This window comes from Micropterus salmoides, unplaced genomic scaffold (assembly GCF_014851395.1).
Source record: "Micropterus salmoides isolate LMB-PRFRI ecotype aquatic unplaced genomic scaffold, ASM1485139v1 Ms_hic_scaffold_16, whole genome shotgun sequence".
Classification (NCBI taxonomy): Eukaryota; Metazoa; Chordata; class Actinopteri; order Centrarchiformes; family Centrarchidae; genus Micropterus; species Micropterus salmoides.
In genome coordinates this window covers 21,387,767-21,495,956 of record NW_024040707.1, presented here as the reverse complement: position 1 = coordinate 21,495,956, position 108,190 = coordinate 21,387,767, and the positions used below count along the sequence as shown (strand labels likewise).

The following is a 108,190-nucleotide window of genomic DNA, read 5'->3' as shown; positions in this document are numbered from 1 at the left end:
AACTCGGTGTTACACACAGACTACTACCAATAATATAATAATATAATAAACAACAATCAAACCTAACTTATTAAAGTTTTCTGGTGCTCTTCAAGGTCTTCAGTGATCCTTGTAAAACTTTGATTAAACTACATTTTCAACAATCTGTGGAAAAACAAACAAAAAATTGCATTTTACATACAAGTCAAACTTGTGTGATATAACACAAGCACATCTAAAAAAATTTGAATATTGTGGGAAAGTTTATTGTTAGCACCAGAACCAGAGAACCTGAGAGATTAAAGGCTCAGGAAATCTTTACAGATGTTTTGAGTTAATTAGCTGATTACATAGTTATTATAAATTCTTTATTCTAAAATTCTAATAGTTTTGAGATACTGGAATTTTGATTTCCATGAGCTGTAAACCGTAATCATCAAAGTTTCACTTTTTGAATTGAATTACAGAAGAAAATGATCTTTTCCGCGATTTCCATGACAACATTTTTTGAGATTCACCTGTATATGTAAATAGAACTGCAATTTATAATGTCAAAAAAGTACAGAATGAGCCTTTAACTTGTGACCGCCACACAACAATGTGTAATTTCTGACACTAACAAAATAAAAGCAATATTTCATATCGTAACTGCAATCATTATGACCTCCTGCTCAGTCAAATATCCTCATCATTGACAGAAGTAGTGTGATTTGATTTCATGGCAACAGGGAATCAATCAAACAACATCAAATGTTCATGGAAGTCTCTTAACCCAGACAAGACCCCGAGCGGAGAACAATGCCTGGTTCATCCATAAATAAAGATCATCTCTACACATGTAAATGTCGGCAGTGTCATACCCTAAAAGATGAAAGTGTACACTTCAGATATGGGTTTCACTTGTTGGAGCAGTGCTAATGTCTACCTGTTGGGCTACTCAAGACTCCAGTGTATGAAAAAAGTCCTTCAGGGCCCCTGTCCATGCATCATTTTCAAAATAACTGGTGCTGTCCATGTTGCTTTGGGGGCTGGTTAGCAACTGCGGTGACCTAGGGTTTGCGCCCAGCCTGTTGCCCTTTGCTGCATGTCATCCCCTCTCTTTTTCCCACACAGCCTGTTTTTCTCTTCAGCTGTTCTGTCAATTACAAAAAGGCAAAAAGCCCAAACAAATAATAAATTTAAAAAATCAAGTTGCTTCTGAAAAAGTTAAACTTATTTGTCCTACAGTGCTATCTAACCATGATGATAGTTGTGGTTTTATTTGTTTTGGAGATGTCTGTTTCTGAGACCTATGCCACCTCCACAGTAGCAATGGAGTTGGAGCAAATTTTGTCTGTGGTGTTCACAGCATTCAAAAATAAAAAAAATCAATTTTACAGAATCAATGTCCCTGTAATCGCAAAAATCTGTTGAACTTTTTAACAGGGATTATTTCTTATATAGAAAGTAGCAACACAAGCAAATTTAATGCACCTCCACATGGTGTGGAGACAGAAATCATAGAAACAAATATTTTATATCTTAAAACCAAAACTAGATGTGTAAACTACTGATCACTTGAACACCTCCAAACGAAACTACGAGCATGAAGAACAGACCCTTTAAGTCATGGTGACGTTATAGGTGTTATATGTTTTGGTTAGTATAACTGCACTTCAATCTTTTAAAAACAAAATCTAAAGACAGTATACAGCCATGCTAGCAGCTCTGTGAGACTGACCATCTTAGTTTAGCGTGTTAGCACGCTCATATTTGCTAATTAGCACACAAACAAATAGCAACTGTGGCTGGAATGTCATTTTATTGCAATATTGGACACATTTTTTTTATTTAGATCCCCATTAGCTACAGTAGATACTATTTGGAGTTCATGATGTATTTACAATAATCCTGTGAAAAAAACACATCACAAATTATATTTGACATCCATAGAAAACTCATCAATAATCATGACAAAAATGAAAAAACAAAACAAAAACAAACAAAACAAAACAAGATCATGTTTGCCTACTACAATTCTTGTGTAAATAACAATTCTCATAATTTACTGTTCTCTGTAATGGACCACACTGACCCATGACCTGGCGTTAAAGGAAAGGGATTTCCAAAGCTATTACAATTCATCAAGGGAGCATGAATGTTTGTACCACAGCCTGTCCATCCACAAGTTGTCAATATATTTCACTGAAGTACAAAATTCCACTACAATCCATGCAACAATTGCGATATTTCAGTCTGCACTAAAGTGGTGGACTAACCGACCGTCAAAGTGACATTGCCATCCACGGCGTCATGTCACTAGTACGGCTAAAAATCTATCTAACGTACAGTATATACATGTATGCAATACCTGGTGTTTCATGGTAAAACACACAGGAAGCTGTTTTCCCACTCATAGATGAGCCATTGGATGGACCATTGTGCCTCTCCCCATTCTTCCCATCCATCATGTGAAAATGAGTTCATATGCATCACTGCTAACATAATGGTCTTAAGAGGCTGAGAGAGATGCTCACCTAACATGCAGGATGGCATAATAAAGAAGAACCCACTGACATTAATGAAAATGTATACCATTTAAAACTAGTAGAAGCCATGGCTGAGAGGAAGACGGAGCATTATTTATTAATAGTAAATGGCTAAGTGACTGGCTGTTGATGGCATGGGCTATTTTCATACTGTCTCCACACTATTTCTTTGTTGCCAAGTTTTTTGTTAAGGAAGGAACATGATTGTGTTATGTTACTTACTGGCTTTGTTGGCTTTGTATCCAGTATTTTTGTATAATTACTGTTATTATAATTATAATTACAGTTTAATGTGTGAAACATTGCCTATAGAATGCTGTTACATAAGGAAAAGTGTATGGCCAAAAACAATGAGTGCCTTTGATTACAGACTCACACATATATTTCACAGATATTTTAGGATCTTTATGTGAGCCCCAGTCCACATGAATTCATAAGCCAAAGTCAAGTGTAAACTAATTTTGGGAAAGATTGATACATTTAAAAGAGAGCAAATTAATTACTCTCCACGGTCAATAGGTCTTAACTGGTAGCTTGCATAATTCTGGTCTTGTTCGATGCCTCTGCAAGGACTGTGACAAAGCATTTTGAAATATGTTGATTATTATGTATAAAAGTTGTAAATGGTTTAAATAATGGTAAATGTAAAAAGGGTGTAAAACAAGTACCTGTGCACTGTTGTATTGCTTTCGCTTTACAACTGCGCCTATTCCCCCACAGCCCAAGTTTTACAAGTCCATATCTACCTCAGTGAGACCAAAATGCAAACGCCCCGCTGTGCACTGTCTTCATCCTCACTCACCCTACCTCCCTGCTCTCCCTCTCTCCTCATCTCCCTCAGCTTGTAACCTGAATTCAGTAGCGCAGTGGACCAATCGATCACAGGGAGTCCTTTTTTTTTTCATCCCGGCAATTTTCCTCTGAGGAAAGAGGGAATCATGTGAGCTAACAGTGTGGAAAATCAATGCTCCACTGGCATAGAATAACTTGCAGTCTGGCTTGCAGAGAGCACTGGGCTCCATGAGGCCAGTTTGAGTGATAAAGCCACCCCACGTCCCTTCTCTCATCCTGCATGATATGCAGCCACCCCTGCCGAGCCACACTCACTCTCAACAGTAGGTTAACAGTTTTATTCCCCAAATCCTGTGGATTTATAAAGTGTACGCTCATGCTATGAGGCTTTGTGTGCATACTGGCCGTGTGAGTGTGAATGTGTTTACTGTATGGATGTTTGTGTATTTGTCTGTGTTTTATATGTGGTATATGTATGGACCATAGTTGTGCACGTAAAAACCTCTAACATGTAATCTACTCTGACTTGCTGATGGTTCAGTCATTCAATAATGTGCAGCAGACAGTGTTTAAAACAAGAGAGCATTATTATAAACTCATGTGGAGATTCTAAAGTTGCCAAATAGGTCAGGCTGAATTTTGAGGAAATGTGTATAAAATGATGCACATCACAGTTAAAATATTTCCATTTGATGAAATGGTGCATCCATAAAAACATTTGGTTTAGGGTTTGATTATTTCTCTCAGTGTAAACGTCATATAGCTTGAATAAAAAGTTGGGACAAGCTGGGACTGCCAGACAGTGCTTAATTGAAAAAAAAAATCTTAAACTGGATGTCAATGGGATACAAGGTATTTTAAAAGATTCCCAATGCATTTAATTGGAAGAAACACAGCTAACCAGATAGGAATCCAGAGAGAGTGACACCTACCCCTCCACGTATGCAAGTAAGCTTGTGTATATACGTGGATTGGGCACATGCAACACCGCAGAAAAACAGTGCCTCACTGTGTGAAATAGGTTTCATAATCAGCAAGAAACTGGCTGACACACTGTCATCTTTCATAACAGTACTGTCACAGGTACACCGCAAAGTGTGCTCGTCTGCATATGACTGTGTGTGTCCTTTCAGTGTAATACCATCCCTTCTTCAACACCACCCACACTGACCCAGACTGTCTCAAACCTGATGCTGTTGCTTTCAGTGAAGTTTCGTCTTTCAGATCTGCTCAGTGGGGGAGATAAAGGTGAAACAACTTCAGCCCTGAAGATACAGGAATACAGAAAGTAAGCAAATATGTAGATAGATAGATAGAAAGATAGATGGATAGATAGACAAAAACATCAGGTAATGACTTAAGTTTTAATTTAGTTTACTTGCACGGTGTTGGAAGGCTTATGCATACAATTTTATATTACAACACAACATAATCAAGCGAGCCGTCGGCCTCTTCATTAAAATCTGCATGTTGTAACAAAGCATGGATCCGCTTGGGAGACACCAGTCACATCTTGTCTTGCCAATTACACTTTGCATGATTCCTCCCCCAAATTAGGATGAGCCAAGATGGAAAATGATTCTTGGCATGTCGTGGGCCCTAATTATCCATTGAACAAATGGAAATATCATTGATGTTGTGTTCTTAATCCACCCATAGACGAGAGCAACAAAGCACGCTGACAGCTTTTTGGCTTGTGAAATATAATGCGAAAGTGCCCAACAATTTGTTGTGATGAGCAGCCGGAGAGCTTAAACACATACCTGGTCATTAAAAGTTTTTTTTTTTGTGGTGCATGCCGATCTCTAACTTCCTCATGCGGTTCTGACGGGATAACATGGTCTGTTACTGATGAATACCATGACAAAGACATCATGAACACTAAGCTCCTCGCTGCTCGGGAGTCACAAGCACGATGGAAAACAAACAGCATTGTTTTGCAGGAAGTTTTCAATTGTGTTGTTGTCTTTGAAGAGCAGAACTTGAATCATGAGAACATACTCAGAGAGAATACAGGAAAAATACAACCTCTCCAACACAGATTGGAAGAAGAAAATATCACCCATACAATTTTCAAGCATCACTTCCGTAGGGAGACACAAACAGATCTCAGCAGCTACCTCAAAACGCTTTGCTTGTTACTCACAAATACACACCACAATGAGACAAATATTATTTTAAAAGAAACTTTAGATATGTTGTGCATCTGCAAATTTGACTTTATAGGAATAGCAGTGAAATAACATTACCATAAGCTTGGTGCAATGCATGCATAATAGATTGTTGTTTTCACTCTGCATATGGTAGGAGCTGGATTCGCTTCAAAGTGCACCAAATTTGCATGATTCGATGTGAGGGATTCTGGGATTAGAGAACACCACTTCCTCCCCCCACCCCTCTTTCACTCAGCTATAGAAAGGTATCACATTCCCACAGATGGTGGGGAACATTGTGAGAATATTGCCATTACGATACAAAAGAGTAAGCACAGGAAACTGAGAAAATAAACACAGCCAAAATGTTTTTTTTTTTTTCTCTAATGTAACAGTTAAATTTTGATTCATGTGTTTAATTAATTACATGTTAATAATTAACTAATCAGTTCCGGCATCAATTTTGTCATTTCTTTCAGAATCTAAATAATAGTCACAAACTGGAATTTATTAAGATTGTGGTCAATTTTAGATCATTTCTGCCTCTGTGTTTTGACACTCGAGATTGTGTGATTGAGAGGAAAAGTGACAGCTCATACATGTGCCAGGAGAGACCACCATCAACAGACAACACACTCCTGTTGCCGACATCCCTCGCCCTTGTTTTCTATAACAACTGACAGAAAACAGAGAAAGAGAGGAGAACGCCTGTTTGACTGTAGACAAGCCCCAGAGGCTGCTACTGAACACTGTCTGATAAACAAGAACAAACTGATACACAAAGTATTAACAGCACTCAGAGCTGCGGTATTTATGAAAAAACAAATGGCACAAGAGGAGTGAGCTGCAAGTTTACAATGCTCATGAATCATTTTCTTTGCTTGTTGTCTTGTCACCCTGTGATTTTGGCTCTGTGCATTCCTAGATAAAGTAAACTGAAGGCATATGTCACAGGCAATGGGGGTTTTCACAGCAGTGTGTATTTTTATGCAAATGACATGCCCATCAATGATGAGCTGTCCCTCTTCTCACTGGATAACCTGATTATAATTTAGATCAGGATGTCCATCTGTTAGGTGAACACCCACGTGCGGCGTTGTGCATATAGGATGAATGAAACTGCCTCATGGTTTTCCCTATTTCTTACTGAGAAACAATTTCAGAGAAGGCAGTCAAAGTGAAGGCTTTTTTTATGCCTGTCTCCTGCAGTTTTGTCTTTTATTTCTGTTTATTTGAGGTGTTTCAGCGCAATCTGAATGGATTAGCACTGAGATGATACAGGGTGAGAAAAGCACAGTGTTGTCTCAGAGTGAACAAATCCTGCGTGGTTCTGATGGTGAAACCAACATCTGCTAGTGGATTTTGTGGCGATGGAGACATTTATCTGAAAGTCAGCTGAGAGTCGCTTAGGACTGTAATTGATTTGATCACAATTAAACCAAGACAATGAGTCTCCAATCATGTTAGCAGCTCTGCACTGCTGTACAAACCAGGCATTGCAGTGAAAACAACAGTCCTCCCATTCATTTGAATGGGGATAGTGCGTTTAGGGTATGACAGTGGGGATCGCAGGGGATGCTAAAAAAAAATTCGGCCCTGCAGCGAAAAGTTGAAACAGAATCAACTTTTGGAAAACACTACCTGATGTCACGTCAATCGCATAAGCCAATGATCAGAGCAGTCAAACTGCTCCACCACAGTCAGCCTGAAATATTGCTTGCATCCTTGCTTGGTTTATTTTGTGTACCAAGCTTTGACGCTCATGTTGCAGTCTATGCTGGCAACAATACCAAGAAGCTTCTTTTGAGTTGTGTCCATTTGTTTGAGAGAGAGAGAGAGAGAGAGAGAGAGAGAGAGAAAGAGAGAGAGAAAGAGAGTGGTGATTGAAAGTGAGGGAGCACTGATAGCAAGAAAGCCGGTATATCAGAGAAACAAAACATAATTTTATTATTGTTTCACAGCAGTTACATTCTAAAGCATATATAAACATAGCCACCCCGACACAAACCTGTGCTAATTGCTACCTGATTTGGTGTAATACAGCTAAGTTTCAGGTAAGCTTTGAGCTAAATACTAACAACAACAAGTGACACAAGCAGGTACGACACCGACCATGTTCACCATCTTAGTTTAGCGCATTAGCATGCTTACATTTGCTAATTAGCACAAAACACAAAGTATGATGGAATTGTCAATTGTTTTGCAGGTATAATCACAGACAAATTACAGTGTTCACCATTATAACTGAAGAGGACACGAATGTCGGAACAATAGTTTTCTGTCGGAACAATAGAGACACTTTTCTCACAATCCCAAATGTCAACCTCATGGTGGCGCTAGAGGAAAAGTCAGGGTTGGACTATGAATACAATTTCATGGCAAGTTATCCAATAGTTAGGGTTCCCATTTGGACCAAAGTGGTGGACCGACTGACACACCGATATTGCCATCCTTAGAACCACTGGCATTTCTAAAAATAAAGCTGTTTGGAACGGGTCCATCGATCAAAAGGTTGGTTCATCTTGTCAGATACCACTAGTGCTATTGAATTGAGCCACACGGATCACTTTGGTTTAATTTGCCCACGTTTTTAAATATCAGTCTCTGAGATTTTCGTCTCCATCCCAGTACAGTGGAGGTGAATGGGATTTTGTTTATGGTGTTCAAAAACACTGAATATATTACATTTTAAAAATTCAACAGCAATATGCCTATCCAGCAAGAGTTAGATATTCCACAGAACACACTCTCAACAGTGTTTATAGAGACTATTTCAAAGCCTTAAACCAAAACTATCTGCATGGCTAAATAGGGGTAAGTGAGAAAATATGCTTTTACGTAATTTGAGTGACCCAAACCTTTAAATATGTGCAAAACCAAGCAAGCTTTGTTGTGTGCAAACAATTAAGTCTTCGTGCTTTTTCCTGCTTTGCTGATAGACAGAAATTCTCCATAACAGTTATTATCTGTACTCATATTTTGGCTTAAAATGTGTTTGATCAGCAACCTAAAGATTTTTACAAATCCACAAGTGACATATCTTCTTGCAGGGATAATCTGGATCTCTTCAAAAATTATTCCCACTTTGAAGATGAACCAGAGAATCTGACGGAGAAACAGACGAGCTATTGATGTGTGTCCTTCTGGCAGGTGGTGGAGGATCAGGTCTTGTGATGTTCCTGACCTAATATGGCCAGGTCTGGACTATCAGCTGAGAATCAGGTGCTTGCTAAATATTTAGGAGGATGAAGACTCATCATAAGGCTCGGCTCAGGGCTTCTTTTCCGTGTCTTACAGGAGTGGAACGTAAATTTACTGTACAGAACTTAAGTACAATTTTGATGTACTTTTACTTATTTCCATTTCATGCTACTTTAAACTTCTACTTCACTACATTAAACTATCAATATATTAATTTCTTAAAAGTATTAAAAGAATTACATGTTGTTTAGAAGTAAACACATCATTGAAATTTGTCAAATAATGCATATAATAAATATAATGTTCGGAATAGTGCCATTTTGCATAACAAGTAACTTTGACTTTTGATACTTTAATGACATTTTGCAGGTAAAACTACAAAAATGTGCTTCTACAAAAATTTTAATTTCCTATGGAGGACTAATGGCATATTTTTATACTGTGTTATTGTAAATAAGTAAAAAATCTAAAAAATACTTCTTTCTCTACTAGTGTATTACTCAATATTTCATCTGTATCTGTATCTCCCTTCATTTGTCTTTCCTGATATTCACTCACGCTCCCTCTCTGTCTTCTTTGTGTCTGTTGTCCTCTACAGCAGGCATCCTAGAGATTTTGTGTAGGAAGAAAGTATTTTGTGTGGCAGAAATAGTTTTTAAAACAAAGGGTTTCAGTTCTCTGAAAGGATTACAAGTGTTATTCAAACCCTTTTAGAATATATATATATAATAAATGGCATGTTGCTCATTTCCAAATTTTCATTGTTAATAATAACAAAATATTTTATCACTGAGTATTTCTAAGTGTTTATTACACAACTGTTTGTCCACTTACTGAGCTGATGGCTTTGACCTTCTTGTACAAAACCTAAAAATGTGGAATTATTAGTGTTGTGAACCTAATTAAACACCAACTTTTTGCTAATTTTAGTTAAACTAACCCCAATGATGAATGTAAAACCTCTCATACTTTAATTGTCTGTTTGTCTCCACACAGTTTGTTGCTGAATCCCCACTGATTAAATTCCACCATAAATGATTGTACTTGATGAAATGCAAGCAATTAAAGTAAAAGCCTGATCAAATGGTGGCTGACGGTCAGTCAGATATGCTGACATGTAATTGAAAATGTCCCCTTTCGCTTGCTCTCCACTTCCCCTGTTATATGAATCCATTTAAAAACAGGAGAGTAGATGATACCTCTAATCAACTAATTGATACAACAAAGACCTTGTCGAATGTGTGTGTTCAATAACATCTGGCCCCTCTCATGTTTAACACTAAATTATTCACTAGGATGACTTTTGCATCCAAGCTAGCTGTAACTTAATGTTTCAGCTACTGATGGACATGTCAGGCAGCAAAGGTTAAAGGTTAAACTAAAGTAAAGCAAGCAAAAGTAAACGTAACAACTTAGAGGCAACGTAGCCCGGTGTAAATCACAATTTCTATTTGTGAATATGATAATAAACAAGCTGGTACCTTCTGACAAACTGTCTCATCGAACATAAAGGACATGGAGCCTCAGTTTCATTGATCAGCTATAGCATTAAGCGTTATTACTCGTCAGGCTTTTTGGATCAAAGGCAATTATTCATAATTCACCTTTCCAAAATCCTGTGGTGTCGCTCTGTACTACAAAAGCAACAGAGAACACGGAATACAATTTAATGGATTACCATTTTTTCCTGTGCCTTATGACACAATTACCTTGAAGCTTATTTTCGAGGCGGGAAAAAGAGGATTGGGTGACAGAAAAATAAGGCGGATAATATGCTCTCTTGTATTTAACTTTGACAAACTTACAGGCTCAAGGCGTAACCGTTTCCTAGTCCTTTCTGTCATGCTTCAGAGAGTGGGAAGGGCCCTGTATACTGTAGCTACAGGTCATTGTTGCCATACAGATGAACTAAGTGACAATAATTGAGTTAAGAGGGGAAACAAATGATGTCATGAGTGCATGAAGTGGAAAGAGTTGACTGATTTATTTTCCAAAACAATACATGCCAGAGCAAATCAGTTTTATTGGGAGGTGCTGGGGGAGGGCGGAGGGGGGGAGCTTTGGTTCACTAGACTTCACTGCAGCTCCACGGAGAGTGACTGTGTGCACAGCTCCCCAACAAGACAATAAGTCACTTTTATCTGTGATTAGTGCTGTAAAGAGTGAAAAGTCAGGAAGTGATCAAGGATGTATTCAGATGTTTGACTTTCAGTAAGGAAAGGCAGCTTTATGACATATATGTAAAAATACTCCTTTACGAAAATTTTATTTATTCCAAGCTCCTCTTAGAGATGTTTTAACCCCTTGATGCCTGACTTTATTTACAAAAAAAATTTAAAAAACGAGAAACCAGTGCTTGCAAAAGGTTCCCAGGTACGTATTGAATATGGGCAAACAAGCATTGGGGGAATACATACGCTATCTCAGCTGCAGTCTGAAAGGAAGAGGTGTGATGCAAATTTGCGATAGTCGACGTTAAGGGGTTAATATATTCTATTACTATTATGGGAATGTGCAGGTTTGATTAGAGAAGCTTTTATGGAACAGATTCAGCACAAAGTCATGTGATATGTAACTCCACTACATGAGACACCGTCAGTCACACAACAGAAAACAAAACAAATGTATGAAACCAAAAACTGGCGTGTGGAACAACAACACGGGCCGTTAAACACAGTGCATTATATTATTATAGCGCATTTCAGCTAGATCTGTCATTCAGCCTATGTAACCAAACAACCACAGTGTCAATGAATAACAATTTTACTTCAAAATACTTCAGAGTATTCACTGTAAATCCGAGCATCTTTATGATTTTCTATGTGACTGCAGAAAATGAGACGCATGTCAAGGAGTGTGTGTTTCTCTAAAACCCTCTCCAAAATGCTCTGTATTGTAAAATCATAGATTATATCATTTTACAGATCAAACTATTTTCAGGTAACAGTCTGACTCATACATTTAACTACAATTACATTTTCTGCACACAATCATTAATTCTAATTCTGCTTACTGCAACAAGATATTTTAGGCCAGAAGCACACTCTGTACATGTTAATAGTGGTATAATTTCACACTTAAAACATCTTGTGTTGAAATGAAACCTCTGTCTCAAGCAGACAGCACAGGTTGGCAGTGTCACCGTTTCAACTCAAAGAAGAACAGTAATGATGTGAAACAGGCCTGAGACACGTGAAGTTGTTGACATCTAACTGTAGGGAACTCATTCCTCTCCAGTGTGGAAAAAAAACATAACAAAAATAGAGGAATGATTAAAGTGACAAAGGTTCTGTCTGCTCTTGTCCATATCTGACTGACGACTTCACAGAAGACTAATTGCATGGTGGATGAAAGTGGCCACAATTATTTCCCTATAATGGCACAGATGCATCCATTTCAAAGAGAGTTTACAACTTCAGATGGAGTCTAGTTAATTTACTTACTTAATTAAGCCTCAGTCTCAGAAAAGTCTTTGTTCTTACATGTTTACATTTGAGTGTTTATGCATTTGTGATTATGAATGCAACAATATAGACTTGCTCCATTCAAGCTATTCTCCCTCTCTGTCACTCTCACTCTATCTTGAAACCAGACCTAGCATGGCTGCTTTAAATGCAGTGCAAAAGATACATAACGACATTTTAAAAGCAATGCAAAGTTTGAAAGGTCAAAGGCTTCATATTAGTCACCATTTCCTCAGTGCCATGGAGATTGTTTACCCCCCCCCCCTAAAGTCAGTTTACATTTGATGCAATCACATCTGTTGAACAATTGGGCTGCGCTGCATAAAAAAACCCATTGTCCCAGTTTCAGTATAGTTGACAGCCGCAGGTAACTTCAGTTTGGGAAAAGTTTTCCTGTCTGTACGTGTGTGGTAAAGCTGAGGTTCTTGTTGTACTGAGGTAGAATATGACTCATAATCCCAGATGACTCATGTGGTGCGTTGAAGTCACACAGAGGTTCTCAATATACCCTGATTTTCATGCCGATCCAGGATGGGTACAGTGTTGATAAGGTTTCTAGCGTCCTCTTTTTGTTCCACTTTTTAAGTTTTTGTTGGGGGGGGGGGGGCTTAAACTGTGCTCTGAGAATTGCTTATCTCTGAAAAGCTTGATATGACTAACTATGTAGAAGAAACTAGAAAGTCTGTTAAATGAGCTCTTAACTGCAAAAAAGAAATACACTCGGTGGAACTAGCTTACAGGGATATGGTAGCTTTAGATATCATAGCAAATGATGCGCTGCAAACACAGTCCTTGCCTCAGGCCAACACGGTGACTAATGCATTTAGCTGCGATTAAACAGCCTATATATTTAATGTGAAAACTGGTCATGTTTTACAAGAAAGAAAAGGGAGAGCATCAAACTTGTGTTGGCTGAGAACATCATTTTAGCAGGTTCCAGCCAATAAAAAACTTTTTTAGGTTTATTTAATAACTCCATTTAAACAGAGCTTTTCCTTGTGTTTTCAGTACAGTGCAGTGCATTGTGAGAAAAGGATGATGCACTAATTTACTGTTTACTTGTTATTGTGGGCTAAGCTTTTTCCATTGTTCCTCACAACCCAATCGTACAGTAGAACAAAAGGATGCCTATAAAAGAGGATAATGTACGGCCAGAACATACCATTAATGTGTCCTCAGTCTTAGACACACACACACACACACACACACCCACACACACACACACACACACACACACACACACACACACACACACACATGCACTCACCACAATTTAAATAAATGTAATAATAAATGTAACTGCGTATTGTGTGTCTTTGCACTTTTCAAATACCATTGGGAAAATGCAGTTTCTAGGTCATAGCAAGGGGAAAAAAGAGCGTTAGAGAAATGCATTTAATACATTTGGCTTTCCAAAACAGCATGGAAGTGTGCATGCTGTACTGTATACGACGCATGATGATATGAAAAACAGCACTCTTTGATGTCCTTTTAATTATAAAACAGCCCCTAATGTGGTCGAATTTCACTGGATCATTAAAACATCTGAGTACATCCCAGAGTTCAATAATTGTGTATCTTGTCAAACATCTAATTATACTCTACGGATCCCTTTATTTTAAATGTGCATCATATTTGAGGCGACAGTGTTTCATTCAAATATGAGACATCTGTGTGGAAAGCTGGTCAGTCTCATATTCCCATGTGGACGAACAGAAACGACATCAGGTCCCGGTGTTGACAATGGACTCATTTATTGATGTTTGCTGGTGACATGTAGAGACAATGTTGACAACGGACTTGAAGGAGCTCATTCCCCCTGTAGTTTCAGGTCAGTGGCTTTCATCAGATGTAATGGGGGGGCGTTACATTATGAATGAAGAACCACTCTGGGACGATGAGGGTGATGCAGATTATTCATCCCTGTTTCCTTCGAAGCCACGTCTCAGCAGAGAGATTTCACACCAGAGGGATGAGGACTGTATTACTCAAAAGTGTAAAAGTAAGTAGATTACAGGCCGCAGCCGGCGACCAGTATCACCATCTGGATTATGGTCTGCATCAGGGATTCCCAAACTTTTTAATGTCAGAGACTTCCACATTGATATACATTCAGGCACAGGCTCCTGAATGATAAGATTTTATCTGAAGAAGCTTCTGCTGAGATTTTACGGTATTAAGTGTTGATATTGTATCACTTTATCTGTCCTTTAAATTTAACCTTTTTTTTTTACCTGGATAGTTTCTGAGTTGTTTTTTTTAAGTCCTGGCCAAAAAGACAGTAGGAGTTTACAGGGAGAAAAATGCAATAGAAAACGGCAAAGATGTAACATCATGTGAGTTGACTGCGTGGATAAACAAAACAAATGACAAAGGGATGAAATACAATGACAGATTGTGATAGGTACAGTAAACACTGTCAGTGGGGTGGTGGCATGATTGTTTAGTTGTAGGAACTCCTGGAAAGCGAAAGAGAAAACAATAACATTAAGTTATAAGGACCTTCTGGAGCACAATAGATGACCAAGGAAGGTAACATGGATCCTAGCTTGGAAAACACTGACCTTAAGATGACGATGATACTGATGATGTGTAGGTGGAGGAGCAGAAACAGAGATGATGATGAGGCGGTAAGAGCACCCTGGACAAGCGAGCTATTTAGAAGCAGAATAAATCTTTTTCATTTACTTTTAAAACACGGCAGTTTGTGGTCCAGGCCTAAACATGAACGATGTGCCAGGGAAGAATGATTGCTGCTGATCATGCAGTATGCAGGCTGCTGATGAGTTTAGCCTGACAGATCAAGTTATAGATGATTAATTTAGACACTGAATCAATGCGCACCGTTGGCTTCATCAGGGCCTCGCTGACCTTAAAAGCTTTCATTAGGTAGTGCAAAGCGACATATGTTAAAGGCTTCCCTGTTTTTGAAATGGTTAATTACTTTTAAAGAAAATGAAACGTCACTCTCAACATCTTGTCCTTTAACTCAAGATTAAACCAGACTTCCCTTACAGGTTTTTTTATTTACCATATTTCAGATCATTGCCCTATAGTAAATAAATAACTAGGCCAGTAAGCCAATCTTTGCACTCATATTTTGCAGAAATATCTCACCAGTGTCTGTGTCATTTGCTATCTCATGATTAGAAAAATGTGTGAGCAGCCACCTGAGCAAGACCTGGATAATAAACGCTGCTACAGTAGATCTTCAGTTCTGAAAAGCTCGAGTCTGATCCTGTGCCGTTTCCTCTCTGCCGTCTGATGGAGGTGCAGGAGGAAGAGAGAGCAGGAAGAAGAGGAGAAAAGGAGGGAGGGGCAAGGAGAGGAGAAATGAGGTTGAGCTCTGATGAGGATGAATAGTGAAGAGAGGAAGAGGAAAAAAGAGGAGGAGGGTGGGGTAAAGAGGGAGGGGGGTGGGGACTGAGAGGAGGGGAGAAAGGGAGGGGGGCCGAGAGGAGAAGGGTCTAACTCTGGCATAAAAGTAAATTCAAATGCATTATTCATGGCTCTCTGTGTCAAAATATCATTTACGTGTGCTGTGTTGACTCATGGGTCGTAAAATGAGAAGGACATGAAAAGAAAGAAAGGATGGAGGAAATAAACAACTCAGGAGGCTTTCTCTATTCTTGGCCTGAAAATAAAAAAAAGGAGCCCTGGTGCACTCCCTCTCAACTTATTAGGCATCAATTATTTATTGTACTCTCTGTTTACTATTCTTTATCTGTCTAATAAGCAGCCACCTTGTCAGAAAAAGTCTCAAATCCGTCTTCAAAGTTTCCAGGTTTGAAAGGGACTGAATGAGACTCTGGTGTATTTCACCATGCTAATGTAGAGCTATCTTAAAGAAAGAAGAAAAAAAAAACTCACCTCTTGTTATTGACCTTAATAACTCACACACTACATATGTGAGGGTGACTATTCAATCCCAATTTCCCGTCAATAAATATTTCAGTCTTCAGTTGCCTGCTTTAAATCTGGGCCAAGATAACCAGCTGTTTGTGAGATTTTTGTTTTCCATTTTAATTTTGGGGGATTTTCTGTATAATGAGTGCTTCCACTACTGTACCACCAGCAAGCCTCCCGTCTCTCTGTTTGGGACCATTAGCTTCATGCAGTGAGTACACTGACACCACAGCAGCTCCTACAGGTGGACGGCAGTACTACCACTGCCGTCAGTTCCAAACCTGTTAAATTACAGCATTAGTGGTTTCCAACTGGGAGGCAAGAGCGATGCTAACCTTAACACTGCAGAAAATTAAATTAATTTCTTGTAATCTTTGCTTTTTCTTGTGAATTGCTAGATTTTTTTTTAGGTCTCTAAAAAGCTAAATAAAACAGAAATGTACACTCTCACAAACAGCACTTTGTGTCTGACCCACTCATAACAACCGTCATGAAGGCTCACAAGCAGACAATGCTTCATTATACTTCGTGACACTAGAAAGTATGAAGTCCAAGATGTCAGTGAGAAATTTGATTAAAACTAGGCTATTTTGATTGATGTATAGAGAATAAACTTTTTTTTTGCAATTATACAATGCAAAAGAAGGGCTAATATATATATAAATATGTTATGTTATGTTTGCTACAAATGGATGATATACAGGTTTTCTTCTTTTACTTTTTTTAGAATATGTATGCATGCTGTGTGTGTGTATATATATATATATATATATATATATATATATATATATATATATATATATATATATATATATATATATATTCATACATATTCGGTATATGTGTGTGTGAGTATCCAGTGAGGGTGGGGGCACATATGACCTGCTCCACTTTTATTTTGATTTATAAGGCCGGTGGAGAGCATCATCACAAAATCGCTTCATCTTCTCTCCTTTATTACACCACATTTGTTTTCATTTTACTCCCAAGGCCTGGCTGAATACATTACATATTTCCCATGGGGCCGCGGAGCGGCTCCGCCGCCACGGGAGACAATGGGATGATGGTGAGGGATTTCTAAGCATGCTTCATCATTAGAGATATTAGCATTATTTTGACTTCAAAACATTATCACAGGATTGTCATTATTCTCGGTATTAGTGGGATAAGTAGACACATTTGTGAGAGCATCGGTCAAGCTTATTGGTCATAATAACAAAAGTAATAAATGTTTGAGCCAGTAAGTGATAACTGGAGACATTGCAAGTGTCAGGTGTCAGAAGGAACTGTTCTATAGGGCAAAACTTTAATTAAAAATCCACTATCTCTAATGGAAAATAACGTCTTACACTCCAACCTAAAATGATGCTTTCCAGCAGCAGAATTTTTTTTTTACTGATGCAGCTTCTACCTCAGATCCCATTTTTGATTATTTAAATGAGACAACCCCCCCCCCCCCCCCCCCCCCCCATCCTCACATCCCTCCATAGTGCCTAGCAGTCATTTGAGACATTTTTTGATGCCTGAGGGTAAAGTGGGACACAAAATCTGATTCAGGCCTGAGAAGATAACTAAGAGCAGAACATTATGGTGGAGATAATAAGGCAATTGGGTTTAGCACACAGAGGTCAATGGCAGGTTAATGCACAATGCAATACATAATTGACTATGGAGATCAGGGGGGACGGGCCTTGAGGTCAAGGGGTGGCATAGAGACTTGTTTTGGGTCAATCTGGAAACAATATGAGCAGGAGGAGGGAAATTATGCTCATTTATCATCTTTGTCATGTGACTTTGGCCTGAACAATTTGTGTTCCAACTGCAGGGGAATCCTACACAAACAATTATGTTTCCAAAACACTATGTCCCTTTTTGAAGAAGAAAACTGATGTTTTACATTCATTAAAAATCTCTTAAATTATATGTGTAGCCTTTTTCTCATATCCTCAAAAGTATGGTTTGCTTTAATATTTGCTGTTAGATCTTCAAGGTGTCACACAAAAGGTAGATATTGAATTTAAGAGAGCCAGTCATGCAAAAAAAGTGCAGTCAACTATTAATAATTGCTGACACGTAATCATTTTACTTCTTGTCAGCAATATTTCCCTTTTATTTGGTACCATTATGCAAGCATATCAGTTTGCTATTGTTCATCTCCATCTTCCATCTGCCAGTCTGTCTGTGTTGATAGGCTAATAGAAAAGGCACCAGGAGGTCTTGGAAATGTTAAATTTATATTATTTTAAATATTTTAAACTCTCAATATTTTCCACAAGCCCAGTCGTCAGATACCTGCTCAGTCTTTTACTTACAGTCATGGTGAACCATATTTTTTGCCACCTCATTCACACATTCAACATTCACAGCCCTCAAACTGAAGAAACTGATAGCATCTACATCATTTCAAGGACAGACAATAACACCCACTAGCCAAGTCTTGTTACATGAATACATAGCGGAAAGGTTTCCAGCAACATTATTCCAGGATTGAATTCCCAAGGACAAGGGGGGGGGGATTGAAACGGAGGGGTAGGTGCAGAACCGATGTGTTTCTAAGGTTTGGTGTGGTGAGAATAACATAAAATATTTAGAAACAGCAGCAAATTATGAAAAGACTATAACCTTGTATGTGTTCTGAGTGTACCTGTATATGCAAACACATCGGCACCCTTGCAAGTGACAGATATGTCATATAGTGTGTGAAAGTAGATCAGAATTACAACATATATTAGATCTTAAAAAGCAAGATCCCATTGGCTACTGATCTTGCTATAGGCAATGAGGTTGGACATGTAAATTGCATGGCCTCTTCACTCCTGGGGGTAAAATTACTCCTCATTGCTCACTGCACCCTGTATAATAAGCCACTGGATTCTCCTTGTTTAAGAGTTTGGGGGGATAGCTGTCAATCAAATCAAAGCCAGACAGAATACATTTAGTTACACTACATTGCAACATCTAAGAGACACTAAAAAGACACATTTCACAAAAAAGGATCAGATTTTCATCAATATATATATCCGAATTGACCATTTTGACTTAAACATTCATACTGTATAATGACAGTAATGCTGAACCAAATCTAAGGTTAGGAAGTTATTTCTGTTCAGCTGTAATCATGTTTCATTAGAGAACTTATTTGACTTGAGTAATAGGTTGGAGGAAGATTACAGTTTTTCTCAATTGCTTAAACACTATAAGCAGGCTTTTGAACTAAAATTTCAAAACCACAACTCCATTTTTCAAAAAGCCCACCCATTTCAAAACTCTACACAGAAATCCCTTCATTTCTCATTGTCGGCACGATGGGGTCATTCAGAAAGCACTAACATGCAATATTGTTCACTCAAGTCAGCACAGGGTGAGCTCAATTAGCCCACAGCTACCCAAGCAGAAAGGAGTCATAATTGATAACACACCAATCAGAACCTTCAATGGATAAAAGGGCCAGAGTCAATTCATTTAGTTTAGGAACAATGGATGCAGAGAATTGTGAAGGAAGAGGTAGAGGACACCAGAGAGGAGAAGGAGTAGGAGGACAAGGACGAGCAGTTTGAAGCGGAATAAGAGGTGAAGCAAGAGGAACAGTAGGAGTTGGAGGAGGAGATGGGATAGGAGGAAGATGAAGAGCAGGAGGAGGGAGAAGGAGGTGAAGAAAAAGGTGGAGGAGGTAAACGGAGGAGGAGGAGGAGGTGGAGAACGAGGTGGAGAACGAGAATCTCTGGCCTGTCCCAGACCAAAGGCAGGACGCTGGGGCAGAATAATTTGTTGTTTGGTGTGTTGTGTTGTACAGCACACTAAGGAATAAAAATGTGCAAATGTTTACATTTGTTATTTCTTTTGTGTTCATCATGTGAAAAGATTTTTGAGGGGGAGAATCACAAGCAACATAAGTAATAACCAGTTTTTGTAGTATTCAGTTTTTGTCTTGCATGTCATATCTGAGGGCAAAGCCTGTTTTTTCAGCAAGATTGAATGGTTTTGAGTGGAGAGCTTCATTTTGACCTGAAAATAGCATATTTGGGGAATTGGGTGAGAAGTTGTGGATTTGTGTTAAGATCTTTGAAAAAAAGATGCATAATTAGACTCGTGAGATCTTCAAGTGGAGACACCCACCCAGGGGTTATGAGTGGTATTGCATCTCCAGTAGATCACTTTGTTGTTCTCATTACAATCTAAAAAGACATTACAGAGACAGTGCATGGCTGCTAATGGGTTGAAAGATGACCACCTTTACGGTCACATAAAAATGTTTTTATGGTTTGCTCAATTCAAATTTTGAAACGCATGTACTATCCTTAAGTAATTCAATTTCCTGCTATTTTATACGTGTACTGTTTGTGTTCTACTTTTATTTACAGCCATAAATACTTACCAAAGGTTTTGCAAGTAGTTTAAATTATAGCTACATTTGGTGAGAATACCTTTCTACTTTTACTTTGGTAAGATTTAGACTTTTTAAGTAACAGAAAGGATCCTTCTTCTACCACTGTCCCTACTTCTTCAGAATAATCCACGACAGCATTGTGAACAGTTTTCATTGGAACTATTTTTTTTACTAATAGAAAAGTGGTTCATGAATCTGTTGCTTTAACCTGAAGGCTTAACCCACAAATGCTGACATATTGTGTTTTTGGCTGGCTCACCTTGACACAGCAGAGAAGACTGCATGCACTGGCACCACCTTATCAGGATCGGGGGACAGAATCAGATAGACAGTCCAGTCTCACAGCATAGGGAGCTCAGCCAGACTCCTCTTACATCAGATACATGCAAAGCTGCGTGCTGTCCCTTAAGGAAACAAAATGTAATTGTGCAGACTATAATTATCATGACTTATGGAGACAGTGTTGTTTTTCATGCTCTTAAGGACAGGAGTCAGATTTCATCTAGAGCAGGCAGAAGAAGGCACAACAAGCAGAGACAGAAGCTACTGTTCAGTTTGAGAACAGTGACAACTGATAAAGGTGATGATTATTTTACTGACCAGTACATGTATGGATAAGGACAAAAGAAAAGACAGTGTGTAAAACTGCTGAAGTCCTGGGAACAATAACCCTAAGCCTTCAAAGCTGATTTATGAGGACGGTGTAGACATCTTATGAAAGCTTCTGTACCCTTTACATTTTTAGTTTGAAGGGAATGAAAGAAACACTCTTTTCATAAGTGTGTAAACATCTTCGTCCTTTCAAAATGGCAAGCATATTTTGTCTTCACTTGGAAAGAGCCATAGTTTAATTGCACATTAACCTGAATGGAGTGTCTGCCTATCTCGTCCCTAAAAACCTGTCTTGTCGAAAGTGATGCTAACTTTAAAGGAACCATTCGAGTTGCCTGTCCTTGATATTCATGGCAAAGAGTAAAAAAAAAAATCTAGACAAGCAGTGTGAAAATAAACACCACAGTTAAACCTGACTTATTACAGTTTTTCCCAATTGCTTGAACTCTATAAGCAGGCTTTTTGAAATAAAATTTTTCAAAAAGCCCACCCATTTTCCTAAACTCTACACACAAATCCCTTCATTTCTCATTGCCTGCACCATGTGGTCATTCAGAAACCACTGACATTCAATACTGTTCACTCAAGTCAGCACAGCTTTGGCTCAATTAGTACACAGCTACCCAGGTGGAAACACAGTCAAAATTGATAACACACCAATCAGAAACTTCAATAGATAAAAGGGCCGGAGTCACTTCATTCAGTTTTGGAACAATGGATGCAGAGAAATGTGAAGGAAGAGGTAGAGGACACCAGAGAGGAGAAGGAGGAAGAGGAGGAAGACATGAAGGAAGAGGAACAGTATAGGAGGAGAAGGAGGTGGAGGATGAGAATCTCTGGCCTGTCCCAGACCAAAGGCAGGACATGTTTACATTATTTCTTTTGTGTTCATCATGTGAAAAGGTTTGAGGCCACACGTGACATTACTAATAATCAGTTTTTGTAGTGTTTTGAATTTATCTCACCAATGTGTAAGACTGTGTTGTAGTGTGTGTGTTTTTGAGGGCTTGTGTGTCATGTCTGAGGGCAAAGTTTGGTTTTTCAGCAACATTGAATGGTTTTTAGTGGAGAGCTTCATTTTGACCTGAAAATAGGTTGTTTGGGGTCTTGGGTGAGAAGTTGTGGATTTGTTTTTAGAGTTTCAAGAAAAAGGGGCATAATTTCAAAATAGGATTGAATAACTGTAAAACACATGATGAATATGAGCAGTGAAAGTGTTGTTTTGTCTTGGTAAGAACATAATTACGACACTGATAGTGTTTTTATTGTGCAACCTTAAGTGTCAGCAGTGGTGGACAGTAACTAAGTCCATTTGAGGTAGGTACATGTACTTTACTTAAATTTTATCTTTTCATGCCACTTTCTACTTCTAGTCCACAACATCCAAGGGAAATATTGTAATTTTTACTTGACTACATTTGAATAACAGCTATGAGCTAAGAGTTTATAAAATATATTTTTTTAACTACCCAACAGACAGTTGGCAGAAAAACTGTTGAGGTTTGGACTGTTGTTTGTTTTTTTTACAAACAATCAATCAATTAATGGAGAAAATAATTGGCAGATGAATTCATAATGAAAATAATTATTTGTTGCAGTCCGATACAAAATAGTTCAAAATGAGCTCCAACTACAGCAATAAAATGCTGCTTTTACATTAATGCATGAGTAACAATAATCTCATGATGTAATATATACTAGTATAACAGTCTCAGGGGACATTTTTCTGCATTGAGTACTTTTACTTTCAATACTTTTGATACATTTTCCTGATTAAACATACTTTTACTTAGGCTAAGTAACATTTTCAATGCAGTACTTTGCAATGCTTGTACCAAAGGATTTTTACAGGGAGGTATTACTGCTTTTTCTTAAATAAAGGATCTGAATACTTCATCCACAACTGAGTATCAGCGAGGATGTAACTAAATCACCTTCCATTTCAAAGCTTACATGTAACTCCTGATTATGCCAATAGATGGCAATACAGGGTCAAACTGAAAACGTTCCATACTGTGTGGGGGATTTTTGGAAAATAAGAAGATACAATGAATCTCCCTTGTTAATTACTATACAAGGTTCTTTGGGAACGATCTTTGATTGTTGCATACTGTACAAAAGCCTCTAATAAAGGTTTGAGTTCAAGGGATATTTTGCATAAAAAAGACAACCTAAACCACAACACAAGGAATAAAGGCAACACAGACAGAAACAACAGAATATGCAGCACACTTATAAACTTAAAAGAAAATGAACAGCAGCACTGAGGTAAAGAAACCTGATCAATAAAATCTACAACTGATGTTTTCATAACCTTGTCACATCCCAATCATCAACCACACATTGGGAAAAGTGGTCTGCTGTCACACCCCATCCCATCAAAAAGATCAGGATCCCCGAAGTGCAGAGGTGAGAATGTAACTCAACAGGCACAAGGACCCAGCATCCTCTGACTGGGCTGCTCAGCCTGCAGGTTGTGTCCTGGGGTATTTGTCCAAAGTGGAGTACAATCTTGTGCGCAAGAAGTGAACATGGAGAAGCACTGGTCGGCAGTTTGTGCTCTGATTTTTACACTCGGTGCATTTCTGCACTTTAACATAGTATTTGCTGCAGAAGCTGGCAATTTAACAGGTACGTTTGTTTTGACTGAGATGGTAGCCTAATATTAACAGTAATCTGCCAATTTACTTTTGATTTATGATTGAGATTCAGAGATTCTTCCAAAGCTGCCCACCTTAATGTTGTCCCATCACATAAGGGGTGTGTGTGTGATGAAGACTGTCCTGCAGATCACAAATGCTGTGTCTTTGACTGTGGAGCTGTCTGTGTCCCACCTGCTCTCAGTACGAGTCACAATGTTTGACTTTTGTGTGCAGCTGTTTAAGCTTTGGTTAAATCTTCTCATTGACTGAACTGACGTGGAACTCAAGACAGAGAGTTCTTGAAATCAAAAGCTGATGTTTTCCAGAGTTTTCTTTTAGCCCTCTTTCTTTATATGATTTTCTCTATTCCCTTCAGCTAAGCCAGGAGTGTGTCCTCCCAAGCAAGGGGACCTCGGGCTGTGTGCTGAATTTTGCTCTAATGACAGTGACTGCCCCAAAAATGAGAAGTGCTGCTCAAATGGATGTGGACATCAGTGCATGACACCTTACACAGGTGAAGCTGAAGGTGGGTTGAAAGTCCCCTTGATGTTGTCATGTATTAAAGTTTTCTCAATTTATCCGTTGTTCAACTACCTTCTCTGCTACTGTGAAATTTGTGCTATTGTCTGAGTGAAAGTGTGCCACACGTCCTCTTCGGCATATGAATCAACGAGTGATGCAAGAGTATGTGTCCAATGAGTGTGCGTCCACTTCTAAATGAACTGCTCTGCTGGCCATGCATGTAAATAATGTGTTTTTTTTTGTTGTTTTTTTTTGATAACCCCATAACGTTTCACATAAGAACGTCCTTGTTTTACCTCAATGGGTCCAAAACTGATCCACTCCCATATTAGTGAAGTGAGGCAAGTCTGGAGTAATTCTTTCTTTCTGGAGATCAGCCATTTTTTGATTACACATTTTTCCTTTGTGACACTTGCAAAAAGCACAACTTCACAAGATGTTCCTTGCTGCTGCAATGGCATGACTGATTCAGTATTTTTCTCTCAATTTGGAGAGGATGTAATTTCTCCCGCCATGCCTCATCTGTTCATGAACATTTTTAAGAAATAACATGGAAATGTGCTGATCTTTACACAGGATCACTGGGTGTTTGCTCTCTTCGGGCATTGCAGTCCTGGACAATCTTCCACCTACTCTTAACCATCCATCTTCTAGAACAAGATTCAGTTAGTAGACAGGGCTACTCCTTTTTACAAGTTTCCCTGTCCTTAGTGCACAAATCTCATTGTCAAATCTTTCCCTCTGACAGAACTGAATGATAGCGTTTTCTGCTGCTAATAGATCCTCAGCTGATACATTTTCTCGTCCCAATGTTCCAATGATGTTTTCCAGAGTTTTCTTTTAGCCATCTTTGTTTATATGAATTTCTCTTTTCCATTTAGCTAAGCCAGGAGTGTGTCCTCCCAAGCAACGGGGCTTCCGGCTGTGTGTTGAACTTTGCTCTAATGACAGTGACTGCCCCAAAAATGAAAAGTGCTGCTCAAATGGATGTGGACATCAGTGCATGGCACTGTACACAGGTCAGTTATAAACAAAGTGGTAAAATCCCTCAAATACCACTCCAATAGTGTTTGTATAACCATTTGACATTTTCTTTGTTATCGTACCTCTACAACTGAGTGTGTTTTTGCGTTTGGTGTGTCAGTGAAGCGGATCCGCTGTGCTCTGCCCACAGGGACCCCCATGTGTGCGGAGTACTGCTATCATGATGGTCATGGTGTTGGCGCACATTTTAGTTGTTTCGCATGCGTGCTGTTTCCTTGTGACTTAAAATAATAAAATAAGGCAAAATAATAAACGTTCAAAAGTTTGAACTTAAAGTGGGATATGCCAACCCATTAATTAACATAACGAAAAAATAAACATTTCTTCAACAATAAATTTAACTGAAGTCAGTCCACATAATTACACAGAACTGAATGATAGCGTTTTCTGCTGCTAATAGATCCTCAGTTGATACATTTTCTCGTCCCAACAATTTCTGGCTTCCAACATTTACTTGTCAACATAACGAAGATCAGCTGTTGCAAACATCACAAGTTGCTTACTGCTTTGACTCATCTCCAATAGAGCCTTCTTGACCTTGAGTAACCATGCAACTGCAACCTTCAACCTTTTCCAATCAGAGTAATATGTGATGAGTCGATCAATTGCACTATCCTCTTCAATAGTTATTGTGTTTGTAGAGATCTCTGTTTGACCTCTGGATCATCCTCTTCCACTGTGGACTCTGTATCCATGTTTCTCTTGCCTTCCACAGGACCTCTGGAACTGATAACCACGTCTTGCTGTTCAGAAGCTTCTGGACTGTCAGTCTTCTAGATGCATCATCTGCTGCATTTTGCGATGTGTGAACACAGCGCCACTGTGCTGGGTCTGAAGCTTCCCTTATGACAGCTATTCTGTTGGCCACAAATGTTTGAAATCTTTTGTTTACATTGCTGATGTACTTCAAGACTGTGCTACTATCAGTCCAGAAACAGGATCCTGGCAAAGAAAGCTGTAACTCTGATTCTACAGCCAAAACAGAAGCACTGAGTTCCATACGAGGGGTGTTTACGGTTTTAAGAGGTGCAACCCTTGCCTTTCCGAAGAGAAAGGAAACATGTACATGACCTGGTTTGTTCTGTAACCTCAGATACGTTACCGTAAAAGAAAATGAACAGCAGCACTGAGGTAAAGAAACCTGATCAATAAAATCTACAACTGATATTTTCATAACCTTGTCACAACACAATCATTGAGCACACTTTGGGAAAAGTGTGTCTGCTGTCACACCCCATCATCCCATCAAAAAGATCAGGATCCCCGAAGTGCAGCGGTGAGAATGTAACTCAACAGGCACAAGGACCCAGCATCCTCTGACTGGGCTGCTCAGCCTGCAGTTTGTGTCCTGGGGTATTTGTCCAAACTGGAGTACAGTCTTGTGTGCAAGGAGTGAACATGGAGAAGCACTGGTCGGCAGTTTGTGCTCTGATTTTTACACTCAGTGCATTTCTGCACTTTAACATAGTATTTGCTGCGGAAGCTGGCAATTTAACAGGTACGTTTGTTTTGACTGAGATGGTAGCCTAATAGTAACAGTAATCTGCCAATTTGCCTTTTATTTATGAAAAAAGTGCATGTTTTTTTTCATTCTAGAAAACCTTTGTTAGCTATCCTAGTTATCACAGCTTGAACTGTCTCCTTCTCTGCTTCACTGCCTCTTTCTCTCAGTGATCCTTCCAAAGCCAGGCCACTGCCCACGTCTCCTTAATGTTGTCCCATCACATAAGGGGTGTGTGTGTGATGAAGACTGTCCTGCAGATCACAAATGCTGTGTCTTTGACTGTGGAGCTGTCTGTGTCCCACCTGCTTTCAGTAGGAGCCACAGTGTTTGACTTTTTCTTAAGTGTGCAGCTGTTGCTTAAATCTTCTCAGTGACTGAACTGACGTGGAACTCAAAAGAGTCCTTCAAATCAAAAGCTGATGTTTTCCAGAGTTTTCTCTTAGCCCTCTTTGTTTATATGATTTTCTCTTTTCCCTTCAGCTAAGCCAGGAGTGTGTCCTCGCAGGCAATGGGGCGCCGGGCTGTGTGCTGAATTTTGCTCTAATGACAGTGATTGCCCCCAAAATGAGAAGTGCTGCTCAAATGGATGTGGACATCAGTGCATGACACCTTACACAGGTCAGTAATAAACAAACTGGTAAAACCTCTTTAGATACCGCTCAAGTAGTGTTTGTGTGATCATTTGACATTTTCTTTATAATCGGACATCTTTAACTAATTATGTTTTTGTGTGTTAGTGAAGCGGGGCCGCTGTCCTCTGCCCACCGGGACCCCCATGTGTGCGGAGTACTGCTATCATGATGGTCAGTGTCCAGGAGAACAGAAGTGCTGCAAGACAACCTGCGGCCATGCCTGCAGCGAGCCCTGCTGATTGGATAGCCAGCGACTCAGCCACACGCGTGCACTTGCTTGCTTTCTTTCATGCACCAACACAGAAAATGTAATGAGAGATGAGAAATGTTATTATGATCAATTTTTCTAGCTTTTCAACTACATAGCAGCACAATTGACACACACAGCGTAGTCACACAGTCAGGAGAAAAATAGTTGGTAGGGTGCCACTAGGGTGCTACAAAAGACCTTAAATATGTTTGTATTACAACTTGAGTTTACAAGTAACCTTACATTTTGGTCAAGTAACAGTATTTTTGTATGAGTAGTAATACTGTATATTCTAGTATCTGCTATGTATTCTAATTTGAAAAGTACTGTACTTTTTGAGTTTGAAGCTATGGTGCAATTTGTATTTCTTCATATTTAAACAAATAAATGTTTGTAGAACCTAGAAATGTGTTATGTATTCATCACCTTGCTGGTCTGGAGTTTCACAGGTCTCTTTTTTTTAATGGGCTATTTAGGCAAGAGGTTGACTGAAAAAACAACAACAAATGATGATATATACCAAGAATGGAAAGTGGTTACTGGCAGAAAACAGCACTATCTAAAGAGGTGTCCAAGAACGTCTGCTGCTAAAAAGTGTACTTGTCTAGCTAATCACAAACATATGTGCTAAATAAAGTCACATATCCTTGAAAACAGCCTCTGAAGGCTGAGCCAGCAAAGCTATGTTCTCCGGGTCTGTTCGTCTTCTTGCTTGGAGATAACAGTTTGCAGCTGACCAGATCTGAACAACATTTACGCGGAATGCTGCTTTTCCCTTTGTTTTTGTTCCATGCTGTTGCCAAACGTGCAGGGGTGAGAATTACTGACCGGCCAAACAGAGAGACGTCTGTGTCCGTTCTCTCCGAGTCTGCCAGAAGTGGGGCCAAGTTTGTTTACACAAAAATGTGGACACTCGGTGAGAAGTAATACAGGTCCGGCTCTGCTGAAGTTTAGAACGGTGTACCTTCTTTCATAGCAAGTGCTTTAAGTAAAATGTTTATTGAAAAGGCAATAAAGGGCATTTTAAGTTATATATATATGCACACACACACGCATACAAACACACAAGACACTTTTTCTTACAGCAAGTGAAGAATAGACTAGGCAGACAGCATTCAAGGGGATACTGTTGTTATTGGTAAAAAATATATAAAACAAATGTATGGTAGTATTTTGGTGTGGTCATTTCCATATTTCTATTCACTATAAGACACACTGAAACTGCATTGAACTGATGAGTATATAAGTTATCAACCTGACAAACTAAATGCAATAAATGCATTTCTTATGAAGAGATCTTATGATGTGAGCTGCAAACATTTAACATTCAAGCATGCATCCAACAACTGAGTGTCATATGAAAGTTGGGTAAGAGGGCTGTTCCATTTCTATAGAAAAAGTAGTTCCATGATTTTTGCAAGCATGTGGTAAAATATATTAAAACAACTATAAAATGCGTGTCAGATAATCCAAAGGAATGAGGAACTATTAAATAAAGAGGATATACTTTAGGATGTTCTATAGTTACTCTTTCACAGGGTGTCAATTTATGGATGGGCATGAAGGCAGAGTTTTTTGTTATCCTATCATAACTGAGGTTGTTTTTGACATTTTGAGAGACTAAGTATGACTAAAATGTCATTTTATGACATTGTTCCTGGCAGGGAGATAGCAAAGAACAGGTCATGAACACAGTGTGAGAACAAAGTGACCGTCCTTTGTTTATCTGACCTCGGAAACTTTGTAAGGCCACAAGTCTCATTGTAGAAGCATCGTTTGTTTCCTCACAGTAACAAACTTCTTCAGAGACCCTGTGGCCTATATTATGATGTAGTGGAGTTATGGCTTCAAACATTCAAAGAACAAAAACAGTCAAACCAAAAAACTCTGATGCAGTTGCCATTGCAGCATACAGCACAGTAAAAGTATGGTTCTTTCTACTTGTTAGACAAAATTCTTCCAAGTAGACAAACTGTTCACATTTCCTTGTCCTTAGCTGGCAGGAAATTATCCCGAATACATTTATACTCAAAATAATTATTTGTCTTCTTCCATTTGAAAAGAAAACCTTCAAGTTTTAAAAACATTCATACCAGTGCTCGACTCTGTGCTTCCCTGAATATCACATGTTTACCAGTGGTTTCACCAAAAAGGAAAACTTCCTTTCTAAAGAGTAGTGGTTGGCATTCGTGGCCAGCCTCAGAGTGGAGGCACGCCCCTCATTTTGCGGATGATGTTGGCTATCCGCTTGGCCAGTCCTGGGCTGGGCTCTTCTATCTGGAAACTCCGGGTCAGTAGGTTGTAGAGAGAGCCGTAGCCCACGGCCACCACAGTGCAGGTCAGACAGATGACATTATAAGGCATGCTGAAGTCTGGAGTTGGCAGGTTGACCAGCAGAGGCTCCGTGTATACGCGCACAAAGTAGCTGGACTCCTCTTTACAGGGAAAGCTGCAGGGAGAGGAGGAATTCTGCTTATTTGACTTTCCAAACGAATGCGTTTCTCTACAGGAGCTCAAACAACACATGAATAAGTAGCAGCAACAAGCTTTTCCCACAGAAAAGAAACAACTCTATACTTACAAGCTGCTGAAAAGTGGGCGGTCTTGAGTGCTGTTCGTATCCATGGCGACAATGCTTGGTACAAGAGAGCTGATTACTGAAGACCTAAATGTTGAAGAAACAGATTTTAGAATAAAATCCTAAAAATAAATGCAAAACCCATAAAACAAAACCGTTCATCATTTTTCAAACCATCCGCTCTTATACCCCTCAAAAATCATACAACGCCTAAAACTTTGGAAGGGACACGAGGGTGGAAGGGACCACCTTCTTTCAGCAACCTCTGGAAACAGCAACTCTATGTGCGTACCCAACATAGAATCCGTGGTTGGGATCAGGGGTGTATTCAGTCCACTTGAGCAGAGCCCTCTCAAACTGCACTGTGACCTCAGTGACGGAATTGGGAGGAAGCTGGACCAGCATCTCCAGCAGGTGTGGCCTCACACGGTCCTTAGAAGGCTGGTAGTGGATGTAGCCTGGTGGAGGAAGAAAAACATGAGTGACCACTGATACACTGTTTTAATGTTTATCCATAGCCATTGTAGTTTTAGTAACTGGGATATATGAAAGATACAATGTGCCAACACTCATACTAATAATTTCATATAATCTAAATGCAATGTTTTGGAAAAAAAACCCAGCACCAAAAAAAAGACTTCTACAACAGCTTTCTTGAAAATATGACTCATGTTCTCCCCCTTCTGGTGAAAAGACGCATCTGCATGGAATTATATGAATCAATAATTCCTGTAAGGAAACTGTAACACATGTAACATCATAAACAATGAAAACACATTCATCAATAAGTCAGCAAAATAATATATGTTAGTAGAAGTACATTATTTTTCTTTACTAAAAATTTCAATATTTTCAATAATTAAATTATAAATATTTATAATTTAATAATTATTATTTTCACAGGTGCTCTGAGCAGTTCCACTTTCCATACAATGTTGAATGCAAACACTGAGAATCAGCCTCTTCTTGTCTTCAAAGCAGCATTTGTCACTGGTTAAAATAACTGCAAGGCAAACTTATAATGAAATTGTTGACCCTTTAGTTGCAGTTAAAATGTTAAAATCTTGCGCAGAAACTTGCTGCTTTTCACTCGTAACTCCCTTACTTCACTGACGCTTGTATGTTGTTCCTCAAATGTAAGTCACCTTAGATAAAAGCGTCAATGATAAAAGCCATATGACTAAATGTAATGTAAATGGACAAAGCCATGCTTCTGTTCTCCACTGTTACTTCATTGAAAACAAACTTGGTGTGAGTGGGAGATTTTTGGAAAGACATTTCTCCTGATGATGTTTTAAAAAGATTTGGGGGGGAAGTAAAGGTGCTCTTGTGCATATAATCCTGATATACATGTACAGTACAAGTTATATCTCTAACTTTTTGGATCACATAAAAAAGCTCTGGTTGATTTACTTAAAGTCCCCGAGACCCTGTACGCAGGATAAGCTGTTGACGATGGATGGATGGATGGATAGATGGATGGATTTACTTAAAGTAACTAATGAAAATAATTAACGCAAGTGTTCACTGCCTGTACACAGAAATGTTACATTGTCTCATTTCACTAAAAGTCCTGTGTAAAGCTGATCTAATTTCTATAATCTAGAAAAGCAACTAGATGTGTCATTCATAGTTAAACTGTTCCTTTTGTATTTGTTAATTTTGGGCCCTGATTAATATTTTGTGCACACAAACACACACATCCTTCTCTGCTTTCTACAGTGACTCACTGGGCTTGTTGTCCTTTCCCTTGCTCTTGACGGTGAGCGTGTGGATGTAGAGACGAAGATACCAAGGCACAGAGTCTAGCAGCAGCACAGGGAAAGACCTGTACGGGTGGTTGTTGTACATCAGCGTGTGAATCTCTCCTGTCTGCAGCCCGTAACCAGCCACATAACGCTCAGCGTGGAGCAGGGGACGCAGCATGTTACCTGCAGGCGGGGAGTTTGAGACAGAGAGGTTTAATGGTGAACCTTGTGGGATGATCTGTTATTGACCTCTAGGAACAAATAGGATCAGTGTCGCTTTGGTACAAAATACAAAGATCTAAAATATTTTGTGTGTTTTTATGTGAAAACAGTCACACATGTTGCAATCTGAAAGTGACTTCAGATGCTGCATGTTGAGGACTTTCGGTTCCAGAACAGAGAACAGTTTGCAAAGGAATAGACTGCACATTCATTGGCCAAAAACCTGCACAATTATTGAATAATGTCAAAGGAAACTTAAAATTAGTCTTGATGATTATAAGGCAGACAACTCTGAGAAAAGAAGAACAGCAGATACAACCGTGAGAGAAAACGAACAATCTGCACACAAATGCGGCTGACACATTTTTGTTTATTCCCTTATAGTCTTTTTTGCATTGAATAATTAAGACTACTGTAAGGCAAGGCAAGGCAAGTTTATTTGTATAGCACATTTTAACAACAAGGTAATTGTATGTTAAGCCTCATCCACAAAGCTGTGTGCTATGCTCTGCTGTTCTCACTTACCCTCGCTGGATTTCCAGCGGATCAGCAGGTTGAGGGAGCGCACAGTGCCAAAGGTGATTTGTTGGGTCAGATCGTAAACAGAGAAGGTTCGTCTGTCCCCCAGCACCACTGCCTGGCTCAGCAGGGGAGTGGCCGGGCTCACTTCAAACTGCTCCCCCTGCAAAATGATATCCAATTTCTCTTAGTCAAAACTATTGCACATCTCCATACAAAAAAAAAGGTATGTTTACACACAGTGTACTCACTATAACACATTGTGTATATCACTGAGGTCTAACAAATGTTCTGAATGCATTTCCTTTCTCATTTTAAATGTTTACTTGCGAGCAGACTTCTTCTTCACCGCCTTTGTTTGCACATTGAAGGATCCCTTGTGCTTATGCACAAGATCAACAAAACGGGGACCAGCTCATAAATAAACAGCTCCACAAATTGCCATTAAAATAACTCCACCGTGATGCTTTTCTGACTTTTCTTTTCAATAAAACTAATCCTCTTTTGCTTTCTGGGAAGTTTGCAGTAAGGGAAATGACTGAACGACAGCATATAATGTGGGAATCAGACCTGAGGGTTATCTGTGACGTCGATGTAGATTTTACTGGAGGAGGCCAGCGGACAAGATTCAGTCAGGGTCCGAGAGAACATCTTAAACAGAGACCACTCTGAAAAAACAAACAGCTTAAGTTAACTAAGGCCAGCAAGGCATGTTTTCTTCTACTTCCAAACACAACAAAGCTCAGAAACTCTGAACAAACGTGGGAAGAACATAAGAATGTGCTTTTTCGCACCTCGTTTGCCCTGCGAAGACGTATGCAGGTCAAAGACCACATTGAGCGTCTGTCTCAGCTCCCAGGATGTGGTTTTGCACTTCCAGTCCTGACACACGGGTCTGATGTGCACTGCCTGGGAATGAAAGCTGCTGTGGAAGAGCTTCTCGGACTTCAACAGGACAGCGAGACCAGCCTGCAAGTGCAACACGACCACATAAAGAAACAGACCAAGAAATTGAGTTAGCTGCAGACGGAGAATTTCTGCCTCATATGAGGTGTTCCGACACGTAAGATCATGGATGTCAGTCATGGGCATCATACAAAGAAGCACACATGGAATTTTGTGTTCTGCTGTGCTTTTTGAAAGAGACACACACACACACCTTGGATGCACATGGCAGGAGTTTCTTCCAGGGTGTCAAATTCTCAGTGCAAACAATCTCTCGTGGGAGGGTGGCATAGCGAAGGAAGCGGTGGTCCGTCACTTAAAGTTCAACACAAAAAACAGATTCAGTCTGTATGTAATGGAATGTGCAGAATCTGCAGCAGCACAGGTTGTAAGAGTTTAAGGTGTCTAATTACACTATAATACAGGTTTTTATACAGCCTCATCACTAGAGAGCTTTACAAAATGGAAAGGGAGATTAAAAGACCCTCTCTGTACCGTTGCCTATACCCAGCGGTTTGAATGACGCACTGGGCTGAACAGTGTTGGTGGAGTCAATGAAGTTCAGTGAAGCGCAGAAGATCCCAGACAAAACATTCGTCAGTTCCTTCCATGTGCCATCCACACTAAAAAGGGCAGAACATTTTACATTTTTCACCTTCAAAATCGTGTCAATGAAAATTCATGTTGTCATTTTCACTCAGCTTTGTTCCTGTCAAATATTAATTATAAACATCAACCTTCATCTTCACTATATTCTTTAGGGTTCTTGCAGTTTATGTTCAGAATGCTAATGTGCTATATATTTTATATTATTTTAATTTATTTTCCCATTTCAATAACTGATGAAAAATACTTCCTACATATAGAATAGTTAATTAACATTTCCCTGTGCCAGACCTAATGGTGATTTCCAAAACTCAACAGACACTGTGAATGTTTCTCCAGCCAATAATTGAATTGCACAATAAAAATGACTTTCTGCACATGCCCCTGGTTTATAAAAAAGTCTACCAGGCAGAGAAATAAGTTTTGTCTTGTGTTATTCTCCCTGTGATTAAGGGATTCACCTTTAGATTCTTGCTGTTCTTTACTCAGTACTCTGCCTCTAATGTGTACTGAGTAAGTTAATTATTTTTCAGTTTTCCAGTTACTATGACTTTTACCAACCTCCAGAGAACTTGCTTTCAGTCAGAGGTACACACCATGGGCACATAAAAAGATAAGCTAGTTCATGAACACTGCAGACCATGTATTTTTAGGCTACTGTCAGTGGAGAAGTCTGTATGTCTGCTTAGATGTTTTTCTTTGTATGATGATGAAAAATGGTCTGTCTAGAAAGGCTTTGATCTTTCTGTAGGACTAACACGAATCCCTGATGTTCACCACTGACACCGGTTACAGAAAATTCAAATATTTCTGCTGTCAATCTGGCACATAACTGAGTGATGTCAACATTGTTGATATCTGGCCAGTAAACCCAAAGGATTAGGGAAAACAGAATTTGTTTTAATCCACAAAAACAGAGCACTTATTTCACCTCTTATGCTCTGCAGCCACCAGAGGGCTGTACTCACTCTGTCACAGAGTCCTGGAACCAGACCCAGAGTTCAGCACCGGGAGGGGACGGCAGGAAGGGCTGCCCCCACTGCATGGTCCTCCAGTAGCCCTGCGTGAAGGAGATGTGCAGCTCTCGCACTGAGAACTTGGAGATGACCTGGCCCAGAGACTTGGGAAATAACCGGTAGTGGGACACTGAAAAACACAATATAACAATACACAGTTTAGGGTTAGAGTGAGCCCAAGCATTGTCAAACAATGTGTATATGACTTAACAATAGAAAAAACTAGGTATTTATGGGATGTGTATCAAGCCTGTTAATCTTCTTTCACAGTTTATCAGTGCTAGACTAGTGTGAGGCTGCGGTTGTGGTTAAGATAAAAAAAAGCCTGAATGAATAAACTACTTGTGTGTCCTCACTTTTATTTTCCAAAAATGTCTATTTTCATTTAAAGCAATCATCAGAAACTGTGGGGCTTAATTATACAGGAACAGATACTCCATGTTGTAAAGAACAAGGTACTTGCAAGTAAATATTTTCAGAAAGTCATCTCTACGCTGTTTTACTTTCTGATTGCCAGTGCATCAAGAAGTCACTTAGAAATCTGGATATTGAAGGTAACACCCAAAATATGTATGATACATTTGGACATGTTATCACTTCTTCACAACTTCCTCGGTCACTATGATAGCCAATATTTGAATGGACGGTATGCATTTCCAGATGCTTTCTATTACCATAAGAAAAATTAACACGTCTAGGACATTTTAGACTCTAAAGAATGGCATGTTTAATCACTGTTAACCAGTTAGCTTACCTTTCTTTCCTCTCATGAAATCAGTTTCCCACAGGGTGCGGAACTGGAAGCTGGCATAAATATCGCCTGAGTGCAGCGGTCTGATGACCAATTCCTCCTGAAAATCGTCTTTAGGCTGCGGTACTGACGGGGGGACCACGGTTTCGGGGGAAGAAGTGTCCTGTTTGTCGGTTGAAAATTCATCCGGAGTTGCCTCTTCAACCTCAGTTGCTTCCCACCGTCTCTCCTCCACCGCGGGCTGCTCGGCCGTCTGTTCCGCTGTTTCGGTGGCTGTTTGTGGATTATCGACCGCAGTGGCATGATGATCACCAGACACAGTCGTTTCTTGACAGTCTGCGACAATAAACACAGACAAACTACATATTATGAGCAGCACAGCCGAGTAGCTACACCTCTGAGATGCCATTTTTCTTCAACGGCGATGGTTCACTTCCGCAATGACGCGTCATCCGTGGAACCAGCCAATAGGCTGCTCCAACATGGATTCTTTGGCACTGACATGAACCTGCTTTGTATTAAGCGAAATGATTACATTTTAAAGATATTTCACGAGTAAATGCTAATATGGAATCATTATTTGCTTTATTCTAAGAAATTATATTAAAAAGAATGGTATTTTAATAAGTAATTTTAATGTGGATGGTAGCATAGGTCTTAATGGTGCTTTTCATGCATTTCTTGCAATTCTGATTTGGGGTTATATGCTTTTGACGTAATAACTTAATATCATAGTGTTTTTTAATGAAATGAACTGATGTGTGCATTCTTCTAATTACACAGCACGATAAAAACATAAATATCACTGATCAAAACAACTTTATAACAGCAAATATTGCCCACATCACCATTAGATCAATGTAGGTTATCCATTGTTGCATTCCGACAAATTAACCAGTTACAGGCAATGTGATACATTCTTAATTAAACTAGCCTATTAAAGTGCTTGATGGATTTAATCTGCATTCATTGCGTTTCCTGCTTAATACAAAAATAAAGCTTATAGACCTAAAATAAACGATGCAAGGGGGAGCATAACTGGATACTGGTAAAGAAACAGACCGACATAAATATTCAGTGTAAGCTTCAAAAATGTATCAGTTTGTGCAGCATGCATAGTGTGTTGAATATTTTGTCGTACTGGTGGACAGGGACGGGCATCATCGGGGGCATATTACCCCTCCCACAACCACACAGCATCGCGCGCACAGCCCAGACACACGCACGCACACGCGCCCGCACGCACACACACACACACACACACACACACACACACACACACACACACACACACGGAATTTCTGCTCAACCATGGCTCCCTGGTAGATGCTCAAAGCGGCTGTTGTCAGAGCGAATTAAATCTGCACTCGCTCGCTGCATTTCCTCCTGACCTTGCCTGCCACTGGTTGGGTTTTCAATATTTTATTCAGGATTCCTGTGCTCTCTCCCCAATGGCTACATCGGATGGACTAGACGGCTGTCTGCAACGAGGCAGATCTCAAAGTGACCCGAATATACTCACCGAACCGGGCATCGATTTGGCTCACGGCACAGGTAAGACAGTTCGCGTCATTGTCTGGATATTCATTTGCTATAATATAAGCAAGAGTATTTTTATGTTGCCGTTTCTTTGGGGATGCAGCGGTTTCCAAAAGGCATCCTTGCTTGCCCAGTGGGATATCAGAAAGCCAAAGGATAATTAGCGCGAAGCCTATACTTCCAACCTTGGACGTAAAATACAGACTAACACTGGAGCTGCAAATTGAAAATTAATGTGCCATATCAGCGTCTATGAATGGCTGCTTGCCCCTCCAGATTTGCGCCTTATAAAGACGCCTGTAGCTGGACTGTTACGGCTGTAAGTAGTATTTAGGAATTAGCGTGTAGGCCGTTTAGTATGACAATAACGCGTGCAATATTTACAGTATATTGCCTTCTGCATGATGCCAACCTCCCAGTTCAGCGCGTATATTTATCGTCACAAAAATCCGCTTGCATTTGTGGTCCATGATGCCAGGCTGAATGTATTTGTTGTCTTACCTAAGCCACCATTAAAGCCTCGTTATTCAGAAGACACGTTTTTTCCCCCACCGTTAGGTTTTGGTGTGTTGTATTTTGAAAAGACTCATATCTTTTTGTATGAAGCCTATAGCTCTGACCCAACATAATGCCAGCTCTGTCACCCACACCGCCCTTCCCTCTTCTCCATACTGAACTGATCACTATTGTGATCAATGACCGGCATTGCACGTGACATAGGCTATAGGTGGAAATACCCCCAATTCAGCACAGCCACGCGCTCACAAGAGATTGGCTTGTCACCCCGTGGATCCTGCAGGTGTGCTTTGTAACATGGAGCCCTTGTTCATCTCCTTCTGTTAGTCATCCCTCTGCATATGGAATAATGAATTGATCTTTCATTAATAAGAGAACACCAGAGAGCAGTCACGGTCTGCACTTCTCTGATAGACTCCTGCAAATACACTTCATGTGGCTCTTGTTGTGTTTGCTGTAAACAGGTCTTGAATTAACATTATACCTTCAGTGCAAATGCATGGTTTGATTTTTATGTAAGCAGGCTATTTGTGGTCACGTTGTGTGGGCTTGGGAAGAGTCATTGTTCACTCCCACACATGGTGAGTTTTACGAACATGAAGAATGCTTGACTGAATGATTCAGAAAAAACCCCACTATCATTCACCTTTCAACTACAACCTCACAAATGAGGCCCCAGTCACACCTGTCTGCACTAATTAACTGGCCATAGCACATTTTTAATGGAACCTTGCTGAATTCAACCCTCCTATGGATGATTTAATTCACACATAGGTGGATGTGCTAATGTCACACTGGGTCTTTGACACACCTGAATAAACAACACAGCAGCTTGGCAGATTAGCCATGCCAGTGTTGAGAGCTAAAACTACATTCAGTATCAGCCTCTTAAATTGGAATAACCACAATTGCATTACTGTTTAAGATGTGAATATTCCATACAAATGGAAGACAAACAGTAAGTACAGTTGTCACTGCAAGGACAATGTCAGTGTCTGGTGACCCAAAGTACACAACATCGCCCACCCCCTGTGTGTGTGGATCATCACTGCGCTAGCGTCTGGGACACCAGTCTTTGCCAAAGGATTACTTTGGCGAAGACTGCCTCCCCCCCAAACACAGTGGCCCATGCAGCTGCAGAGGCTGACACTGTATTCACCCACTCAGCACTGGAGAGAAGAGTCAATAGAGACAGCAGTTACAGTTGACCATCACAGAGAATCAGGGCAATGTTTTGTCTTGAATGAAGTTGCTGTAATCATACAGCAGGAGCCTCAGAGAAGTCAGTGTATGTCTCATTTTAAGTGTTTAGATTTGATGTTTTCTCTTATTGTTTCTATCATTTTTTATTCTGAGAGCTTGTCTTGTGGAAACAGGATGGATACACCCTCTTTGAGCTTCTGACGTATGAACAATATTTCATCGTTATTTAGGTGTATACGTCCTGTGAAAGGAGCAGCTGTATAAAAACGTGTTTAGTCAGTTTGTTCAGACAAGGGCCCTTTAGATTCTCCCACTAATAAAATGTCACTTTCACTCAAACTTCCACTTAGTCACTGCAAGAGTGTCGACCAAGGTAATGGTGTGGAGAGGACACCTTGAAGCTTTGCGGACACGGTGCGTGTCCAAGCAGGGCTCTCCCTGTGGCTTCATTCCATAAAGTAATTTAGCCTGTCCTATAGAAAGATTTGCACAGCTAGAGAAGCACTAGTGAGGAAGATTTAGACGTAGAAGTTTGGAAAGAGTTACATCCGACACATATCATAGAGAGTAGAATGGGAATAGCAGTACAAATTCAGTATAAATACACAAACACAGCGCCGAGATGGTTGCAACTAATGGTTATTTCCATCATCACTTAACTTGTTTAGCTGTTTAAAATTTGAATATTAATATTTTAGTCCATAATATGTCATCATAAGAGTACAATGCTGCACATCACAAATTCCTTAGAGCCAAAGAGGATGTCCTCAGATCGTTTTATCCAACCAACAATCCAAAACACAAAAATATTAATTTTACAAATACATGACACAGAAAAAAGCAGCATATGTTACTGCTTGAGAAGCAGGCATTTAAGCTTGCTAAATAATGAAATGAAAAAAGAAATAACCAAAGTAATTGTCAAAATACTTTCTAATCAACTATTTGATTCAACTAATAGTTTCAGCATTAATGTATGTACAAATGACCAACTACTCCTTTGGTGAAAACCCTGCATACCACTGCAAAATCACTTTTCGTGTGCCTTCCGTCTTGTGAAGTCAGCCAGCAGGGAAAATGACAGAACAGTGTCCCTCGAGCTCCCAGGAATTTGACATCTTGCTCAAGGCGACTTCAACATGGTGGGTCTTCACTCACATAGCAGCGTAGACCCATCGGACCCAATTTGTTCGGTTATAGGACAGCGTCTCTTACCACCAGTGCTCACTGATCAGTGTTTTTTTTAGGTCTCATCCTCCTCCGCCGGTCTTACTGATACCTGGATAATCCTCTCAGATCTGACATCAGAAGAATCTCTGAGGATTGCAGGTCTAAGTGGAGCCCCCCTAATGAACAAGGAGACATATCACACCCTGAGAAAGCTGATATCGAGCCGTGGCGATGACTCACCCCAAACCAGAGCAATGCATTGTACATAATACCTCCCCTATGCTCAGGCCTTGATGAGTAAATATATAATGTGCCCCCCATTTAAAAAGGATTTGTTTAAAATGAAGAAGTAACAAAGTACTCAAATTGGCATTAGAGTCACAGGAAATCCTTACACAACAGTAATGCATAAAAAAGTACAAAACTGCACTTTGTGCACACATATTTTACCAACCAACTTAACTGATGATAAAAATATATTGGCTGTGGAAATGGTAGTGATTCGTTGACACTTTAAAGACCACTGAGAAGGTTGACTCTCATGTCCGCTAAATATGAAGCTACTGCCAAGAGACAGTTAGATTAGCTTAGCATAACCCCTTAACACAGATTGTTGCCAATTTGCATCACACCTCTTCCTTTCAGACTGCAGCTAAGATAGCGTATGTGTTCCCCCAATGCCTGTTCGTGCATTTTCGATACGTACCAGGGAACCTTTTGCAAGCACTGGTTTCTCATTTATGCCTGTTGTCGCTAATTTGCATCATACCTACATTATACCTCAATTTATTTATTTTCTATGTTCTACAAATTAACAATTGCCCCTTAATTTAACATCAGCTTGAAAGCAAATGAAAGCAGAAATCATTTGTGAAATGTTTTTATTGTAAATAAATTCAGGCGTCAAGGGGATAAAGACTGGAAGCGGGGAGAAACAGCCAACCTGATTTCTGCCCAGTGGTAACAAAATCCGCCTACTAAAGCTCACTAATTAATACATTGTTTGTTTAAGTGAAGTAAAAACGACATTATGTGCCAGACTGTTTCCTCGTCTGACCACTGACGTCCTGAAGTATCAGGTTGACTGTCAATTGGTCTTAAGGCAGGCTACCTGTTTCCGGTCCTTGTGCTAAGCTAAGTTAGCTGGCTGCAGACTGTAAATTCATACCGTACAGATATAGAGTGGTATCAATCTTCCCATCTGACTTTCAGCAAGAAAGAAAATAAGCATATTTCCCAAAATGTCACACTTTGTAAAAATGTTTTGCAGTTATTAACGGACAGGCACTTAGTCATCATGTTATTGTGCCATTACAACACTATAGTCCTAAACTACCTGAACCAAAGCATGTCAAAACCACAGAGAAGAAATAATGTTATGTTACATTTCCTGTACCATTTCACTTGAGCTACCGTTGAAGATAATGTCAGAGGTTGTAAAAATTGAATTTGACTTTTGGCTGTGGATTTGTACATGCAAGAAGTGAGAATCTTTCATCATTTGATTAAAATAATCGAAGGAACACAAAGCAATTGCCAATAACTGTTTTATTAGCATAGCAAGTGTTTAAGGGGAGATTTAGAATTTAAAGTGATCTTTCCAATGCAGGAAAGTCAAGTTACACTATGAATTTGCTGTGTTGCCCTGGAAAGAACATTATCTCATCAAAGGGATTTTTAAAGAGGTGGTATTATGCTCATTTTCAGGTTCAAAATCTTATTTAGGAGTTGTACCAGAACAGGTTTACATGGTTTCATTTTCAAACATGATAATTTCTCTCATACTGCACATTGTTGCAGCTCCTCTTTTCACCCTGTGTGTTGAACGTTTCGTTTTAGCATGATCTTTGTTGGGAGTTGCACATACGCAGTTCCTAGTTAAGGACTACTATCCAATCAGAAGCAGAGTAGGGCGGGCCATAAGAAACCAGTAAACACGGCTCCGGTTTTGGGCTGGACTTTGGGCTTTTTCACTTTGCAAACCTGTTACATGCATAAAAAATATATCTCAATAAAGGGGAAAAGCCAAAAAGCATAATACCACCTCTTTAAAGATTGATCTTGAGATTGGGTGGGTATTTGATTTGAAGTGGCTCCAAAATGTGTAGCCTGTAGCACTGTTAGGTTGCAACGCAAATTAAATGTATTCTCACAAGAGCTAAAACAATTAGTCGATTAGTCAATCGCAAAAATGCCAAAAAATCACTGGTTCCAGCTTCTTAAATGTCAGGATTTGCTGCTTTTCTGTTTCATATTACTGTAAACTGAATATCTTTGGGCTCTAGACTGTTGGGCGGACAAAACAAAATATATTAAAACATGTTCTGGGAAATTGACATTTATTAGTATTTTCTTACATTTTATTAGACAAAACAATTCATCAGTTTTTTATTAAAAATAAACAGCAGTTTAACTGGTGATAAAAACAATTGTTAGGTGCAGCCCTAATTCCTACATTACAATTTGGGATTACTATTTGCTCTCACTGGCCAAGTTCATGTGTGTCATGCAACCTTGATTAAAAAGTACGTTTCCATCTCCCATGCTTTTTGAATTATCCTTTAGCTGTCATGAAGTTTATACTTCCTATTTTCAGTAGCGGAGCTGTAATTCACACCAGAGTCACGACTTGATCGTCATGGTCAACCTTAAGGGACTGTGAGTCAGGCCCCCTGTTAATATGCCTATAGCCCCAGGAGAGCTATGCATGCTCTCCTTCATGGTGCACAAAGGTCCCCACAGAGGGCAAGGAGAAACACTCTAGAGTCATCTAGAGTCTGAGAGTAGCTTCCTGTTCACCCTAACAAAACATCTGCCCTTACCATCATGAAATGTTTACTGTTTTTTTTATTAATCAGTTTAGTTGAGACCTTTAAAAGGAATGTGTATTTTAAAGCTGACACTTTAAGATAGTGATGCATATCTGTCAGTCCACGACTGCAAGCTTTGACCCGTTCAGTAATTTTATAGTTTACTCTACTTGGTAAGGATGAGTGATATGAATAAATTAATGTTGTTTTATAATGTAATAGTCATATATACAAATGGGAAACAAAGGAAAAATTTTAATAAATGAGTCTAAAAATATGATGCAGATACTTCTATACAGGGCATGATGAGTCACTGAATGGTATAATGAAAATGATGTGAATCATCATGTGGCGTCACCACATCTCAACCCCACTGAACTCCTACTGTATGGGAGATTTTTCAGCAACGTGTTAGACAGTGTTCTCTACACATGAGGGAGTATCTCTTGGAAGAACGTTGTTCATCCATCCTGTTGAGGTCTTGGAGAATTCATGCCAAGGAGAATCGAAGCTTTTCTTTTTCTGTTCTGTTTTTTTTTGTTTGTTTTAGCTTTTATGTGCCACCCATCTGACTATTGATTGCCAGGTTTCTGGAAATTAAACTGGAAATTTGTCATAAATAGTGAAAATAACAAGTTGGGAAGGTCTTTCTTTTGGCTAATTGAGTGTAATACATATTTGCACATACATAAAGCACTTTATCACAATAATAAATAAAATAAATCATTCAACATTGCCATGAAGAAGACCTGCTCACTGATTTGAAACACCGCCCACAATTCCACCAATTCCACCAGAGATATTACTGTACCATTGTAATATCTCTACTGGGTGACACATCTCTTCTTCACTTTCTCATGCTGCTAGTAACAATTTTTATTGTGTTATATTATTTATTCATCCATAAATCCATTATTTTTCAAGCAGTTGTTCAGTCTAAAATGTCAGAAAATTGTGAAAAGTAACTCAGTTACAATAACCATCACCATTTCATTACAAATGAGTGTCAAATGTCCAATCAACCCTCCAAAACCAAAGCTAATTCTCCTCTCTCACTGTAACATAACTGGACGTTGTACTAACTGTACTGTCGCATTGTGGATCCATGACCGCCAAGTAGTGAATGGGGATAAGCTGCATCTGGATGCCTTGCTGAGCTCCGCTCTCTGTAGACTCTCTTTCAGCCACCCATAAAAATGGAGCACAAAAATGACGACAGCAATAAAAAACCCTACATCATGCCTGCTCCCTGTGGATGCAGAAGCAGATTAGGAATTTGACAGTGTTTGAGCCATGTGTTGCTGCGGCTGTTGTTTGTGTGCATACACCTGCTTTGTCTGCGTGTTTTTTGGCGTGTGCATCCATGTGTGCATTGAGCTACAGGAGAACTGGCAGGTCTGTGCAGACTCAATGAAAACAATCAGAAAATCACAGCCGGAATATCCTAGAAGGCAGCTGAACAGACAGCCCTGTGAGAACAGGAGAATGAAGACCCAAGCAGCCCTGAACACCTGTCAGAGACCCCAGCATAAAGACAGTATGTAATGGAGCTATTTAGCTTTAAAAGGCTGAGGTTAAATGGAGTTCAGTCAGTTGCATGCACTATGCTGTGAAGGGTAAAGAGCTACGACATGAAACTCCTCTGGGCATTGAGTCTGTAGAACAGTGGATACATTTTTTGGAGGAAAGGGGAAGAAAAGGAGCTGGAGAGAAAAGGACAGGAGGCTGAATTAGTGAGGCAGAGAGGAGATGGAGGAGAGAGAAACGGCCTTAGTTGAATGAAAGCCAAGAAGTTGTCCTTATTGCTAACTGGCCGCGGTGAGATGATGAATAGTCTATAGGAGACCATTAACAAATAGGCATTGGCTATGTGGGTCTGATTTGGAAAGCTCCGCATGAGCTCCAGCACCTGGCCAATTTCGATGGATCCTATGTAGATCTTAATATGATAAAGTTAAACCAAGAATGCTGAATATAAATATATTTAATTTATATATAGATGCTTTACAATGTCTTTTAAGTCACACCTCCTAGTCATTGAGTTTGTAACATCCAGAGCAGCACATTTGTGACACTCCACTGTCTCTCTAGCGCTCTCTCTCCCTATCTCACACACAGAGACACTCATAAATCAGTGTATGCTCACACCTTTCCGTTGCCACAGTGTCCCTCTCTCCTAACGAACCTGCCAGATTCAGTCAGAGATAGATGAAGAGGGCAGAGGGGAGTCCTGGACCCCATCAACGATAAACGCTCCTGTCTGGGACAGAGAAACATAGGGGTCAGGCAGGAAGGAGGCATAGATTAAGGATGGAGTGAGAAAGAAAAAAGAGGAACCAGAGGCAGGTAAAGTTCTTTCACCTAAAGCAGGGGAGGTACGACGAGGCAGACTGACAGACTTTAAACTACCACAGAGATGGGAGAAAGTGGTGTGAGTCCCTCCATAGAGTGAATATTTGATAGGCACTTACGCTATTATTGAACATCTCTGCCAGCCTCTCCGGAGATGGTAAATTAAATGCATAGCCAGATCAAATAACTGTAATAAAAGGGATACAGTTATAAAAATGAAATTAATCGAAGCTTTTCATTGTGTTGTTGTGAGGGAGAGGGAGTATTTAGAAGGAAGGTGAGTGAAGGTTTAGAGATTCTTTGGCTGTGTTCAAAATCATTCATTCACTGTTCCCTACATAATAAACACGCACTCATGTAGTTTAGTGATTTTTTTATCGGGAAATATATAGGAACCAAATGAAACGCCTGGCCGTGCTTATGACAATACTGCTACAACCATATATACTGGACTTTTGTCATTTTTGTGTCAGAGCATTGGATTTATTGATTGCTGTTGGGATGTAAGAAATTCAACAAATATAACAAAATTGCTTCTGAAAGAATTGTCTCCCTTCGCTTTATCATGCAGAATGCAAAATCAATGAATGCAATGAATGACTGTTGTACTTGTATTGCCCCATGATATCAATTTTGACATTCATCAAAGCACTGCATCGTGGGATTTTTATCCAAAGTAGTACATATGCTATGGACATGTGTCTGTAATCATTTACGCATTTACGATCCACTACTTGTTACACTGGGAATTCTACTGTATGCAGAGGACTATATAGTGTGTCAGAAGGCAAAGTCAAAATTTCAGAGACTACTAAGGTCAGCTTACTCTCATCTGGCAGCAGTCTAAATATACCTTTCCCCCCCAGTCTGCACAATGCATGATGGTAGATAAATCTTAGTTAGTGACCATGAAATGTACATGTGTGCATTATGGGAAGTATAGGGTTAAATAATCCTTACTGGACACTCAGAAAACACTACACTACTGTTTTCATTGTTGTTTAATCTTTTAATCATATTTTTGGGTTTTGGATTGTTGGTGTGCAATTTTGGAGATGTCACCGTGGGTACTTGTGATTTGACTAAACAATGAATTGATTAATCCAGAAAATTATCAGCAGATTAAATGATGTCAAAAATGTACATTTGTTGCAGCCATATTATGGTGAAGACACTGTCTAGTGCATATTGAAAAATGAGAATTGCTGAAACAGCCTTCTACTTTTGTTACAGTGTGAGTTTGGGTGCATTAGGCATTTGAACACTCAAATAAAAGGGAATATAGTGCACAAGTGTGTGAATAGGGAGTGATTTTGGTCAGGAGTCTTTGTTGTAGCCTAGCGGAGTGAGTTTCAGCACCATGGACAGCAGCAGCCTTTGCATTGCAGCAGGTTGCTGAACCAAGCAGAGCTGTGTTCTGTGTGCTGATGAGTCTGTCCCGGATCACAGCCTCAGAAAGAAACCCGGCAATATTTTTTTTTCCTTTGTACCTATGATATATTAATGAGGAAAGCACATTGTGCAGATCCAGGCACAAATTCCATTTAATTTAATCTTTCCATACATCCATGTAAGCCCAAAGCGCCAATCCAATCCTATTAAAACTGCTATTAGAACTGGGGCCAAGCCTGTAGAACCGAGGCTGTGGTCATTATTGATGAGTGAGTGGCTTCTAGCAACTTCTTCATCAATACTGATTCATCATATGGCTCAAACCTGACTGCCCTATAATGTCTTTTTCACCACGGCAGCATCCCTCTGGCACAGAGCGGCTGCAGGGAAGCTTGTGTGGTCACACAAATGAATGTGTTTGTGTAACTGGGCAAAATCTTTTGTACAGTTTTTGTCTGCCATCAGTCCCAGACAGCTGTCAGAGATTCCACTGTAGGACTGATTAAATTTTGCTCTAGTCAGACCAAAATCATTTTCGAAACAGCAACATTTCTTTTTTGTCGACATAATTTCAGAATCCGGCTTGTATTATTATCTGTATGTACTTGTAGCCGTTTTTAATTGGACCAAAACATTACTTTATGAAATCTAGTCTAAAATCAAGGTGGGAGCAGAACCCTATCTTTAAATTACTATGGCTTTAACTGCAGTCATGACTGTTGTAATCTATATAACACACATCACATTTGCTAACTCTGGTCTCTCAGCAGATCCCACAGGCAGCATATTTGTTTGATCCCATGTCTTCCATGTTATGCATGAGATGGCTTTTGACATGGTCGTAACATGGTAAAGTGAAAAATACGACCAAGCATGTGAGGTCTGACCTTGTTTATATATATCCATGACAAATGAGGTTACTGGACAGTTAGCGCAGTGACTCGTGTCTATACTGCCTGGCGTCACACATTGAGATGTTGGCCAGCGTTCTTCCTGGCCGAGCATTACCTATTTCAGGTTCAGCACATGGGATCAACACTAGCTTTTTTGGACAAAAACATGGTGAAAAATGTCATGCTATTTTTACTTAGTTTTGTGTTTCCCTTGAGGAGTAGCAGCTTTGCACACACTATTGTACACTATGGTTCCCTGTTCTAGTTCTAGTTTCTACTGCTTAGGCAGTTGCATCAGGGTGTTTTGAATAAGCCCAAAACTGTCCCACACTTGCTTTGCTGCACACTTGAGGGAATCCAAATGTGAGTGGCATCCTTGCTGTGGGAACTTGTTTAGAGATTACAATGATAACAGTGGTGATTTGTGCTGTCCCTCTGTGCACCTTCCTATTGTCTTTCCTGCCTGGAGACCATGCTGTGCTCTCTTCCCTGCAGAGCGAGTGGAACTGAGCTATCAGCTTCAGTATCAAGTGGAAATAACAGGAACAAATTACACACCATTGCTCACCCACCTGACTCCTGATACTGGAGTCTATATCTGGCCTCGTTGACTGAAAGCGCCCACGCCCCATTGAAGACCCACGTCTAACTCACCTGTGCATAGACTTTGAGAGTACCGGCTGCTTCCAGGAAGCGATGACTGTTCACGTTTACATTTGCTGTCATCTTACGAAATTAAGAAAGACTGAGTTGGAGTTCAGGATATTATTCTAGGACACTTTCAAAACTGCTGATTGACACATTGGCTGCTGCAAGATTGAAGCCGTGACTTTTTTGTCGCTGGGAAAGTCTTTGTAAACACAAGCCTGCCTGCCACTTTCTTTGTCAGCAAAGTGCAATTTTATAATTAAACCAAATCTTTTGCAAGCAGCACTTTTTAAGATATAAAAGGAGCTGAATGAGTCAACATGAATCTTGCAGTTTGTTAGATTAATGTGATAGACTGCAGGAACAGCCCAAAGGTACGCAGGGTGAACCAAGACTTCCATTACCTGATTGGAAGGAGCTTTTTGATGGAATAGGATGAGATTTCTTATAATGGGAACATAGCCCAAAACTTAACTGTGGACTGGATGTCTTCCTGGACACATTCAGGGTCTTCTTCTTCCTCTGGTGGTTGTTGTTGGGAGAGCAGGCTGGAATGACGTTTTCTGAGGCCTGCCCTACTGTGTGGGTGACAGGAAAAGCACTTTTAGCAGGAACATTTTCGGCTCGCTGGGGGGATGTGAGGCTTTCACAGTTGGTCAAAGATAGTCTTTTTTTGGTTATAATGCAGAGGCGTGTCTGTGTGTAAATGTGTCATGTGTTTATGTGCTTGTGCTTGTGCTTGTGTGTGTCTAGGCATTCATCCGTATTTTCAGTAGTTCTGTATAAGCAGTGGTACCGGTCTTCAGCAAATTCTTGGTCAATACCTGTCCAGGCCAACAACCTTTTAAAAACATTTAAAGAGCAAAAACCAGTGCTGAACAATTTTTAAAATGTGCTTTAATTCAGTCCTTTTGCATTGTTTTTTTAATTAAATGTCTTATTTCTTCACCCAGCTAAAAAACTACTTACAAATGCATTTTTAAAAAAATACTTAGAGGCCTTGAACAGTATTGGTTATTTCACATGAGATTCCTGTATTTGTGTTTTTGTCTGTGCTCTTCTCACTGCTTTGAAATGGGCGAGGCTCAGTTAGGAAACGATGTTGTGTACTTCGGTGCACCAATCCCACTGTAGCAACATTTAAATCAAAACGTGATGACAGTTGGTGTGTTGTGTGCTTTCCAGCATTGTCAAGCAAATCTGATCAAACCACCCCCACACAGTTCTGATGAAGCAGATTAGCTTTGGAGTTTTTGACTGTTAAGCTCTTAATAAATGATTATATTTTTTTTTACTTTAACTTTGACTGTTATAGTTCAAGATAATAATGTTAGATTTTATTAGAATAATAAGAGATTTTTTATAAAGGAAAGGAAAAAGGAAAGGAACTATAGAACAGAGGGTGACACATCCTGACTATACTCTAGTATGGTCAAGCTCCAAAAACACCTTAAAACGCTATGCAACAAGTTTGTGACAAAGGCTCCAAGTCAAGCCCATGTAACCCTGATGACATCACAAGGGGTAATTATACAGTACACACAGTAGTACGACTATACTTGCATGATGACTAAACTACCCTTGATGTATAAAATCATTGCCCCATTAATACTGAAGACTACATCATTGCACCAACATTAGTATGCACTGATGAGGCTAACTCAGTTTTGACAGAACAGTCATTAAGAACCTTCCAGTGATCACCACCAAAATCTAATCAGTTTGTACTCAGCCCAACATCTACAGCAGATGTTGAAATTAAAAGTGACGATTGAAAACAGCCTTTTATCTGATCTTGAGAATGAACTAGATTCTTGGTTCTCTTTGTTGATGCTGCCCGCTAGTCCTCATTTTCAACACCAACATATGGTAACAAACAAATGCCTCAGGCGTTTCCTATTGGTTGCAGGCCTCACTGACATCATTTCACTCTCTTGATGCCAGAAGCCCACGCGCTGGAGTTTCACACTTGGCCTGTAATCATGTTGATGAACTTTTGCAGACTCACATAGCCTTATGCCATGATACCCTGTTTTCCCAGAAATGAGTTTCATTCCCACAAAAACATTATAGAACGCAACATATATGTCAGGATGAGTCATTTTAACACATTTAGCTTTAAGGAGCTAGATTTGGTTTGTTTAGGACAGCTGTACAGCTGGACAGCTGTGTGTTTTCTTTCTCCTTTAATGTTAAAAATTGAATTCATGGTAGGTTGTTAAATGAAAATGTTGTACTATTCTTTCCCCTCCTAATGAAGTACATTGTTGTTTGAAAAATGGAAATGAACAAAGGTAAAAAAAAATAAAAATACAAAAACAAGGACATGACCCCAGTGTCCTCATTGGTGCTCATGGTCCTTCGTCTAATTAATTAGGGTTGTAGAATTGTCCAGTATGTATTTTATAATTAAACTGACCTGAAGATAAGAAAGATCCTTTGCTTATTAGTAATTGTATTATTTATGTATTGTTGAAACACAGTTGGATGGGATGAATATTGATAATCATTGGATATGCAAATCTGTACATGGGGGAAAGGTTCAGAGCAGTGACAAAATCCATCTCAGAAGAAAGAAAGCTTTATGAGACAAGGATTTTCAGATATTAATAATGTGGGTCTTGGGTGGACTTGGCTCTTTTTAGAGCCTGATGTAGTGGATCAACACAGATCCTGATAAACAAAATTGAGTCATTTTGTTTCTCTCTGCTTTTCCTTTATTAAATCACTCCATACTTGACCACTTCCATTCTGGATCTCACCCTTTCTCTGTCATTCATACTCCTTTCATTTTATGTTTCTTCAGCCCTTCTGCTTTTCACCTGCATGTCATTAGCTGTGTGCCGTGGCTGTGGCTGAGCCCCTGAGGCAGCGGGGCTACAGACAGATGGCAGCACAGTTGTAAAGCCAGGGGGGTAAAGTGAGAAGGTTAGCTGGCGTGGCAGCGGGTAAGGAGGTGGTCCATTCAAGGGCACATTATCAGTTGTCTGGGTGGAAGGAGCAGGGTGGCTTAAGCGAGGAACAGAGGCTCTGTGGGGCCTGCATGGGGGTCAAGGGTCGGTCTGATGCTGTTTATAGCTGTGACGAGACCACTGAGCCACACATACAGTATTCAACAGGAAAGGTTGTATAATGATATATATATTTGTTATTGGCCACAGGTTTGGTTGCTTGGCTTGCTGCAGGTATGTGTAGTAACAGGAGTCTACGACTATGCTAGCAGCTGTGTGGTGCTGTTTAGACACATGGTGCTTCAATCAAAATGCTAACGCTGACATAGCAACATGCTCACAGAGCTACAATGCTGATGTTTAGCTAGTACGAGCTGTGTTCAACACTTTAGCTTTGCATGTTAGCGTGCTAAATTAACATACTAATATGCTGTAATATACTGTAGTTGAGACATTTCACTCAAAAACACAAAGTGTTTCACAGTTCTGTGATGATGAAGAGGAAAAGTCAGGGGATCACCAAAATTCCTAGGATTCATCCTCTGGGAACCTTGAATGTCTGTGCCAATCCACTTGGTCTGTGTTGAGACATTTGACGGGATTTGTGAAAACATAAGCTGCTGGTGGCGCTAGAGGAAAAGTCAGAGCATCACCAGAATCATTAGCATTCATAATGACCTACTGACAGGATTGTGGGCACCGTGAATGCCTGTACAAAATTCCTCTGTGATCAATGTACTGTAATAGTTGTTGAGATATTTCAGTCTGGACCAAAGTGACAGACTGACAGATCAACATTGCCATTCTTCACAGTAAAACTTAGGATTAACTAATTATTTCTTAAAATTGAATGACACTACTAACACACAGACCAAAAAAACTTTAGTGTGTGGGAAAGTTCACCTGACTGTACTCGTTTTAAGTGTTATACTGTAATTTGAAGGACAAATAGTATTTTTTGACAGCCCTCCAAATGGCTTTTCAGCATTGCTATTCCAAAGATCTGAGTGCTGATTGTGTTTGAGAGGTTTAAACACCCGCTTGTAAAACAAGAAGTCACATAATAGTAGAATGTTCAATTTACTTGTAACGCAGGTAAATGGTGCGAACATTTATTGACAAAATGTGTGTGCCAATGAAGAAGGACTACAAAATAATACCGGTGTGCTGGTTTATTATGATTTGTCTTTTAATATAACAGAGAGTGCTTTACACAAACCCACTCATTAGATCGGTCTACCAGGTGATTCAGCTAAGCAAGGCTTTGCCTCATACAACCTCCCTGCTGAAACTATGCCAGTGATATTATCCTAACCCCTCAATGCGAATCCCTTTCATTGTAAAATCTGAAAAGGTCACAGACAGATTCACTGTTGTATTCATTGTTCACTCACATTGTTTGCCTTTGTGGTTTTCAGTGTTGCAACAGAGCAGGAGAAACGGGTGTTTGGGGATTCATCACTGACAAAGGACTTTTTTTATTTTTCATTTCCTATATTTTAATAGAACACATTCCTGTTCATTATCTCACTGTAGGCGCTTGGGAAGGGGGTATACTCAATGTGTACATGTGGGGAGAGATCTTATGCTCCTGAATGTGCTGACAAGCTGGTTAAGTGGGGTGTGGTCCCTGGTGGCACACTAACACTCTCTGTTGCCAAGACACATCATCATATTGTCCACTTTCATTTCATTAATTTGCCTGCATTCCTGAGGTCATTTATAAATGATATTATGTTTTCTATTGGGAATTTTAACTTTATCTTGTGTATGGCCCGATTGGAATAACAGCTGACTTGCGCTGGAGAGGGCTATGGGCATACAGCAAATGGACTATTGGTTCACCGCATCAGAATGACACATGGATTTAATAAATCCTGTTTGCATTAGCATTTTAATTAGAATCGCACATCATCACCACATGGTGCATGTAGTCCATTCATGCTTATCTGACACACATTTCGATACATCCTCATCCGACGGATAAAAGTAATCTCCATGTGCATGCATGTGTTTTCAACTAATTCCTGTGCTTTACCCCGACTCCTGTCATTTTCTCTGAACAACCATCCCTTCTATGAAAAATGAAGAGTTACTTGATATGCATTATAAATAGCTGCTCCGTGATTGGGCGAGCCCAGATTGTCCTACAAGCTCTTCCGTATAGCAACAGCCCCCTCCCATCTCTCCTTCTCGCCTCTTCTCCCTGGAATCCCCCTTCTATGCCCCCCCCCCCTATCTACTCCCCTCTTTCAAAATGCAGACAGATCTCTACCTCCATGTGGCCTCACCCCCTACCCACAATGCACTGGGCTGCCACTGGCTTTAGATATGGCAGGCAGTGTGTGTGTGTGTAGGGGGCTCCTCTGCTCTCGTCTCTCCTCCTCTCCTCTAAGCTTCAGACTGACTCGCTCCTCCCGCTGGCTCCCACTGCTGCGGCAGCATCTGGATGTGGTCGCCATGGCAACAGCAGCGGGCCTGACCCCACCTCCCCCCCCACCCCACATCTCTCTCCACACACACTCTCTCTCTCTCTCCCTCACATTCACACAAGCCAAAACCCCTCCTACTCCCCCTCCTCTTCTCTTAAGCTTTTTTTTTTCTCAGCGCGACTGGGTGCGTTTCCTTCAAGCTTGACCTGGATTCTGCGTGCGGCGCCACGTCTGCCACGCTGCATGTGTGACAGTAGTGATGATGACGCGGTGAGACGGGTGTGCATGGTTAACTGACCTGTTTCCAGGAACTTTTAGGGTCATACACCGAACTGGAAAATTTACCATTTACCAGAAATATATTCTCCTTTACTTCTTTCTCTGTTTTCCGCCATGCCATTACTTTCCCTTTCCCTTTCCCTCTCCCTCTCTTTCCTCTCCTCTACTTTCATGATTCTCCTCTCCTTGTTTCTCCTCTTCTGCTCAGCTCTCATGTCCTCCCCCAATCACTACCACCATCCATTCTACTCTCTGCCCATGTGCTTCAGGGAAGAAGCAAGGGACTGCAAAAAAAAGCATTAAAAGGAGTCAGCTGTATCCTCCCTCCTCCATCACTGTACTCTACATCACACCCTGAGCCACACTGTAACACCCCCCCCCCCTCCCCCTGTCCTCCACCCCCTCAAAACCTCCCCCATCACAAATCCTTGCCTCCTTCTCAGCTGAATATTCGAACAAAGATACTAGCCTCCTGAAGGCATATATCACTGCATTTTTTTGTGACATTGACGCATGTAGCGCTTAAAATACATGGCATTTATTGTGCGTTTCCTTGCGCTTGGCTCTCTTTGTGACTAGATACGGGCAACCCAATACCATAGTGCGCAGATCCACAGACCCACACTTTGCCTCATTTGAGTCCCAGCTATCATTCCTTAAAATACAAGTTTCCTTTAAAGGGACAAAAGGGCGGGATGTGCACGGATGGCAGCACAGTATTGGGACTCCCCCATCACAAATGGGGATGTATTATGATGTATTATTACAGGTCATAGATTCATTACAGACATAGAGAGAGTATTTCTGTTATTTTGTGGGGACCCCTGAAAGATCAACAAGCACTTTGTGGGAGCCAGGTGGGATCCAAAAAAGCAAAATATAAGTATTTGCCTGCATGCAGAAAATACAATGAAAATGAGCACATTTGGTTTAACGTTTCTCAGACATAAGTTACATGAACACATCCAAATCATCATGGCTTTGTGAGACAAAACAAATGGCATGCTTTGTGCCTGTTTTGTGGCATTATTCAGCATATTACAGAGATATTTGCACTTCCTGGAAACACCGATCACTTGGGAGACATATGTCCTGTGAGAGCTGGGACAGAGAACATACTCAATCAGTCCCGTTAAACGAGGCAGCCGAGTCAAATGCTGATTCTGGGAAAGCAGTGAGGCTGGCACACCTGTTGGTCTCCGGGGAAATGCATCTTTTGTAGTCTGATGAGGCTGTCTGTGTCTGTGTGTGCTCCCTCCAAATTTGGATTGTGAGAGTTGTTTATTTTGATACATGACGCATGGCTCGGAGGGAGGAGAAATAGCAGCCGTGAGGGAGTGTGCCGTGATCAAATTAGTCTTTCTAATTTGATCTGTTCACAGCACTGGTCCAGGAGTCCATCATGGTTTATTCAGTAAGGTGAGCGTACTAATTGTGCTCTGGTTTTTCTCTCTCCCTCTTTCTCTGTCTCCTCTCACATACTTTGGCACGTTTCGTGATTTTTATCTTCATCCCTTGTATCCCCACACACACACACTTTCTTTGCCCTCTCTTTCCCTTATTTCACTGCTTCGATCCTTCTCCTCTATACCCTCCAAACCAACCCACCACTCTTTCACCACCCATTTCATCGTCCTGTAAAAACTCTCGACCCTTCTCTGGCTGTCACTGTCACTGTAGTAGAGTTGGTGGACCAGCAGAGGGTGCTGAGGACCGGTTGCCTGGTATCCGGAGTCCACACTCCACCCATACGACGTAACAGCAAGCTGGCCACCCTGGGGCGCATCTTCAAGCCATGGAAGTGGAGGAAAAAGAAAAATGAGAAGCTCAAGCAGAGTTCCACAGGTACAATGCAGAGTGGGTGGACGGGTGGAGCATGAAGTGTTGGTAGTGGGCGGCTGTAGATTTGTAGTTTCGCATCCACAAACCGGTACACAAACATTCAAATGCCCATATCTCTCCTCATCCCCTTAATTGAATTACGGTTGGAAGCGGTAATGTGGGTGAAAAGATGGCAAGTCATTCTACAATTGTTTGAATTTAGTCAGCCCTCATTGAAGCCACTGTGATGTGCAGCACAATATTGTGCACATTTAAAACAACTGAGAAACAATCAAACAATTCTTGTTGGCTTCTCACTAAACCACTTTTCTGAATTTTGGTGAAATGGGTGTTATCTGTTGATATGTTGAATCTGTTGAATGATACAAAAGATTTTAACCCGTTTCTCATGTTGCAACTCTATTTACTATCCAGGAAGTCAGACATTACACTCAATTCAATTCAAGCACTCAAACTCAGGGCACTTGAGCAGGTCTAGACCATAGTCTGTGATATTAGACATATTAACGCATGTCCTTGCTCTATTTATATAGCACAGGAAAACTACTAACACGTTATTTTGGAGTCCTTGGAAATAACACTAACATTGAAAAGTATAAGTGATAGTAAAATGCTTTCAGTTTGGTTCACACTGTACAAACTGAGCAAGGACATTGTGTCATTTTTCACATCTTTGTATAGATTATTAGATAGAAACTTTTGAATTTTGCGGCAAACAGAATATTTTTTCTTCCAGCTGGTTAGACGTGTCTTTGAGGATTCTAAAAATACCTTCAGAGTAGTGTTAAGCTTTGTTAAATGGCCTTCTGGGTTTTCCAAACATTGCCTTGTATTTCTTTTTCAGAGAATCAGAGGCTTAGCCTTGTGACTCAAATGTTAATGGTAACAGAAACTTAAGCTACATCAGACAAAGCTGTGAAACAACATTACAGCTATACTATTTGTTGATCTTTAATTACAGTTTGCTTCCAATCATTAATTTGGAACTCTGCATTTTGTAAAATGATTACATGATATGATCAGATCCTCATGATATAATTCCTTTGAAAGTTGAAAAAATGGAGTTCACACGGTCACCTTGTGTGCCTGCTTTTAAATCTTTGATGCACAAGCAAAACATGCCCCATGTGTGCAAGTGTGATTAAAAATAATTAATACATACTATAATAATACTGTTGTTAAAATAAGTATTTTAGCAGTAATTTGGAGTAAAAAAATAATACATTTAATATTTGAATATGTTACTTTTTCACACATAACACCCATAAAATAAAAATCACATGGGTACAGAGCAAATTGCCACCTCAGTACTTACATGCCTCACAAATGACTACATATTTGTGCTCCTTGCACATAGGCCTGGTGTCCTGGGAACACCTTTTCTGTCTTTGGCAGCTGGGCAGATCTCGCACCTTCCTTCCTCTTCACTTGGCCCCCCCTGCCTGATGTCCTCCTGTGGCTGTTTGGTGGCTGTATTTTATTTTGTTTTAATCTCCCATTGCCATAAAATGCTTTTGGAGGTGGGGTGTTCCCTCTTCATATGTGGCATGACAAACTCTTTGCCTAGGTCCTTCCTGATTCACCGTGCATTGGTCACACCACCCATGTAATCAGGGGGTTTGTGCAGTGAAGTTGGCGTAAGCATTGAAGTTGGCAACATCCAGCTTACATACAAAAGCAGTCATGTTGAGTTGTAAATGTTTGGCAAGTTGTCCACAGTAAATATATTCCTAAGTGCCACCATTTCCAAATATTCTATCGAATTCCATAGGGAAATTGATGTAGAAACACAAAACCTATGTTTGTTCATAAAGTAAGAAAGGAAAATTTTAATTAATAATGGTAATCAAATGAAAAAACATAGGGAATGAACATGGGTCATTTTTGACTCAGTCGACTTTTGACCCATGGGTTAAGAGCAGGCATAGCAGGTATCTACAGTATGTCTAGCATTATATTTGCTGAACACAAGGTGAAATGCAATGCTCTTGCTGTAATGGAGAGTGCCTTTGAATCAAGGTGACATAAAGACTGAATGTCATTTGGGGAAATGTCACATCAGAGGTCTGTTGCAGTGTTTCTCAGCCCATCCCTCCATTAACTGCTTTAACTCTTGATCAGGCAATGGGCTAATTTTCCCATTACACACACATTTATTTAAAATAGTTGCCAAAAATTTTATTTTTATGGATTATATCCATTCATAGAAAAGTGTATTTTCAGTTCTATCTCATAGTGCACAAGGTGAAAATAAATCCTCAGACCAATAAAACCTATTTTAAAAAAGCCGTTCTCTACTAATGACAGGAAGTGAGATGGTCTCAAAATAGCTTTCTACTAGCTTTCTGAAAAGAGAAAAATAGAAATGTAAGTGATTAAGCAACACACGATAAAGCATGACTGCTTGAAATTTTAATTTTAATTTTATTTTTTTTACCCACAATGCAGAAATCATGACAGCGACACATACTTCTCCCCTCTTATCCTCTCACAGATGTAGCATTATCCAGCAGTCTTCTATGCCACGACCCTGGCTCCCCCACCCAGGGCTGCTGCTCAGACGGTGCAGTCCTGCTTGGAGGGTTCGGGGGACCTTTGAACGCAAACCTCACAGTTAGCAGTGTGGAATACCTTGGTCCTGAGGAGGAGGATCCCCCTCCAGGTAGGACAATATTTTGCTGTACTCATGAATGCATTAAAGAGCTGTAAAAGCAACACATAAGGGAAAACGTGGATTTGTAAAGTGACTGGGTATCTTTTACTCTGAGTATAAAATTAGACTGTTTTCTTACAGCAAAAGCTGACATTTGATGTTAGGATATAATTTACTTTTTGCTATATGTAAATGATTTAAATGTGTACATTTTAGTGCAATCCACAATCCAAGTCCTTGATGTCTGAATCAATCCTCTACACATGTACCATTAGAGGGCAGCAAAGACAATTGAATGACATTCTTGCCCTCTACTCTCATCCGCCATAAGAGGTCCACAATTTACATGTGTATGTACAAAAGCAGTACAATACACAATATTTCAGCATGCATTACTATTTGATTCATTTTAGAATATGTTCATTTTAGTCAGTTCATTTGTATTTTAGTTTAATGTGATGTGGATGAGAATCTGTGGCCCGACTAACAGGTGTTTTGCATAACAACCTCTGATCTGATCTTCAAATACAGTCCTTTACAAGCTGTATCATCAGCTACCGTCCTTATAATAGAGACACTTTCTTGTGGAGCAAAACTAATTTTATTTTCATCTTTAGAAAATGCTTTATTTTTATTAATTTCCTCCAGTAGCTGCCTCTCTCCAAGACTGTGAAGGGGAAGAGGAGAATGTACCACTGCTGGAGGAGGAGGGAGGCGAGGAGGTGCACCCTGCTGGGGATTTACCTGAGGGGCTGCAGGACGTGGGAGAGCAGATGGAGGACAGGCCACAGGAGGAGACTCCTCCAGGAACTTCCCCACCACAAGTACCTCCGAAACTTTTGCCCCAGCTGAGTACTGGAGATGGTGAGTGCTGAGAGGTTCAGGAAAGGACATTTGTATCTTGTATAAAGTAAATAAGCATTTGCAAATTGTCCATATAAAACCTGTTTTTTAAACTACAGATCTACACAAAATTTAAGAAAAACTGGATTTGAAACTGGTTTGATTGAGTATGAAAAAGATGTGAGTTTCATTTACCAGCTATGGGATATTTTATAGCAACATGCTAGACAGCATTCTCATCATCAAAACTCAGTAAGACGCACTTAGATACTTTACTTAAGTAAAAGTACCAATACCACAATGTAACAATATTCCATGACAAATAAAAGTCCTACATTCAGAATCTAATTCTTTACTTAAGTAAAAGTACAGGATATTTTCTGACCAAAATATATGGTGGTATGGTATCAAACCTAAAAGTACTCATGGGGCTGATATATTTTTATATATTACAGTTTTTCTCACTCAATTTGGTACATTTCTCAGATCAGAACTGAAATTCTTGTAACTACTTGTTAAACCTCCACATCATCTAGTCACTCATTCTTTTGAACAAATTGCAAATGCTTTGCTGCTGCTTTGCAAATTATTATGTACAATTGTCTTCTGATGCCTACATTATCAATTACTTATGTCATGTTGATCATAATTCATTATACTGGTGCTCTGTTGAACAGTCTTACTCCTTGAATAAGTCACTACATGCAAAATGGTTGAACACGTCATTTTCTTTTATCATTTTGTTATACATGTCTATTAGACTTTTTTGTAAATGTGTCCTGAATTGATGAAGATATCCGTTGTGATGTGGATGAGAATCTGTGGCCCAACAGTTGTGCTATGCAGTGTTATAAAACTCCCTCGTCTTTCTTTTCTGTGTTACAGTGACGTGCCCTGTCAACAAGTTACAGTACAAACAGTAAAAGCGAATCCTGTCCAATCTCTTGCAATGTATAGCTTTGTGCTGCTGAAATTGATATATCCCATACAGAAAAAGTGCTTCCTAGTGCATGTTTGTGTCATTGTCATTTGAATTTGCATCAGAAAATACTTACAGAGTACACTGTTATATTGACAACATGGCAACATTTAGACCATCTTGTTTGTAAACAATAACACGAAGACATGTCATTTTGATGGCACCAACATGTTCACTTACATGACATTACATTGCATTTACTCATTTGGCAGATGCTTTTATCCAAAGCGACTTGCATTTGAGAGACAACATACAAGCATCAATACAACAAGAGATCTACATCTGACAATACACACTAGTAAGAGCAGCAATAAATACTAGTAAGAGCTAATAGCACTTATGGCATCAATAGGGTAAATACAGAGAGAAAGAAGTAAGAGTTAACGAAATAGTGCTATCAATACAAGAGAATTGTAAGGGGACAGAAGAAGACGAGCACAGGAAGTGCACGTTAGAGGTTAGAGGTGTTATAAGAGAAAGTGTTCTAAGAAGAGAACATGAGAGACAGACTAAGGATTTTGAGCAAGTTACAGGCTTTTGCAGGTAATCCACTGTGTGATGTTTGTCCGATCTGTGTCGAGAAATCTTCTTACTGTTTTGCAGATGTTAAGGATGACTGGAGAAATGTGTATTAGATTGTTAATATTGATAATTCACTGTGTAAGCAACATTTTACTGTTACTGCTACTTTGAACTATACACTTCGGTAGTTTAGTCGAGCTGCTCCCTACCTCGGGGTCAGTACCAGAAATCGGAGGGGTTGTAAGAGAGGAAAGAACACACATTTGTATCGATTTAGAGTTTTATCTAATCTGTAATATTGGATAATTTAACTATTTGGGTCTCAAACAGTTATTTAAATGATATCATCTCAGAAGTTTGGAGGAGAAATGTCTCTTTGGTGGAACTGCCAGCAGCTCCTGAAACATGACAATAAACACTGTTTTAAGAGATTTTAAGAGATAACTAGTCAAAAAGGTTGGAAACTGTGTTTTATAAGGTCAGCACGTTTTTTAATGCAAAATCTTCAATAATTTCATCTCAGTGGCAGATTGGCAAAGTCTCTCATTTCTTTGCAAGAAAACCCGATTCACCGTGTTCGTTATTTTCCTCCAGATGTTCGTTCATATTCCATGTCCTATTAAACGGATGTGCAAGTCAAGTGTACTTGAGAGTCTGAATTCCCATCAGTAGAAATGTAAATGTGTTTCTCAAACTTCAACTCAGTGTCCTAAGATAAGCTCCAGCCCCCATGACCCTGCAAATGAATCTGACGACAAGAAAATGACCACAAAAACAAACCAGAATTTGATTCTGTGAATTAACCTCTGGTGTTTTTCTGCTCATCCCTCCCTTTCAGATTCAGGCCCTGTGTCACTCCCCGCTCACCTGCCCAACTCCTACCTCCCCAAGGAGCCTCCACCCAGGGCCACAGAAAGCTTGGCTTCAATGACCCTGCCGCTGCGAGGGCCCATGGCCAACTCCTCAGGGTCCCCACATTTAGGCAATATGATGCACCCTCCCATGCCCCCTAGCTGCATAATGGAGGAACTGCAGAGAGCCTTCGCATCCAAGAACAGACAGGAGATGTGAGTCCTCAGGTTGACCCCATACTTTGATTTATATATGCTTCTTCACTCACATACACTGGAACTGTGACAAACACGTGGTGTTTTCTTCAGTCGTATATCCCTTTTGATAGGGTATGATTTTAATATATATGACAAGTATTCAGTGACTGTAATGACTGCTCACAAATCTTTAATTTAATTTGTTAAAATGTCCCCTTGAATGCATTAAATATTTTTTTTGGAATGACATCCTTAAAATCTTATATATTAAAAAGTTAATTTCCCCTCCTGACTGTGTCCCCCTCAGCGTCCACGAAGGGTATGAGCAGGGCTCACCCCCGCGGCTGTGGTGTTCTGACAGACGGCTCTCTCGCTCCTGCAGCTCTGAGAACCAACACACATCATCTTTGGGCGGCGGCTGTGTGGGAGGCGGAGGGTCCGACTGGCCCAAGAAGGAGGCAGAGGAGAATAAGGAGAATGTGCGGCTGGACCAGTGCTTCTCCAACACCTCAGGCCTCCCCAATGACTTGGACGGCTGGAATGAATCCGTCATCTCTGGTGGGTTGGAGAGCTCAAAAGTATGATTTACAGTGCAGTCTGTAAGCATTTATTTGTTCTAGCGCTGTACTGTACATATTGGTTTTAAAATGAAACAATCATTATGAGGTAAAAGTGTTGATATTTGCTTTCATTTGAATGTGTTCACATATATATTGAAACAACAGTGTAGGAAGCCCTGTCACTGTCTAACAGGAATGTCTAAAAATTGGTGGTGCTGTCATTGCCTACATGTTCATTTTAGTTTGCTAAGAGCCACAGATACCAAGTGGTACTACCTGGCCCCATCTTTGCTGTCATATCAAGTAGTTTATGGAATTTAATTTAACAAAATCATCAGTGTTGTTTCCAACCGCAGCAGGCAGGGGTTTTCATCACAAAAGCTCTGATGAATCAGCTGTACAGTACCTGCTCAGCACAGACAAATATAGTCACTATCTGGTGAACCCAGTGGAGCATTTAGCAGCTAGAGCAACATATTTCCCTCTGGAGTTGGTCCAACCGGAGCTGAAATGAGAGTAAACATTGGATTTACATTTGTCAGATGGTCCAAATCACGTCTCGAGCTGAATGTTAATGTTGCTCTGTAGCTGCTGGGGATGTAAATAGGCAACTAGTACCAACAGATCCAAAATAATCAATTAATACAGTAATACAATCTAACAGAATAATATAGATCTTACAACTAATGTTTTGTAGCTTTTCTGTCAGAGTTTGCAGTTCTTGTCTCTATGCAGTCAGTAGATATTAATATAAATGACAAGTGTTTCACTGACCATTTATAGGTAACTATAGGCTTGCTATAAGCTCGCTCACATACGTCACATTTCAAGTTGATTTTGATTTATAAAGGGAAATTGGGTTTTATAAATCAGAATATTTTTGTGTGTACACACTTCCAGTGTTTTGTACATACGCAACCTTTAGGAGTCTTTTCTATGTATAGTTTTATAAATGAGACCCCTGGTCCTTGGGGCAGTAGCCTAGTTTGCGCAGTTGGTAATCCAGTCTTGGTAGATACAAATAAAAGGGCTGCTGAGTCGCTGGATATGAACACTCTCAGATACCCTTGAAGTTGAGAGTTGGCACTTCAACCTAACAGCACTGCATCACAAATTATAAGTTTTTTGTTACTGTTAAAATTTGCTTTTGTGACCAAGACAATGATATTTTGAAATTTACCTATTTCCAATGACAAAACGGGCAAATTTGTCATGCATCAAGGACATGGACTTTGAGGGACATCCTACTGCCCATTGTGCTATAGTTTTTCACCAGTCTCAACCAGCGTCCACATAGTTTTTGCCACTTGTGATTGCTCAGGAAGCCTCGAACCACTGCGACAAAGTTGTTCCAAGCCTCTTGTATAATTACATGTAAACTTGGATTTATGTTGGTTTTTTCTGACTTTATGTGACGAAAAAGAAATTTGTTTATTTTGTCATTGGCAATAGGAAAATTACAAAATATCACTGTCCTAGTTACAAATGCAAAGTTTGTGGGGGATAATAGCCATTTTCTATACTTATACTAGAAAAGCGTCTCTGTCCAAATAAAAACTGCATTGAAAATAATAATCACTTGGCGTGGATGTTTAAATGAATTAAGTGGCCATTGGAATTTTTGGGATGAGAGATTTGAATGCTTTATTCATTCACAGTTTCATTTTGCATATAGTTAGGACATAAAAAGAAAGAATGTGAAAACACTGTGATTCTTACATGAAAATAAGTTTTAGTTTCCTGTGTATTAACCCATTTATGCGTGGTTGCAGGCACACTTCCTCGCAGGCTAAGGAAGGAGTTGTTGGCTGTCAAACTACGAAACAGGCCCAGCAAGCAGGAGTTGGAGGACAGGAATATCTTCCCAGCAAGGAGCGACCAGGAGCGGCAGGAAATCCGCCAGCAGATTGAGATGAAACTTGCCAAGTAAGCAATTAAATCTTCTCTACATTAACATGCTGTCTCTGTCGCAATACTGATTTATTTGTTAAAATAATTGCAATAAAACTGATCATGGCTGAACACCAGTTTCTATACTATATTTTGTCACAATAGACATGAAATGTTTTAATGATATCAGAAATTGAGTTTCTCTTACTTAAATGTCTTTGTAACTACAAATCCTTGATATTACTCTGCAGTTAGTTAATGATTTCCGTATTAATCTCTGCAAATATGCAAACCCATGATAGATCTGGGCAATGCAATGGATTTTTGCGGGGTAAGCCTATATGCTTAATTGCTTCAGTTACTTAATCCCCAACAGTAGGAGGAAGTGAGATAAAAAAAAACTGATCTAAAAGGATTATCTGATTGTTTCGCACAGACTTGATTTTGTTGTGTAATCTGCTACTGCTCAGAGGAGACTGTTTGGGTGTAATGATTCAAACTCAAGGCCAATTCTCGTACTGGGAAGCTTCTCTATTAAATTCCGGCACAGCACTTAACCATTTTAACTAAAACTGAGAGCTTTCCCAATGAGGGGAAATGGTATTCAAACCAGTGAGGCCCACTAAATGGAATAAATTCCCAGAAATCCTTGGGCACAAAAAGTACACACATGTTGAGTAAATGCCTGGATGCTTTTCACTCAAAGGATTGTTCTCACACTTTCTGAAGTTCAACAAGCACAGACAGATGCCTCAAGGAAGTCACTGCAAGATGCACCGCTGATGTCCATGTCCATGCTCCCCTGCCGGGACATTAAGAGAACTTGCTTTTCTAATGCAGCTGAGAAGTGTAATGTCCAAAGGCCGACAGCAGCAGTCTCGTGTATGAATAACGCTGGTGTTAAAGACCCAGGTTCTTTAACACCAGCATATCAAACAGAGGCACATCACAGTGTTACATAACCCGCAGTGCAATAACACAGCCAAGCACAGAGTGCCACCCACACTTTCTGGAGAACAAGATCTATTGTCTGTCTGTGAGACGAACTAAGACTACTGCCTCCCTGGTCTATTCTTAGATTAAATGGAAGAACACGTTTTTTATTGTTATTTTAGAAAAGATGTACAGGTGTTCACACGTTTACAAGCAAACAACGGGACTGTAGCTTGCATAAGAGAGAGCTGTGTCCTGAAGACAGAGAGGTTCAACTTGTGGCACAGCAGTGAGAGAATCTGCTTGTTATATAAAGACCTAGTTCTACAAGGCAGTGGGTTGACTCTGTTTTTTTGCTCCAGGATTTTAGAGGCTGTGTACAAAATGTATTCACGTGTAAAAGGCTTCACGAAAAGGCAGAGGCAAGTTTGCTACTTTGGTTTGTCTGGAGTTATTATCACTGCCATAACCTGACTCTAAATAACTTAGTTATTACAACTTCACCTACTGTGTCAAAAATATGCAAGAAAATGTGTTTTCATCCTACACAGTATTTGCATAAATTGAAGGCACACTGCACCATTTTGGAAGGAACTCCTGGCTAAATATAGCTCAGAATGGTGAAAAGCTCATTTCCCCTGGGAATTCATACTGAATTATAAAACAATCCATCACACACTCCTCTGGACTTCTGGGGGTGACTCCCACCATTGATTCAATCTGCTCTTCTTTTTCCATCCTATCTGCAGCTCACGATGAAAACCTACATTACATTTGCTGCCGATCCAGCAGAAAATGCCATCAGGAGTTATGGCAGATAATGACACCTTGTCTGTCCATTGTGTCAGTAACAGATGACCTTTCTATCTTTAGAGACTCCCTGCAGGGCACTTGTGCTGCAGCCCCACTCTGCTGTTTCTAATTTTAGCTCCTGACACTGTTCAATAATGCACTCCCTTCCTCCCTGAAATGTGTTGTCGGGAGTTATATCAGCAGAAATATCTGGGGGGGGGGGGGTAGGCGGGGGCCTGCTACTGTACTTGGAAAAAGGAAGAAAGCTTTGAATGGCCAATTTTGTCAACTTGCGCAGTTGGCAGCTGAAGTAAAAGAAAAGAGTGAATGTCTCTGCCACCCACTCGTTGGTTTTTCATTCCTTTGTTAGGACTTTTTGTTCCTCCCTTGGCTGGCAACGTTTTCTGTTCCAACTCGTTTTATTACAGAAAATCCTTAGTGGCAAATGGAAATCCTTGTGCCAACGGGCGTTCATGCGTCATCACGGTATTCTGGGGATACCTTTCAATATCTTATTTCAGCTATCAAACCCGGATGTAGAAAGCGGTGGGTGCAGAAGCCAGTGGGAATGAGTCAAGGTGTTGTCTCATGTAGTGATATCCTCAGTTATCCCAAATAAGCCAGGATTTGTCACCTGAGAGCAGCAGTCATTTGATTTTTTGTGATTCATTTAGCTCCAGGAAGAAAATCTGACTTTGTAACTGATAGTGTTACATGTTGACAGTGATCTCTGATTTATTCAGCTCACCGACAGAGAGTAAAAAATACAAGTGGTTTGTTTCTAAAAATAGCCACAGATTCTCTCTGTGCAGTAGTGAAATCCCCATTAGTGAGTTGCTAGGGAGAAGCAGCATTTTCTGCAGGAGGACTCAAAGATACCAAGTGTTGTTGCTAAGCAACTCGGTGACCAGGTCAATAATAGTGGATGGTCGTATTCGCTGGGGCTTTGGAAGTGATTTTATGTTTTATGTGTTTAAAATGTAATACAGTAAGAGCTCTGGGAACACTATGTCTCTCGCATAAAACATGTCTGATTTGATCAAAAAACAACTTTAAATTAAAAAGGGGAACCTCACAGAGGAGGATAAAAAAAGCTAATAGGAAGTAATTCCTCTATATTGATTATGTGCAAAACGATCAAAGTGTTCGAGACAAGTTCTTGGTGTTTGTGTTCCATTTTTCATCTAATTTCTCAGAAGAGAGTTTGCTCGGGGAGTCCAACTATCAAATGAATTTTCATGCTATTCCTGGATGTCTAGTCACATATGTGTTAATTAGCAGAGACTGACTGCCTGTACTCTCTTTCCTTCCAATGTGGATTCACTGATAAAAAACAAATGACTATTACATAATGCATTTGAGCAGTAGCCTACTGATGCCTTTTCTGTTTAAACCTGGCATCTGTTGTTACACAAATTTGTTTTTAGGTTGGTTCAAGTCCCGCTTAATAGGCCTTGTATTAACAGCTAAGAAGACTAAAATGATTTTATTAGCTATATCGTGCCCATCTACCCAGTGGCACACATGTCACACATTGGGCCACCTGCTTTGTGGGCGTCTCAGCACGTGTGACCTAACTTTGATCTTTTACCGGACAGAACTATAAAGTGTCCGATGTTATCTTGGGCGAGGGGATGAAGAGAGTCCCGCTGCGTGGCGACATTTTGCCCTCTCTGTCCTTTTCCACCTCTGTAGGTGTGCTGTGGGGCGCGCCACATGCTGTCTGGAGCTGAGCCCTGCTGTGCAGCTCACATTTATTATTTACACCACATAGGAATAGTTCATACATGCACAGGGGACTCCGGGAAAACATTGGATTTTGGAGACCTTTTGGACGCTTTGATGATGTGGGCACTTGACAGCAAATGAATGTAGGCTACAAAGTGTGACATGAATGTTTAAACTAGTTTATTATAACAAAGAAGAGATTGGGATTGTATTAGATGGTAAAATATGCTGCAGTATTTTGTATCTTGTATTTTCTTCTCTGTTCGAAATAGATTATTTTTCTTCCTTTAAAACAAAACCGTCTTACGTGACTAAAAATAAAATGAACTGGTGCAACCTGTGTGTAGTGACTGTGCCAGTAGCCCAGTGTACATTAGGAGGTTGGGGATGCCGTGAGTAAGAGCCTGTGAAGCTCCGCCTCCTACAAATTATGCATGCAGTAACCAGGGAAACTAGGGAAGTCGCGCCCCAGCAGCCCATCACGACTCACTTCAAAAGCGCCTGTAGTCCGTGGCTGAGAGTCGAGAGGAGTGCCTGAGCTGCTGCTGCGGTCCGGAGTAAACGCAATACGGCTGCTGCACCTGAGATGCAGCATCTTGAACTTGAACAATAATCCGGTGGAGAATTCTCAAACGGGAGAATTGCGCTTCTTTGACTATTCCAGATGTGGGGAGCGCCTCTGCCGAAGCATCACAGCCGTGGATTGGATGCGAGATGGAGACATAGGGGATTCCTCTCGAGAACGCGCACAGTGAAGAAACTACAGCCGGTTTAAAGATAGGACGGGGGGGCAGCTGAAGTCAGAATGGTTCAAAACGTGGTTTTGGTGTTTCTCCGCAGGAGGCTGAGCCAGAGACCGAATGTGGAGGAGCTGGAGAGTCGGAACATCCTGAAACGTAAGTTCAAACACTCCCATTTCTGTTTCCAAATGACCCTCTCTTCATCTACTAATACTTATATTTACGAAAATATCTCTAAAAACCCTGGTCAAAAAAACACACAAAACATGGCAAAACTGCGCATTAATAATAGCACAGATTGCCCAGTGTAGTACATTATTCAGGAGCAAAGGCACGCATGAGTGCACATCCCTTCTCTCCACCGTAAAACCTGTTAAAGGTGGAAGGAACTGAATGTGTAGAGATTCTGGGCATGATAACCTGGTTATGGCTTACATAGTTTTACAGATTTCACATCAATTTAATTACATGATGGGTGATGAATCTATTTATAGTGTATAGAGTAAAACAATACCCTGTAGTGTCTTTAATATATTTGTATAATTGTTTACTTGCTGATATGATACGAATTTCTAATTTGGCTGTTTTCTTTTTTCCCCAGAGAGAAACGACCAGACAGAGCAAGAGGAGAGGAGGGAGATCAAACAGCGGCTAAACAGAAAGGTACACATCTACTTTCCTTTTATTCAGAAGCATTTTTTATTTATTTTTGATCAACCATCACACCAAAACAATATCAGTCAAATGGTCACTGTGAGGCACACTGGAGACTCTGGTTAATTCAAACTGAGTAGCAGCCAGCTATAAATGTTTGTCCCATTTTCTTGTGTTTCCCAGCTCAACCAGCGGCCCACAGTAGATGAACTACGAGACAGAAAAATTCTGATCCGCTTCAGTGACTATGTGGAGGTGGCCAAAGCTCAGGACTATGACAGGAGAGCAGACAAGCCCTGGACTCGACTCTCAGCAGCAGACAAGGTGTGTATTACTGTGATAATATTTGTAATATTATACTATATGTATATACTGTATCATTTTTTATAGTTAAGAAACTTTGAATTTTTGAAATAACAGCCACACAGTACAGGTCAACATTTATACCTGCCACTAATCACTTGGACTTATCATCAAAAGAAGGCCAAATGATTCTTAGCTTTTCAGGACTGTTTACATTGGATGCCACTGTTAGCAGCTTATCTCACCAAATCCCCTGTTCTCTTTTAGTTTTTTTATTTTTAGGCTGGTTATATTATGGCTGTTCAAAGGATGCAGTACCCCAGTGGCTCTGGATGTACTTAGGGATGCACTAATGCTGTTTTTCCTCTTCCCCACAGGCCGCAATCCGAAAAGAGCTGAACGAATTTAAAAGTACCGAGATGGAAGTGCACGCCTCAAGCAAACACCTAACGAGGTCAGTGTTCTTTCTATTCTGAAGCGTGTCTGTGTTTGGAAAGGCACGTTTGCTCTATTCCGGGCAGCAGCGGTCTAAATTTAGCTCTCCTTGCTCATCCAGAGAGCACCAATGAGCTAAAGATAGATGGGGTGGGGGCTGTGCTCTGGAGAGCTCGAGAAGTGATATAATACCACGGTGTCCTTGGTTAAGCTTGTTTGGAAAGCAGGGGTCTTTTGTTGTGAGTTGTAACGGTAACCCAGAGGGAGGACTGGATGCGAGTGCGTGTCCCGCCCCTCGTCACATTTAATGGCCGTGCTAAAAATAGCCCCACAGAAGTGATTAATAGCTGGGTATGATGACAAAGGCACCCTGTGCTCTCGCTGACTGTTCTGCTTCTCACACGGTTTCTCTGCATTTGTCTCTCCAGGTTCCACCGGCCGTGAAAGCAGGGAGTTTCTTCTGTGAAGAAATGCTGAGTTTGGAAATTTTCTGAAGCTGCTCAGCGATGACGGTTCAAAGAACCTGGAGCCTTTTTTCGTCTTCAGCGTGTCTTTAACATTCTTCCAGCACCCTTGACTATCATATCATCAGTATGAGGGCACTGGGTATGGGAGAGAAGGTGACAGTGTCCTGGAGACTACTGAATGACGCCACATGGAAGCTGGCTGGTGGAAGAGGACTTTGGTGGAGCCTTTGACTCTCAGGATGAGAGCAGAGGGGAAAACCATCTTGTCAGTCAGTGTTGTTGTTTTTTTGTACTATTTCATGGACTCCTTTGACAAGGCGGTGTGAATCTGTGTAGTGGGAAGAAGTTGTGCATGTGACCAGCTTCACCTTTTCTTAACTGATGAATAATGTGTCACTTGGACTGTGCAGTCTGGGGGAGGTGGGATTAGGGATGAATTTGATATTAACTGTACATACAGTATGTCAATCTGAATGAGGCAGTGGATGTCTTCACTGAAAAGAGAAATACCTTTGTAAGCACTACTTGTCTTCAAAATACAAGGTCTTTTTTAAGAATGGCTTATCTCATTTTTTAAACACTTTTTATTTTGAATTAAGAATCGAAGTTTAAGAGGAATTTAAAAACAGCTGATAGATGTAACATTTTAAATGTTTAGCTGGCCGTGTTGCAGTACTTAACTAACTTACATGAATAAATTGGATTTTATTATTAAAAACAGCCAAGAAAATAAGACATGGAAAAAGCGTATTGGCTCTAATTACTGTCAAAGAACACTAAAAATGATTGAATTTATAAATGTCAAATAATAAATATCAGAATAATTTAACATTTAAAACTAATAAAAAACAAACATGGCAACAACACATCCAGGTCAGAATAAACCTAACACATCCACATTCAATAAAAGCAGAACCAGGAAAACACTTCAGGCAATCACTTTGAAATGAAATCAGCAGAGCTGAAGTACACAGCACAGTGTGTATCATGTGGTGAAATACACCACCTTGTCTATAATGTAGTGACCTTTGCCGGGACTTTGTTCAATTCTAAATCTGGCTCCATCAGGGGAAAAACAAAGCATGCAGACCTCTCTTCACACTCTCGAGCTCCCCCTCTTGCTACAAAAAGGTACACAAGCACAAAGAAACATTCAGGAGAGACACTTCATTTCAAATCTTACACAATATCGTAGGAGTCGTAAGCACTGTACGCTATGTACGGCCTTTAAAAGGAGCATTGTTCAGCCGACAGAGTGAAGGACACAAAATAAAACCAGCCTGACTGTTCTGTTCTAATCCACGCTGAAGGTTTGAGCTATGTTATGTCTACTCACCATCTGACTGAGGAGTCTGTCCTGAACTGACTTCATGTCTTTTCTTATCAGGCACATCTGAAAACAGCAGGCGGAGCAGCACAGTTTAAAGAGCAGCAACATAGAATATGACACAGTCAGGACAAGCAGGGGACGAGCTGACACATGATGTGACAATGAGATAAGCTAAACACTATAAAGGCTACTCAGCAAAAAATGATTGGACAGACAGAGGTGACGCATTCTATTTAAAAAAAAAAAAAAGACAAAAAAAAATAGGTTGATGAACTGTAAATAAATACTCCTCATTGAAAGCTACCTGAGCTCTTGATTTACACAGCTTATTAGAAGTCTAACACTTGAGCAACCCAATGAAGCACATTTTAAATGTCAGCTGTAAAATTTAGGCCGGAGGTTCAGACCTGGGATGTGAAGATTCTCTCCTCGTACTCCAAGCTCTGACACGCGTTAGTCTGGAGGGCTTTCTTCAGGGTCTCATTTCTGGAGGGAAGGAGACAGACAGTTACACAACCAAATGAGGGACAGCTGAAGAAGGTGGGAGAACACACAAACTAAAGGTAAAGGAAAGCAGTAAATATACTGCAGGTTTGAGGGTAACATGGGGAACACTGATAAACATCAAATGCAGTATTTCTTAATAAGTGTCAAGTCAAAATGGTTTTTAGATGTAGCTTAATATAAAGTCCACCACTGACCCCTTCATAAGATGTAAGTGATTCAGAATCAAAAAAGAATTCTAACAGATAAAGCAGAAAACCCACAAATCTATGAATGTGGGGAAGCACAGATCTCATTTGAAAAGTAAAGTTTTGTGCATTTATGTGACAGCAGAATCACTCAAAATTGAACTACCCAGCAAGATGAAAAGGAACTGAAAACCACTGACAGTCACTCGATGTCATCATCTCACATAAAATCTGTGTATTGCAGTTGTGGTACCATAATATATAGGGATGTACTGAAATGATGATTACTTTTAATGGACACATGTAATGTTTTATACTTTCTGTGAATATAATCCAGTTAATCTTATTTCCATACTGTATAGACACCTTATTTTGAAAACTGGACGTTTTCACGTGTACCCTCCAACCCAATTTGATAAATAATGTTGTGTGTGGTTAATACCCTCTCTTCAGGTAGGACTCTCATACTGTAACACTTTTCTTTGTAAAGAGAGAAAATGACAGGATAAAGTCACTAACCTGCCTGTCAGCTCGCTCTGGTCCGTTTCAGTGGATTTACCATAAAGGCTTAAATACGTGTGCACTCCAAATGTAGGTGCGTCTAGCTTAATCGCCTTCTCACAAATGAGTGACAGAAACACTCAAAGCGGGTCAGATCAGAATTCAGCCACAGATGGAGTGAATGTACTAGGAGACAATTCAATAGAACAGTGACTGCAAACGGCAATTTATGTGTCTTTCTCAGACACTTTAAAATGCTTCCACACTGCCGACATGTCAGCGTAATTGTTCGTTAAAAATTTCTTTGGTCTTTTGACTTTTTAGGCAGAAACACCAAAAGTGCTTTTTTCGCTATTTTCGGCTGATTAATTTCGGTGGCCGAACATTTGGTGCATCCCTATAATATATACAGTGTTTTACAGCTGAAGGAACTGAGACACTCAGTACGGATAGATGAAACGATGGGGTCAACTGGAGAGAGATGAGGCTGGGTAATGATAGGGGAATGTTTGCTAAATAAACATCAATGAATTCAGCAAAGTCATATGAAGAAGCACTGGCCACATCCCTTTCAAAAATAGCTTGTGCTGTAGGGTGCGTATCTAGCTTATGATGAAGCCTGAGGGGAAAAAATGATTTTCCAGTCAAGCTTTTTAATCCCATGTTTCACAGAAAGAAAAAAACAAAACAAGTGTTATTCAACATTTTACAGAGTATCTGGTTTAGGCTTGTGGGCACTGCACTACATTGAGAGTGTGGCAAACAGCAACAAACTAACAACATGGTTCTTTCAGCGCGCGCACGCATATATTTCACCTCCTGGTTTCCAGCTCCTGGTAAGAACGGAATGCCATGGTCTGCTTTTTCCAGTACAACTGTGAGGGAACAGAGACCAAACGCTGATCAGACACTGGTCAAACAAACATGAAGAACACATCATATTTAGAGCCAGTCTCATAATAGAATATTGTATGGTGTTTTTAATGATATCACTTTCCACATTCTCCCCCAAAATGTTATACAGCGATAGTGTGTGTGTGACAGAGACAGAAAGTGACATACAGTCAGGTCTTTCTCCATGTTTTTCAGCACAGAGTCATCCTGCTCCAACTTGTGGATTTCTTCCAAGAGGACCTCCTGAACCTGTTCAAGCCTCTGAGTCCTGTACAGAGAAAAGAGAATTAACCAGTGAAGTAGAAAGCTAAACTGAAAGGCTAAGAGTGCGTTTTCAGAAATACAGAACAATGTGCAGCTGGATCCCATAAAACATACAAGTACTTATGTACATCAACTTAGAATCGCTTTGGGAAATTAACACAGGCTGCTGACTGTGCAGTGGTTTTCTCTAGTAACTATATTGGTGGGTAAGCGGCCATCAAATTGTGCTATTCTGTATCTTAATCGTAAACAAAATGACAAATTTGCACATTAATTTTGTAATCTATTAGCCAATATGGAATGGCAAAGCTAGCTTGTGTTTTCTTTACAACATTCACTACATACTAACTGACCTGTATTTGGAAACTTGCATGTTGAGGGAGGTGACATGTTGCTGGACGGTCTTCAAAGACTGCTTGTTGTAAACCTCCATCATCTTGTAACGATTCTGAACACAGACACATTAAATAGATAGTGGTTCAGTAAAGCCATCTTTTAACAACATTTCAGTGGCTCAGGATTATGAAAACAGAGTTGACAAGAGATATGAAGTGCTCAAGACATGTGAGAATATATTAAGTGTAAAAACATAGTCACTGCATTCACAAATACACAGCAAACGTAAAGTGCCCTTTGAAATTGCTTCAGAAGAAGGGGAACTAGGTAGGTAGGTAACTACATAATATTATTACTGTGGAACTATTTTAATGTGTGTTGTTGTGTGTGCGTCCAACCTGGAACTTCTTCTTTAGCTCAGAGCTGAATTGCTGGCACAGGTCTCTCGGGTTTACAGCAATTTTTGGCAACTCCAAATCCTCGTCCATGTCGACGTCTCCATCCCCCACTTCAGCCTCCCAATGACTGGAGCTCACCGCGTGGGAAGAAGATATCACCCGGCTCACCTCTCCCTCAGCAGACACCTCAGTGACTGGGGAGTAACAGACAGATCCACTGGTCCGTTAGGGGGAACAAACTCAGAATTCAAAAAACGTTTAAATGGTACAGGTTGAAAATAGGGATTTCTTCCAAAACTAAACAAGAAGGCAAACATCTTCACATACTGGCTATGCTTTTATCCATTATCACATTTCATTATCTTTTATTTTAAAAATAAAATAGTCACACATCCTGTCACTGTGCCACTTATGGATAGAATTAACAAAAATATAGTATTCCCTTTTTGCTGGGGACCCCCTTGAACCTCCTCAAGGACACCCACTTTGACAACCACTGGCATATAGGACATAAATGATGGGTTGAGAAGTTACTTATTAAGATAGGGCCAGCTGACCTTAACTGTAGAGTATCACACAAAACATTTAAACCAACAAAAACATGTTGTTGGTTTATGAAATGATGGCACACATTCCTCATGTTGTTAAAAAACTAATGTGGTGACATTCATAATACTAGGCGCTGATGTCTCAATAGATGTTACTCCACCAGGACATGTCATACAGGACTTGAACAACTTCCTCGGTTTCATCCGAGGAGAACGCTGCTCTCTAAGTTTGCTTTTCTTCCTCTCTTCCTTCTCATCTTCCTCGGAATTACTGGACGAGAAGTTTTGTCGCTTGCGACTGGGTCCTGTAACAAGAACCACACATTACCCAGTATCCAGCAGGGGTTTCCTCTACAGTGGATCCCCATTTTAATATTGATTTGAATTGCAAAGTTGTTTAGGTGTAGGGGAGACCTAGCTGTGGGGTAAGACTGTAGCAACTGGGGAATCCAAATAGCACGAAGAACCCAAAAGGTCTTTTACCTGACATATGAAGCTCTGCAGGCTTTAGGCCTTGGTCTGAAGGTGGTGTTTTCTGTCAGGACGGACAGTAATGCATCAGTCGTTTGTTTTATGGCTACAGCCAACGACTCAGTAACTCACTAGAGTTTTTTTCACTAGTGTCAATCAAGTCAATTAGTCAATCAATCACAAAATCTAAAGTGAAGAAAAGCCGTACCTCTTTTTTATGAAAGACGGCCATGGCAGCAGTGGGGCTGTCCTCAACTCTAGTAGTGAGTACTGATGACTTAGTAGACTGGCTCAGTGATACTGAAGACACTTTACTAAAGCCATAATTGTGGCCGTGGTCGGCGGTGTCTTCAGGGAATGGTGACTGAGGAGCAGAGGGCATGGACGGCTTGTGTAGCTCAAGGAGTGTGGATGTCAACAGAGGGACAGTGGACGGAGACAAAGGAGATTGAGATGGGGAAGGTAGGCCATGCTGGACTGGACTTATCTGGGAACACACGAAAGAGTGGAGACGGACAGAGAGTGGTGGGAAAACGATGGACGAGAAGAAATATGGCAACTCATTTTGTGGTTATATAATCGCCATGCCTGTCATGGAGTAGTGACAGCGGAAAGACATTTTCAACAATGCATTAAGAGGCACAGATGAAATGCTGCACAGCTATTATCTGCTGTGCCTGGAGTTAAATAAGTCATTTAAATCATGCTACTTAATTATTCAGATCATCACGTGCAATTCCAACATGTTCTACATAATTACATGATGTATTTATCAAGGAAAGTTGAATTTCTCAACTGGCCACTTCAGACTCGTGGTTACATGGAGATTCAATATAACCAAACTGCCTAAAGAGAGAACCTCAAGCCTAAAAAATGGTTGATGACGGACTGTTACTATTTCACTTTCTCTACCCGCATTTTCTCAGCTGGTCTGGGAATTTCAACCAGCAATGCTTAGGTCACAGACTTACTTCCTTAAAATTCTAGGTTACCGTTTATGAAGGCATTCAGTTATCTAATAATTCACACCTCCATTCATTTTACTCGAGATTCTCACATGAATGCAGTGACGTCAATGACTGCCATGGGGTGTAAAGGTTTGTGAATCACTCAAAGATGTTAAATACCAGGGGGCTTCATTACATAACCTTCCTAAGTCTAAAATCCTATCTTATCTTAGTTGACATTTAGGATTTTTGGTATTACAGAAACATGTTTCCTAACTGCATTTAGGAAAGAATCTATCTAAAAAAAACTATTTTATTTTAGTATAAGATTTTAGCTATTACAGAACCATCCTAACTGAAGAATTTCCTAAGTTAGGAATCCTAAGTTAGGATAACATAGACCCTGTCCCATAGCTGTTACTGCTGTTGTTAGGTCTGTATGGCAATTACAACGAAGCCAGGAAAAGTGACACAATGATTTTCAAGGATACAGGCAGTACCTTCTAAACACAGATGCAGACATGACAAGACAAGTGCTAGTTTGGATTTCTTAAGATAAGATAAATGATCTGCTATAGGATACAATCTATGGATAGGACACAGCCATGAGTTTAGGAATTGCTTACGTAATAGGAAGATAGAATTTTTAAATTTCAAACTTAAGTTAAGAGGAAAAGTTTCTGTGATGTTGCCCCAGTGAACTGATGGAGACTGAGATGAGTTGTTAGATATCTTTAAGATAATGTCCAGTTGCAATTAACATAATGATAAGATATTATTGACTAAGCTGCCCAGATATATCATCAGGGTGAAAGGGAGTATGTGGCATTATGCTACATTAAATCTCGGCCTTGAGATCTACATAAGGTGTCTGAGAGATGCTGCTTTACCTCTGCTGCACTAGGTCCAGTGGGAGCCCCGAGTGCAGGGGTTTGACCTATAGGGGTCAGTGAAGGGAGAGAGGGAACAGACCGGATGGACAGAGTCTTGGATGAGCTGCACTTCTTTTCTGCTCTGTAGAAAGAGGGAGTCTTGAAGTTTCCTGTACTGCTGACCGTAGAGCGAGGTTTGGGGAGCAGCAGGATTGGCGAGGGGGTGTCCTGGCAGAGAGGGTCAGGGGAAGGAGGGAGTGGAGATCCCCGCGGGGTGAGCAGAGGGGAGCAGGTCAACCCAGAGGTTGGGGCTGACCTCTCAGCAGCTGTGAGGATCCAAAATAAGCACAGATGTTCAAACAGCTGGCCTCAGATGTTGGACAGAGAGTAGAAGGTCACTATATATACATGCTTTTCTACATATCAATTTACAGTAAAGAGGCCAGAGAACAACTGGGTCATTTATGTAAGAGTTTCAAAACTTTTTGCATAACAGTGGTGAGAGTGAAAATACATCTAGTGCAAATGTAGATGAATACACACAATGTTTTGTACTTTTACATGGGTTAATATAAATATAAAGTCATTTGGGTTTTAGGTGAAGAAGATTCTTTTTTACATGTATCCATTCCAGGTTGGAAAAAATCAAATCCTCTTTCTGGCCTTGGAAATAAAAGTGATTTTTATTTAAACTGGACTCTACTTAAGCAGCCCTGAGGACTGAGATGAAGTCAGTCCCTACATCAGCCTGAATAATCTCCAAAGGCTGGCGCCTTCATTCACTCTTGAGATACTTAGGTAAATGTGCAGGGTCGACACACAAAGTGAAAACCAAACATTATCTTGCTATATAATTTTATACTATACTTAAGCAGAATTCACACAAAAGCAATGTTCCCAATAATGGGAGAGTTTAGGAACCAAAGTGTCAGAAGGGCTATCGAGTAATATATGTGGCCACTGTGCTGGAATTAATAAGCCATTTGAACCACCATGAAACATGTAATAGACATTAGCTGATGTCAAAATAGTCAAATGACTCTTATCTAACTTTGGTGTTGCTAAGTGGGTTTCCACAGTCTTACATCTCATCCTCTCAATGGAAGGAGGGGATGGACAAAACGAGGTCTGGCGGGCGGCCCAGGAATCCTTCAATGTAGCCGTGTGTTCTTGAGCAGGGACGTCATTTTTCTTATTTAACCTCGACGTTTCTGGAACAACTTTCTCAGGCCTCTGCCGCTGAAAAACAATAATATAAAGAGCTTAATATAGCTAAAAAGTAACATCTTGATATTTTTTCACCTTTTAAAGTTAAATGAGTATGCTGGATGTAGATACAGTATGTATCCATTTTTTACTGAAATGGCTTTAAGGATGTTTTTGGGAACACTATTTGTAAACAAACAAGCCATTTGTAATTGCCATAACATTTTGACCAGCTAGCACAAATCATCTTGGTCATTACAAGTCAATCATCACAATAAACCAATTATCAGATGTGCTCAATTCACATAGGCTAATACTTTTAGAAAGGTAAGCTAGAGTGACCTAAATAGAGGGCTGGGCTCCCACCTTGAGACCAGATGGCTTTTTCAGATCTGACTGGTTGTTTCTGTCCAGTCTCTTGTATGCATCTGTGGATTGCTCAGAGGAGGTGTTTTTTCTCTTCTTTACCTCTGGAACCCCTGAACGGGTCTTCTCATTTTTCCCCTGCTGGCCAACAAAACATTCCTGTTGGCAGACAAACCAAAAGTGAATGGAATATCGTTGCAACAGTCGACGATTAATACCACTATGATGTTGAAATGATTTCCACTGTGACCACATTCAAAAATTATATATTGTACATCCACACTGCAAACAACATAATCAGCAACCTACCATACGTTTTGTATATTGTACTTCTGGATCAAATTAAACCATTGTTTAAAGTGGTTGGTTTGGTTCCTTTCTAGTGTGAAAACATTTTTGGATTCTGGCAGGCTATAGGGGCTGTGAAGTTGAGGTTGTGCCGTGTTGAATTATCGGTAACATTTTATTTATGCTGCCAAAGTTTGAGGATCCCATTTGATACTGCTGCCTTTCTGTTGGGAAGTTGGTGGCTGTGTTTCGATTTTCTGTTGTGATTTTAAAAATCAAGAACTGCCATAGTAGGTCACACAATCGTTTGGGGAGGAAACCGCATAATGGAATATGTTTTTACGCCTTTCCTTGGAAAACACAAGCAAAAAATTTAACCTGGGTAAGTACACATAAACAACATACACTGCAATGTGAAACCAAAACTAGCCGGATCAAATGTTAATATAACAAAAGTTAACAAAAACACAAACCTTAGTTCAGACCTTGGTTCGGAATTTCAGGTGTAAGATAACGTGTATAGCAGAGAAAAGTTACCTATGGCTGAATTTTATTTTGGTTATTGTCTGCCAAAAGACAATTTGATTTCCGCCCCTTGTTGTTTTTCTGCCAGTGTGAGTTTGTTTCAAAAACATACAGTCCCCTCCAAAATTATTGGAACGATAAGGCAAATTCCTTTGTCCATCCATCCATCCATCCATCTTCATCCGCTTATCCGGGATCGGGTCGCGGGGGGAGCAGCTCCAGCAGGGAACCCCAAACTTCTCTTTCCCGAGCCACGTTAACCAGCTCTGACTGGGGGATCCCGAGGCGTTCCCAGGCCAGTGTGGAGATATAATCTCTCCACCTAGTCCTGGGTCTTCCCCGAGGCCTCCTCCCAGCTGGACGTGCCTGGAACACCTCCCTAGGGAGGCGTCCAGGAGGCATCCTTACCAGATGCCCAAACCACCTCAACTGGCTCCTTTCAACGCAAAGGAGCAGCAGCTCTACTCTGAGCTCCTCGCGGATGGCCGGGCTTCTCACCCTATCTCTAAGGGAGACACCAGCCACCCGCCTGAGGAAACCCATTTCGGCCGCTTGTACCCACGATCTCGTTCTTTCGGTCATGACCCAGCCTTCATGACCATAGGTGAGGGTAGGAGCGAACATCGACCGGTAGATCGAGAGCTTTGCCTTACGGCTCAGCTCTCTTTTCGCCACAACGGTGCGGTAAAGCGAGTGCATTACCGCCCCCGCTGCTCCGATTCTCCGGCCAATCTCCTGCTCCAGTCTCCAGTCACTCGGGAACAAGACCCCGAGGTACTTGAACTCCTTCACTTGGGGTAAGGACTCATTCCCTACCTGGAGTTGGCACTCCACCGGTTTCCTGCTGAGAACCATGGCCACAGATTTAGAGGTGCTAATCCTCATCCCAACCGCTTCGCACTTGGCTGCGAACCGATCCAGTGAGAGCTGAAGGTCACGGACCGATGATGCCATCAGGACCACATCATCCGCAAAAAGCAGTGACGAGATCCCAAGCCCCCCGAACCGCAGCCCCTCCTCGCCACGACTACACCTCAATGTCCTGCCCATGAATATCACAAACAGGATAGGTGACAAAGCGCAGCCCTGGCGAAGGCCAACCCTCACCTGGAAAGAGTCCGACTTACTGCCGAGTACTCGGACACAGCTCTCGCTTTGGATGTACAGGGATTGGATAGCCCTGAGATGGGCCCCCCTCACCCCATACTCCCGCAGCACCTCCCACAGTATCTCCCGGGGGACCCGGTCATACACCTCCAGATCTACAAAACACATGTAGACTGGATGGGCATACTCCCAAGCCCACTCCAGGATCCTTGTGAGAGTAAAGAGCTGGTCAGTTGTTCCACGACCGGGACGAAAACCGCATTGTTCCTCTTCAATCTGAGGTTTGACAATCAGCCGAACCCTCCGTTCCAGCACCCTGGAATAGACTTTATCGGGGAGGCAGAAGTGTGATACCCCTGTAATTGGCACACACTCTCTGGTCCCCCTTTTTGAACAGGGGAACCACCACCCCAGTCTGCCACTCCTTGGGCACTGTACCCGACTTCCAAATTCCTTTGTTGTTGTTGATATTTGAGCTTTCATTTCCTGGTATTCACATCTAGATGTGTTAAACAACTCAGGACATAACACCCTTTGTTTGAACCCACCCATTTTTCAGGTGAGCAAAACTATTGGAACATGTGACTGACAGATGTTTCTTGTTGCTCAGGTGTTGCCTTTTAGGTAGATTGTCCATCCATCTTCAACCACTTATCCTGCGTACAGGGTCGCAGGTTGATTGTCCAAACATTAATTAGCTCTGAAAGACCAGTCTAAATTTTCATCCTTGGTTCAAACCTATAAAGACTGCATTTCCTGTTAAAGAGGATAAACAAAAATGAAGACCAGAGAGCTGTCTATGGGAGAAAAGCAAGCCATTGTTAAGCTGAGAGAAGAAGGAAAGGAGCCATTGGACAAACATTGGGCATAGCAAGCACAAAAATTTGGAATGTCCTGAAAAAGAAAGAAACTACTGGTGTACTGAGCAACAGACGTCGAACAGGTCGGCCAAGGAAAACAACAGTAGTTGATGACAGAAATATCGTGAGAGATGTGAAGAAAAATCCCAAAACATCAGTAAGTAACATAACCAACGACCTCCACAGTGCAGGGGTGAAGGTATCACAATCCACTGTTCGAAGAAGGCTCAGAGAGCAGAAAAATAGAGGCCAGCAGGACAATGACCCAAAGCACACTGCCAACAAAACAAAGGACGTCATCAGGGGGTAAAGCGTGCAAGGTTTTAGACTGGCCAAGTCAATCAGCTGACCTTAACCCAGTAGAGCATGCATTTCACCTCCTTAAGGGAGAAACACCCCGAAACCAACAAAAACTGAAAGAAGCTGTGGTAAAAGCCTGGAATAGCAGTTTGGTGATGTTGCAGGCTTGAGGCAGTTATTGCAAGCAAGGGTTATGCCACCAAATATTAAATGTTCTTTACTTAAAGATTATTTATTCCATTACTTTTGCTCACCTAAGAATGCTGTGGTTTAAGACAAACGGTGGTATGTCCTAAGTTGTTTAACACATCTAGATGTGAATACCAGGAAATAAAAGCTGAAATTCTGAACTCGTCTTATACTCATCTTTTGATGTTAAACCCAAATGTCTTCAGTGGACAACAAAAACAAAAGGAATTTGCCTTACCGTTCCAATACTTTTGGAGGGGACTGTATGTTCTAAAAAACGATATGTTGACCGAAGAAAAACTGCATTCGCTGGGAGCTCTGTAGTTGTAGCTCACAGTATGAGCATGTGGTGATGCGGATATGTTTTCTGATATATTCAGACGTACAGATGCTTTATGGCAAGCACAATCAATGGTTACTTCATCAGGATAACATGAAATACAAACTCACTGACCTCTACCTTGGACGTGGGTGGCTCCTCTGACTCCGACTGGCTGCTATGATTGCTGCTCTCTAGCTTCACATCACTTTTGGTTGGTTGTTTGCTGGCAGTCTTTTTATTTATAACTCGAGCAGCCTCGTGAGATTTCTCAGCATTCTCCAGATGATTAGTGGAGGAGTGCTATTATTAATAGAAGAACAGTATGATTTTAGTCCATTTGCAACAACAGCACTATAATTAATTGCTCTTTTTAATATTACATAGCAGTAGAAAGTGTGCTCCCGATGGCATGGAGAGAATCCCACCCAACTACATTCTTATGTGTCAAGCTTGATTAAAATCTGTGCTCAACACCAAGTATTTCCAGGCATTTGTCTTTTGAACAAGTAACAACTACCATTCACTTATTCAGGAGAAAATGTAATTCAAAAATGATTGTTTCTCAAGTTTATGTATGTATGTGTGTGGGGAGGAATAGTACTTTCTGTGAAAACAAGGTGTTCCAAGATTTAATAAGAGTGTCTGGGGCCATGTTTGTACAGTACTCACTGCACTGCAGCAGCGCAACAATGTATGTAACATCTTGATATGGTCTCATTATTCTTTGTGTGATTTGGAGTTAGGATGTCCACATCAGAACACACCTAGTCTCATAGGCGTGTTCATACAAATTAAGAACAGTAACTATGTTATTTGTGTTTCAAAAGAGGATAAAAAATGTTTGTATTTTTAAAAGGTGACATAAGACACAGGGACGTCTTTGCCTTGGGAACAAGAGGCGTCTCTGATTCTGACTGGCTGTCATCGGTGTCTGGCTCCCTGTAGCTCTTGGTTGAGGCAGCTGCTGCTCTCTGGGGCCTCCTGCCTGCTGCCACTGGCTTCACAGTCTTCTTTGGCTGCTCCACTCTCTCCTTCACACCAGGCTTCTTCTGATTAAACAATGACACACTGTGGTTGAACAGGATAGTGCATCACAGGCTTAAAGCACATTATTTCTAAAACACAACACTAGTGCCTAACCTTACTGCGTTTGGTATTGCAGTTTACAGGTTTTTGAGAGGGTGGGGGTAAATCCGGGGATTCATCTGCAATGACAGAAAGCCCATTCTGTTTATGGAAAAACTAATGTCTCAATTTAATTAATTGTATCAGCATCCAGAATTAAGGTGACAAATTTGCAGGAATGTGTGGCTTTAATGGCTTACATGAAGTATGAGGTGACACAGCTTTCGGTTTGATAGGCGCCTGCCTGGAGTATTTGGTAACTTTGGGTTTGGGTTTCCTGCTTGACTCCCTCAACCAGCTGACGTCTGTCATGGCATGGTCTGTGTCTGTGTCACTGAACAGATGCTTCTTCACATGCCGCTTCTCCTGCAACACACAAGGTAGTGGAAAACAGGGAGGATACATAGACAGAAAAATTATTTTCAGTGTGATTGTTGCATATTTTTTGCCCTAATAACAAGTGTAAACCATAACTTTCAAAAAGTTAAGGATTTGTGCGCTGGAGTGGAAGAGTGGAACCACATGAACACAGATGCAGCAAGCACATACAGGTCCACAGCCAGAGACAGACAGTCTCTACCAGCTTTGACTTTAATTCCTATAATAAAACACCTATAATAAAATTATAAAGTATACTTTTGCCACAGGTTGTCCTTCCTTGGTCTTGTTGAGGGGTACTGAGTCATGGATGCCACTGTCAAACATAGGAAATATGAAATTAGACAGTTTAATATAAAATCTTATGCATGAGTATACATTGCAATTTTAATTCTCTATTAAGTCCACAGGCCATCTTAAAATGTCCTACCTGCTCGATGTGGCAGAAGTGTTAGTGAAGGTTTTGTCCTTTCCCTAAAGAGCAATAAAACAGACTTTAAACATTATGGTGGCATATCAAGTACTCAGATAATACACCGAAAGATATAAAACAAAAAATATTGGTAGTATTTACCTCAATGCTCAATGGTACATCAATGTTAAATGCAAATATATCTTTTCTGTACAAATAGAAAAAAAGGCATTAAATATATCCTAAAATGCACTCACAACCACTGAAATGTCCAAATGTACATCAAATATTTTAACTGAATGATATTACCTCTGCCTCATAGAACTTGTTGTGGTTTTGCTGTAGGATTTCATTAGGCTTACTGCTCCAGATACATCTCTCTGTAGCAGGTAAAGATCATCTTTAGTTAATCAAGCAGGAGAAAAGTAACTTTAAGTTACTCCTCACAATAAATCACTTATGTATGATCACTTACTTTAGCAGTTGATAACCAGCTCATATTGAAGGTCGGCCTAGTACAAAAATACACAGTTATGCTTGAAATGACATTTACTACAGCACCATAAGGTAGCCATTCAATCAATAATGTGTGTAAACCTGTTGACAATAGGAGGACTCCAGCTCGGAGGGATTTTTCCTGCAGTATATTTTGCTGTGGACTGGGAGTTAATCTCATAGCGACTAGAGATGAGCTTCACCATGCTGCCCGCAACCTCTGCATCTCTCTGAGTAGAGACAGTAGAAGGTTTGATAATCACAACACCCAACATTAATAACCTCAAAATTGACATTAAGCTAACAATGCACACCTTAATTTTGCTTGACAGGTTTGTTTCACCCTTAATGTTAGGTGGTTTTTGCTGCTGCAGAGATTTGGTTGTGGAGACCTTGGCTGGACCTTTGATTAGAGCAGCATCTGCCTCCATTGACATCAGGCCTTTGCTTTCAGCCGGGCCATTACTCTGGGCCGGCTGCTCTTTCGGAGTGCACACTGTGGAAGCACACCAGTCCACAGAGTTTCTGCCTTTAGAGTCCTCTGTGATGCCCAACATTTTTCTCTGGGGTGCAGCAGGCTCCTGAGGTGCAGGATCTTGGTTCCTCTCACGGAGGACCTGCCGCAGGCGCTGTGTGAGTTTGGTATTGAGTTGCTTTTCGCTGATTGGGCCGAGGACTGGAACTGACAATCGCTGTGTCGAGGACAGGTGCTCCTGCTGTTGTGCAGAACATGGATGAGGCTCTAAAGAGAAACAATGATTTAATTTAAAAACAAAATAAAAGTAAAATGACACTGTTTTTCTATCTATAATTTTCTATTTTATTTAATCTAACTAGGTTTTGTGTGTTACTAGCCTTAATATTCAAAACATGAAGTGACATCTTATAGATATTAAAGATATGGGATGACTTCTTAGCTTACCAGGTCTTGGCAGAGAATTGATTTTCTGTGTGGGCATCGTTAGCATTTCAGAAACTGACAGTTTGCTCCAGTTAGAAGATCTGCAATTTTAACAAATAAACATGTTAAGATAAACAAAAACAGTATAAACACAAATACACACAACATCACCAATCAGACTGCCTTCTCTGATGGCAGTAGATTTGCCAATTTGTGTGGAGGTCTTTCACAGCACTTACATGTTTCTTCCGGTTCTGGGTTGGGTGTCAGGCACAAAAGTTTGCTCTGTAAGTAAAAGAAATCAGCGGTGGGTCCAAGAGTCTGACGAATAACTGTGTAGCTCTATTTCTGGGCCTAGCCAAAGTCACTATAGCAACATAATACCCAGAGCCTGTTCTTCTCCCTGTCCAGCAAGAACTATATCGGCTGCTTTTTCCACTGGTATGTTCTGTAGGACAAGCAGAGACAACAAATGCAACCAAATCTTTTATTTTGTTTTTTGGTTTCCTTCCACTGAATGAAAATGGAAAATACATACAGGAGTGTCATGCCAATTTTTTTACCAGATTTGCAGCTGAAAGAGAAATACTGTTTGGAGAATGGGTTAGGGACCTACATGTAGTCATTAAAAAGATTCAAAAGTAATATGCTCGTAGTTCAGTCGTATCATATCCTCATATAATGAAAGTATATAATGATTGTGCAAAAGTAGACAACAATTACTAGCTTAACTTTATTTATATTTATATTAACACTGATTATACCTTTTTGTGTTTGCCAACCTTATCCTTACTGGTCTGTTTGGAAGCCGTGCTCTGTAGAGATGCATCACAGATACCAGGAAATGAAGGTAACATTCCGAAATCAATAACAAGATTATATTTTGCACGCTGTGATGTCACATGTTGAGCAGTATGTGTGTAGTATGGTAAATGCAGTCTATTCAGTACGTGTCATACCTGCTCTAACATGCCACCTGCTGTTGCGCTGTTAGGTGTTGTGCCAAGACTGCAGGTCTTAGTGGTCGTCCTTAGCTCTCCCAGGTAAAATTCCCCTTGCTTATCACATGAACGAACCATCTCCAGAGATGGCTTCCCTTTAACCCTGGCAGGAGTGTCTTAAAGGGAGAAAATAACAATTTCATAGTTGAGAATTGAATCTACATGTCTTGCTTTAATTTATCTTCACGGACAATAAGAAGGTAAGTAATAAATGTATAAGGAGCTTCCCATCAGGCGGGACAAACTTCCTGGATTTGTTTGGGCCACAATATTGTGGATATCAATTATTACATGACAATATTGATACATGTGAATTAGAGACAGTAATAATCTATTTGTCAATTACACTGTAACTGATGCGAGAGCATTTCTTGACAATTTCAAGTGTCACCTACTGGATAGCATCACAGCAGAGAGGGAACTGTCACCACGCACACTGCTGTTGAAGGTGGTAGACTCTGAAATCCTCATCTTGGCTGGGGTCACCATCTGGATGGAAAATCAGAATGACTGACTGAATCTTTTATGTGGTCTCCTTAAATGATTAAAAATGTAAATCTAATACTGAAACAATCCCATAAATGATTTCCAAATGAAGTTAATAGCATGGGAGCACATATAGACGGAAAATAGATGTAGCTAGAATAGCTTCTGCATGTATACAGGTATTCAGTGGGTGCTTGTCAAGTCTCTTAATTGCATCCACGTTTCCCTCACTTGCGTCTTTTCCTTGCGTCTTAGTCCCGCCTACCGGGGATGCATGGAGAGACGCAAGCCAGGAGAGAAGAAACGAGGAATTATGTTTTTAGAGACATGAGATGTCCTTTCCTCTGAAGCTTCACATAAAGCGACGTCCGTTTCTGATGACGGCAGCAGCTGATCACACGGTGAGCTGTCAGTCGGCTTTAACAGTTGTAGAGACTTTTGATGAAGTTTGTGTCTACTTTCATGTGCACTGTTACTAATAAAGTCTCACAGTTATCAGTGCAGAGCAGCATGATTCTCTGTTACCTGTTTAACAAACACCTGCACATGAAAAATGAAATGGTTACTCATACGTCCTGCCTAAAGGCACAGGATCATTTCTACAATTTACATTTGTTCATCTGAATGTAAATTCGTTATTGAATAACCAAGAATATGATTATGGTGTCTAGGGATTTATTAGCCTAAATTGAAATTGAAATGATGTAACTTGTATCAAAGGTGACGCTCAGTTTGTGGCTTTTCGTTTATATCCTCTACTGATATCCTTTAACACTGCTACATACATTTTATGTGCATGTCACATCCCTCGTCATCGATCAATCACTGTGTTCCATCAATCTGACGCTTTTTTTTTAGCGTAGCAGCGCTTTCATTCTCACTTTCATCAGTTGATTTTACTTCCAGAGCCGCTGGCTGCTTTCATCAGATGCTTTGCTCGCTTCATTAGATACTTTGGTGCAGTTTAGTGACTTGTCCGACTCCTTATGTGTTTACTATGTTTTATTGTTGTCTATTTGGACTAAACATATGAATAGAAATGATAAATTATGTAAAACGTGTTTCATGCAGACAGACTTTCCGACTCTCTCTGACTTTAATATATAAAGTTGTAAAGTTGATCAGATTAGTCCGATCAGCTGCAGCGTCCAATCAATATAACGGCTACCCAATAAGGGGGCGTGTCAGTTAGTAAAAGACTCCCGCGAAGGATGCAGTGGTGTATCCTCGCTCATAGCTCCTCAGAGATCGCTCCTCGGAGCGCAAATAAGAGCTTTGGGACGGCCTGCAAGATGGCGGAGCGGAACAACTTCCGGTTCATGAGAGGATCAAGGAAAAGACAAATAAGAGACTTGAGAAGCACTCAGTTTTTTCGCTGGCAATGGGAAAAATACTTGAACACGCCATGGTTGGTTCCCTGCTCTCTACGCCCCTTACTGGCTTTGACCTTTCAGTGTCAGGTGACATAAACTGCAACCAGCACTTGAACGTTTTGAGTGATATAGTAGGATTTTCTTATGCAGCTATTACAGTAGTTTGATGATTTAATTTAAAGTCCTCGTAACCATCCTTGATCCTCTTTCTTGCAAACAATCCACTGGTGAGTCTTACGTAGGCATTAAACACAATTGTGTTATATTGTATTGTTACATTAAATCATTCTATACAAAGTAGTGTAATAACTGGACAAAACCAGTTATTTCAAAATCTAATGTACTTAAAATAACTGACTGAATTAGAATTATTATCACTGAAAAGACAGTTTCTATTGACAAATCTATGGATTGTGTTAATGTACACAATCCATAGGTTTTACAAACTGCTACATATTTGATTCAACATAAATTTAAAAACAGTCTTTCACCTGTACTGGTGTAGATGAGACAGATAAACAGTAGGGGGCAGTATTTTTCTCACTGTCTCCAAGGGACACCTGACTCTCCGGAACAACCTGCATTGAGAGTGGCATGCAGAACCAACAAATAAACACATTTAGAAAGCTTTTTCAAAAAGTTCTTCTGATATAATCTCACATTAATGTAAACCATAGCAATCTCAAAAAGGAACCAGACGCTCCATAAACATGCATCCTCCCAAACTCTCTCCAATTTACTACATTTTTTCTACATTTGTAATGACCACACGGATCACATCATAGCTGTATATTAAGCAGACCATTGTTTACCTGGCAGCTGTTCTCTTCCATTATAATTTTTACTGTAGTCTTCACTACAGATGTGCCTGTCTTTCCCACAAAGCCCTGGCAGGAAGAGACGCTTGTTAATGCAAATCGCCAAATAACTTTTCTTATTAATATTGTTGCCAGTAAGGATTGAAATGAATAAGCCATGGCCTACTTTGTTTTTGCTGTGGCCATAGATGCTACGAGCAGCCTGCATGACGTCCAGGGAGGAGCTGAAGTGGATGGTAAGACTCGATCCTTCCACCGCACCCACGACCACCACCTCTGACAGCTTTAACTGCAAGACTTGCCTCCGGCCTTCCTCTGGAGATAAAGAACACGGTGTATTATAGTAACACACTCCCACATACACACACAGACGTAAGCAAACACTCAACAGACATGGCCTGTCACATCAAAAGGGGATATTATCTTCATAAAATTTAGCACTCTAGATCAATCTGCTATGATTGTTTTTGGACTAAAGCAGTCAAGTTCCCTACTGCATCAAAACGCCTGTGGTGCTATTTTTCTATCTATTCACGTATGGACGGATGCATGGAATACCATAATACGATTCATTTAATTGTGTTTGGGTGAAATATTCAGGGCTAAGTGAGTAAATGTAAACGCAGCGGTCTTTGTGCTTTGATTACCTGTAACAGTGTAGCTTTGGACTTCATTCTCGTTGATGCATATCGTTTCCCACTGGCCCTCCTACATAAAGGGGAAAACACTCTGCATTAGGCTCTAACAGATATATGTCTATTGTTGATTATGTAACTGTTGCCCTTTTTGATTTTCACTTTCACTAATGATCTTGAGGTACCCGCGCTTCTTCATCAGTCAAAGAGAAGTAAAAGGAGAGGCTGTGGCTGCCAAGGTTGAAGTCTATCCAGTATTCTTCCAGCTTCTCATCAGCGGGCATCAGCAGCTGACAACATAACCACAATCCTTTCAGCAGATCTGCTATTACACACACGTCATGGATTGTGGCATTCCACACCCAACATGCAAGCACTCCTAACTCTTAAATGAACAGTTAATAGTACCAAGAAAGGAAAAGGCTTCTTGATCTGACAGACAAAATCTGTACTTGTTACTTTACTTTTTGTTTTCCTCGCCTTTTTTGAACCATGGCAATTATGTTGATACTGACCTCATACTTGTCCAGATAGACCTCCAAACAAGGGTAGGAATACACTCTATATTACAGAGAGGACAGGATATTAGTTATGCACATGTACCATCTGCACTGCATGTGTTCTATGGGTGCATGATATTGCTGTAGAGGCAGAACTATGACTACAACAGTCAATCCTATTTATTTTTCTCAATATACCAGTCCAGGATGTGATGCACAGTTGGGCCAAAAAGTATTTAGTCAGCCACTGATTGTGCAAGTTCTCCCACTTAGAAAGATGAGAGGTCTGTAATTTTCATCATAGGTACACTTCAACTATGAGACAAAAAAAAAATAAAATAAAAAAAAAAGATTCCAGGAAATCACATTGTAGGATTTTTTTGAAGAATTTATTTGTAAATTATGGTGGAAAATAAGTATTTGGTCAATAAAAAAAAAGTTCAACTCAATACTTTGTAACATAACCTTTGTTGGCAATGACAGAGGTCAAACGTTTCCTGTAAGTCTTCACCAGGTTTGCACACACTGTAGCTGGTATTTTGGCCCATTCCTCCATGTAGATCTCCTCTAGAGCAGTGATGTTTTGGGGCTGTCGCTGGGCAACACGGACTTTCAACTCCCTCCACCAATTTTTAATGGGGTTGAGGTCTGGAGACTGGCTAGGCCACTCCAGGACCTTGAAATGCTTTTTACGGAGCCAGTCCTTCTTTGCCCGAGTGGTGCGTTTGGGATCATTGTCATGCTGGAAGCCACGTTCCATCTTCAAGGCCGTCACAGATGGAAGGAGGTTTTGGCTTAACATCTCATGATACATGGCCCCGTTCATTCTTCCCTTAACACGGATCAGTTTTCCCGTCCCCTTTGCAGAAGTCCCAAAGAATGATGTTTTCTCCCCCATGCTTCACAGTAGGTATGGTGTTCTTGGGATGCAACTCTGCATTCTTCTTCCTCCAAACACGACGAGTTGAGTTTTTACCAAAAAGTTCTATTTTGGTTTCATCTGACCACATGATATTCTCCCAATCCTCTTCTGGATCATCCATATGCTCTCCGGCAAACTTCAGGCAGGCCTGGACATGTACTGGCTTAAGCAGGGGGATGCACCTGGCACTGCAGGATTTGAGTCCCTCTCGGCGTAGTGTGTTACTGATGGTAGCCTTTGTTACTTTGGTCCCAGCTCTCTGCAGGTCATTCATCAGGTCCCTCCGTGTAGTTCTGGGATTTTTGCTCACTGTTCTCATGATCATTTTGACCCCACGGGATGAGATCTTGCGTGGAGCCCCAGATCGATGGAGATTATCAATGGTCTTGTACATCTTCCATTTTCTTACAATTGCTCCCACAGTTGATTTATTCACACCAACCTGCTTGCCTATTGTAGATTCACTCTTCCCAGCCTGGCGCAGGTCTACAATTTTCTTCCTGGTGTCCTTCGACAGCTCTTTGGTCTTGGCCATGGTTGAGTTTGGAGTCTGACGGTTTGAGGCTGTGGACAGGTGTCTTTTATACAGATAACGAGTTCAAAGAGGTGCCATTAATACAGGTAACGAGTGGAGGACAGAAGAGCTTCTTAATATTACGTAATTTACAAATAAATTCTTACAAAATCCTACAATGTGATTTCCTGGATTTGTTTTTCTCATTTTGTCTCTCATAGTTGAAGTGTACCTATGATGAAAATTACAGACCTCTCTCATCTTTCTGAGTAGGAGAACTTGCACAATCAGTGGCTGACTAAATACTTTTTGGCCCCACTGTAACCACGTCAAGTCAAGAGTTATGATATCTGTGTACCTTCTCTTGTCTCCCTGCATCCCATTCACCAAGTTCAGAAACTTGCGACAATCCTGAAATCACACATATTTACATCAAAGTCTATGTAGCAGAGAGCCTGTTTTAATATTATTACAATATATGACCCCTGCGGTGCAAGAAAAACACAAATACAAATGAGGCAAAGGCAATGCAGTCGGATAAATTACAAGTTCTTACCGTCTCAAACTCGGAATCACAAATCATGACAAAGGCGCTGGCCACATGTTCCATGCTGAACCATCGATCCGCCAGCTCCTTCCTCTGGTCAGGAGTGGCCATTCTGCACAATGCCTCCATCAGGGCTATCTGCAAGTCGTAATCTGACACAAACAGACTGTGCTGTTGATTTTTTTTGTGTCTGTGTATGGTTCTAGGTGAAGATGGCAATATTCACACAGAAAAAAAAAAAAACACCTTACCACCTGCCTCCAATATTTGACCAGCCAGCTTGGTCCTGTAAAAATATGATAAACCAGCAAAAGTTCAAAAGCATGTGGACACTGTAAAAAACTGTAATAATGATCTTTATTATCAAAACTGCCATGACATACATAATATCTGAGGCATCCTGTGATGTTAAGAGTTTCCTCTTTTTCTTCAGCTCCATTGGGATTTTGTCCAGCATTAAGTTAAATTTACGAATTGCCTGTTAGAACATAATTAACAAGTTCATTTATGTGCAAACACCTGACTTGTGGCTTTTAATGCTACTCCATCAAGAAGATATTAAAACTATTTCAAACCTCTTTTTGGATCAGGATATAGATTCTGGGGTCTACTACCAAATGACCAACAGGATACAGGAAGGACTCTGTGATTTTGTATGCTCCTGCAAAAAAACATGCTGTGACTTTATGTTATGTTTATAGAGACTAGCCCATTTCTTATATCCTGAGATTCATCATGAAAGTATTAAAGTGCGGTTCTTTGAAGCTCGTCCTGTGGGAGAAATGCTCATTATCTTCCACCTGAATCTGTTACTGCAAACTTTCAGTCTATATAAACAGAATTCCGCCGAAACAATGATAAGAGCACATGATTTGATAGTGCCCTTACACAAGCGGGGCAGTGGGATCAAAATGTGACACTAGCATGAGGAGAATGTAACACTCTCCTATCTGTGGAACAAACAAACATTTTAAAGTCTTAGTGTGGCTTTAATATTATACTTTGTTAGCCTCAAAAACAATTATTAACATTTTGCAATTCAAGGTGGAATACACACGTCAGTTTTAATTTGCAATTGCTCCTAAAAAGGGCTAACTGACGATTACACACATAGTGAGGATGGAATACAGATAAAGAAATGTACAAACATACCTTCCTTGCCTGCATCATGGACCACCTGTAACAGGTAGGAGGGTTGTTGCAAATGAATGGTTTTAAATTATGGAAACTAACAGGAGTGGTATACTGTTTCAATATAAATGTGTTTTACTCTTAAGACATTAGCTCACCATTAAGGCATCAAAGAAGTCCTCAGAGAGGTTGAACAAGATCTCATCCCACTGTGGGCCACACTGGATCCACAGTTGCCTGCATTTCTCAAACCAATGCACCATGTGCACAAAACCAGGTTTTCAATCATCAACTGACCTAGTACATTTACCTATACAGCATTCACACACTGTGCGCTTTTAACTATTACAAGTATACTTATCTTTTTCAGCAGGCCTTGAGCTATTATTCCTGACAACCCTTGACAACAACCAGGTAGTTCCAGGTTTTTCCCACACTTGTAGAGGATTGTAAGACCCAAACTCGCTGATTTGGTATTATTTTGATCCAAACTCTAGATAAACAACATAGATATAGTTTCTTACGAACCTACGAACTGAGCATTATTGCATGTTAGTGAGTGTGGTTTGGGCTACATCTTACCCTGCTGACAAGTTTATCCAATTTTGAAAGAAACTGTTGGGAACATTTTATGGGGGTCCCCTCATAGATGTCCCTTTGCAAGAATACATCTAGAGCTTGGACATCTCCACTCTTTAACGCCTCATCAATGACTTTCTCCAACTGCACATGAAAAGGTTTACCAACTTGTCAACATTATAGTGCTTCAACAAGTATTTAAGTAACGTTAACCTTACTTCAGTGTCAGTAATCTTAGTAAGCTTTCCTAACCTTACCTGTGAGTTCTGTCCCGGTGCCATTCTTCCTTCCGGGGATCAGCTTTACTGTCACTTGCCCTCTGCTGTCTTTAAAATGGCTGTAAAGGCCAATTGCACACATCAACCTGCCAATCTTAGCGCTTCTTCAACAGGAATAAACTTCTATAACTAAGTGATGGTCGATGTAACGTTACTTGTTAACCTAGTTGGTCAGATTTTTCGAAATGTTAGTGATAACCAACGTTGACCGTTGACAAGCTAAGTTGACCTTGTTTCACTTGTTTGGCAATACCATTAACCTAATGTTAACTTACTTTCGACACTTCATGTACATATGTTTGACATAAGCTAAACTATTTCTAGCTAACTTACGTTCAACATCTAACTTTAACCTTGTCCCCTGTATTGCCTCACTGCTCCGGAGTTTAAGTAACTGCTTTAAGTATGTTAACAGTTAACGTTACTTCGGGAGCACCAGCACTCCCGCTTCCCAGTAATGTTAATGTAAAAGTAACGTTACATTTCCATTAGCTTAATGATGTCTGCTGTTAATGTTAGCTAACATTAACGTTAGCGTTACCTCTCCCAGCTAACGCTAAATCTTAAGTTAACGTTCAGCAGGCACTGAGTAACTAATATTTTTGAGGATACGTTATCAGATTGTATTATTCGTATAACGTTACTTACAGTGATGTCTAATATCTTACACAAATATGGCATGATGCCTATTTGACAGGTTTTCAATTGAAACAGTGAAAAACGCGCGAAGTACTTTCGTTCCTCACGCAGGCGCGTAACAACCATAGACTGTGACAACTTGCTAATTTTCAAAGTCACTTTCTCAAAGGATATATTCGTCATTATTTTGGGTAAAAGTGAACGATTCCTTTCGGGTTTTCTGTGCGTATTTTGTACTATTCAGACTGGATAGCAAATTAGAGCAAATCACAAACATAATTTTTTTGGTATTCAACGACTACATTACCCATGAGCTTTGACAGCAACTGGGTGCTGGTCTACATGTGATTACAGTAGGTTATTCCCCTTTAGCTGAAAACAGAGACAAAAAAACCTATGTTTTAGAATATTTTATCACTAAGAATATGCTTTGAACCGTTATTCAGATTTTGTTTTGGGCTAATAAAAAGCAAGGAGAAAGCCCATTGAGTCAGAGAACATAGTAGAAGATAGCTAGGAGAGGAGGTGGGACATAAGCTTTAAATAAGAATATACTAACGTTACTACAAATAATAGTACAGGCGGGAACAACATAGTGTTTGTGCTTTATTGTTAAAAAAAAAAAAGTAAGCATTGTTTTCTGATTAATTAAAATACATTACAATTTCATCTATTGCATGGTTTGTAAATTTGACATTTGACTCAAAAATAAATTCTGAATATCTGAAAATCCAAAATGGTTCAGAAGACCCTGAGCCTGCATTGTATAAAACTATTTTCTATGTCAAATACCCAGCTGGAAGAAAACAGTGGACTGAAGTGCATTAATTAGTGTGTTTTTTGTAATGCTCAGGAGGTGTCACTTTCATTGGATATTTTCACATTAAAGTACAATGACGTGAAATCAAATAATACAGTGCAATTTTTAAAAAGAAAACACAAAAGTAAAACAGTGGCACTAAAGTTGGCTTTATGTATAAGTGCACTAGTGTTTGTTAATTTTACTCTTGATTAGTTAGTTGCCAGCACTAGTCTACACAAAATTAACAAATGTAACAATGTAGTTATACATTTTTAATAGGTCTTGCTGACAGCAGTCATAAAGTGCTCTAAATAGATTTCTTCTACCTTTAGTCAGCATCCTAAATGAAGTGCACCATGCTATCCTCGCATTCTTTGGGCACCGTGAGCTTGTAATTATGGCAAACTAACTTATAATTCTCTCCATCATTGTTGTCCCAGTATTCAGCCCCACAGACTTTGTACTGAATGGCAAACTGTAATACTGCTCCTGGCTGCAGGAATGGAGGAACAGGCAAGTGGAAACGAAATGTATCATAACTGAGTTGGCCTCTTCCTCCTTCACAGGTCTTGGTGACGGTGGACACCCAAGAGGCCTTAGTTTCTGTGCAGCTCTTCCACTCTGTGAATGAATATCGAGCGGTGACATCTTTCTCAAAGTCCAAATTGAGTACCTGGGTGATTCCAATGACACCCAGTTCAAAACACAAGACTCTTTCCAGACACACTTTCTGCATATGGAGACGATGAAGGAATCCTGGCTGGTCACCAGGTTGTTGGGCAAAAACCGGTTTCAAGTATGGCAAAGATATCTCCAGATGCCTTCCATCGGCCAACTCTGCACCCATCAACAATCTAAAGGTGACATGATGTGGTACAGATGGATCCTCTCCAGATTTGAAAAGTCTGATGTCTTCCAGGTCGAGCCCCAGAGAGTCTACAAACCGAACACCAACATTTCTGCATTTCTTCTTCTTCTCTGTGGAGGAAGGCAGAGAGTGTGACCGTTGTCGGATAATGGGTTTTGGCATAGGTTCACAAGAGTGACTGCGTCGGAACTCTTGTCCCCTTGGCAGGGAGACTCTAGGACTTGGGGGGCGGATTGGAATTGGCTTTTTTCCTGCATTAGGTTTGTCAGCACGAAGCATTTCAGTCAGGTTGATTGTCATGCAGGGCCTTGAGACACTGCTGTAAGAGCTGGGCATCTGCTCTTCAGATTTTGTAGAGGGAATCCCCTCACGTCCAATAAACCACCGTCTGGCCATGGGAACTGCTGTCTTGCATACCTGTAATGTAAAATGTAAAACAAAATTTGTTGGAATTAAGTCACAATTATTCCCAATATTCTAATCAAAAGCACAATGACCCACTTGTAACAGAAGTGTACTCTTTTTTACCTAAAATGCATGATTTTGAGCTGTGCAAATCTAACAAGAACAACAACTTCGTTATTCTAAAATTGACAGAACAGCCATAGCAGGAAAGAGTGGGCGTGTACTCTGGAGAGTACGTGCCTGAATGCATACAGCCTGCAATACTCTCCCTGTTGTAGGACTACTAAAATGAATTTGATATGGTTCAACATTAGACGTTGACATCACCTCACCATATGATACGAAGCGTTAGTTACATCCACGCTGCAGGGTGGCCGTAGCCTAAGCTCGCTCCTCCATTTAATGTAGAATTTATTAAAGCAGCGCGTTTCCGTGCGTCATGGAGTGTCCGCGACCACATTACACGATTTGTAATTTGTCACCACATTCATAATCGTCATGTCCGTGGCTTGCTCTCTATTGAGATCAGCTAACGTGCGCGCAGTTTACAGGAAGCTGCAAACGAACCAGTGTCCCTGCATGACGTTGCACGGGAGATTGAGTAATTTAAGATTAAGCGTTATATTTGTTTGTATTCTTTCTAAAGTCTTTCCTCAAGCACAGCGTCGGCTGTCTCCCTCCTTGTATTCTCACTGTTTATCATTAGTAAGTACACTCGTCAAAGAGCGTTTGCGTGTTTCGTTTGAAAGAGCAACTTGTATGCCTTAACTTCAAGTCCCATAATGCAGCTGTGACGCTGCCCACGACACAAGCGGCGAGCCAGTGAGCAGCAGGTAAACAAACCTATCTCACACGGAGAGCCAAACAAAGCGTATGCGCTGCTTGACCGTCTGGAATTTTTAAATGGCGAGGACGATGACAGTCGAAAAAGAGAGGCGTTTGCTGTCACCACTCCAGTAAAACAGTCGCTGAATTGTTATTCAACCGAGAGGCGAGTCGACGACGAACAGAAGGACGAGTTTAACCTGCTGCGGAGAAACGACCGTCGATATCTGCGCATGATGCATTGCAGCACTTTTGCGAAAATGGGTGTTTGTAGCCTCATTCTCAGAATAGAGTATCTGTTCCGAGATGTCGGCTGGGTTCTTTAGCTACCGTATCGCTCAAAACAAGATCCCCTCTGGCGACCTGCAACATGGGGCCCATCATGCAGGAACGCACAGCAACCACGACACTGAAACGCGTCGTCTCCAAAGAGAAGATTCGGGTAAAAAATACTGAAAATAGCGGACCAGTAACCAGGTAGGCCTAATTTTACAGTGGCATATCTAAGACTAAATTAAACTTGTCTTGTCTTGTTTCAGACATAGGTTAGAGGCAAGCCTGACAAACCACTATTATGTTTCCATAGTTCAAAGAGAGGTAACAAGATGAAGAAAGCAGTGGGCCAAATGAAAAATGGCCTCCCAGGACCAGGTCAGGATAAGGACACACTGGCAGCAGGGCAAAGGGTGAGTGAATGGCATCCTGGTAAATTTAAGAGAGATTAGGTTTTAACATTATTGTTCTTCGACGTGATACATTTTAGAGGTGCAGCATGTGTTGTGGCCTGTGTACCTTTAAACCAATCAATCAGAAATAATCAAACTGTTTCCATAATGATTGTTTCACAGGGTGCACAGTCAAAAGGTGGCAAGGTCAAATCTGGCGCTACACGGAATACAAGCAAACTGTCCAGGTATGCATGGAGAGGGGTTTGCATTTCTACTGAAGGTACAGTAAATCCCTAAATCCCCAACAGCTTTTCCTTACTTTCGTGTGTCTCTTTACAGCCCTGAAGAAGAAGGAGATTTGAGACGTCAACTCTGCAAACACTCATCTGTGCACCGGAAAGAGGAGAAACGCGAAAATCAGCGGATGTCGCAGTGCAGCGATGAGCTACACCAGAATCGTGGAGGGATGGGGAAGAATCGGCGAGCCCTCTCCCTGCCTCTCTCCCCAATATCAGGCCTACGACACATGCCTGCGCACCCCCTAACACACTCCCCAGCCCCCACCCCAGAGGCACTACAGCATCACTACAGCCAGAAGGATATTGACGATGACAGCGCCAGTGATCTGTCAGACTCCGAGAGGCTGCCCGTGCTGCCTTCTCCTTGTACCCCCTGCACCCCTCCTCACCTCAACCTCCGCGCAGAGGTCATTAACAGTAATGACTTTCCCCCAGACTTTCCAGGACCATGTGGGAATGTGGGTGATGAAGATGAGAGTGAAAAACCTAGCTATAGTTACCCAGACTTTCTGCCTCCTCCGTTCAACAGCTGGAGCCTGAGACAGCTGGCAGTGTTTATTCATACAGAGGGACGTGGCGCCCCCCGGCCCAAGCCTGTAGGGCTCTTGGAGAAGTACCTGGAGAGGCTGCTGCAGCTGGAGTGGCTCCAGATCCAAACGGCGCAAGCAGAGAGCAGCCGTCCACCTGGGAGCCGCTCAAGGCCACAGGGATTCCCCTCTGCCACCACCGCTCACCCACCCAGGCCTCACACAGCTCCACCGTCCCGACTGAACTCTCCTAAAGGGCTGCGGCACAGCCAGCGAGCCTTCCCATTTGCACCTGTTAACAACCCCCCATCACCTGCCTCAGCCCAGCACCAGCACTCCCGCTTCCCAGTTTGCCCTCACTGTCACATTCGCTACCCGCTGTGCAACGGAAGCTGCTCTGCCTATGCCTACCAGCGGCACTCGCGGCTCAGCCCACTGCTTGAGCGAAGAGACAGATCTGGGGCTCCAGCGAAGAGGAGCAGCAGTGAGACCCGAGCAACCTCCACGGAAGGTAGGAGCCCAGGAGGGCAAGGGGGAGGAGGAGCCCGCACCCCAGTTAGCCCCCCAGCAGGAAGGAGTCATCTCAGAAACATGCAGGCCGCAGGCAATTCTCGTAAGCAACCCCAGGAATATGGAAGTAACCCGAACAGCAGAGGTCAGGTGAGGAAAAGCCGAGTCAGAGCAAACTCTGAGACAGATGTTAAAAAAGAGCCCGGTGGCAGTAAAGTGGCTGGTTCAGAGAAGAGAGTTTTTGCTGCAGGTAAGAGAGAGGTCATCACCTCCAAGAGAGTAGAGAAGGACTGGCAGAGGACAGAGGCGGGAGGTCAGGTCTCTAAAACCGCCATGAAAAGAGCTGCTAAAGAGCCACAGTCTCTCTCCAAAGCACCTCTAAATAGTAAGCAGAATGGCAAAACAAAAAATGTGCACTTTGTTGCAAAATAAGCCCCATAGATCTACAGTATAGTGCTTTACTTAGTGGTTACTGGTACAGGAGCTCGAACCTATGCTTGCTTTCTGTGTAATCTGTGTAATACTAACATGTTCTAACTGTTGTACAGCAGTCTAAATCAGTGAGTGGTGTACAGCCTTCAAAAGGTCAAAACTAACAAGAGCTTGAGCAGCTAGAATAGTGAAAAAACAGCAATGATATCAAAGTATAATGTGACACTTAATAAAACAGACATATATATATACATATTGTGTTTCATTTAAAATGTACAGTAAGTATACAGTCATAATGTTGGACAGTGTTTTGACAGACAGGTCATTATGACCATTAACACTACAACGATTCTAAAAACAGCTTGTATGTAAATTGAGCTCTGTTGCACTGCACAGTCATCTCTCAGTATGCTACAAATGTTGAAATAGGAATAAAATAAGCATCTACTGTACCACTGGATAGCTTTCTTCATAAGTAATCTATAGTGAAGTTGAACACAGATCATTATGTTTTTCGTCACTGAATACAACCATATCGTTTACTAGTGGAGTTTTTGATGTTGGAATGTATTTGTTTTCATTGCTCTTACTTTACTTGATGTTGCTTTTTATTCGTTTATGTGGTGCCTCATGTTTTCAGGCATATTGTTCAGTTAAAGCATCTTTAGGTGAAAAGAAGTAGGTGTAATAAGTGATGGTGTACTGCAGTAATGCAGCTTGTTTCAGATATATGGTTTTGAAATTTTGGTTACAAGGGCTTCCCATGTATGAACAGCTTGAATTGTAGTCTAAAATAATATACTGTATTTTGCATAGAGCTGAGCTCTTTCTATCATTGAAGATGACGTTTAATGTTTGCTACGAATGTAAGAGCATATTTTTCCAAATTTTATATACCATAGTTATATTTATGAAAAGTGTTGTGGTTGACTCGTATTCATCATTGTCATTATGTTTACATCGTCATGCACAAAAAGAAAACATATAGTAAAAGAGCTGAATGTAACTTAGTGTCTACTGTGCTGTACCATTGATCATTCCCGTGATTCAATGGAATTTCAACACATCATAGCTGTTAGGCTGTAACATGTATATGTTATACATATAACCTCCATATCCCACTGCATACTTGAAGTCTTTAGAACACTGTGTTTACATTAGAGTGTCTTATCTGTCTGTTGTGATTTACCATGTGCACTTGATTCATGGGAGCACTAGATTAATGTAAATAATGTGACTTGTATTCAGATTGCACCTCTTTACTGTATATTCATGTAAATTATCTAAGCCATAGATAAGGGTCCAGAAGTGGCAATGTTATTATAAATGTGTACATCATGTTGTCACGCACGCAGAAAGATTGTGATATGTATTTTCTCAGTGTTGAATGCAAGTATTTGTAAGGCATAGAAATAAATGTTTTGCACTCATAAGGACTTTGATCCATTTGCCGTTCTTTGAAACACATGAACAAACATTTTATACAATTATACTTGTCTTCGAACTCTGCAATTGAAAGTATTACATGGTTTGCCGTAGTTTTAAGAAAACACAGTTTTTATTACTTTGCATATTCACATTTCAACCTAGGTGCTTGAAATCAGATCATCATAGAGACCTAATTTTGTATTAAATATTATAAATGTTTTCCAGTTATGAGTGTTCACTGGAGCATGTCTTCTCCCAGACACGTACCAAGCACTGTAGTGGTGGGACATAAAAACAAAGAGTGTATTACATCCTCTTCTGGCCTGGAAATGGTTTTAGGAGGTGGCGAAGATGCTTCTCTCTGTCATTCACACACCCTGCAACAAAGAACAGGTATTTACAGAAATTAGTAATAATGTAATGATTTCCACTTTCCCACATGATTAAATACCATGGTCTTAATTACATGTATACTTTTGCACATTTATCAGAATGTTTTGTTGCCTCCATCCGCTTACCTAAGTGTGTGTTGGCGGTGAAACATGAACTGCCAAATGTTTCTAGGTTGACATCCTCTTTATAGACAGGCCCATCGTTCCACATGAGATCATAGCCACCCACCCTTTTCTCCTTGCCAGTCAGCCTAATGAGAAAAAAACACAGATAATTAGAACGCTGCATACACCTTGTGATCTGAGGAAAATGGTAGTAAGTTGTGGATTGTTGCTATGACACAGTCTGTTAGTGTTTCTTAAAGGTGCTTCTTTCAACCCATGTTCTTAATGTTCAAAAATGCCATAACCCAGAGTCAAGAGATTATACTTACAAATTTGTTTAAATTGATGAATATCAATATAGATTGTTATGACTATAATCCATGGAGAGACACAGACACACCCTCACACTTTGTTCCCTGATGACAAAAAGGCAAACACACAATGACATAGGCGCATTTACCTTCCTTCCATATCAACAACATTCAAAGTGTCTTCCAGCAGCCGGCACTTCATCTCATAATCTTCTCTACTGCTGGGTGAGTGTGACGGAGAGGCGTTCACCTCAATTAACCACCTGCAAAGAGATGGAAGTTGATGACATTCACCAAAACATACTTAGCCTTTTGAGCCAGCATTAGGAAAAGTAAAACAGTTCAATAAAGATTGTTAGGTAGGTGTTATGGCAGAAAATTGTGTCCTCTTACATTTAATCTTTTATGTATGTATGTTCTTTTATTATTATTATTACTATTGATATTACTCATTTTGTTATGGCTTATAGATATATATTTATTGTGTTTTTATCCTTAACCTTTCCTCTCCTATACTCCCTATGTTAGTCTGTCCACATTTACTAGGTTTTAGGTCAGAGCGTGAGATTGTTTTGGTGTTTTCCCCCTCTTGTTGTTCCTCTCCTCTCCTGGAATGTTCATTCAAGGCTGAGAGAGGATGTCTGTTCCCCCAAACATAGAAACCTAGACTGTGTAAATGATTATGCATCCCTTTGCTTGGGGCCAGGCGCCCGAAGCTGCCCTAGGCAGCAGGTCTCTGGACCAGCTGTACATGTGTTTTAGTACTTCTCTGTTTATTCTCTTTTATTAATAAATTCTTCAAAGACAATGGTTGGTTGTTACTCAATTATTTGCTTAATCCCTCACCAGCAAGATACAATTTCCCACGACAGTAGGCACAAGCAAGTGAATGTATTTGTATTGGAGAGAGACACTGTCATCAGTGTGTGAGCTATTATTTACAACAGGATTATTGCATACCTTTCATTTTAGATATATTTATGGGGTTATTCAGTCATTGTAATTTCTGGAGCCCAACACTAACAGATTTACTGCTTTGTCTAAGATTGCAGGAAGGCAAATGAAACATGGCACATTTTCTTGTCTGTGCATGTGCTCTTCTTTGTTAATTTGTGGGCATGCATGCCTTAGTGCATTTCTGCAAGTGAATATGTCTAGGTGATGATGCACAGTGTTGGCAAGCACTTAGTGTATGTGCAGACCATATGAGCACTTACGGTTTGAGGTTCTGATCCAGTAGAATGTCGTACCCGTAGAGCTCAAAGCAGTGTTTGTCATTTATGATGACCTTTTGTACGCTCTGTAGACTGCGGACAAATATGTTATCCATCTCTTTAAACAGGATTTCTACCATCTCTCTGCCGTGCTTTGCAGTCAGGTATCTTCGAAGCTGCTGAATCTGCCACTTGCATCCCTATTTAGAGATGAATAAAACAATGAGCAGTAAAAAGGTTACATAATTGGTTAAAGGGGTCACATTTCAGAAAAACTGGCTTATATATGCTCTAACGAGTTCTTGAATTTTAACACCTTTTCAGGATCATAGTCTGGCGCTGTTTTCTGAACAGCCACGTTGGTCAGGTGCATATCTGAAAAGGGGAATTAAGTAGAATTTTGGGAACTTTAATGATGTACTTATGCCTTCCACATTGGATGTAAGTGACAGAATTAGGAACAACAGCCTCTGACATTGGGTCAAACAGACTAAAATTGACTTTGTTTGAATATTTCATTAGACAAAGGCTCAACTTGTTAAGGGATGTCTGGCACACTGGTACTAAAAACTCAGAGCCAGACTATCACATAAGTGTTTCAATATCCAAATGAATAGTGACTAAATGTTATGACCGCAAACAAAGGATACACCTGTCATCAATACTACTAAGAGAGAAGCGGGTGCTTGAGAAGCGGGCAAAACCATCTCGATACAGCCAGGCCTTCAAGGGAACATACTGAAACACAAGCACAAGCGCATTGATTCACAAATTCCGCACAATTGATATTTTGTATAAAACTTTGTGATTCACAAGGTTCAGTACGTACTGATGTAACCAGCACATAGACCCTCAGATCAAATTTTCTGCCTGTAGAGACAAAATGTATAAAAACTACTTAAGCAATATAATATATACATATAAAGCTTCTATTAAACACACATCCTCCTGTTCACAGTTCCTGTCCATTAGTAGTTTTTGTTAAATTATTTGTTAGCAGATTTGATGATTTTTCTGAATTAGTTTTGCAATAAGGTGTATTTTTCAGTTAGTTTATTACCATTAATTAGGTAGGGGTTCTCTATATAGCGTTGTGCCACATAGCTTTCCACTTGAGTTGCATCCTTCTGTTCCTCTGACCGGGTGCCATCCTGCTTAAGTACAATATTAACAATCTGAATATGTGGGTGTGTGTGAAGAATGTCTGCTTTTAGTAATTGAATTTACACCCAATTCCTTGAAGTAATAGGCTAAATACACGTTACCTTCTTCCAATCCATGATGTCTTTCAGTTTCCTGAACAGGAAAATACCTTTCCCTTGAGATTTTGCAACCTAAATAAATATACCAGTTAATTTATATGACGTGTTTGCAAAATTTCCAAATACTAAATTAAATATTGTTTTATTTATACTTTAGCTAACCGGCTTCATGATCCAGGTGCTGCCAGGGTTTCTTTTGAACTCCTCTACAAAGAGATGGTATTCGCTTGGCAGTGCAAAGGTGCAGGGAAAAAATTCACATTTCGACGCCTCCATCCGGCCAACATCTCTTTCAAGATTTTTCCGATATCTTTTAAGGTTTTTCACCATGAGGTTTTTGCGAGTCAGCTGTAACAAAGTGCATACAAAATACAAAACAACATAACTTATGATTTGAAGGATATATTGAAATCTCTGGTTTATTGTCTCAAAGAATGCCAGAGTGATGCTGCCTCACCTCATAATGGTTGCGAAAGTGGTTTATCCTTACATGTTCCTCCATGTAGGAGTGATCAAAATTCTCCCTGAGCCAGCCCACATCACACCAGTGGAAGTCCCACTCTCCATCGCTGTGAGAAAAAGATTCAGATTCAAGCCAGGGATATGACAGGGAAGCTGATGTGATGTGACATAAACAGACAACCCTACTCACTCTTTGACTTCGACCCAACCTGGTCTTTGCCGCAGGACATCCTGTATGGTGTTGAATAGGCCACATTTGTAACGCACACAACTCCTTCCCTCCCTGAGGAGATATTGTAACATGTCACTGTCACCAGTACTTGTGAGAAACTTTTTATTCACAACCAACTTATGAACAACACTCACCGCTCCTCACTTTTGCTACAGTCATATGAACCCCTGTATCCAGGTGTCTGCAAAGGTGAAGAAAGCAAACCCACATTTAGCTTAACTCCCCATAGTTTTGAATAACTTAAGAAGTAAAAATGTACACTTAAATTACAGCAGCAAACACATATATTAGCAAGTCCTCTACTACCTAACGTTAGTTAACCCTAACCCCAGTAACAACCTACCGGTAATTACTTACTACAGGTATAAGGCTATGTAACGTTAGTGACGTTATTTGGTAACGTTACACCCGTGTACTACGTTACTCCTCATTGGCTAATATATGGCAATTAACATGTTAACCTAAGGTAAACTTAACTAACGTTATATCACGTCTATTAACGTTTTCTTGTCGGTAAAAAGCCTAACGTTACAATACAACAAAATGTACACACAGTGCTTTCTATTTACCTTATATTTTGACATGGGGGCGCACGCTATGATAGTTAACTGTAGCTACATTAGAAATATGCGTGATACGAGATTAGTCATAACATCTAGTTAGCACTTAGCTAGTCCTAGCGGTGTTTTGATAACTGTTGTCACGGTAACCACATCACCAACAAAGGGGAAATGTCCTACTGTGCTCTCCGTAGCTCTCCATAACTTTTATAAATCTCTCTGTTTTAGAGTAGAAGTAAAGTTTGCGCTCATGATTTATGATTGTATTCTTAATTTCAAGAGAATGGGGAAATAATCACATGACTGATATAAACATATCAGAATATCACGCCAATTAATTATAATAAAATGCTAAAAATTTGTATCAAACAAATATTATTTGGGCCCCTGTGTGTTAATTATGTGGTAAATGTTTCCTTTACTTTGCTGATTTGCTTGCTCAGTATGATTTATACATGATGTGATTTTATTCAAAAGTCTTAAAAGAGTTATCGAGGTTTCAGAAAAAGCAATTAGTCCATCAGACGTTTATTACAATTCTCAAATGTTTGGGTTTAGTAAACTGAGATATGCCTTTACTTCTAGACACAGTGAAAACGTCACATGTAGCTTCAACCCTCAACTTTACAAATAATTACCACTTGGCGGCGACAAATCCTCATCTAACTTAGTAGAATGTAGGTTCTTATTCATTCAATTTCTTTCCCAAAATTCTTCTTTCAGCATTAGATAATTCCTGCTTAATCTAAGCAGTTAACACACATACATATTTACTTATATTGACCTATCATTGTTTTGGATATGTGTATGGAAGTTGAATAGGCTTGAGTTTAAAATAAATAAAGTTAACTCCATCCCTTCTTGGTTTTGTCTAACTACGTATGTATCTGTTAATGCTCTGTACATGCTTTAATCCCACTGGCCATCACTATATGATATTCAAAGGGTAAAGGTCAAATCAACACAAATATTAATATGGTTTCATAATATCCCTTCTTTTTCCAAATGTGATTCACCAATGATATTTCTAAGGACATAAACAACATTTATGGATTAATGTTGCAAATATGATTTAAGATGACAAAACATGCCAGATGGCCAAGTTGCTCAGTGTTTGCACCCAGTGCTTTATCATCTCCGGAAGTTGACAAGACAAAACCAT

General features: G+C 40.4%; 7 protein-coding genes across 14 annotated transcripts; 3 read left to right on the top strand and 4 right to left on the bottom strand.

The window, feature by feature from the left end:
• Positions 1–23,506: 23,506 nt before the first annotated feature.
• On the top strand, positions 23,507–28,019 carry wfdc2 (WAP four-disulfide core domain 2). Of its 2 annotated transcripts, none has more exons than XM_038722894.1 (5): positions 23,507–23,653; positions 24,041–24,178; positions 25,068–25,205; positions 27,215–27,352; positions 27,472–28,019. In XM_038722894.1, the coding sequence occupies exons 1-5, from the start codon at positions 23,554–23,556 to the stop codon at positions 27,603–27,605; spliced, it is 648 nt and encodes a 215-aa protein (XP_038578822.1). In that variant the 5' UTR covers positions 23,507–23,553; the 3' UTR covers positions 27,606–28,019. The 2 variants fall into 2 exon arrangements, with proteins under 2 accessions (XP_038578822.1, XP_038578821.1); XM_038722893.1 differs by having other exon boundaries at positions 24,041–24,190.
• A 592-nt stretch (positions 28,020–28,611) lies between these two features.
• pigt (phosphatidylinositol glycan anchor biosynthesis, class T) lies at positions 28,612–36,442 on the bottom strand. Its single transcript, XM_038722892.1, has 11 exons — positions 36,005–36,442; positions 35,203–35,380; positions 34,124–34,251; positions 33,843–33,943; positions 33,478–33,652; positions 33,254–33,351; positions 32,690–32,846; positions 31,925–32,125; positions 30,487–30,652; positions 30,198–30,281; positions 28,612–30,065 (listed from the first exon to the last, which is right to left on the bottom strand). The coding sequence occupies exons 1-11, from the start codon at positions 36,408–36,410 to the stop codon at positions 29,816–29,818; spliced, it is 1,944 nt and encodes a 647-aa protein (XP_038578820.1). The 5' UTR covers positions 36,411–36,442; the 3' UTR covers positions 28,612–29,815.
• An 847-nt stretch (positions 36,443–37,289) lies between these two features.
• Positions 37,290–71,322, top strand: phactr3a (phosphatase and actin regulator 3a). 2 transcript variants are annotated; one of them, XM_038723570.1, is made up of 12 exons: positions 37,290–37,555; positions 55,867–56,031; positions 58,523–58,690; positions 59,333–59,545; positions 61,864–62,092; positions 62,382–62,632; positions 64,407–64,560; positions 68,818–68,873; positions 69,319–69,380; positions 69,555–69,695; positions 70,052–70,128; positions 70,538–71,322. In XM_038723570.1, the coding sequence occupies exons 1-12, from the start codon at positions 37,453–37,455 to the stop codon at positions 70,551–70,553; spliced, it is 1,635 nt and encodes a 544-aa protein (XP_038579498.1). In that variant the 5' UTR covers positions 37,290–37,452; the 3' UTR covers positions 70,554–71,322. The 2 variants fall into 2 exon arrangements, with proteins under 2 accessions (XP_038579498.1, XP_038579497.1); XM_038723569.1 differs by having other exon boundaries at positions 59,330–59,545.
• A 53-nt stretch (positions 71,323–71,375) lies between these two features.
• sycp2 (synaptonemal complex protein 2) lies at positions 71,376–95,840 on the bottom strand. 5 transcript variants are annotated; one of them, XM_038723566.1, is made up of 47 exons: positions 95,736–95,840; positions 95,067–95,146; positions 94,813–94,953; positions 94,592–94,723; positions 94,389–94,493; positions 94,252–94,276; positions 93,675–93,760; positions 93,483–93,577; positions 93,351–93,385; positions 93,109–93,251; positions 92,911–92,963; positions 91,132–91,177; positions 90,802–90,906; positions 90,629–90,689; positions 90,148–90,296; positions 89,976–90,050; positions 89,655–89,741; positions 87,700–87,793; positions 87,263–87,420; positions 87,068–87,118; positions 86,688–86,751; positions 86,543–86,588; positions 86,325–86,404; positions 85,717–86,144; positions 85,505–85,632; positions 85,383–85,419; positions 85,217–85,287; positions 85,070–85,115; positions 84,926–84,969; positions 84,754–84,811; positions 84,318–84,483; positions 84,133–84,197; positions 83,877–84,041; positions 83,131–83,292; positions 79,402–79,560; positions 78,915–79,068; positions 77,848–78,155; positions 76,219–76,497; positions 76,023–76,074; positions 75,701–75,844; positions 74,992–75,185; positions 74,611–74,705; positions 74,162–74,261; positions 73,916–73,974; positions 72,314–72,392; positions 71,913–71,969; positions 71,376–71,697 (listed from the first exon to the last, which is right to left on the bottom strand). In XM_038723566.1, exons 2-47 carry the CDS (start codon positions 95,088–95,090, stop codon positions 71,641–71,643), a joined length of 4,962 nt encoding a protein of 1,653 aa, XP_038579494.1. In that variant the 5' UTR covers positions 95,091–95,146; positions 95,736–95,840; the 3' UTR covers positions 71,376–71,640. The 5 variants fall into 5 exon arrangements, with proteins under 5 accessions (XP_038579494.1, XP_038579493.1, XP_038579496.1 ...); XM_038723565.1 differs by having other exon boundaries at positions 83,125–83,292; positions 83,877–84,038; XM_038723564.1 differs by having other exon boundaries at positions 71,377–71,697; positions 83,125–83,292.
• A 474-nt stretch (positions 95,841–96,314) lies between these two features.
• On the bottom strand, positions 96,315–98,413 carry ppp1r3da (protein phosphatase 1, regulatory subunit 3Da). Its single transcript, XM_038723050.1, has 2 exons — positions 98,134–98,413; positions 96,315–97,813 (listed from the first exon to the last, which is right to left on the bottom strand). The coding sequence occupies exons 1-2, from the start codon at positions 98,134–98,136 to the stop codon at positions 96,869–96,871; spliced, it is 948 nt and encodes a 315-aa protein (XP_038578978.1). The 5' UTR covers positions 98,137–98,413; the 3' UTR covers positions 96,315–96,868.
• Positions 98,414–98,569: 156 nt separating this feature from the next.
• fam217b (family with sequence similarity 217 member B) lies at positions 98,570–102,495 on the top strand. Its single transcript, XM_038723047.1, has 4 exons — positions 98,570–99,103; positions 99,213–99,312; positions 99,475–99,539; positions 99,634–102,495. Exons 1-4 carry the CDS (start codon positions 98,997–98,999, stop codon positions 101,060–101,062), a joined length of 1,701 nt encoding a protein of 566 aa, XP_038578975.1. The 5' UTR covers positions 98,570–98,996; the 3' UTR covers positions 101,063–102,495.
• A 96-nt stretch (positions 102,496–102,591) lies between these two features.
• ttll9 (tubulin tyrosine ligase-like family, member 9) lies at positions 102,592–107,155 on the bottom strand. 2 transcript variants are annotated; one of them, XM_038723048.1, is made up of 14 exons: positions 107,038–107,155; positions 106,603–106,649; positions 106,427–106,519; positions 106,232–106,343; positions 105,937–106,122; positions 105,778–105,846; positions 105,573–105,666; positions 105,342–105,382; positions 105,163–105,250; positions 104,829–104,887; positions 104,516–104,712; positions 103,448–103,561; positions 103,009–103,133; positions 102,592–102,867 (listed from the first exon to the last, which is right to left on the bottom strand). In XM_038723048.1, the coding sequence occupies exons 1-14, from the start codon at positions 107,050–107,052 to the stop codon at positions 102,797–102,799; spliced, it is 1,311 nt and encodes a 436-aa protein (XP_038578976.1). In that variant the 5' UTR covers positions 107,053–107,155; the 3' UTR covers positions 102,592–102,796. The 2 variants fall into 2 exon arrangements, with proteins under 2 accessions (XP_038578976.1, XP_038578977.1); XM_038723049.1 differs by having other exon boundaries at positions 105,573–105,663.
• Between the last annotated feature and the right edge of the window lie 1,035 nt (positions 107,156–108,190).

Excerpts from the sequence above, each read along its gene's own strand:
- wfdc2 (XM_038722893.1), top strand. The coding sequence starts at position 23,554 with ATGGAGAAGCACTGGTCGGCAGTTTGTGCTCTGATTTTTACACTCGGT. Across the intron at positions 25,206-27,214 it reads GTGCATGGCACTGTACACAG|CTAAGCCAGGAGTGTGTCCT; the intron begins GTCAGTTATAAA and ends TTTTCCCTTCAG. Across the intron at positions 27,353-27,471 it reads GTGCATGACACCTTACACAG|TGAAGCGGGGCCGCTGTCCT; the intron begins GTCAGTAATAAA and ends TTTGTGTGTTAG.
- pigt (XM_038722892.1), bottom strand. The coding sequence starts at position 36,410 with ATGGCATCTCAGAGGTGTAGCTACTCGGCTGTGCTGCTCATAATATGT. Across the intron at positions 33,352-33,477 it reads GTCTTCGCAGGGCAAACGAG|AGTGGTCTCTGTTTAAGATG; the intron begins GTGCGAAAAAGC and ends TTGTTTTTTCAG. Across the intron at positions 30,653-31,924 it reads GGGAAAGGACAACAAGCCCA|GCTACATCCACTACCAGCCT; the intron begins GTGAGTCACTGT and ends TTCCTCCACCAG.
- phactr3a (XM_038723569.1), top strand. The coding sequence starts at position 37,453 with ATGGCTACATCGGATGGACTAGACGGCTGTCTGCAACGAGGCAGATCT. Across the intron at positions 56,032-58,522 it reads GCTCAAGCAGAGTTCCACAG|ATGTAGCATTATCCAGCAGT; the intron begins GTACAATGCAGA and ends ATCCTCTCACAG. Across the intron at positions 62,633-64,406 it reads GAATGAATCCGTCATCTCTG|GCACACTTCCTCGCAGGCTA; the intron begins GTGGGTTGGAGA and ends GCGTGGTTGCAG.
- sycp2 (XM_038723564.1), bottom strand. The coding sequence starts at position 95,090 with ATGGCACCGGGACAGAACTCACAG. Across the intron at positions 79,561-83,124 it reads CACCCACGTCCAAGGTAGAG|GAATGTTTTGTTGGCCAGCA; the intron begins GTCAGTGAGTTT and ends GTCTGCCAACAG. Across the intron at positions 73,975-74,161 it reads ACATGGAGAAAGACCTGACT|TTGTACTGGAAAAAGCAGAC; the intron begins GTATGTCACTTT and ends GTTCCCTCACAG.
- fam217b (XM_038723047.1), top strand. The coding sequence starts at position 98,997 with ATGGGGCCCATCATGCAGGAACGCACAGCAACCACGACACTGAAACGC. Across the intron at positions 99,313-99,474 it reads CACTGGCAGCAGGGCAAAGG|GGTGCACAGTCAAAAGGTGG; the intron begins GTGAGTGAATGG and ends ATTGTTTCACAG. Across the intron at positions 99,540-99,633 it reads AATACAAGCAAACTGTCCAG|CCCTGAAGAAGAAGGAGATT; the intron begins GTATGCATGGAG and ends GTCTCTTTACAG.
- ttll9 (XM_038723048.1), bottom strand. Across the intron at positions 106,520-106,602 it reads TGTAGCAAAAGTGAGGAGCG|GGAGGGAAGGAGTTGTGTGC; the intron begins GTGAGTGTTGTT and ends ATATCTCCTCAG. Across the intron at positions 103,134-103,447 it reads GTTGTTGATATGGAAGGAAG|GCTGACTGGCAAGGAGAAAA; the intron begins GTAAATGCGCCT and ends TTTTCTCATTAG.